The sequence below is a fragment of the Myotis myotis genome, unplaced genomic scaffold, assembly GCF_014108235.1.
Source record: "Myotis myotis isolate mMyoMyo1 unplaced genomic scaffold, mMyoMyo1.p scaffold_m19_p_19, whole genome shotgun sequence".
Lineage (NCBI taxonomy): Eukaryota > Metazoa > Chordata > Mammalia > Chiroptera > Vespertilionidae > Myotis > Myotis myotis.
The window spans coordinates 38,719,198-38,861,456 of NW_023416323.1; the positions used below are offsets into that span (position 1 = coordinate 38,719,198).

General features: G+C 50.6%; 2 protein-coding genes and 1 long non-coding RNA gene across 5 annotated transcripts; 2 read left to right on the forward strand and 1 right to left on the reverse strand.

The window, feature by feature from the left end:
- Positions 1 to 45,566: 45,566 nt before the first annotated feature.
- Positions 45,567 to 66,870, reverse strand: IRX5 (iroquois homeobox 5). 2 transcript variants are annotated; one of them, XM_036345044.1, is made up of 4 exons: positions 66,139 to 66,870; positions 64,682 to 65,087; positions 63,722 to 64,489; positions 45,567 to 45,681 (listed from the first exon to the last, which is right to left on the reverse strand). In XM_036345044.1, exons 1-4 carry the CDS (start codon positions 66,385 to 66,387, stop codon positions 45,617 to 45,619), a joined length of 1,488 nt encoding a protein of 495 aa, XP_036200937.1. In that variant the 5' UTR covers positions 66,388 to 66,870; the 3' UTR covers positions 45,567 to 45,616. The 2 variants fall into 2 exon arrangements, with proteins under 2 accessions (XP_036200937.1, XP_036200938.1); XM_036345045.1 differs by lacking the exon at positions 45,567 to 45,681 and having other exon boundaries at positions 63,105 to 64,489; positions 66,139 to 66,868.
- Positions 66,386 to 98,382, forward strand: LOC118674786. The gene is made up of 6 exons (XM_036346856.1): positions 66,386 to 66,586; positions 68,670 to 68,762; positions 72,237 to 72,359; positions 73,802 to 73,867; positions 96,320 to 96,479; positions 96,856 to 98,382. Exons 1-6 carry the CDS (start codon positions 66,386 to 66,388, stop codon positions 97,062 to 97,064), a joined length of 852 nt encoding a protein of 283 aa, XP_036202749.1. The 3' UTR covers positions 97,065 to 98,382.
- Positions 98,383 to 99,404: 1,022 nt separating this feature from the next.
- On the forward strand, positions 99,405 to 121,310 carry LOC118673966. 2 transcript variants are annotated; one of them, XR_004973542.1, is made up of 8 exons: positions 99,405 to 99,620; positions 108,282 to 108,399; positions 109,089 to 109,330; positions 113,171 to 113,255; positions 113,855 to 113,914; positions 118,080 to 118,260; positions 119,224 to 119,270; positions 119,385 to 121,310. It is a non-coding gene; the product is annotated as an uncharacterized LOC118673966 (long non-coding RNA). The 2 variants fall into 2 exon arrangements; XR_004973543.1 differs by lacking the exon at positions 108,282 to 108,399.
- The last annotated feature ends 20,949 nt before the right edge of the window (positions 121,311 to 142,259 follow it).

Consider the following 142,259-nt stretch of genomic DNA (forward strand, 5'->3'; position numbering starts at 1 on the left):
GGGAGAGGGAGACAGAGATAGAAACATCAATGATGAGGGAGAATCATCGATTGGCTGCATCCTGCACCGCCCCCCCACCCCCCACTGCAACCCAGGCATGTGCCCTTGACCGGAATCGAACCCAGGACCCTTCAGGACTCTTCAGTCCCCGGCTGACGCTCTATCCACTGAGCCAAACTGGTCAGGGCAACAATTTTATTTTTTATTAACCACCCCCTGTCCAATGTCAAGATATACTTCAACTTAACAAAGGCATGCGGAGGAATTTTATTCAGAGGCTCTCACACACACACACAAGTTTAAAATTAAAAAAAAATAATAATAATTTGACAGCACCGAGAAATGCAGCCATGATCTCTGGGTGAGTTTCAGTTGGGGAATATACCTTGGCGTGTCTTTTGATGTGAAATATTTCCTGTAATACTGTTTATGTTATAGTTTTTTTTAAGTACTTTGGACTATCTAAACATTTAGAAATGTAATTAAGCATGGGAAATGCTAAGGGCTATCTAGAATATAGCTGTGTGTGAACGTACATGTGTGAGTGTGTTGTAGGTGTGTACACATGTGTGTGCTGTGTGAGCACGTGTGGCGCGACCAGCTCTTGCTGTGTGTAGGTGGAAGGGGAGAGAGACGACAACCCGTTTCCCAGCATCTGCTCTCTGCCTGGGGCCCCCGTCTGTTTATCCAGAGGGCGGCGTACCCCCCACCCCCAGCCCGTCAGCCACGCCCATGGCCCCTCCCTCCTGGTGACTGTGGCCCCCGTGTCTGCGTGCAGAAAGGTCAGCGATGGGGTTTTAGACACACTCGTGATTACCTCCTGGGTGACCGCCGAGACCAGCCGGTTTGGGGCCGACACCTCTCTAAACATAGCACAGGAGAGGCCTGCCATCCCGTTCGTCACCAAAGCCACTTACGTACCCACCCAGACAGGCCCGCACGCCGACGGGAGCCACATATAGCCACCTTCAAAGGTCCCGGGGGTGCCGTGCCCGGGCGAGGGAGGGCGTGACCCTGTGGCCTGAGGCCTGAGGCCAGAGAGGAATCTCTGGGGCATGACCTTTAGAGGCCGCAGGGTCTGGGTTCGAACGCTCGTCGCTCCTCGGAGCCTCTTTTGTTCCCATTGGGAAAAGGGGGTGTTATCGTCCGGACTGTTCCCAGGAAGCAGGGCCTGCTCTGGGGCTGAGACCTGGAGGTGAGCCCTCCCCACCCTTGGCCTCTCTTGGGCCTCATAGACGGTCTTGGCTGAGGAGGGGCAGGGGGGACATGTGCACAACGGTGGGTGTGCGTAGATGTGGTTCCGACGAAACTCCCTACGTGCTGTGTGTCTTTAGGCGAGTCACTCCCCCTCTCTGAGCCTAATTGCGGTGAGCTGCCTCCTGTCCTCCCAGACCTGCTGTGAGGCGTGCCTGAGCCACTGGTCCCTAATGTCCAAATAGCACAGGTGCATCGTGAGTCCGGTTGGTCCTCATTGTGGTCTAATGGCCGCAGAGCCTGCCCAGCCCAGGGCCCCAGAAGGGCCTGGAGCCTACGGCTCGGGGACACGGAGAAGGCCCGGCTCCCTTCCTCTGGGCACGTGCTTCCCGTTTCCACCAGAGGCCCAGGAGCCCCCGTGCTGCCCGCAGGCTCCTGTCAGTGCACATTAATCCACTCCAAGGTGGCAAGGGACTGAATGCTGCTCCGACGCTGCCTTCTCCAAGGGAAGCCAGCAGGGCAGCTGGGCCCAGCAGTGCGGCCTGGCATGGGTGGCACCTCGGGGGCCCCCAGGGGAGATGTCGAGGAGCAGAAGCCCCTCCTCAGAGGTCCATGAGTCAGAGGTCAGAGGTCAGTGTCCCCCATCAGGCCCCAGTGAGCATGATCCCCCTGTCTGTCCAGCACCACCAGCTGCAGAGAGGATGGGACCCAGGGGGTTGGACACAGGAGGACTCTCCGCCCCATCCTCCTTGGGCAGAGCTCCTGGGGCCGAGGGGCAGTGCAGGGTGAGCACAGGCCCTTCAGCCCTGCGCGTAGTCTCCTAGGACATTGTGCCCGGCGATGGGGGGGGGGGGGCGGGAAGAAGGGGTTTGGGGGGGCAGCCCTAAGCTGTGGCAGGCACTGGCTTTGGAGTCAGAGGCCCACATTTGCATTTTCCCTCAGCCCCAAATCAGCGTGCAACTTTGGTCAAATGTTGCCCTCCCCGAGCCTCAGTTTCCACATCTGTGAAATGGGATGGTACTCCCTACAGCACAGGGTGGTGGGGAGGCTGACATTAGCTCTCCCCGGAAGGCTCCTTGCACAGAGCCAGGGGCAGGACCCAGCGCTCAGGCAGAAGGTGATGGGGACGAGTGGGAAGAGGGCGCGTGAGTCTGGAGATGGTGTGGGAGGCCGGCCCTCCTCTGCCAGCAGGAGCTGTGGGGGCCGCTCCTCCCCTGCCCACACGGCTCTTTGCCATCAGCGACATCTGGCTCTGGCCCTGGATGTGTATTAGGAGTGATTACGTGTCCCTTTAAATTCCGGGAGCTGTCGCTAACAGGTGCCGAGGTCCCTCTGCCCCGCGGATCTCAGCTCCCTGCAGGCCCTGCCCCTCTCTCCAAGAGGCCAGGGAAGGAGCACCTGCTTGGTGCTCCATTCCCAGGGAAAGCCGGCTTCCTGGGATGGGGCCTGTGTGGCGTGCTGGCTGGAAATGCGTCCCCCGCAGCAGCCCCCACCTAGACCCCAGGCCCTCCCTTCCCAGAGATGGGGAGAGAGGCAAGTCCTTTCAAATCGGTTGGAATCAGGGCAGTGGTTCTCAACCTTCTGGCCCTTTAAATACAGCTCCTCATGCTGTGACCCAACCATAAAACTATTTTCGTTGCTACTTCATCACTGTCATGTTGCTACTGTGATGAATCGTCATGTAAATATCTGATATGCAGGATGGTCTTAGGCGACCCCTGCGAAAGGGTCGTTCGACCGCCAAAGGGGTCGCCACCCACAGGTTGAGAACTGCTGAGTTAGGGTGAGGGAGGAAAGAGATGATGCGCCGGCCTGGGCTAAGGGCTCAGCGGGGCTCCCATCACACGTGGGTCGCATTCTGGTTGGGTCTCAGGGGCACATCTCCTAACCTCTCTGTCAACCACCCCAACACACACACACACACACACACACACACACATATACACACACACACACGCACACACGCACACATACACATGCACGCACGAGCTGGGAGGATGAAATGTGCTAGAAAATGTTGGACCCCAAATGCAAAGGATGATGGTATTGCAACCACCCAGAACAATTCTGAAGCTAAAGACAAGAAGCCCCCCTTCTCGACACCCCTCTCCAGACTCCATGGCTTGCTGGGGGGGCTCCTCACAGCTGAGTGTGTACCCGCCAGCCCAGCCATCCACCTCTGTCCATGAACTCCTCTCCAGGAGCTACCCCCTGACCTCCACAGGACCAGGGATGGAGCTCACCTGTGCGGGTGTGGGCTCAAACGAGAGACAGGCGCAGGAGCTGAAGGGCCATTCGGGCAAGAATTCAGGAGCTCAGAGACCCAGGGCAGCATCTAGAGATGGGGCCTGGGCTCCAGGCGGGCACGTCTCCCTGACCCCACCCTTCCTCCCTTGGCTTCTTCTGGTTTAGGTAGAACTCGCCCTGTGACTCCACAGGGGTATTTATTGCGCACCTACTAGGCGCTCGCAGTATGAAAAATCATGTTAAAAACACACACGAACCATTTAGGAAGCAGCTACGTGTTAAAAGCATATGGCACCGAGAGCAAGTCGCTCCAAGTTCATTGGAAACCTCAGCCCAGGCCCAAATCCCAGACTCGGCCTCATGTCGCCTCGGCCATGGCTTTTCCCTCCCAGCCGAGTCCCAGGAGCTCGCACGCGGGGCTCCGTGACTCTTCCTCGACTGACAATTCCCACAACCTCAGTGATGTGGGTTCCAAGCCTAGAGAAGCAGCACCAATTAGGACGGGGACGGAGGGGGCGTCGCAGCCGCGTGTCCCGTCAGGAAACAGAAATGACAGGCCACATCCTGGCAGGGAAATGAGAGAGGAACACTAGGACGCAGGCAGGAGGCTTGAAAAACAAAAAACAAACACACAAGCGAGCTCCTTGGGACACGGGGTGCCAGGACACAGCCCTCTGCGCCGGGTGGGCCTCCCACACCTTCTCCGCGTCGCTAAGTCCTCCTCGAGAAACAGGAGACGATGCCTGGAGTCCTCTAGGCCAGTGGTTCTCAGCCTTCTGGCCCTTTCAATACAGCTCCTCATGTGGTGACCCAACCATAAAATTATTTCCGCTGCTACTTCATCACTGTCATGTTGCTACTGTGATGAATCGTCATGTAAATATCTGATCTGCAGGATGCTCTCAGGTGACCCCTGTGAAAGGGTCGTTCGACCGCCAAAGGGGTCGCGACCCACAGGTTGAGAACCGCTGCTCTGGGCACACAGGGGCGCGGAGGATCTATGTTAGAAAACTTTCCCATGGCCATGGAAAACAATGCCAAATATGAAAATGTTGTCTATGGGAAGGGGAACCTTCAGTGATTGGAAATTTAAACCTGCGGACAAGCTCTGTTGTCCCATGATTCGAGGTCCCTGAGATGGGACAGGTTGACAGCTGACGGTCTATGTTTTTGGGGTTTTTAAAATTTTTTTTTATTTTTGCGTATTGATTGTAGAGAGAGCAGGGGAGAGAAAGAGGGCAGAGGCAGGGCCAGGAGAAGCGGAATTGTTCTTCTGAAAAGCTCTGCGTGGAATGCAGCCTCGCAATAAACCATAATCAAAACCGGACTCTGCGAGGCAGGGGCAGGCCCCCTCCCGTGAGCCCTTCATGCGAACTTCCCCTGGGCGGGAGCTGGGGCAGGGCTGGGCCCGAGTGCGGTGGGGGATGCTGCCGCTGGGCACCAGCCCTGGGTGGCTTTCCCTGGGCCTCCGTGTCCCTGCTTCTGCCACGAACAGGGTCAAGGTGATGGTCAGCGCCTACAGCCTCTCTAACCCCTCAAAACCGGCTCTGCTTCCAAGCCACTGACCCAAGCACACTTGGCAGGCTCAGACCTAAGGGTCACAGAGTGGAAATAGTAGAGATCTCAGAACAGGGGGGTGGCAGAGCTCGGCGTCCGTGGCTCGGGGCCACCGTGGTCCCCAAAAGCGCTGTGCATGGCCCTGCAGGTGGTGCTCTGCCCAGAGCATCCCTCACAAAGCTGCCGGGAGAAGGCACGGAGCCTCTACTCCCTTCTCCCCGCCGGGTGCCTGGTAAGAGGCCGCCTTTGCCCTGACAAAGGTTCGCTTCTGCTAATTGGCACGGAGACACTGTGTGCTCCAGCCAGGGGTGCTGTGTCTCCCCGCCCCCACCCCGCCATGGCACACTCCCTCCCCAAATGACTCCACCCATCATTTCTCGTCAATACCCAAACCATTGAGCCTGGTGTAGTGCACACTCTCAGAAGTGGTCCATCATGTGGCCTGAGGCAAGAGAGAGCGTGAGCAACAGCAGTGACTGCAGCCACAGGGCGCCCATCGTGTGGGGGCGCATTCGGGGGTGTGCGGAGCCAAGAAACCAGGCCAGTGACGGAGGAACCACCTCTGGACCTGGGCTTGGACCAGGAGCCGCTCCACCGCCAGCTCCCACGGAGCTGAAGACAAGAGGCGACGGTGCCCATCCGGCATTTTCTCTTCCTGAGCCTCAGTTTTCTCATCTGTAAATGGGGACGATGCTCTCAAGAAGGTGGACATGACAGCACAAGGTGGGCCACAGAGCATCGCCCCAGTAACTGACATGCACGACAGGGTGTGCGGGGGCGCAGCTCCCTGGGGCCCCCCTGGCCGGCTCAGTCTGCCCTGTCCCCTGGCCTTGCACACACAGGCCACCCTCTGCTTTGCCTCCAGGACCTTTCCGCTCCATGGAAGCCCTGCAGTGCGGTCCCCCTGGGAAGCTCGCGAGGATTTGAAGATATAGGGATGGCCCAGTTGATGTGGCTCAGTTGGTTGAGCATCGACCTATGAACCAGGAGGTCACGGTTCAATTCCCGGTCAGGGCACACGGCCGGGTTGCGGGGCTCAGTCCCCAGTGTGGGGCGTGGAGGAGGCAGCCAGTCAGTGATTCTCTCTCCTCATTGATGTTTCTATCTCTCTCTCCCTCTCCCTTCCTCTCTGAAAGCAATAAAAATATATTTTTAAAACAAGATACAGGGGTGAGGTGGGGTGAGGCACACCCCTCAAGTAACCCAAGGAATCCCTGATCTTGAGGTCACAGCTGTGGCCCAGATGTGGTGGGGGGTTTGAAAAGGCTGAGGCTTGTCCTTGCTGCTCTGTCCCATCGGGGGGACAGAGACCAGGCCTCAGAACCCGGAAGAGAAGGCAGGCTGGCCACAGGGAGGCAGGGCACCCCAGCCCAGGCCCCTGCCCCTGCCCCTGACACGCTCTAGCCATGCTCAGGCCCTGGGGAGGCAGGCATCACCAGAGCAGGCTCCTTCTTGATGTCTCAGTTCTGTGGACAAGTCCATGGCCTCGGGCTCAACGCGTGGCCATCGAGCCCTACAATGATCCCTGTGTCTGTGGTGCCAGGGCTGACGAGGGGTGACTGTGCCCATTCCGGCCCAGCTCTGAGGCCCAGGAGGGCCTCGGCTCTCAGACTCAAGGCCAAGGCCAGGCGAGCGCTGTCTGAGTTTTAATCAGCTGCCATCTGAAGCGTTCGGATCACGCGGATCATGCAAGGTGACGGCTGACCCAGCCACTTTCTGTAATTGGGATCAAGTGCCCTCGTGGTGACTGGAGAGGCGGCTCTGGGGCTCAGAAGGCCTGCCAAGGCCTGGCCTCTCGACTCCCCAGGGGCAGAGGGGGCCTAGGCCACCTCCACGTGCGAGTGGAACCCCGGCCCCCTCCCCTACCTACAGCCCAGGGTGGCCTCCTCGCCTTAGCTGCCAGGCCCGCGGGCTGGAGAGGAGGGTGTGGGGCTGAGCTGGGAGCCCACTCCTGACCCCACCCCCACACAAGGCAGTCCTCCCTCTTCCTCAGGCCTCTCCTCCCACCTCTGGCACTCTTGGCACAGATACCAGCTTGAGTCAGACGGATCTGGGGTTCCAGCCGTACCTACTGGGTGGCAGCCAGTCCCAAGCCTCCCTGGGCCTCAGCGTTTATACCTGAGCAATGGGCATCCTTAGATCACTCAGCCAGTGTGACCGAGAGGATGAAGAGAGATGATGGGTAGCCATTGTCTGTCAGCCCCTCCTGCATGGAATGGGGAGCATAAAGTGAACCCACCCAACTCCCTAGTTTAGTAATGGGTGTTCATGTTCTCTGTTAGCACTGAAGGTCTATGCGAGTATTTCTTATTACGTCAATAATGAAAATTGACATTATTAACGAGAGTCAATGTCTGGTGAGGGTGCAACTCTGTGCATAAAGCCCTAATAAACACCTTTCCTTGCATTGTCTACTTGAATCCTCACATCGACTCAATCCAGTGGGTGTGATTGTAATTGGGAAACTGAGGCACAGACAGGTTGAGGAACCTGTCCGAGATCACGCAGGATGGAGCAGCCTAGACTGCAAGCTGGATCTGACTGGGTTCAGAGCTTGCACCCCTGACGCCCGAGCCCCCTGCCCTCCTTAGCGGTGCACTGCTTATTACGGAGGCCCCAGGACCCAGCCTCAGGCCAGGGCCACCTGCTGTAGGCAAAGCTATGCTCTGCCCCTGAGCATCTGTTCAGCCCAGGTGCCATCCACTGCCCCACCCCCGATGCCCATCTCAGAGCCTGTGCCCCCAGGTGCTCCAGAGAGCCGGTCCTGGGAAGGCCACAGGGATCCTGGTTTCCACCAGCACCCCCTCTTCTGGCTCCTGCACCCCCCCACCCCACCTCCTTCCATCCCAGGGGTCCCAGCAAAGGCTTGCCTCTGCCAGCCTGCCTGTGGGCTGAGAGCCAGCCACACCCACCTGCCTCTCACCATCACACCTGGTGGTGCTGGGTCCAGTGGCGTTGGGCAAGGTTTGGGGGAGTGTGTCTTGTTCCCATGAGGACCTCACCTCCTCTGCCTGGCATCCCCTGTGCCTGAAAGGATGGGAAGACGTTTAGCATTTTACAGATGCTGAAAACTTAGTGGAGGAAAAAAAAAACCAGTCAGGTGGGTGAGGAAGCCCAGGGCAGTGTTGGGAATCGGTGAAGCCGGGAGAGGGATGTAATATGGATGAGGCTGGGACCTAACGGCGCAGAATGCTAAACGCCTCGCGCGCTCCACAGCGGCATCTCCACCTCATCTTGTGCGGAAGCCTGGGGACTGCGAAAGGGGCCCCGGCCCATTCAGGGGCGACCTTTAGGAAGGTCCCTCAGGCTGCCGTGGCGAGGACCCATGCACCTGTTGTGCAAGCGTTTACTGAGCACCTCCTATGCTGGAGACGCTGGTCCAGGCTCTGGGCACTGCACGGGGAAGGGGACTGACTGTGTCCTCACCCTGGTGGAGCTTCTATTTTAAGGGGAAATCACTCCTTACACGGGGGCGGCTGGGAGGGCCGGAGCTCTTCCCTCCCACCCCCCTTCCTCCTCCTCAGCTCCGGCACAGTCGCCCTCCGCCTGGGCCTGCAGGTTGCAGACGCTGCCCCCGAGAGGTGGGCTTCTACCTCGCAGCTCGGAGCTGCTCTGAGCCACACTGACCCCAGCCCCCGTCTCTCGGGAACTCAGCCCCTTGCCTGTTCCCCAGACTCCTCTGCTGATTCGCTGGGTCCTTGCTAGTCTGTGCCCGGTGCCTGCTTGCCAGTATCTTTTTTTAAATTGTAGTACAATACATGTAACAATAACATTTACCATTTTAACCATTGTTAAGGGTACCGTTCAGTAGTGGTAAGTACTAGTGTATTCACACTGCTGTACACCCAGTCTCCAGAAGTTGCTCAAACCCTCTAAACAACAACGCTACATTCCCCTCCCCCCAAACCCCCCGACCACCACCCTCCTTTCTGTTCCTATGAGTCTGATGACTCCAGGGACCTCCTAGCAGCGGAATCATACAGGATTTGTGTTTGTGTGACGGGCCAAGGCTCATCTGTGTTGCAGCGTGTGCCAGATCCCCTTCCTTCTTAAGAATGAACCCTATACCAGTCCATGTGTGGAAATACCGCATCCTACTTACCCGTTCGCCCATCCCTAGCGACTTGGGCGGCTTCCGCCGTTTGGCTGTGGTGAATGATGCCGCGTGGACGTGGGTGCAGACCTCTCTCTTCGCGTGTCTGCTTTCAGTTCCCTTGGACATGTACCCAGAGTGGATCCAACGGCAATTGTATTTCTAATTTTTCGACGAATACCTGCCAGCATCTAAAGCTGAACCAATCGGTATAAAAACACAGGCCGTTTCCCGTCTCCAAAGAGCACCCGCCACAGGTTGACGATCTGCCTCTCCCCGCGGGCTGCACCCGCAATCTCAGGAGGCTTTGCTTTCCAGGCCATAGCCCCCCGGAGGAGCGGCTGGCCCTCACCAGGAAGGACCATGTACAAGCAACGGCGAAAGTCTCTGCCTTCTCACCCGGGACAAGAACCATCCTTCCTTGCTCCAGGCAGCCTGGGCTGGTGATGTCGGTATGGGAAGACGGGAAGTTTCAGGTGCCATTCGAACCGACGGACCTGAGTAAGAGTCAAATGGCTTTAACAACCAGCCCGCAAATAGCACATGACTGACCTTGTCAAGGTCTTTGTAGCCTAGTGTTCCTCCACAACTGACATCTGGGAGCCGGATCGTTATTTTTGCTGGGAGTGGGGGCAGGAGGGCTGTCTCTCTGCATTGTATGATGTTGAGTGACATCCCTGGCCCCCACCCATTCGGTTCCAGTAGCACCTTTCTTCCAATGTGACCCTCAGAAATGTCTCCAGATGTTGCAAATGTCCCCCGGGGGTGGGGGTGCGGGATCACCCCTGGCGGAGGCCCCCTGGTGTGTCCAGAGCACCCTTTGGCACGGGCTGCAGCCGGCGCTGCTGTTATATGGACTGTGATGGTGGGGTGATAGTAAAGCCATATACATTTGAGCTAAAGCCAGCATAGGATCCCAAGGTCAAGAATATTTGTAGAGCTCTAGCCAGTGTTGCTCAATGGATAGAGCGTCGGCCTGTGGACCAAAGGGTCCCAGGTTCGATTCCGGTCAAGGGCACGTACCTTGGTTGCAGGCTCCTCCCTGGCCAGGCCCTGGGCAGGGAGCATGCAGAAGGCAACCAGTCGATGTGTTTCTCTCACATCGATGTTTCTCTCTGTCTTTCACTCTCTCTAAAAAATCAATGGAAAAATATCCTCAGGTGAGGATTAAAAAAAGAAGAAAAATGTAGAAAGAAGCACAGACAAGGCCCACATGGGTGCAGCCGGGACTCTGTGGGAGTTCCCTCTGGGGCTGCATTTGAGAAGGGCCCTGAGAGTCCAGCCTCGAGACTGCAGGGGGCAGATTTGGCCTTCGGAACACAGCCAGCTCTCCAGGGACCGTGCATGCAAATCGCCGCTGCCGCGCGCTAATTATAAAGGATCATGAATTATTCTTCGCTGCTCGGGAAAGCAGGTCTTCATCACGGCCTCCGTGGCTCCCGGTGTGAACTGAGATGAACAAGCCTAGATTCGGGGGGCCTCTGAAAGGAGGTTCATCCCCGCCCACACCATCAGGTCAGTGACACCCCTGGAAGGGGCTGTCCCCGAGGCGGGTGCAGGTGGCCCTGGGACTCTCCCACGGACCATTTCCCAGGTACCGACCCAGTGCTCGGCACAGGCGCTCCATGGAGAGGGGCTGGCTTCTCAGGGGAGCCTCTGCGCCCCCACTTCAGCCAGTGTCCCAGCTTTAAGAAATCTCTGCCGCTGTTCCAACCAGTTACCCAAGGCTGAGCTCCACCAGGCCCCAGGTTCATGGCTAGCCCTGGCTTGGTCTGTGCCGTGCAGACCATGGGGGGGGGGGTCCCCTTTTTTGCTGAGCCCTGTGCCACCAAATGGCCAGAGCCGGATGCTCGGGGCTGGGCCACCCCTACTGACGGTGACATTACCACAGGTGTTGTAGCCAACACTGCTGGGGCACTGAGTGGTCCCAGCCAGGGACAGCATAGAGTCCTGCTTCACATGCGCATCAGAAGCCACCTGGTCCCCGTCAGATTGAGGCTGGTCCCCGTCAGATTGAGCCTGGTCCCTGTCAGATTGAGCCACCCTCTATAAAGTCCTAGGACAGGCAGGGACTCCCCCACGGGACACGGAGCAGCAGAGAAGGGGCATCGGAGTTGGGAGGCTGGGCTGAACACCAAGGTGGGGCAAGAGGTTAAACTTCCATCAAGCCCGGGGCCTAAGGGCATGGCCTCTGCCCGCAGGGTCCAGGTTCAAAGCCTGGCCTGGCCACTGTGTCCCTGGGGCAGGTCCCTCCCCCTCCACCCCTGGGAGTCTTCACCTCTAAGTGGGGCCGATGACAGACCTGTTCCCGTAGGGTTTTGTGAGGGGTCAGCTGACCTATGGAAAGCCCTAGAATGCTCCCCGGCATTCACGACACAGCTCGTAAGTTGTTCTCCCCGCCACATCGCCTCTAGAAGGCACTTGGACTTCCCTGGGCCTCAGTTTCCCACGGTGGGAGGTAGACACAGCAATGCCTTCTGCAGAGGGAGATCAGATAAGAAAACACGTGACAAGTCCAGGGCCTGGCACGTGGCAGGCGTGCGGTAATCGGCAGGACTTATTTTATTTTTTTTAAATGTATTTTATTGATTTTTTTACAGAGAGGAAGGGAGAGGGATAGAGAGTTAGAAACATCGATCAGCTGCCTCCTGCACACCCCCTCCTGGGGATGTGCCCACAACCAAGGTACATGCCCTTGACCGGAATCGAACCTGGGACCCTTCAGTCCACAGGCCGACGCTCTATCCACTGACCCACACTGGTAAGGGCGGCAGGAGTTATGTTTATGCGACTGACAAAGCCAGGCCCCCGGCTTCTGATTCCTGTCCGTGGTCATTGCGTGGTCTCCTCTCACTTTTCTGTGTTGGAGGGAGACCCTTTCCATCCAAGGGTCTGTGCAGGGGGACGTCCGTCCGTCAGATCAGTACGTTGCGTGAGCCCAGAGGTTGTGGCCCTGTTCCCCCCTCTCCTTGGCTCTTCCCAGCAGGTGGCAGTTTTGGTGGAAAGCAGTTATGGCCGCTGAGCAGATAATGAGTGAACGGCTCCGTTTTCCTCTTTGCACAGCTGGTTTCTCGTCCCTGAACGCAGTGGATTATCGGGGGCAGCCTGCCCGTTGCTGGGGCAGAGATGGTGCCTTCTGACCCACACCACGCCCTCTGGGACTTGGCTCGGTCCCTAACTTGCTGTGTGACCCTGGGCCAATCCTTAATCTCTCTGGGTTTCATTTTCCTTCGAGAAAAGGGGACTAATAATAATGAGATTCCCCGACACTGTGTCAGGACTTGGAGGAGCCAAAGCAAACAAGGACATGTTGTTATTCAGGGACCTGGGTTCTTGCCCGAGCTGTGTGACCCCGACAAGCCACCCCACCTGCCCAGGACGCATACGGCACGTCTGTAAAGCAGGCAGGACACACGCGGACCCGTTGTTTGTGTCCCTCGCTATTTATACCCTGCCTGCTTCCAAAAAGGACTGGAGACAGCTTGTAATCAGATGCTGTGAAAATAGACCTGGAAAATCAAAGGCCAGGAGGCAGGAGGAGGAAGAGGCAAGTAGACCGGCCACATCGACCGACATAGTCTCTGTGGTTCATCGGACCCTTTTTGCCTGGGGTCCCAGGAAGCTCGGGGCTAAATTTATGATTCCAGAACTAGACAGCCCAGACAATGACCTGTTTAAAAGAAAATCCACTCTTACAGGTTGTTCAAGGGACGCAACCGTGTTTGGTTTGGTTTTTATTCCTGGAATTAAACTCTGAAAATAACCAACACAGATACCAAACCTCAGGAAGTGGTCTATAAATGTCAGCCTTTACGTTGATTCCCTCGATAACTAGTTATTGTGCAAGATGCCAGGTGTTGAGAATGCTGGGGATATGGGATGAAGAAAGCTGACAAAGTAGCTGCCCTCACAAAGTATATTTTGGTGAATGAAAACACACGCTCTGCAATAAACAACACCAAGTAAACGCACAAGAAGAGAGGAGAAAATGTGTAGCTCTGAAAATGGTAGGGTAGGGGAGTGGAGAGGGTGATACTACCTTGGAAAGTCAAAAAAAAAGGCATCTTTGTGGAAGGAACATTGGAGCCGAGAGCCGAGTGGCAAGAAAACGGAAGCCTTGACAATATCTGAGGAGAGACAAGATTGCAAGCAGAGCAAACAGCACGTGCAAATGTCCTGGGATCAGGGGGGAGAACTTGCGCTTGGGCGGAAATGAGGGAGGCGTGGCCAAGCATAAGACGAGGAGGAGAGGGGGACGAGAGAGGAGCTGAGAAGTGAGATCGTGGAAGTTGGGAGTTCTCACTCTGGGCTATGCATGAGGACCACCCCGGGGAGCTCTTCAAGCCAAGCCATCCCTAGAGATTCTGATGTCATTGGCCTAAGGCGGGGTCCAGGCCACAGCATGTTTCGAAAGCTCCCCAAGTGATTCTACAGAGCACCAAGGTGCGACCAGGGATGAAGGGCCTCGTGGACCAATGTAAGAAGTCTACCCAATTGTGACAGAATCCACAGGAGGATTCTTAAAGTCTTCTTTGCTGCAGGGTGGAGTATGGGTCTAATATAGGGTAAGAGTGGGAGGAGAGGCAGGGCACACTTAGGAAGCCAAAGTATTTCAGGGCCCTGGGAAAATATTTTTTTGGGGGGGTGGGGCTTCATTTATATAAATAAGGTGAATCATGCCAAATTAATGAGTCGGCACCATTCAGATAGCCAGCGTTCACCAGATCCCATGAGTGATCTGCCTGTCACATCGCCCTCCTGGAACTAAGGCCAGGCCACGGGTCCCTGTGAGATGTGAGTGCTGGAGCTCCTTGAGGCATCTGGTCTACCCGATGTGTGTGATGGGCAAGGATAGAGGATTAGATCTAGTGTTTAAGCAAGTCCCCGTCTCTGCTTGGGGTACCCAGTGGCACTGCTGGCCCCAGCTGGTTCCAGGCACTAGAAGGGGACTTAGACTTACAAACTGACAAGAAAATGACCCCAAAGCATAGGACTCACTGAGGCCCAGGGCCCAGGATGGCATTAGGATAGGAGAGATGATGGCAGATGGGGCAAAGGTGGTGGCAGAGCATGGAGAAAAGTGGATTCATCCAGGGAGCTGGAATACATGAAGGGGCAGAGCTGTTCTTAGGAGCAGAATTAGTGACAACAGTCGTCATCAGGATACTTGGATTTCTTGTCTGGGGAGCACTTGGTAGAATCACACTTCTTTGCCTGCCTGAACTTGAGCGTGGCCATGCGAGTGGCTTTGGCCAATGCAATGGGAGAGAAATGACATGTCACTTGGAACAGAAGTTGTGAGAGGACTCAGTGTGCAATGCTTTCCTTTCTCCCTCTGTGAGACGGGGGCTCCATGAATGGGTCCCCAGGGTGGCTACGCTGAACAGACATCCCCCACCCCTCCGTGGACGTGGCCCAGGAGTGAAAAATCAGCTTTGCTGTTGGAAGCCTCTGAGGTTGGGGGCTGGGTAGGTATTTGTTACTGCAGCATAGCCAAGCTCGTCCTGACTGATGCTGGGACTTTACAGTGACTGAAGCTGGCGTTTCAGCCACAGTTTCCTCTTGTCCTTGACTCCTTGGGGAGCCTTCTCAGCCTTATCTGGGCAAAGATAAGGCCCCCGGCCCCACGGGGGAGCTGTGCTCTGGGCTTCAGGGGTCCCAGGAGTGGAAGCAGGCCAGGAAGAGACACGCACCTGGCCCCCTGCAGGCTGGTCGGCCCAGGCTCCCCAGCCCCACCCTGGCTGTGGGTTCATTAGATGAAAGTGCTATCACCTGTCAGACAAACTGCTAGAACTGTGATAAATTAATGATCAAATGGTACAGTCGGCGCCGCTACTGTACTGCCTTGGCTAGTTACAAGCGCTTAAAAAATGCAGCCGGCGTTAAAAAAAAAAAAATCCGGCGTTAAAGGAAAATGTCACTGCGCTTTTCAAAAAGGATCTGTTTTAAAATGACCACAGACGGCTCCGTTTCAGGGTCTTTATTTGATTCCCGTTCTTTGTATTTTGTTTTATTGTTCACAAGGAAAAAGGGGGGCGGGGGTGAGGAGTGGGGAGAGGGAAGAAGGAAGGCTGGAGTTTCTGGTGATTTCCACCAGCCTCTAGCCCTGCGGAGCCTCTGACAGGGGATTCGCTCTTCTTCAAAAACACGGGGAGATTCTCCCAGGGCCTGCTGGAATGAGCATCTGAGCAGTAATTACTGTACAAATATAATGGCTACAGTTATTTTGTACTAAGATCTTCGCTTTCTTCTTTCATTGACTCATCCTGATGGTTCTAGAAGGTGGATGGCAATATCCCTGTTTTTCAGTCAAGAGAACGGACACTCAGAAACTTCCTGGGGTTAATATTGAGTCCTAACTGCGTATACGTTACACGCACCGTCTCGCACAACCACCACCAGAGCCCTGAACAGATTCCAATGTGACCTCTGCTTTAGAGGAGAGAAAAGGGAAGATCAGAGAGGTCGAGTGACTGGCCCAGAGTCACACAGCCCATCAACAGTAAAAGGAGGGATTTCACAGTTGCTTCTAACTCCTGGGACCCCAGAATCTCATCCCTGAGGGCCACTGGGGGTCAATTTCCCAATAGGAAGAGGGAAAAGACTGCTCTTGGTTTAAAAGTCCGGGCCCAAAGCTGGACTCCCCCCATCATGGCGGGTACTCGTTATATAAACGTATAGGCCTCCTCTGTGAGTGAGTCGGCCCCGCCTCACCCTTCCACCTACGGTTTTATGAGCTTAATTTATTCCTTTTAATATAAAATCTCATTACCTGAACATGCTCCCAGCACTTCCACTTTATCTTTGATATAAGAACAGAGAGAAACCTAAATCAAACCTTTAAATAAAGTCTATAATCATGCTGTACTTCCACTTGCTTTTCAAATTTCCAAACAAAATTAAGTCGGAATACCTTGAGGAGAGTCGTGTGGGGAGTGGGAAGGGGCGTGGGGGCGGGGGGAGACCCGCACGTGGCTTCCCTGGGCAGCCACAGGGGACCTGATTACTCAGGAAGCGGAACGTGGTCTGCCTGATGCCGGCTCCCACCATCCGCCACCCGTGGGCTCCCCGGGCCCAGGTTTGGGGAGGAAATCAGATGAAGTCCACCCCAAACCGGTGCGCGCCTGGGATTGATCTCAAAAAGCCATTTGCCTCACCTTGATGTATTTTTCAAGGCATTTCCTAGCCAGCGTTAATTTTCATAAAGGGGAAATCGACGATCAGTTTAAAGAAACACAGTCGGGGGGTATATTCCCCAGGAGCCTAGGGTGGGCAGGTCGAGGCAGGGCGCTGGGGGAGGGGGAGTCTGGGCAGCCAAAGGTGGCAGGGGTTCCTGGGCGAAGTCTTCCCTCCCAGTCTCTGGAGGCAGGATTGTCTGGGCAAGGAGGGGGCTAGATGCCCAGCCGAGGGGGGTTAATTCTGAAAAGCCGAAAGTGACTGAGAGATGGCAGGGGAGTGGCCGTGAGTCCCACCCAGTGCCCGTGGCTGCTTGGACAGGCCCATGGGACGGCTGGCTCCTTGGGAGCAGGGATGTGTCTTAGGAACATCACCGGGTCCGACGTGCTCACTTTATTGGGTGGAGGGGCAGGGCTGCCGAAAGTTGGCCGCTGGTCTGAGGTCGCACAAGTCCCATCCGTGTTGGTCACAGCAAAATGTCACGGAGGGGGATGCGGTGTGGACTGGGTACCAGGACACAGAGGTTTGAGTTTCAGCTCTGCCGCTTGCCTCTCAGGGACCCCTGGGCAAGGCAAGGCAGTGCCCTGGGCCTCCCTCGCTTTCCCCATCTGTGAAATGGGGATGAACGTGTAAAATGAAAATGACCCATGGGAAAGTGCCCGGCCCTTCAAATCTGAGCACAAAGAGTTGCTCTCTTTAGAACATGCCTGAACCTGGGACCTGGCCGAAGTCTCCCTTCTCCCAGGAAGCCTTCCTTAATTGTTGCTAGTGGATCTAAAAACACGCATGGCTTGGCTTTCTCTAGACCAGCGAGCGGTTCTCAACCTGTGGGTCGCGACCACTTTGGGGATTGAATGACCCTTTCACAGGGGTCGCCTAAGACCGTCAGAAAACACATATAGAATTACGTATTGTTTTTGTGATGAATCACTATGCTTTCATTATGTTCAATTTGTAACGATGAAATTGGGGGTCACCACCACATGAGGAACTGTACCAAAGGGTGGCGGCATCAGGAAGGTTGAGAACCACGGCAGACCGTAGGTAAGCTGCAGCATGATGGGAGCAAGCAGGCTGTGGCGTCAGCTGGCCTGGGCCCAGACCCGGGCTCTGCAGGTGCCGCGTGTGACCTTGGGAACGACCTTGCTCCCTGGAGAGTGGGCCTCTCCCGAAGGAGATGAAGGTGCCGGGAGCGGCTTTGCCATCTGTACCATTTTCCCCCCGATTTGTCCTAATGAGGACAGAATATCTTAGACACGCAAAGGGGAGGGAAGAGAAGTGAGCAGGCCCAGCTCCTGAGGCAGAGGTGAAGCTCCCTGGGTCCGTCCCCGCCTGTGCGGAGGTTTGGTTTCTCCTGGCAGGAGCTCGGCCCCCACCCCTTGTTCCCTGTGGATTTGAAGGAGCCGGGTCCCCTACCCCCACGCACCTGTCATTTTCCTGAAGATGAGCACTTGCCTTAGGGGTCCCCAGCTTTCTGCCCAGGGAAGATCTCGTCAGATGCACGGAGGCCTCGGAGAAGGTTCTCCCTGCGGAGTGACAGTCCCACTGCCTCCCTCCCCAGCCGGCGGGAGAGGTGGCGGAGGCCGAGCTGGGCGCAGGCGGCCTTTGCTCCGGCCCCGTCTGGGTGGAAGAGGAGAAAAGAGGGTGGTGGGTGGTGGACATACGCCCAGGGAACCCAGTAAAAGGCTGACCTTTGGGGGCAGGCATCTGACAAAACACGGTCCTGGAGTAGCAGGGCCGGGGGTGATAGTCCAAATGTTTAATGAGTGCTCCCCACAGGCTGTCAGGAGCCCGTTCCGGGGGGGGTACACTGAGTCAGGCTTTCCCCTTTAATTGCTCAAATTGTGGGAATCAGGGATCCTAAACAGGCCCATGGAGCTGCGTGTGAAGGTTCTCAGGGCCTTGAGATAACAGCCATTTGCCAGCTGGTTGAGTAGATTCCAATATTTTTAAAATATATTTCTATTGATTTTAGAGAGAGAAAGGAGAGGGAGAAAGGAGAGGGAGGAAGGAGAGGGAGGAGAGGGAGAAAGGAGAGGGAGAAAGGAGAGGGAGAAAGGTGAGAGCAGGACATTGATGGGCTGCCTTCTGCACCCTCTACCAGGGATCCAGCCCACCACCTTTCAGTGCACAGGATGGTACCCAACCAACTGAGCCACCCCGGCCGGGGCCACATTTCAATATTTTAACACACAATGGGACCTGGGCTGGAACGGCAGGAAGAGACATTGCAAAGAGCCGACCCTGGCCTTGGAGAAAGGACTTGAATGCAGGACACATGCTCCGGTCAAGAAATGTCTAGCCCAGTGATGGCGAACCTACGACACGCGTGTCAGAGGTGACACGCGAACTCATTTTTTGGGTTGATTTTTCTTTGTTCAATGGCATTTAAATAGATAAAATAAATATCAGAAATATAAGTCTTTGTTTTACTATGGTTGCAAAGATCAAAAAATGTCTCTATGTGACACAGCACCAGAGTTAAGTTAGGGTTTTTCAAAATGCTGACAGGCCGAGCTCAGAAGGTTCGCCATCACTGGCCTAGCCCGTCCTGAGTTTGAGGGTCCGGCTTTCCTCCAAGAGCAGGCCCCGCGGGGCTACCACTCTGTCACCTGTGTGTCTGCTCCCCGGGCTGCTGCCTCGCCCCGACTCTGAGTTCTCGAAGGGGCACAAGAGTCGGCGACTTCTCGCCTGCCGCGGACCCAGAACCTGTGCCAGGGAGTGCTGGCCGGTTCCCTCTCCCCAGGTCCCTCAGGCTGCACTCTGCCTGCTCTATGGGCAGCTGGGAGGGGCCCTCTCTGAGGAAACTGGGTGGGAATGTGGGGACCACATGGCCTTCCCCACATGGAATTCTCCCCCTTTGGGTCTGGGGGCCACGGGACCTTGAGGGGCGGGGGGAACAGAGCTTTGCCAGATCTGCCCCGTCCAGTGCCTTCCACCCCAGCTCCTTCCAGGCTGCCTCTGAGTCGTCTAGGAACCCGGAGCCGGTGTCCAGATGTGACGGAAGCCTATTTTTACCCGCTATTGATCTCTCTTGCCCAGAAACCATCATTACCCTGGTGTAAAATGGCAGCTCCCAATGGCAGGAGCCTCTTGGCCTCTCTGGCCGATGGGTGCCAAGCAAATTGCTCCAAGCCACCAGGCGGGAAAACCAAAATAACTTTACGAGACAGCCGTCCGGGCCCGGCCCTCCTGGGGCTCTCGGGGGGGTGGGGGGTGGGGTGAAAGCGAACTTTGAGCCTTTCTAACATTATCCACAGCTTTTCTTGCCGTTTTTGAAGCAAAGATGAAGCTAGTCTCTAATTGATCTGCGTCTGCCGTTCTTGGCTCTGCCCGGCAGCTGGACAGAGAGGCAGGGCCTTTGCCAGGGTTAAGCCCGGAGGATGCTCTTTCCCAAGGGACCCTTGGTGGCCCAGGGCTCTGGGCTCACAAGGGAATCACAGGGACCTTGTAGACCAAAGGGCTGCAGGGATGAAGGAAGAGGGTGATGTCTTGCTCTCTTCCACGAAAAAGCCAAACTCCCTCTCCCTGTCTAATGCCCCCAAAGCCACCTGCTCTTCCGAGTGGGCAAAGGAACAAACTTGCCTCTTATGCACCCAGAGCGACCCTGTGGTGTGGGCGTCAGCAGGGGAGGTGCACAAACACCCTCACCCGTCACGCAGGCAGCCCAGGCTTGGTCGCTGGACGGCTGGAGGGGATGGGGAGTAACCCTTAGTCCTGGTGTTTGCCGATTCCCCTGGTGGAAATGTGACCACCGTGGCTGACTTCAAGGCATCGACGGGACGAAGGCAGAGTTGGGGAAAAGATGCACAGGATCAGCTCACAAGCTTACACACCTGCGCCAGCTCAGGCTCCAGCTCTACCACGGCTGCTCTGTGGCCTCAGACAAGTCACTGAACCTCTCTGTGCCTCAGGTTCCTCAAGTGTGAGGTGGGGATGGTAATAGTGCCAACTTCTTAAGATTAAAGTTAAGATTTAAATGGTAAATTCCTGGGAAGCTCTTAGAGCTATGCCCGGCACATAGCAAGCACTCGGTCAATGTTGAGCATAATTATTGCCGTGGGGTGATTATTATTACGAAGTCCATTCCTGAGTTGGCAGAGTTATACTCCTGTGTACACACATAGGCATGCACAAGAGACAGGGACAAGATAGTGAATCACTAACTTGGGAAAGGCCAGGCAAGGAGAGGTATGCATCAGGTGGAGCAGTCCTGGTGGGCTTCCTGGAAGAGGCAGGCTCTGGAGCTGGAGAAGGTGAGAAGAACAAAAGAAGTAAGCAGAAGGCCAGGACCAGAACACAGAGTGAGGGGCATGTGAGGGATCAGAGATGGGCGGTGGGAATCACAGGGATGAGAGGTCAGCGTAGGATGCAGGCCTGAACCCACCAGACGAGTGGGCTCACTGTGCATGGGGGCTGAGTCCCAACAGCCGGGCCAGGAGTGGAAGTTTAGGGCATCCAGTCCCCTCGGGGTTCCTCTGGCAGGCGATGGCCTAGGGCAGTGGTTCTTAACCTTCTGGCCCTTTAAATACAGTTCCTCATGTGACTCAACCATAAAATTATTTTCGTTGCTACTTCATAACTGTAATGTTGCTACTGTTATGAATCATAATGTAAATATATACAGGATGGTCTTAGGCGACCCCAGTGAAAGGGTCGTTCGACCGCCAAAGGGGTCACGATCCACAGGTTGAGAGCCGCTGGCCTAGAGGCTTGGCCTGAGCAGCAGGCTGTAGCCCCGATGCCCAGAGCTCTCAGGGGTGCCTCCCTGCATGCCCGCCGCCCCGGCACAGCCCGCTGCCCTGCCTGCGTAATTGCGGGTGATAATTACTGAGTGTGCACAAAGGCCTGGCTTGTTTTCTGGGGCGGGTGGGGGCCCGGGGGCTTTGTTTGGGCCGGGGATTGTCGTGGGGCCTCTGTTTAGCCAGTGCTGTCTCCTCTTTGTTAACATTCCTCACTAACTGTGGCTCCTCCGGGGCTGGAGCGGAGGGAGGGGAGGCGGCCCCCGTGCCCTCTGGCTTCCGCGGCCCGCTCCCAGCTCCTCCAGCCCCTGGGAAACCTGGGCCCTGCTTCCGCCTCGCCAGACCCACCGGGGACAGGGACAGGGACAGGGACACGGGGCCGGCGGTGGATAGGCCCAGAAATAACCCGGCCCACCTGGCAGGTGCCAGACCCACCTCTCAGGCAATTGCCCTAAACACGGGGCTGTCCCGTTAGCCACTGCGGGCCGAAAACAGTCATTAGGTGTCACTTTCTATGGCGGCCCTCTCTCTCTTTTGGGGGGCAGAGGGGATAATTACACACCTGGGCCCTTCCCCACCTTGCACGGCCCCCAGGACAAATGCTACCCAGGCCCTCTCGGCTCTCGGCGCCCCTTCCCACCCGGCACTTACACGGCCGGCAAATGAATGTTTTCGCCTGTCGTGGGCTCACATAAATAGCCGCAAATTCCTATAATTAACTACAGTAAGCCGGGCTGGGATTAAAACAAAGACGGGCTTGTTTATGGGATGTTCTGAAACAAGCAATTTTCAACATTACAGTGTTAACTGCTGTCTCTCTCTTTGTTAAGCAAGGCACGGGGTGAGGGGGGCGGCCAGGCGTGAATGGTGAGGGGCCCAGCTGGGAGCTGGGAAACGGGTGGGGAGCATCGCTTCTGAGGTTCCAGCCAAACACCCTTTGTCCACGGGTCATGGGGTCCCTGAGACCCGCAAGACCCACGCAACCTCCAGTGGACACTGAAGCCAGGCAGAGCCAAGGAGACACCCTCTGCTCGTCCCAGATGTTGGGGTCTGAGGGGTCCCCCCAGGGCTTCTTCGCTCACCCCTGGCAGAAGTTGTCTCTTTCCACCCGGCCAGCAAAATTCCCGAAATTCCCACCCTTCGGTGTTAGCATGGGCTAGGGCCTTGGAGGCCATTGAGCCCAGGCCTTCCTTCTGCAGAGAGGGACGCTGAGCCCCAGGTAGGCTAAGGCCGCTAGCTGCTCAAGGCTGCTGCGTGAGCCGATGGCCAAGCAGGACTCGAACCCGAGGGCCAGCAAACGCGGGTGCAGGGGCAATCCTGCCGGCCTCCTGCAATTTCCTGATGGCCTGAGAGCCAGGAATCATGTTTACGTTTTTAAATGGTTGGAAAAAATGCAAAGAAGATGACATGGCTTGTGAGCATTCAGCGACATGGAAGCATCCATCACAAAAGAAGCCAGACTCGCACCCGTGTCCTGGTCGCCTTGGCTGCCTTCAGGTTCCGAAGACAGAGCTGGGTGGCTGCCAAGACCTCGGGCCACGGAGCCGAAATGTTTACTGCCTGGCCCTCCACCTGGCCCTCCAGGAGACGTTTGCCGATCTCTGCCCCGGGGCCGGATATGCTGTTCTGTTTTTGTTTTATTGATTTTTTGAGAGAGAGAGGAAAGGAGAGGAAGCACGATAGAAACATTGATGAGAGAGGAAGTCATCGATTGGCTGCCTCCTGCACGGCCCCCACTGGGGATCAAGCCCGCAACCCAGGCATATGCCCTGACCAGGAATCCAACTGGAGACCTCTTGGTTCCTAGGTTGATGCTCAGCCGCTGAGCCACACCAGCCGGGCACTGCTCTGTTCTTTAAAAAACACTTACAGCAGAGTTTTTTCAGACTTGTTTTCTGTTCTGTGAGATGCTTTCTTCATACGAAACCTTGGGTGGACCCTCCATGTGTGAATCCCATCACAGGGCCTGTTCTGCTGTGTTTGCTGTGTGGGGGTGGGTGGCAGAGAACGCTCAGGGGACTTTATGGACCACCCCTCACCCCCCCTGAGTAGGTGGAAGAGTGTCTGGAACCCCTAGGTGGAAACAGTGTTTCCTACCGAGGCCTCCGGGTCACACCGAGCTGCGGGGTGTCCTCGTGACCTGGGGTACAGCCCTCAGAGGGGGAGCCAGGCCACTGGGAGACCCCGAGAGAGGACATGGCCAGGAGACCTTCCTGGTGGGCTGGCTTTGCCACACGTGTGTTGGGCAAATGAATCTCACACTCAACAAATATCTTTGAGCTCCTCCCTCCCCTGTGCCAGGCGCTGTGCCAGGCTCGGGGGGTACGGAGGTGAACGGGTAAGACACGGTCACTTGCCCCCACGGAGCTGACATGCTCGCAGGAGAGGCAGAGCCCGAAGACGTCATATAATTAATGTCAAGTAGCCACTCGATATAAGGAAGAAAGAGAGAGAAGGGGTTGGAGGGACACAAGGGGGTAATACAGGTAAAGGAGAAGAGGAGGGTGCTGAGGAGTCACAGGGGAGCAGGATGGAGAACAATCCAGAATTGGGAGCGGGCCAGGGCAGGCTGGTCCACATACGTCACTAGACAGAAGCCTCGGGGAACTCTGGAGAGCGGCCAATTGGACACTGAAAATAACCCTGCAAACGTAGCGATGTGTGCTGGGGGCAGGCGATCCCCCTGCAGACACCATCTTAACACCTTGTGCCATCCTAGCCAGAGCCCTGGAGAAGGACCCAGAGCACAATGTGCACCCCATTGGTGAGGTCAGGCCTCCCGAGGCACGAAGAAGGCGGTGAGGGAGACCCTGGGACCCAGGTCCCTGGCTCCAGGAGGCCCTCCAGGGCGATGACTGCAGTTCACACCCGTCCCCAGCCTCACGGTCCGCGGCCTGTGCTCCTGCAGGGAATTCTCCCGCGTCCAACCCCTTACACTCTGATTTGTTAATCTTGATGATTCGCCATCACGGTGCGTGGCAGGGTGACCGAGCTCCTAAAAAGTCAAGAAGGTGTTTAACAGCCCCCCTTACACACACCCCTTCTCCCCCCTCACCCCGTGGTGACGAGGGCTCCGGCCAGGGCTGCCTGCTGGGCCAACAGGCAGATGGCTGCACACACACGCATCCGGGCCCGAGTCAGGACCAGGGAGAGGCGCAGAGGGCGGGAAGGAGGCCACGCTCCGTGGAAGCAGAGAAAGGCCGGAGGCGCCACGCGGAGTGGCCTCTGTGGGCCTCTGCTGTCACCTCTGAAAAATGGGTGGAGCGGTGATCATATAGCCTCTTAGGTGGTCAAGGTTAGTGGATGAGCCCAGCCGGTGTGGCCCAGTGGTTGAGCGCCGACCTATGAACCAGGAGTCATAGTTCAATTCCCTCACATGCCCGGGTTGTGGGCTCGATGCCCAGTAGGGGGCGTGCAGGAGGCAGCTGATCCATGATTCTCTCTCATCATTGATGTTTCTAAAGGGTGTCCCAAAATTCACGCAAGAAATAATTTTGATAGAAAACACAGGTTTATAATTAAAAATTGTAATTTTTTTTATTGATTCATAAAGCATACAGTCTAGGGTTATGTATGGAATAGCACATCGGTAAATGGCCTCCATGGCTTTGCTGGCATGTACGCAAAGCCGTGGTCTTCATTGTCCCTGCTCCTGGGCCATCATTGGTACTTGGTAATGCTGATCAAATTGGAGTGATTGAAATCAAAGGGCAACAGATATTAGAATCTGATTCAATGAGCCAAGTAAAATTAGGCTTTTATTTTTGTTGTTGTTGTTGTTAATGCTCACGCAAAATTCAAATCTTGCGTGAATTTTGGGACACTCTTTATCTCTCTCTCTCCCTCTCCCTTCCTCTCTGACATCAATAAAAATATATGTACTCTAAAAAGAAGAAGAGTGGATGAGGGGACCTGCAGGAAGCTCCGTAAGGGGTGTGCAGGCCGTGGCCATGGCCTTAGTGACAGAGGCAGGGCAGCGCGAGTCCAGTCTGGCTCAGGGACGGTCATGGCCTCGCTGAGCATCAGGGGGCTCATTAGCCAACAGGCCGGACGTGCAGACATCAAGACAGGGCCGCTGGAGCCCGGCTGCCCGCCTCAAATCCCAGCTCCGTCCGAAGGGGCCACGCCATGTGGGCCAAGCCGCCTCCTTTCTCAGGGTCTCGGCCTCATCACCTGTAACATGGAGATCATTAGGGCACTTACCTTCGTAGGATTTCTGCCAGAACCGCCTGTGTCCATTTCATGAGCAAAGCAGTCAGCAAGGGCTCAGCTCCTGGTTATTAGCAGGGAGCATCTCGGCTGCGGCTTCTGAGATCGGGACATGGCTGGGCACACAGGAGGGCTGTTCTCACTGCTGTCAGAGGCTGATTAGGGGAACCGGGGATGGGGATGAAGGCCTTGCCTCTTGCTTCTCCCTCTGCTGGCTTTTCCCCACCAGCAGAAGTCGAAAACTGGCCATAGCTGCTATACCTCATGGTTTTTCTTTTCTTTTTTTTTTTTAAATCCTCACCTGAGGATATTTTTCCATTGATTTTTAGAGAGTGGAAGGGATAGGGAGAGACAGAGAGAGAGAAATATCGATGTGAGAGAGACACATTGATTGGTTGCCTTCCCTACACCCTGACCAGGGCCGGGGATTGAAGCTGCAACCAATGTACATGCCCTGGACCGGAACCGAACCCAGGACCCTTCCGTTGGAGGGCCGACACTCTATCCACTGAGCCGAACCGGCGAGGGCTGTCAGACGGTAGTTTTCTTTTCCATCCAGTTATTTACTAAAGTTGGACTTATCGAGCGCCAGGTATGAGTTTAGGTGCAGAGGACACGGCCAGGACAGACAGACGAGGACCCTGCCTGGGGCGCCGACTCCTAGAAATACACCTGCCAGCAGATGCATGATGCTATGCCGGGCAGTGAGTGGCGGGGGCTATGACCAGAACGGAGGCAGCTAAGAGGCTGGTGAGGAGGCAGGATGGTCAGTGAAGGTTCTTCTGAGCGGGTGCCGTGGAGCCCGCTGTCCCCTCTGGCCCTCAGTCTCCCCATGTGTGACATGTGTAACAGGGAGACGTAGACCAGAAGTTCTCTCGGATCACGTTGCCCACCTTGCTGCCGCCTCCCGGGGGTCAGGCCGCCTCCAGACCCTGAGGCGTCGGTCCTCGCGAGCCCAGGGCCAGCGAGCGGCAGGCACCTGGCTCCTGGGACCACGGCTGCAATCAGCCGCGAGGAGAACTATTTTTTTATTCCGACCAAAGGTGCAATTAACAGCCTCCGCTCGGGCCTCGCCCAGCCCCGGGGCCTTGCTCAGGCCTGACTGACCACTGACCGGCAGGAGGGAGGGAGGGGGCCCTCCCAGTACCCCTCAGTCAGCTGCCAGGGCTATTTCGGTGACTGTTATTTGGGCAAGGAGTGGGCTAGTGGCTTGTGGGCAGGAGGAAAGGAGGGAAGATGCTAAAAATACTGAGGCCAGACGGAGGTGACTGGCCTCTACCCTCGCCTGGGCCTGGCCTCCCTGCCTGGGGGAGGGGAGCCTCGTCCTGGCCTCCTGGGGACAGGCTGCTGGGGCTCAAGCCCACCCAGGAGCTCTTCTGTTTTGGCTCATGTTAGTCATGGCCGCCATTCGCTGGGAAGTTCTAGTGGGGTTCAGTGACCTGCGAAGGTCACACCATTGGTAGGTGAAGGACAGATGTTGGGGATATTTTTTAAACATATTTTTATTGATTTCAGAAAGGAAGGGGGGGGGGAGAGAGAGAGAGAGAGAGAGAGAGAGAGAGAGAGAGAGAGAGAGAGAAAGAGAAAGAGAGAGAAACATCAATGATGAGAGAGAATCATGGATTGGCTGCCTCCTGCATGCCCCATACTGGGGATCGAGCCCACAACCTGGTCATTCGCCATGACCAGGAATCGAACCTGTGACCTCCTGGTTCCTAGGTTGATGCTCAACCATGGAGCCACACCAGCCGGGCCAGATGTTGGGGATGTTGAGAAGCAGCTGTAACTGAAGCAAAGACCATCGCAGCCAGTGTGGCCTCCTCTCAGGATATGGTCTGGGAGAAATCTGTGTGCTGACGTCCCCTCCCCACACCCCACCAGCCCTTCCCCACCTCTGCCCCTCCTCCACACATCGAAATCCCGTCAGTCAGGGCCGCCGCCTCAGGATGGCCGAAGTGAGGACCCCGGTCACCGTTGGTCTCCCTAGGCCCTCTGTTTTCTCATCTGCTACGTGGGTGGGCTCAGGGACCCAGAGCAGGAGGGCTTCTGGGCCTTCCATCACACCTTGATCTTGGGTGATCGCAGGCAGAGATCAGACTGTTGGCTCTGGCCAGCTTGTGGACAGCTCTCTGGGGGCTCCCTGTGGGTTCTAGCAGATAGATGCTCCAACTGGTAGAATGGGGTCTGTGGTTCATTCAGCTTGAAGGTCAAAGTGTACTGCATGCAGGAGCCCACCTCCATGCAGGGAGGGGAGGGACGCTAAGAGGCCCTTAGTGTTGGGATCTAGTCATCCATTCATTCACTCACTCCTTCCTTCGATCAGTCATTCCTTAAACACCCTCTGAATGTGCACCATCCACATCTAGGCATTCTCCTGGGCACAAGCAATCCAGTGGGGGACTTGCCCCCCCCCCCCCACGTGTTCATGGAGCTTATGTTGTAGGCAGAACAGACAAGCATGCAGGGATGAATGAAGCCATGCGGTTGGAGACGTCAGGTGCCATGAACATGAATAAAGCAGGGTTAAAGAAATAGGGTGCCCAGCCGGCGTGGCTCAGTGGTTGAGCATTGACCTATGAACCAGAAGGTCACGGTTTGATTCCTGGTCAGGGCACATATCCAGGTTACAGACTCGACCCCCAGTGTGGGGCTTGCAGCGGGCAGCCAATCAATGATTCTCTCTCATCATTAATGTTTCTCTCTTTTCCTCACCCTTCCTCTCTGAAATCAATAAAAAATATATAAAAAAAGAAATAGGGAATGTGTTATGTAGGTATACATGTGTGTGTGCACATGTATTATATGTGTGTGTATGTATATATCTCTGTGCTGCATATATGTCTATATGTGCATGCATGTGTGTGTACATGTGTGTGAGTTGTGCAGGGGGCTGGGAGAAGTGACCCAGGAAGGTCGTATGTGAACCAGCATGCTAAGGATGTGAGAGTACGAGCCATTCAAATTCCTTGGAAGAGCATCCTGGGAGAAGGTGTGAGGCACCGCGTGCTGAGGGCACAGGGAGTTTGGAGGAGAGGGAAGGAGAGACCTCCGGACCCTTCCTCCATCCTTCTGCCCCCGCAGGTCCTGGGGGCCGAGGCAGCCCCTGCCCTCGCTGTCACCCATCCCGGCACCCTGTGCCCAGGGCGGTGCTCTCTCCCCTCGGGGCCCCTGGGGAGCCTTCACCCTACAATTACCCTCCTCTGCCCAGGGCTATTTCCTGAAGACTTGTAAATAGAACCTCTGTCAGCTCCACACACATTATGGTTTGTCTAAAACGGTGTCAAAGGAGCCAATTTCCCTGAACGGGGACTATTGACAGAGAGGTAAAGTTTACAGAGGAGTCCCGCGGGACGGGGCCTGCAGGAGTGGAAAACAAGGGCTGGGGTGACGCAAGCGGGGGGCAAGGCCGGCTCGACAGAAGGGCAGACCTGGCGGGTTTCATTGGGACGTGGACATAAATAAGGTGGTTGGGCCCCAACCCAAGCAGCATGATCAGGGAGGGGCCCAGGTCAGGCTCGGGGAGGGGCAGGGCCCAGGGCCAGCCCTGGCTTCGATGCTCTCTCCCTCTCTCTGGACCTGCTTACCCTTTGGGAGCAGACACCAGTGACCTTGACTTGCCAGCTGTGATGAGCGGCGGCCATCTTGCAGAAGTAAAGGAAGTGTATTAACGGAGGGAGGAAAGAGGGGTGAGGAAACGATGAGATGGCCCCAAGGCGTCTCCACCCTCCATGGAAGTCCTTCACGACTTCCCAGGCCCGTGTGACATTTGTCGATGGAGAAAGTGTCCTGGTTGGATAGAAGGTATTCTGTCATGCAACCTCTGCCTACTTCCACTGGGGTCCCCCTACGAGGCTGAGGTTATCGTCTCCATCCTACAGATGAGGACACGGACGCCCAGAGAGATGCCACGCTTCTATGCTCCAGGTCACACACTGGATAAGCGGCAGAGGCAGGAGTTGACCAGGCCTGCTTGACCCCAGAGCCCATGAGTCTTCACACTCGGGATGCCTCCCAGTCCTGTCCTTGCTTTGCCTTAGCAAGTCCTGGGCAGAGCCCTCTGAGCAGGAACCTCTGTGACCTTGACCTTCCAGTGGCCCCAGAGGAGCATCCCATGCCAGCTCCTCAGCTCCAGCCCTCTCCAGGGCCCAGGCCTGAACCCTACAAGGCAGATGCTGCCCGCCTTGGCCCAGGTCCCTGCCTCCCTTATGCTTCTATGAATAAAGGTTCAGAGAGCATTTTAGGAACCAAAACTACCTAGTAATCTTCCCTGCCTTTTTTTTTTTTTTTTTTTTTTTTTCCCTAACAAAGCAGAAAGCTAGAACAGATGTTCGAGGAAGATTCTGGTTAGAAAAGTGCACTCAGCTGGGTTCTATCAAGAGGAACCAGGAAAAAGAGACCTGGGATTGCTTCTGGACCCATTTTTACCTCGAAGTCATTTGACTTCTCCCAGTCTCAGTCACATCACTTACCAAGTGGAATAGGCGTTACTCTCCGCCCTACTAATGCCCCATTTGCCTCCAGGAATAGTTGGATGGAAAGAGTGGTTAAGAACACAGGTTTTTGGATCACACAGACCTGGGCTTGCATTCTCAGCTCCACCATGTCTAGCTGTGTGGTCTTCGGTGTCTGAGCGCCAGCCCCCTCTCTGGGTCTCGATTCCCCCAGCTGCAAAATGGAACTCACCATCCTTGCCCCGCCTCTCCCAGGATGGGTGTGAGGCTCCCGAGGAGAGCATCCTGGGTCATGGGGCTTACCTTCGCCCTCAGGGGGCTTTTAGTGGCTAAAGGAGCTAAGATCTCGGAAACATCAGACGTGGACATCTCTGTGTGTGGTCATGGCCCATAGGACCTTTCTTTCTCGTTCGTGGACATGCCTCTCTCCATGCATGTTCTGGAGACTGATCCTGGTGTGACGGTTAATTTTATGGGTCAGTTCGGCTAGACGCTGGCCAACAGTTGTTTCATCAAATACTAGTCTGGTTGTCGCTGTAAAGAGATTTTTTAGATGGGACCAGCGTTTACACTCAGTTGACTGAAGGAAAGCAGATCGCCCTTCATAACGTGGATGGGCCTCATCTAATCAGGTGGAGACCTGGAGAACAAAGGTGGAATTTCCTGAGAGAAGGGATTCTGCCTCCTGAATGCAACATGGAAGTTCTGACCGTGGTTTCAGCCTTTGGACTCAAGATTTCAGCCTTTGGACTCAAGACTGCAACATCAGCTCTTACCGGAATCTCTAGCCTACCAGCTTACCCTACGAATTTGGGATTTGCCAGCTCCCATAATTATGTGAGCAAATTCCTTAAAGTTCTCTGTGGATAGATAGATAGATAGATAGATAGATCTTCATGAAATGAGGCATATAGAAGGATGATAGATGATAGAGATAGAGAGAGATAGAGATAAAGATAGAGATGATAGAGATAGAGATGAGATGATAGAGATAGAGGTAGAGATGATAGAGGTAGAGGTAAAGGTAGAGATAGAGATAGAACTAAAGATAGAGATGAGATAGAGATAGAGACAGAGACAGAGACAGAGATAGAGATAGAGATAGAGTAGACCAATGTGCATAGTGTTAGCATTCACAATGATATATATGTATACTAATATACCTGACTTCAGCCCAGATGTCTTGGCAAGGAGTCCCAAGTTGGGAATGTGCAGGAACCTCCAGGAAGCACTTATTTCTCAAATGTGCGTCTAGACTTGAGCTTTAAATCCCCAGTGAATGCTGATTTATTTGGAAAAAAAAATATTGGTTATGCAACCTCTGCCTACTTCCACTCACGTCCCCCTAACATCATCCCGTGGGGGGCGACTATGAATCTTGCAAGATACCCTGGTGCTTGCCCGAGCCACCTGCCTTCCAGCCGCACGATCTGCCTCCAGACGAGGTGCTTGCGGCTCCAGTGAAGGTGGACGGAGCCCAAAGGGGAGGGAGCGGAGTCCCTCCCCGGAGAACTGCATGGCCACCCACAGACATGGGGACACATCGTGCTTGTGACCAGGTTGACAGCCTCAGACTGCTTCTTGGAGGGGAAGCTCAACAGCTCCCAACACATCTATCATCTTGTCACCCTCCCAGGCTGCTGGCAGGCATTTGAGAACTGTGGCTTTTTCGATTTAAATATTCAGAATGCTTCCCTGTTCGCGTGGGGGAACTCTGAAGTGGAAATGCAGTTGGCATCAGGACAATCTCTGACTTAGGTAGCTCTGACCACCTGCACTCCAGCCACGGAGACGTGCCATGTTTTCACTCAGCCTTGCTTGCTGCTTGCAGGCCTCTGTCTCCTCGGCTGTGTGAGACCTGGGGGGAAGCCTGGGATTTGGGATGATTAGACTGAGATTGGAGTCCTACATCCGAATTTTTCTAGCTGTCTGACTTTGAACAAGGCCCTCAAACTCTCTGTGCCAGAGTTCTTTGTTCTGTAAAAAAGGAGATCATCGCCATTGTAATTCCCACCTTAGCTAGGTCTATCAGCCAGGACAGGCTGGGTCATGCTGCGTAACAAACAACTCCAAACTGTCAGTGGTTGGAAACAACAGATATTCACAGGCTCATTCATATCACATGTCCATCAGACATTGGCACAGAGCCCTGCTCCATGCCATCTTCATTCACAGAGGCTGACAGAGGCACCCTCTGCAATATCAGTGGCTGTCACGATAGGGGGAAGGGAAAGTGGCGAATTGTGAATTAGCTCTGAAGTGCTTCCCCCCAGAAGTGACACATTCGTTGGTCTGGGCCAGTCACAAAACCACACCCAACTTTAAAGGGAGAAGGAAGTACATTTCCTCTGTGTATCTGGGAGGCAGAGGAGGGGGGACTGAAAACTGTGTCGAGCAGGACTAGTAGCTACCGTACTGACAAGGAGCCTGTGACAAAATCCCTTAGGTGGTAGCAGACCCTGGAGACTGTAGAGTTTCCACACTTGTAACTCTTTCTCAGACTACTTTGGCCACTGGGATGACCACCTTATAAGTGAGAACTGCCACACATCCCAATGCCATGTCTACATTTGTGTTCATAACCACATTGGTGTCAAGAAGTCCAGCTGTGATCATTGAGGCACAAGGAGAAAAGGACAGAGATACACTCAATAGGAAAAGGTGCCTTCGTGCCAAATGAGAACCAACTGACAAATGTATTGCGGACTGTTTCCAGGACTCAACAGAGTATTGATGAAGCAGTCAGCGCCATATTCTTATCCCAAGTAATGATTTGGTTTTGGTGAAACAATATTACTTTTCATCTGAAATATTTGTATTTTTAAATTTGAATCTTACCATTTTAAAATTTGAATCTTACTATTTGTTAGCTAAGTTTATATTGAATTCATCTATGTGTTTGCATTATACAACTGTATTAGGGCTATAAGCTAGTTTTTATACTTATACTAGAGGCCCAAGGCACAAAATTCATGCAAGGGGCTCAGCCCTCACAGCCCCGGCTGCCTTGTGGCCCTGTGGCCCTGCCCACTGGTCATTCCAGAAGGTTGTTGTGGAAGGTCGTTCTGCTGTCCAGTCTAATTAACATATTAGCTCTGTATTATATAGGATTTTGCGAGGGACACTTGCTGACCTTCTTGTCACCCAGCCTTAGAACCCTCTTCCTATGACAGTGGAATCCCCGTGTTATGAATCAGGGTCTATTTCCGAATGGAGAAGCAGAAAATGCCAGCAATTTGCTTTGCTAGCCTCCCTTGCAGCTAGAGGAAAATCACATGACCTGGGTCCACCACTCAGGTGCACTCTCACTAGACTGATCAGAAGTTCACGATGGAAAAAAGGAGAGAGAACACGTGGATCCCTTTCAGGGAGGTTGTTGGCTGTGGCGGCTGCCACACCTGGGTAGCACATGGGTGGCGTCTCAGAGACAACTCCGGCCTCCGTGCCAGCAGTGGCCCCACTTCAGGCTCCGCAGGACTGGCTCTGTCATTCGATGTGATGTTGCGGGGCCTCCATCCTTGTTCCCTCGTCTTCGGAGAGAGTCTGCTAGCCATTCCATGGCCTTTCATGTTTTCTGCTAATATAGCCATGTTTTCTGTTGTTGGCAACACGCGTATAAATATGGAAGTGACATTAACATGAATGTACCGAACCTCAGCTCCACAGGAAGCACCCCCTTCCAAGAGAATTGGGCATATCCTCTGAATGTGATAAGCGTGAATCTAGTGGGACTCTTATTTTAAAATGGGGAGGCTGAGATGCGAATGGGGAGGGGCCCGCCAGGGTCCCACAGCGGGTGAAGAATGGACTCCAGACCAGGCCCCAGAGGTCTTGCCTTTAGTCTCCAAGTGCCTTCCCACCGAGCAGCCCAGCTGGGCAGCGTGGCCTTCTCTGGGCCTTGGCAGGTGGGGAGGACTTGAGCATGAACGGGGAACTGGTCATGGACTATAGGGGCGCCCGCGGACTGAGCCTTAGGATTGCTGGCCATTGGCCCAAGAGCAGGCAGAGGGTGGGGGTGAGCCCTTGCCCCTGGAGCCACCAGACAATGGCCCTGCAGTCCACCGCCGTCCTGTAAACAAGCCGCTGTGCCTGGGAGAACATGATAATAGCAGGCCCCGCGTCCTGCCCTCTCTCGGAGTCGGGACGGTCTGCAATTACCATCTTAGCCAGTGCAGATAGGGCGCTCACAGGGCATGCATTTCGTGAAGCTGGGTACAATCTCTGCAAGCTTCCTCCCCTCCTCTCTCTTCCAGCCTGTGGGTTCCAGCTCTCTCCCCCAGCCCACCCTTCAGATCTGCCCTGCAAGGCCCCTGGTGAGGCCTGCTTAGGGGCACATACCCGCTGAGTCTTCCTCACTCATAAGTCACATCCAGGGCTGCCAACTTACTTAGGCTGGGGCTTGTGGGGGAGGGGCGCTGGGGGGCGGGGAAATGGTGCAGAAAGGTCCCTTCCAATGGTCCCGGCAGGACCATCACTGTGCATGGACTCGATCCATCAGAGAGCCAGTCCTCTTGGGTAGATCCTGGCTCTCAGGAAGTGCCTGCTGGACAATGTTGACCTCTGGGGACTTCATCAGATGTCTACAAAAGGAGCAGCCCGGCCGGCGTGGCTCAGTGGTTGAGCGACGACCTATGAACCAGGAGGTCACGGCTCGATTCCCGGTCAGGGCACAGGCCCGGGTTGCAGGCTCCATCCCCAGTGTGGGGCGTGCAGGAGGCAGTTGATGGATGACCCTCTCTCTTCATTGACGTTTCTATCTCCCTCCCTTCCCCTTCCTCTCTGAAATCAATAAAAATCTGTTTTAAAAAAATAATAAAAAACACAAAAGGTGCATATGGAAAAGTGTATCTGTGCAGGCGTGAGCTGGGTGCCCGGGGGGGAGTGGTCTGAACAGGTCTGCCCTGCATCTTGAAAAGCTGTCTGGGCACCCACCACTCACCGTGACCCTCAGGCCTCGACGCTGGCACCGGGGAGTTGCCCCAGAAGGTGGTTGGGGAGTGGAAAGAGCAGGACCCAAGGAGAGTCCTGGAAAGTTCTAGAGAAACCCACGGAGAGCGCCGGGATGGGACGCAGCATGAGCCACTCCCTCCCTGTGTGCTGGGCTTCCTCCTCTGCAAATGGAGGTGATGATCCCCCTAACTAGGACAAGCACGGTGATCCTGCTGTGTCTCGGAGCTTGCAATCCCCCTTCTGCACAACGGAAGCCTTAGGCTCAACATCCGGGAATGAGCTTGAGGAGGGGGCTGAATATGCATAAAAGGGGTGAAGGGACTGTCTCTGGCTCACCCCCACTCCTTGGGGGAGCGTGCACCCGCTCCGTGCTGAGCCCAGGAAAATCGTTGACATCGGAGCTGTCTGCGTCAGGCTTATGAATCTCAATCCCTAAATTATGGGTGACAGAGGCTTCTTAAAGAGGAAATGAATTGTTGCAACACAATCCATCCATGTTGTATCGATATGATTAGCTAGTTACCCGTGGAGTGCAGTAATTTGCTTTGATTTTTAAGTATCCGTTCGCAGCCAAGTCCTAATGAGGCGGCTCTAAATTGATTAGATTCTCCCAGATACAGCACGGTTCACGGATTGTTTCAGAAACCTGTCAAGATCTCCGGGCTGGCATTTCATTGGATTTAACGATTGCTGGAGAAGGTGTGCATCCCAGGCAGATACAATCACATTTGTCAGCATGATCCTTTTAAGCGCAATTCAATTAAAGTGTTATTCTCTAATTTTATTAGAGCCGGAGCCCAGAGCTAATGCAAGCGCCCGGTACTGCGTCAGGAGGGAAGTGTGCACAATTTAATTTCCCTAATTGGAGTTTAGTGATCTCACATGCTTTTCCTATCTTAATTCTGGGATAATCTCCGGTTTTTGCACCTGCCACCGTTCTCCTTAATGGAAATAAGGAATCGGGTGCAACCGTTACGCCCGGCGTGGAATCCCGGGGTCACATGCGCCCCGTTGAAGGGGATTTGCACATCTGGATCCTTCGCTCTGACCTGCTCGGCCCACTGGGATGAGGAGCATCTCTAGCCCAGATAGGGTCCCCTTTGCCGACCATCAGGCGGTGTTGGAACGAATGTGGTAGATAGAATGTGGGCTAGTTGTGGATCTCAGCTCCATTATCCATCCATCCATCCATCCATCCATCCATTATCCATCCATCCATCCATCCATTATCCATCCATCCATCCATCCATCATCCATCCATCCATTATCCATCCATCCATCCATCCATTATCCATCCATCCATCCATTATCCATCCATCCATCATCCATCCATCCATCCATCCATCCATCCATCCATCCATCCATCCATCATCCATCCATCCATTATCCATTATCCATCCATCCATTATCCATCCATCCATCCATCCATTATCCATCCATCCATCCATCCATCCATCCATCCATCCATTATCCAACCATCCATCCATCCATTATCCATCCATCCATCTCACCATCCATCCATCCTATTATCCATCCATCCATCCATCATTCATTATCCACCCATCCAACCATCCATCCATCCATTATCCATCCATTATCCATCCATCCATTATCCACCATCCATCCATTATCCATCCATCCATACCATCCATTATCCATCCATCCATCCATCCATCCATCATCATTATCCATCCATCCACCATCCATCCATCCATTATCCAATCCATCCATCCATCCATCCATCCATTCATCCATCCACCCATCCATCCATCCATTATCCATCCATTATCCATCCATCCATCCATCCATCCTCCATTATCCATCCATCCATCCATCCATCCATTATCCATCCATTCTATTATCCATCCATCCATTATCCATCCATCCATCCATCCATTATCCATCCATCCATCCATTATCCATCCATCCATCCATCCATTAATCCATCCATCCATTATCCAACCATCCATCCATCCATTATCATCCATCCATCCATTATCCATCCATCCATCCATCCATCCATTATCCATCCATCCATTATCCATCCATCCATTATCCAACCATCCATCCATCCATTATCCATCCATCCATCCATCCATTATCCATCCATCCATTATCCAACCATCCATCCATCCATTATCCATCCATCCATCCATCATCCATCCATCCATTATCCAACCATCCATCCATCCATTATCCATCCATCCATCCATTATCCAACCATCCATCCATCCATTATCCATCCATCCATCCATCCATTATCCATCCATCCATTATCCAACCATCCATCCATCCATTATCCATCCATCCATCCATCCATCCATCCATTATCCATCCATTATCCATCCATCCATCCATCCATCCATTATCCAACCATCATCCATCCATTATCCATCCATCCATTATCCATCTTCCATCCATCCATCCATTATCCATCCATCCATTATCCAACCATCCATCCATCCATTCATTATCCACCCATCCACCCATCCATCCATCCATTATCCATCCATCCATCCATCCATTCATTATCCACCCTCCACCCATCCATCCATCCATTATCCATCCATTATCCATCCATCCATCCATCCATCCATCCATCCATATCCATCCATCCATCCATCCATCCATTATCCATCCATCCATCCATCCATCCATCCATTCATTATCCACCCATCCACCCATCCATCCATCCATTATCCAATCCATATCCTATCCATCATCCATCCATCCAGTCCATCCATATCCATCATATCCATCCATCCATCCATCCATTAATCCATCCATCCATCCATCCATCCATCCCATCCATCATCCATCCATTATCCATCCATATCCATCCATCCATCCATCCATCCATTCATTATCCACCCATCCACCCATCCATCCATCCATTATCCATCCATTACCATCCATTATCCATCCATCCATCCATCCATCCATCCATCCACTCAATCAACACTGAGTGGGTGCCCTCGCTGGTTTGGCTCAGTGGATAGAGTGTCGGCCGGCCTGGGAACTGAAGGATCCTGGGTTCGATTCCAGTCAAGGGCACATGCCCGGGTTGTGGGCTGGATCCCCAGTAGGGTGCATGCAGGAGGCAGCCGATCCATGATTCTCTCTCATCATGGATGTTTCTCTCTCTCTCTCTCCTTCTCCCTTCCTCTCTGAAGTCAATAAAAAATATATTTTAAAACAATACTGAGTGGGTGACAACTATGTGCTGGGCACTGTGTTAGGTGTCTAGGGTACAGACATGAGCAAGTCAGACGTGGCCCCCGACGCCATGGAGCTTACAGACTGCTGGGGAGGGGATCCTACACCATGCCATTGCAGAATTGCTGCGGTCATAAAAGACGTGAAGGGGAAGACTCAGCGAAAGGGACCTCCTGTTCCGGTTGTAGGCCCTCGGAGGACTTCAGGCAGGACTCTAAGGCAGCGGTTCTCAACCTTCTGGCCCTTTACATACAGCTCCTCATGTTGTGACCCAACCATAACATTATTTTCGTTGCTACTTCATCACTGTAATGTTGCTACTGTGATGAATCGTCATGTAAATATCTGATATGCAGGATGGTCTTAGGCGACCCCTGTGAAAGGGTCGTTCGACCACCAAAGGGGTCGCGACCCACAGGTTGAGAACCGCTGCTCTAAGGCATTTCCAGGGGCTGAAGGCCCTGGACGAGGGCCAAGGGACGCCCTCATGCAGGACTCGCCGGCTGGCTCAGCCCCCTGCCCCAGGGGCACTGAACACTGTGCAGACAGAGCATCTAGGAGTTGGGAGGAGGTATCTGGGAAACGCTGGCCCCCCTGACTCTGAGCAGCACCCAAAGAATGGCTGAAGGCTTCCTGGTAGAGACCAGATCAGGGGTCGGGGGGCACCCTCGGCCTGAACAGCCAGGACCTGAGAAGGAGCCGGTCCTGTTCCAGGCTCCCCAGGGGCTGAGTTCTCGCTGCTGGAAGCCCACAGGGTGCGCCCAGTGAAAGACACGGCTCCTTGCTCTGCACAGGTGATCCCACTGTCAGAGATGATTAGAGGTCAAGTTTGTCTGTGAGCCTGGCTGGAGGCCAAGGCAGGGGGAGCGGGAAGATGAGAGGGGGCCGATTAAAACCGAAAGAGAAGCAGACAGAGAGGAGAGGAGGGGGCGGGGAGCCAGTGGGATTGGGAAGGGAAAAGGGAGAGACATATTGAAGCAATTGGAAAAAAGCGGAAAAGGGGAGCGAATCATTTGGAGCAAGCGCTTTCTAATCTCTTCTCTGCGCCCCCCGTCCTCTTCACCCCATCCCTGCTTCCCTCTCGCCCCCGCCCCCAGAGTCTGTGATTCAGCTATCCTATCGATAACAAAGCCAATGAGACTGGGGTCTCGGAAAGTGATTGAGGGAAATAAATAATCATCTTCGTGAACACCGGCCACATCAAATGATTCTCTCCAACCGTTTCTTCCCGAGGTGGGGTGGGGCGGTGGGGGAGGGGGGCAGGTCACAGGCCTGCTGGTGGAATTACCTCTCCCCCCCCCCCCCCCCCGGCTCTCTCGAGGGTGGTGAAGATTCATTTCATCCCATCATCCTGTCTGACTGTCCTGGCCAGGTAAGTGCTCACGACAGTGAAAAATGACAGGTGGCTCCGGAAAGGGCACCGAGAAATAAAAGCAGGCCTCCAGCCTCCATCCCCTCGGGAGAGCCCAGATGCCAGCACCCAGGGTGTCGGGGGGGGGGGGGGGGGGCGGGGCTCCCCTGAGACGCCAACAAAGCCTGCAGCCCTGTGTCCCTAGATTTAGGGCAGGAGCCTCTGCTACCCTCCTGGGCCCCAGGGAAAGAGAGGTTCGCCCCTAATTCCGCCCGCCCCTGACGCGTCGGGGAGGCTCGATCAATCCTCGATCAGTCGGGGTGCTGCTAGAACCTCATTGATTCGGGCAGAATGACGAGGTCGTCCCCCCAAAGAGCAACTTTTGATAACAGGCGTTTCTGGGTGACTCTAAACCCTAAATGCAGAGCGTCTGGTTAGGATGCCTGGCCCAAGGGGAGCAGCCCCGTGAGAGCCCGCAGGTCACAACTGGTGAGTTTGCTTGTTGTTTTACTATTTTATACGAACAGTGCTGATGGCAGCATCTCTGGGGTGTGGTCTCCTACTTGGTGTGACTCCTCCTTTCCTTCCTTCTCCCTCCCTCCTTCTCTCCTTCTCCCCTTCCTCCCTTCCTTCCTTCCTTCCTTCCTCCCTCCCTCTTTCCCTCCCTTCCTCCCTCCCTCCCTTCCTTCCTTTCTTCCCTCTCATTCCCTATTTCCCTTATTTCAACAAATATTTACTGAGCGCCCACTCTGTGCCAAACCCTAAGCTCCGGGGCTATATGAGTGCACAAGACACAGGAGGTCCCTGCCCTCAAGTAATTCACATTCTATTCAAAAATCACAGACAAACAAACCAGCAGCAGCAATCCTATCAGTCGTGCTGAGTGCTACGGGAAAGCATGTACACGGGTCACGGGATGAGGCAGGGTGGGTGGGGTGGGCAGGGGCACCAGGGCCTGCGAGCAAGCGGAAGAGCGGGGGAGGGGAGGTCAGGCCAGGAGGATGCTCAGATCACGCAGGACCCACCTTGACTCTGGATGCGAGGGGAGGCGTCTGGCTACGGGGTGAGAAGGTGGACAGTGAGAGGTGGGCCAGGTGTAAGCAGTGCCAATGGTAAAACTGGGGGTGGGGGGGTGGGGGGGTCCTGGATGTCTATTGCTGGTGAGCTGGTTGGATTTGCTGGGGGGGGGGGGGGGCGGGGGGAGAAAGAGTGGAATCATTCCTGGATGCTGACAGGCGGACACCCCAGTTACAGCGAGCACCTCCACTGCGGGAGGGCAAGCGGCAGCAGGCACTTGACCTTCCCCCCCAGAGCTCGCTGGTGGCCAGAGAAGGAGAAGGCACTCCTCATAGAACGGTTCCTCTTCTCACCCCTGCCGGATGCCTCTCTGCAAAGTGTCATTACCCCCTTTTTGCTCAGGGAAAAAAAAAACATATATAGGCCTCAATTTCCATTGATCCATCCTGAATCAATGCTTTTAAAAAATCTCACGCACATTTGGCTTAAGAGCCAACGCATGCATTTTATGGTTTGACATGGTGTCATCGATCGGAAGCGTGCGTGTGCGTGTGTGTGTGTGTGTGTGTGTGTGTGTGCGTGCACGCGCGCCCCACCTGCCCGAGCCCCCTGCCCACCCCGGCGGCCGGCCTGGTTGCGGTGCGTCCTTAATGGACTTGCCCCCGCTTGCACCTCCGATGCCTCCCCCGGCCCTCAGCACGGGCCCTTTCGCAGGTTTTTTGAAAGGATCGATACGGTGCTGAGGCCTCCCGCTGCTGCCTGTCACTCACACTCTGCCATACCATAAATTATGGATCTGCCTCCCCCTCTCTCTGGCGCTGTCTGATTTCTCTTGCAGTCAGTGGCTCTGCGGTGGTTGACTCTTCCCAGCCTCAGAGGCAGGGGGGCAGTTGAACTTCAGTGAGGACACGGGTCGGGGCAGCAGGCCGAGGAGGAAGGGCTTCCATGGTGGGGAGGGTGGCAATAGCTGCTGGTGGAAAGCAATAAATGGTCCTAGCTGGTCTGGCTCAGTGGATAGAGCATCGGCCTGTGGACTGAAGGGTCCAGGGCTTGATTCCGTCAAGGGCACATGCCCGGGTTGGGGCTCGATCCCCAGTAGGGGACATGTAGGAGGCAGCCGATCAATGGTCCTCTTTCATCATTGATGTTTCTCTCTCTCTCCCTCTCCCTTCCTCTCTGAAATCAATACAAATATATTATAAAAAGCAATAAGTGGTTCCTACAAGTTAAAAATAGGAAGAGGGGTGTGAGGAGGAGGGGATGAAGAAGAGGAGGGGGGAGAAAAGGAGGGCCAGAGAGGGGATGATGATGATCCCAGGGCCCAGGCAGGCAAAGTCCATCAGGAAACATCAGAGGTGGAGGAATCTGTAAGTGCCTGCCCCACCTGCAGGGGGCAGCAGTGACCCATCTCCAGAGGATAGCTTTTGTCCCGGAACGTGGGGCCAGATTTGCTAGGTCTTCTGACTTATTTTAGAGAAGCTGGAAATCCCTCCATTTTTATTTATTTATTTTTTTTGCAATAGTTTCTGTTGTTTAAAAATATAGTGCAGGTCAATCAAAAGGGCCAAGCGTTTGCAACCGGTTTGAGCTTTACAGGTAGCAATCCCTTCCTTCCCAGCGAAGCTTCCTGGTGGCCATTGAGCCTGATCTTGAGGACTTGGTATGACTGACACCTGAGATGGGAGGACAGGATTGATAGGGACCATAGAGAGAATCCAGTTCATCTATTCCATTTCACAGATTGGGAGACTAAGGCCTCCGGGACTCATTTCCTTTCCGTTGCTAGTTCATAGAGGACATAAAAAGGGGGGAGTGTGGAAGCGTAGACCGGCGACAAATTGTGGAGGACCCTGAAAGCCAGGCTGAGGAATTTGGATTTTAAGAAGCGTGTGTGCCTAAGGGCTAACACTTCTGAGTACACAGTGTGTGCCAGGCTCATTGCACCCTCCCACTTAACCTTCACAACGCCATCACTATCATCCCCATTTTACAGATGAGAAAACTGGGTCTGAGACACGTTTCAGAAACGAGCCAAATTCACACAGCTGGTCAATGGCAGGGCAGGTACCCAGACCTCGGCCTTTCTGACCCCCAAACTGACGGCCATATCATGCTGCAAGCGGAATCTGAAGCAGTGGGTTTTCGAGAGATGTTCCATATTTTTAAATCCTCTCACTCGCTTACTCCTGTTTTGCTTTATTGACTTGAAGATTAGGTTTCCACATTTCCTCAGAAGTCTCTCCCCGCCCCTTTTTAAACACAGCTGTCTTTGAGGGTGGAGAGGAGGAGTATTTTAAACAGGAGTTGTTTAACTAATTGCCAATTATCTCTGAATAGGGTATGGTTTCCAACAGCTGTAAGGGATTTTGGTCCCCATCCATTGCCTACTGTTGCTGGTACTGGGAAGTGTGTTGAGATATTCTTGGCCTCTTGCTTCAAAGAGAGAACCCTGTGCCTCACCCCTCCTCCGTTCTCGAAGACCATCTCAGCCCTGCTTTTGTACAGACTGGCTGGCTTAGGAGGGCGCTGACTGCTTCTGACTGTAAGAAGGTGGGTAAAGACTCTCTCTCTCTCTCTCTCTCTCTCTCTCTCTCTCTCTCTCTCTCTCTCTCTCTCTCTCTCTCTGTGGCTTGGTATGTGTGGAGGCAGAATTCTGCCCCAGGACTTGGTACCCATGCTCTCATTTCCCAGGGCGTTTTAACACCCGCCTTGTGTACGGAGGGTTCTCGTTGGAATATGAGACCAGGCTTTGCCTCCTTCACCCCCAATCTAGCAGAAAGCTCAAACATGAGCTGGCAGAGGACCCCGCTGTAGATGGGTGATGTTAATTGTCCCTTCTGGCGCTGTCTGCTGGATTCCTGGGAACAGGCCGAGGGGCAAACCTTTGTAAATGGTAATCTCCTTATGCTTAAGATATCATACTGTCTTTGATGTTCTCAAACATGCTGACTCCTATCTTGGTTGAGGGTGTGTGGCCCAGACAGGCCAAATGCTTGTTTTGTCTTTTGTCTTCCTCCAGGAGGGCTCATATGATGATATGTTCATCTCCAGCTGAAATATGAACAAGTCCTTCTTCAAAGCTAGGTTGAGGCGGGCGGGGGGTGGGGGTTGCGGCGGGGGGAGAGACAAGATGCAGTGACACTCAGGGCCACTCAACCCCCATCCCCAGAAACCAAACTTAATATGAGTCCTTTTCTCACCCAAGTCCTGTTGGATTCAGGTAGATGACCTGTCCATTACAAAGTCCTCCCACTGAAATAGAAGCGGGGGGGGGGGTTATTTTTAAAAATCCATTCATATTTTTATGATCAAGGTAATGCTAGTTGCTGTAACAAATACAACCAAACATGTATAGTGGCTCAAATGCAATGGAAATTTAGTTTTCCCTGATGTCAGGTCCCAATGAATGCTCCTGATTGGAGGTAGATTTCCTCAAAATGATGACTCAGAAACCCAGATTTATTGCCTTGTGTTCCTTTTATCTCTGATGATGGTTGCCAAGCTTGCTGTGTCAGAGGTGGAAGAAGAGAAAGTAGGGAAAGCACACTCATTTCTTAATTGCTGATGCCTGGAGATAACAGCTATTCCTTCCTACCAGATTCCATTGGCAAGGACTAGTCACATGACTTCACCTGGAGCAGTGGTTCTCAACCCTCCTAATGCCGCGACCCTTTAATACAGTTCCTCAAGTTGTGGTGACCCCCAACCATAAAATATTTTCGTTGCTACTTCATTAAACTGTAATTCTGCTACTGTGATGAATCGTCATGTAAATATCTGATATGCAGGATGTATTTTCATTGTTACAAATTGAACATAATTAAAGCATAGGGATTAATCACAGAAACAATATGTAATTATATATGTGTTTTCCAATGGTCTTAGGCGACCCCTGTGAAAGGGTCGTTCGACCCCAAAAGGGGTCGCAACCCACAGGTTGGCGACGCACAGGTTGAGAACCGCTGACTTAGAGGGAAGCTGGGAAATGTAGTCCTGGCAGTGACTGCCCATGGAAAACCTACCTCGCATCCCTCAGAGGTGGAAGCAGGAATCTGGGGTGGGCAGTGAGCCTGTCTGTCACATACCTGCGCTGTGAGGACACAGCTGGGATACAAGAGGAAGAGAAAGCAGTCGAGTTGGATCCGTGGGTATGGATTTGAGTTTCAGAGTCTGGCCATGTCTTGTTGGGTGAGTCACTGCCCCTTTCTGAGCCTCCGTTTCCTGGTCTGTAGAATGGAGATCGTTCCCAGTGCAAAGAGATAAGAAGGTTGACCCTGTTATATGCTATCAAGCATTCTGCCTGCGGTTGCTCACGAAGTTTGGATGTTACAGTCGTATTTTAGGGGAAATGTGATGTCGGCGACGATGTCTGTGGATGTTAAACTTTCCTGAAAAAATGTGTTGAAAGAACTAGCAACGCGGGGCCTGCATTCCTGTGTGGTGACTATCGGCTAGAGCTGAATGTAGGCAAGGTGTCCCTGTGAATTCCCCACAGTCCCCACCACTCCCATCAGGCCTGCTGTGTGCGTGTTGGCGTGGGCTGCCTGGCCCTGGTCGGCAGGAAATTCTGAGTCACCTGAGCTGCACCACTGTCCTACATGTTAGTGATGATGATCGCATTCAAGCTTCAGGAATGTTTTGCTTCTACTTTTCTGCTTTCCGAAGAACTCAGTCATTGCCAAGCCTCCACCCCAGCTGCAGGATCTTGAGCTCTGGCCTAATTAACCGATCTGCTCTAGAAATTGCTTATTAACAATGAAGGCCAATGTAACTTTTTTTAATCATCGATTTTTTTTTTTTCAATCTTGGCAGAGCACTATGTTATGAATACCGTAGCGCAACCTTCAGGATATTGTTAATTGTCATAAGCTAATGAGGGGGGATTACTGGAGAAGGTTTTCTTCCAGAACTCAAAGCCCTGTGAGTCCAGGAATATGATTAGGAAGTTGGCCTGCTCATGCCAGTGCTGGGAAGGATGCCTGACTGACGGCTGCGATTGATTGGCACCAGTGGTGATGCCAGGGGCATGGTTTTGTAGGGGGAGGGTGGTTATCTCTGCCAATGTCCACTTGGATATCATTGGGAAGGCAGGAGATGAGCATTCGTGGATGCCTTTTAACATCTCTGGACAGAAGATAAGAAATAGAGTGATATTTGACTGCTGGGCAAAGCAGGGCAGCACTGGGAGAGGGAAAGAGGGAGAAAGAAGGATACGAAGAAGGAGGAGGAGGAGGAGGAGGAGGAAGAGGAGGAGGAGGAGGAGGAAAAGGAAAAGTGGGAGGAGCAGAAGAAGAATTCTGAGTATGTTTTTCAGGATAGGCTAAGGTATGGTGTTGTAACAAAGGACCCAACATCTCAATGGCTTAAAACAACAAGGGTTTATTTCTTGCTCACGGTACATATCCATCGAGGGTCAGCAGGGCTCTCTGCTCCACGTTGTCCTCAGTCTGGGACCCAGGCTGATGGAACCTCCGCCATCTGGAACATCATTATGGGAGGGAAAGAGAAAGAGTGGTGAACCACGCACTGGCTTTTAAAGAGCCCACCCGGAATTGACCCATCTCACTTCTACTCGAATTTCATTGGCCAAGGAAGTCAGGTGCCATGCTTACTCACAATCCTACCACAGGCCCAGGAGGAGGACCACTGGAAAGTTTGTGAACAGCCTGCATATCTGCCTCTCAGAAGATCCCAGGATTCTGGGTCTGGCAAGGATCTGTACTAATTGGGGCTCTTTGGGTTACAAAAATAGAAGGTAAAACTCAAACTACTTAAACCAAAGGGAATTTATTGCCTCACAAACACAAAAAATCCCGTGGTAGCTCTGTCTGTCTTCAGGCAAAGCTTAATCCAAGGGCTCAAAGTCTTGAAGATCTGGTCTCTTTCCACCCCTCAGCTCTGTTCCCTTCCATGTGGGCTCTGCTCTCAGGTTTCATCGTCCCAGGGTTCAAGTTCAATGGGAAAGGAAGGCCTCTACCTCTCCTCAACTTTAATAACATCTCAGATCTCAGTCTTTCTGCACCAAACGGGGTCATGTGCACATTCCTGAACCAATCACTGTATCCAGGGGCAGAGACTGTTGGTCAGGCCTAAATAATATGTCCTGCCTGGGAATCAGAATTGAATTAACTTCATCCAACCCATATGGATCCAGGAGCAAGGAGAGATGGTTCCTGAGAAAAATTAAGGAGACTGGCCCGGAATAAGTGTCCAAAAATAATGCACAAATGAAATCACACGTCTACTACGGGAGGCAGAGGTGCTCCAACCCGGTGGTTTTCCACGTGTTGTTTTGTAAACATACTTCAGGGGCTGCCTGCAAAGCCTATGAGAGGGTCCCTGCACTCGCCCATCTCCCTTCCAATGTGGGCAATTGTGCTTTCCTTGTTGTATATACTAGGATTCCATGTGCAATTTTTTGGAACCAAAGGAAAAAAAAAAAGTTGAGATCCTCTACTCTTAAAAAGTAGGGGGTGGGGAAGTGAAACATCACTGTTCTTTGATCCCATGTCCTCATTTTACAAACGTTGAGGCTGATATTCAGAAAGAAGTAGACATCTATCTCTTCATGTCTCATTGGCTAGAATTGATCACATGATCACCTAGCAGCAAGGAAGGCTGAGAAAGTGAGCATCTATCTGGCCAAGGGGAATGGAAGTATCTCAGCTGGCCTGGACATAAATGGTTCATCCCCTAGTTCTGGGTACTTGCCATCCCAAACCAAGTTGGGGTTCCTTTATGAAAAAAGAAGGAAGGCAATGGCCCTCCAAGAGCTGTTAGCCCTGGTGGTAGGAATCAGATCTCATGGAAAGTTCCTGAAGACTAGGACTGGGCCTTATGCCTTTGTTTATCCCCCTTCTGGCCTATAAAAATGTGCCTGCCATGACCTCCTTCAACCCTCACAACAATCCTTACGACACACCGAATCATACATTGACTTTTGAAATGTCCACTTTTGAAATGGACTCTTGTCACCATGATGGTGTCCCATTTTACAGATAGAGAAACTGAACATCAGAGGCGAATTAAATTCCCAAGGTCACACGACTGGCAAATTGTGCTTGTCCCCTACTTTATGCCTCTAGCACAGCGAGGGGCAGAGCACCGAGGGAGGAGGGAGCTTTTACCGCGCACAGACCCTTTACTACGGCGGCGCTGACTGTAGAAAGGGGAAGAGAGAGAGTGACGACCTGGGCCTGCCAGGCAGAGGGAATAGCATGTGTGACAGCCAGAGACAAAATAGTGCATAGAAATGGCACAGGGTCACAGGTGTAGAGCACAGAGCTTGAAGAAGTGTCGTGCTTTGGAGTTTGGGCCTTGCATGAGGGCAGCAGCGAGCCATGAAGTATTGCAGGGAGGGGAATGCAGTCGGTCTTCAGGGGGAACATCGGCTCAGTGCAGGGAGCAGGACTCATGCTGGGTCGTCGCCGAGGAGGTGAGAAATGACAGTGGGTCTCAGAGATGGCGGGAGGAATGAAGGGTAGTGGGGATTGAGGAGGTTGAACCCACCAAATCTCATCCAGATTTGGTCACTGGGGGGTGACACTTTGGAGAAGGTGGGAAGGGCTGAGACTGAGTCTCAGGTTTCTAGATGGTGGTGTCATTGGCTGAGGCGGGGCGGGGGAGGGAGGGCTTGAAGGGACAGGAACCCAGACAGCGTGGTCCCCCAGCCTGCTCTTCATCCCAAGGTGCTCCAAATCCCTGGATCGGCATTCCATAGGGAAGAGTCAGGACTCGGGACTGGGCCAGGGCTGCCGAGGAAGCCCAGATGGAAGTAAGGAAACTGCCCACTTTGGGTGTGGGTGCCTGGAGGGCCCAAGTATTCACGCGGCCGGCTCCACCCCCACAAAGAGCACGGAGGTGACTCTTCCTCCTGGTTCCTCGCCCACCCGCCTCAGAGCCGCACAGGCCTTCGTCCTCCCTCCCACCCGAGGTGCGACCCCTGGGCCCTCAGGTTCCCCTGAGCACTGGCTACCCGGGTTCTCGAGGTGGATTCTGATAGAACCCGGCGTGTACGTTCTTACGTCCTTATCCTGTGTCCTCAGAGCATCCATCCCCTGGATGCTCTCGCCCCCATGACTCTGAAGCTAGGACTCTGGGCCTGGTACGCTCTGGTTTACACTCTTTGTAGAGTCGACAAAGATACGTGATTTAAACGCTTGGTCAACTCATCTAGAACTTGGTGTGGGGGAGTGAAATGCTCAATTGGTTTCGATAAAGGAGAGGAGAAAGCAAGGCCTGCCCTCCCCGGCTTGAAGACACACTGCAAAACCCTCATAAGACAAATGGTATGGCACAGGCTCAAGCCAAGTGGACCACGAGAGCTCAGAACCAGATCTATGTGCATATGGAACCACCCAATGCCAAGAAACATCTTGGTTCCAGTCCTTAAGCGGGGCCACTCAAAATGTCACCAGTGACCATACTGGCTCTGTCAGGACACTAGAATGAATGAGCAGTCCCTACAACACTCCACAGACATGCTCCCGGGACTCGGATACCATCATCGTTACTTTACTGTGGCGAAACGGAGGCTCTGGGAGGTTAAGCCATTCACCCAAGGTGACGAAGCTGGTACGGGGCAGAGGTGCGATGCCAACCCAGCTCCACTGACCCCAGAGCCTGGCACTCTGCTGTTCCTTCCTCAGCAGCAGCCCCCACGGAGAGAAAGCAGGGTGAGCACGAGCCATTGAGAAAGCCCTAGAAGCCTCTAGAAGCACTCGAGTCGATCTCAGAACTGTGAAGGGATTTAGACAATGTGATTGGGATGGGCTGCTCTGAGGCTGAAGAACCAGCCTGGAAAAGGGCTTGGGGAGTGACTGTTTAGCCAGTGCGACCCCAGCAAAATGCCCATGAAGGGCTTTGGGAGACAGGGTCACATCGGAGAGTGGGGTCAGGCAGATGAAGAGCTTCCAATGACACATGGAGGAATTGGGGCTTTAATCGCGTTGAAGTTCAGCTCTGATTTTGTGATTCTCCGGCTCTACAACCTCCCCTAGCTCCACCGGGCTCTGTCTCCTGGCTGATGAGCTAAGAGAATGAGGATGGGAAGGTGCAGGGAGAGCCTGCAGATGGGGAGGCCTGTGAGGGGGCTGATGTCACAGCCTCAGAGGGAGGCGACTAGGGCCTGGAGGGGAGGGGAGGAAGAGCGTGCACTCCGGGGCAGGGTTTTATGAGATGCACCCACCACACCCCACCTGCATCTGACTCCTCTCACTGCTTCCCTGCAGCATCAGATAACATTTCAAGCTCAGAACATGGCCAGTACCTTCATCTACTCGCTGTAGAATTGAGCCATGAATAGCCAGAAAAACAGCAAACGCCTAAAGCAGCAAAGAGCAGCCAGGAACTCCCCCCCGGCTCCATCGAGGCCCAGAAAATGAGAGTCAGACATTCCCAGGTTCATATCCCACTCTGACACCTACTTACACAAGTAAACGGTTCAGTGCCTTCGTTTCCTCATCTGTAAAATGAGGATAATAGGAGCACCTCCTCCATAGGTTGGATGGAGGTCTCCCGAGATCATGTATGTAAACCTTTAGTACAATAACTGGCATCTCCTAAGAGCTCAGTAAGGTAGCTATTATTATGGACAACAAAACAATTATTTAGTTAATATGTTAACCCTTAAACGGATGCTATTAGCAACTCTTAGCAAAGGTGTGGGAATTCTCATACATCATTTATTTTACCCCCAAGGTGGAGACATGAGCCTTATGACTCAGAAATATCGGATGAAACAAATTTCATCCCATGCAATTTGAGAAGTTATGAGTTGTCGTTCCTCCTGCTATGGAGATTGCTAATTATAAATTGATAGAGAGGTAGATGGACAGATAGCAGATCATGAAAGCTAAACATAGTTTCCCTGTTTGAAGTACTGATGGCTATTTGGAAGGAAGGAAGGAAGGAAGGAAGGAAGGAAGGAAGGAAGGAAGGAAGGGAGGGAGGAAGGGAGGGAGGAAGGGAGGAAGGGAGGAAGGGAGGAAGGGAGGAAGGAAGAAGGAAGGAAGGAAGGAAGGAAGGAAGGAAGGAAGGAAGGAAGGAAGGAAGGAAGGGAGGAAGGGAGGAGGAAGGGAGGAAGGAAGGAAGGAAGGAAGGAAGGAAGGAAGGAAGGGAGGAAGGAAGGGAGGAAGGGAGGGAGGGAGGAAGGGAGGGAGGAAGGGAGGAAGGAAGGAAGGAAGGAAGGAAGGAAGGAAGGAAGGAAGGGAGGGAGGAAGGAAGGGAGGAAGGGAGGGAGGAAGGGAGGAAGGAAGGAAGGAAGGAAGGAAGGAAGGAAGGAAGGAAGGAAGGGAGGGAGGGAGGAAGGGAGGGAGGGAGGGAGGAAGGGAGGAAGGAAAGAAGGAAGGGAGGGAGGAAGGGAGGAAGGAAGGAAGGAAGGAAGACCTGTTCTCCCTCCAAAAGCCCCTGTTTGTGTGACAGAAGTCCATGGTATCGCCTCTAGGAGTTTTCATTACTCAGCAGATTTGGGAATGAGTGATTGATGTAATTAAAGTTATTGGTAAAGAAAGACTCAGTTACCAAGGAACAGATGAGTCAGCAGAAAGTTTAAGTAATGAAATAATGTTCCAAGGAATGGTTCTTAATATAAGCTTTATTTATTTTATTTTTTTTAAAAAAAACTCTAGGCATCTTAACCATTGCTGGTCAGCAAAAAGATATAGTTAAGGACTGGGGGGAAACACGCTACACGATGCTGGAAATTCTCAGAGGGTGTCCTTCGAGACAAGATGAAACCCTATTTACTGAGGAATAATGGTAAGAGCTTACACTGATGGAGAGGGAACCAGTGCTTTGGTGGGCTTGGCTTCCATGATCTCCTTTCACCCTCACCCTCTGGGGTAGAGACTGTTGTTTTCCTGTTTTATAGACAAGGACACTGACTTTCAGAGAGGCTGAGCTCACCTTCTCCATCTCCTCAGGTCCCAGGTCCTCTGTGTACATTTCTCCGTCATTGAATGTCTTACTAATACACTCAAGATAACGGAGTACAGTCAGGATTTGACCTTCCCTTTGTCTGCCCCCAGAGCTGTTTCAAAATGCATATTGCTTTTTTTTTTTTAATACATTTGTGGGGGTTTTTAAAATATATTTTTATTGATTTCAGAGAGAGAGGAAGAGGGAGAGAGAGACAGAAACATCCATGATGAGAGAGAATCATGGATCAGCTGTCTCCTGCAAGTCCCCCCTTGGGAATCGAGCCCATAACCCGGGCATGGACCCTTGTCCGGAATCGAACCTGGGACCTTTCAGTTCGCAGGCCGACGCTCTATCCACTGGGCCAAACCGGCGAGGGCTCAACTTGCATATTCTTACGGGAAGATACAAAGGACATTGCCTGGGGGTCCATGCGTTTGTTCTCATTCCCACCAACATGTACTGAAGATGCAGGGCACTCCAGGCCTTGGGCTCTGTGTTGGTCTGTGAAGACGACTGGGGCAGCGAGACAGGCAGGAGGGTCAGCTGCCGTCTGTCCACAGGTGACACAGGCTCCGAGGGGAGGGGAGGAGGTGGAAGAACTCTCCGGAGGATCTATGGACGTGAGGGGTGGCTGCGTGGGAGGCAGGGGATGGAGAGGTCTGCGTGTTTCCAAGCCCTTCCACTGGCAGCGAAGGAAGGCCGCTGCATGAAGGAAGGCGGCTGCATGAAGGAAGGTGACAGAAGCAGATCTGGGGTGGAGGCGAGAGGAGGAATTGAGAGGGACTTGACTTCGGTTTGGGGCATTTTGAGTGAGACTTGCTGGCGGTCCTGCCCGCTGGCGACTGACTTCAGCTAGCGGGCTGTGTGGCCTGGAGCAGGGCTGAGAGCTGGCGCCGGATGCCCAGCCCAGTCAGGTGTGCTGTAGGGCCACCAACGGGCACGGCACGCCTTCGGGGGCAGATGGGGGAGGTGCGACCCATCAGCAAGCTCTGCTGAAGGCCCTCGTCCAGGGAGAAAAGAGAAGGGCAAGGGATGGGTGGGATTAGGGGCTGACTTTGGGTGACATTACAGCCAGGAACCCAACAGCCTCCCGCTTACTAGCACTAAAGGAAGTTAGCCTGGCCCAGCTGGTGTGGCTCAGCGATTGAGCACGGACCCATGAACCAAGAAGTCATTGGCTCGATTCTCAGTCTGGGCACATGCCCAGGTTGCCAGCTCGATCCCTAGTAGGGGGCATGCAGCCCATTCAGCGATGTTTCTATCTCTCTATCCCTCTCTCCTTTCCTCTCTCTAAAGTCAATGAAAGAAAGAAAGAAAGAAAGAAAGAAAGAAAGAAAGAAAGAAAGAAAGAAAGAAAGAAAGAAAGAAAGAAAGAGAAAGAAAAAGAAAAACAGCCCGGCTGGCATGGCTCAGTGGTTGAGCATCCATCTATGAACCAGGAGGTGAGGTCAGGGTTTGATTCCCGTCAAGGGCACGTGCCTGGGTTGCAGGCTCGATCCCCAGTGTGGGGCGTGCAGGAGGCAGCCGCTCAATGATTCTCTCTCATCATTGATGTTTCTCTCTCTCCCTCTCCATTCCTCTCTGAAATCAATAAGTAGTATATATTTAAAATCAGTAAAAGAAACATTTTTTTTTAAAAAAGAAAGTTACCTGTGTCCCTGTGGGTGGCTTCAGGAAGGAGGGGAGTGGGATGGGAACCTCCCAGTTGTGAGCCTCTGAAGAGAGGATGTTGGGGAACGGCTGGGGCAGGAGGTAGCATCCGCCCCTCAAGCCCACCAACCCTTCTCCACACTTTGCTCAGAGCTGGGGACCCCAGCCCCCTCCCCTTCCCCCGCAGAGGAAAGGACAGGGGCCCGAGTCCTTTGTGGGGTCAAAGAGCAGCTTAGGTTGTGAACCTTGGCCTCTTACCCCCAAGGGTGACCCACAGACATGAAAAGGGGGCTTGGACCTCGTAGAGCCAGACCAGGGGGACGGAAGGAACAACAGCACCGCAGCTTTGTGAGGTGCTCCTGTCCCCCCCCCCCCCCCAAGCATGCCCTGTGACGGGGATTAGCGTGCAAAGGCTTATGAAGAAGGGGACAGCGCAGGGAGCAGGCTGGGGCAGGGAGGCACCATTCCCCCCCCCCCCCCCGCCCCCGGCTCTGTCACCCACCAGCTGTGTGATCTGCAGCAGGTCGCTCTACCTTCCGGCGCCTCAGTTTCCATATGTGGGAAATGAGCAGTTACTGTTTGCCGAAAGGTGGTCAGCACAGCTCTGGCGGGACATGCGATGACGTCAGGTGGGGAGTGAAGAGACGCCATGTGGCCCCTTGAGCTGTGAGTGCGGCCCGCGCAGCAGGAGGCATGGGGCTGGGAGACCTCCCGGAACAGGCAGAGGTGCTGAGAGATGCCCATCGCTCTGCTCTCAAAGCCCAGGGGGCCAAGGACTTCATTCACTTCATTTGTTGTTGTTGTTTTTAATAATTGTCTTCTGTCCGTGCAAAGCGATACTGGTTTCTCCGTTACAGTAGCAGCATACATATTTTCTTTTTTCAAAATAAGTAAGTGGTGACCAAATTTGAAGGAAATGACTGCAAATGGTAGTTTCAACAGTCGGAGGCTAAGATAAGGGTCTGGAGGGTGGGGTTCAGATGAGTCCATTTCGAGGGGCCCTGACCAAAGGGAGGGCCCTGTCCTTGCGGTCTCTGGTTCCTGGGAGGCTTCCCAGACATCCCTGCATCTGCTAGGACCTGTCAGCCATTTCCCAGATTAAAAGGGAAAATTAAAAAAAAAAAAAAAAAGAGTAAGAAAGAAAAAAAAAACTGGACAGAAAAACAATTCCACCAACCAAAATACACCAGGCTGACGATCTTTCTACCACACTCTTCATGGAGCGAAGAGGTGGTGTTTATTCCAAATGAGCCCTTTTCTCTAAGTTGCCACTAATCCACTCTCCTCTGTCATCCAGGAAAAGCAGTCCCCGACAGCCAGGGAACATCTGCACGGAGGAGTCTTTGGAAAAAAAAAAAAAAAAAAAAGAGCCGCCGGGTTTGGATTTAGATGCTGGCTACAAATAGAGGGCACACAAAACTAACAAACAAACAAAAAAAAACCTTGCGGTTTGGATCTAAAAAAACAAAGCCTCAGAAATGACAACTGGGTGGTTAGTCTGATGTCAGACCGCATTAGCTGGGAAGGTGTCTGGGGCTCGGGAGCTGGGAGGGTATGCGGAAGCGAGAGCTAACAGATGTCTCACTCTGCTTGAAAGATGTCAGGATGCTGTTCCGAAGGGCCTGTGGGTTCCCTGGGGGACAAAGCCACTGAGACTTTTACAGAAAACGTGCCTGAGCTGACGACCATAGAGACAACACAAGCAGTCAAGGAGGGGATTGAGGAGGAAAAAAACAGTCAAACCGAGACACAGAAAAAAGAAAGAAAGGAAGGAAAGAAATTCAAATAAATGCATGAAAGCCCCATCATGCAGGAACCCGCCTCCAACTCAACTCTCTGTTTGCTAGGAGTTGCTCTGCAAAGTGATCGACCAAGGAACATGCAATGTTGCTTGCAATTATGTGAGATCATTGTGGCAGGCCGGGAATCAACCTCCAACAGGAGAAATGAGCAAATCTTTTCGGGGAGCAATTATTTAGGGAAGGACACCCCCCCCCCTCCAGGGCGACAGCCCCTGCTCTTCCTTGCCATTGACTGTCTGGGAGACGGGGCACCTGCCTGGTGTCGCCCTCATCTGCACTTGGCACACGGAGGCCTGCGGAGGCGGCCCTGCCCCAGCGGCCCACAGGAGGGCTAAGATGTTTCTCAGCCCGGCCTAAAAATATCTCCCTTGACAGCCTGTCAAGGTGTCTGAGGTGCCACCATTATAAATTCATTCTTCTCTGTTAAGGCGTTTTGTTCCCAGGAGTTCTGTTAAAATAGAGATATCCCGGAGAACTTAGATTGGGCGAGGCAGAGGGAGAGAGCCGGGGGGTCAGGAGACCTGGGTTTGCAATGGGGCTCGGCCTCTCAGCTCCAGGTGTGGGCTTGGGCAGGTCACTGGCACTTCCCCAAGCTCAGTTTCTCCACGGAGAACAAAAGGAACAAGAAAGACGCGTATAAAGGAGAGGTGGCCGTGGTCAGAGAGCTCTGAGGCCTCCGGTTTCCGGAGGGAGGATGTGTTTGCTGTAGGGTTTGCACTGTCTGACATCTCAGCGAGCACCAGTCACCCTTACGCCGCTGGGTGCTCAGGCCCACAGCCTCGGAGGCCTCCAGGATGCCCTTCCTCTCGTCCCGCACACCCAACCCATCAGCAAAGCCTGCTGACTCTACCTTCCAAACACAGCTCAACTCTGACCGCTCCTGCCCACCTCTCTGGCTACCTCCCTGGTCCAAGGCAGCATCACCTGCCCCTGGATTCTCTCCATCAGCCTCCGAACTGGTCCCTGCTTCTGCTCTTACCCTCCAAAAGTCTTAGCGCCTCACACTTGACTTTAAACCATATATTCGATCCTGACACTCCTCTTAAAACTCTCCATCTCTTCTTCTCTCTCATCATAAAACCCAAAGATCTCCCCAGGCCGGTGTGGTTCCATGGTTGAGTATCAACCTATGAACCAGGAGGTCATGGTTCAATTTCTGGTTGGGGCACATGCCAGGGTTGCAGGCTCAATCCTCACTGGGAGCAGGGGGGGCGGCGTATGGGAGGCAGCCAATGGACGATTCTCTCTCATCATTGATGCCTCTCTCTCTCTCTCTCTCTCTCTCTCTCTCTCTCTCTCTCTCTGAAATCAATAAAAACATATTAAAAAGTAAAGATCTCACCAGGACCAAACAGGACCTATAACGTTGCCTGGGCCGTATCCCCTCCCACAAACGTCTCCTTGCTGCGGTCTGAACCCGCTCCCACCTCAGGACCTTTGCCCATGCTATTCCTTCACCCTTCCCAGACAGCCCTCACAGAATGAGCACACTCCCTTCCTTCATCTTCCTCCCAGCACTCATCACCTGGACCTCAGGACAAGCCATTATCACACTCATTTGTTGGCCTTCCATCTCTCCTCTAAAATGTCAGCTTCAGGGCAGGCTGGGCGGGGCAGGGACTTTGTTTTGTTTATCTCTGCATCCTAGGCACCTAGAACCCTGCGCCTGGGATATCACAGATGCTCGATCAGTGTCGTTGGAGTCAGGGAAAGGGGCAGTTTCGGTGGAACTGCGCTAAATGGAGGCCAGCCTCAGCATTCCACTGGAGAGGCCAGTGCCACAGGGTTTCCTGCGCTCTGTGTCCTCGGAGCAGCACGTGCAACGGAGTCACAGGTAGAGCGATTGTTGGGAGATCTGGGCAGGCCTGTGAGGGGAGAAGGGAGAGGAGAGGGGAGAAGGGGGAGGTGTGAGGGAGGCAGGTAGGTAAATAATCCCAGCTAAATGTATCCGTTCATAAGGCTGCAGTACTTGACCGGGGGAAGTAGCTAAAAGGCCCTTGTGGACAGATTTCAAAAGACAGGAGCCTGCAGACAAAGGGTGGGTTAGAAGTAGGAGGAGCTCTGAATTGTCCTGGAGAAGAACCTGAAATTCAACCCTATCCCAAGTCAGGTCCAGCCGGCTCCCCAAAGTTCAGCCCTGATCAGGTCACATTCCTGTCTCACTGCCTTTCCAGGCTCCCCAGTGTACCCCCCAGACCAAGCCCCGGGGAGGGGTGCGTGGCCAGAGGAGGTGGGGGAGCGGAGGGAAGTGCTGAGGAACAGCCATTCTGGCAGGGTCCTCCCCAAGTCAGGACCCAGAGGCTCTGTCCCCCGCCCCTGGCCCCCAGGCTTTGGCTAGGGTCTCCATGAAGTGACGTTTTAGGACAGCACAGCCCTAATCACTGTATTAGACAACGATAGGCCACCCACTAGAATCCTCACAAAACCAGGGCCCCCTTTTACAGAGGAAGCCACTGAGGTTCAGAGGGGTTATTTGATCTAAGACACACAGCGTTTTAAGTTGCAGAGGGAGGACTGAGCCACCAAGGCCCAAACCAGTAAGCCACAACCCATGTCTCCATCTCCACATTGTCTGGGCTGCCCTGGTCACACTCAGAGTCCTGTTTCCTATGAGACTGAGGCCCCCAAAGAGGCCACCGACCTCCTCTCAGCCCCCCCTAACCCCCACTCACCCACTCTGGGCCTGCAACCTCAGGAGCCCTGGTCTCCCCCAGGCTGAGCAGCCAGCCTGCAGGGGGCGATGGTGGCCCAGCTAGAACCTGGAGCCCCAATCCGAATCCGGGCAGCCAGCAGAAAGCAGCTAAAGTCCAGGAAAGCGCCCAGGGCCTTGGTCGGTTCTAGGGGAAACCCCGTGGGCGCTCGGCCCCCGGAGGCCAAACCCCAGTTGTGCGGAGCGCCGCCTCCAGGCCACCGGTGCGAACCCCCCGGGCTCGCCAGCCCTTGTTTGATGAGCGGCGGCCATAAATTCATTAATCATCATTTTATGCCTCATCAAGCCCCCTCCAAGCCCCTCCATGGGAGTTACACAAATTAGCTCCTGAAAAGACAGTAATTTCAGTTTAGCGAGGTAAGTGCTTTCTGATGGGCTTGGCGCACGGCGCTCTCCTGACAAGCCAATCCATCAGCGCCTGGGCGACGGGGCGCGGCCCGGCCGCCCTGCCCAGCCCGGCTGCACCGGCCCCGCCTGGCCCCGCCCCGCCCGCCTTGGGGGCTACTGGGCGAGGGTCTCCGCCGAGGGTGCCCCCTGGGCCCGGCTCCTCTGCACCCATCCTCGGGCTGTTCCGTCGGGCCTCTGGCCCTCGCCCACACCACCTTCCGCCCCAGCTCTTCTGAGCAGAAGAGAAACTTTTCGGGAAAACCGAGGCCGCAAATCGCAAATCCGGGGATGAACTTGAAGGTGGCGGGGCCGGACGCGCAGGCGCTGAAGTTCCCAACTCCATCCCCCTCGGGGAGGAACACGTCAGGCAGCCCTTTCTCCTCCCAACGCCTGGAAGTTGGGGTTCCCGGACACCTGGAAACCACACGGAAGGGCTGTGTGTGCTGCGCGCGTCCAGGATCGGGGGAAGGGCCCCATGCATGGTCTCCAGCCGTTTCCCAAAGCAATCTCAGGTCCCAAAGGAGGGCCATCTGGGAACAGGGAAGGGTCCTTCTGTCTGCAGGGCGGTTCCCCAGGCACCCGAGGGATAGAAAAAAATGCCACCTGGGGTGGAAGGCGCCGCCTGGGGCCTTCCAGGAGTGGGCCCGGCCGGGGTGGCTCCTGCATGGGGAGTTGGGTGAGAAAGGAGGGGAACCGGCCCGAGAATGTGGTTAGGGGTGAGGTGCTTGCAAGCGCCGTTGCACTTTTCCCCGTCCTGGTGCCCAGCAGGCCCCGCGGGGATCTCCCGGGCGGGCAGGGCACGGGCCAAGCAGGTCGAGGAGGGCCCGCAGCTGCAGCCGAGCGGACGGCCAGGAGCTGCAGCGCCGCGCCTTCGTTGGCCTCCCCTCCACGCGGCGCCGCACGCCTGCCTCCGAAAACAAGTTAGCAAACGGGGAGCCGTTTATCTCTTTTATCTGGGGGCCTGATCCAATTAAATAAGCGCGCATTTACATGTGCATCCATCAGGCGGGAGCGCGGGGAGCCGGGGGTTTGCTGGGAGCAAAAAGCAGATCGCACCGGGGACAGTGTTGTCTGCGCCCGCCGGGCTCCTGGGGCGCTGAAAGCGAGCGCGGCCTGGCCCGCGACCTTGGGGATCTAGGACTGGGGCCTGCGGTCGCCAGGAGGCCGCAGACCCCAATAGCCCCTAGGGACAGGCCAGAGCCAGGGGTGCAGCCAGAGCTGGAGCACGGCCTCAGAGGCCAGCCCCTGATAGTCCACAACCTGGGCCACGCCTTGTGCCCGGGACCCAAGTCGCATTTCGCGCTCAAACGAAAAGGAGACCCGCTCCCGCCCGGTCACAGAGGGAGACCCGCGGGGTGGGGCTGGGGACAGTCCCGCGGCCTTAGCTAGTCTGGGGCGGTGCCGGCGGCCAGGTGCTAGTCAGGCCCGATTTTGGTGTGACTCCTGTTTGGTGGCCGGTGGCCGAGTGGCGAGTGATGCGAAGAGCCGAGCAGAAGGCGCGTCCGCGTTTCCCCCCAATATCCCTGCAGGGAGCGGGGGTGGGGGGGGTGGGGGGGTGGGGGGGACAGTTGATTCTACCCGTTAGCGCTTTGGGAGGGGCGCTGGGGGACGCCCACGGAAGCACCTCCCGCCTTGCCACGTCGACCTCATTCAAGGTTCTTCCGAAATAGGAGGGGCTGACGCATTGGAGGGCAAGTTTGTTTTGTTTTTCCTTTTCCTACCTACAGAGGTCCAACCCACAGTCCAAAAGTCAGAACCGGCCTGAGGGGCAAGGTTGCACGGTCGACCTCAGATTTGCCGAACCGCAAATTAGACAAAACTGTGCGGGGTCCAGAGCCCGGGCCAGCAGAACCTCCAGTGCAGGCACCTGAAGGGGCGTGGGAGCCCCGGGACCCCGACCGGCCAGGATGCGCACAGCCCCAGCCCCCACCCTCCGGCTATGTCAGCTTCGGGCCTATTTCTTAGCTTCCCGATGGTTTTCCAGACTGTGCCTGAGTCACGGTGGGAATCTGTAGCATGAAAATGGTTCTAGTCGCAGGTCCTGCTCTCCAAATCCCCAATGTTAAGTGGGTCCTGGTTCCCGGGCAAAAGCGAATGAGGTGGTGGAGCGGTTAACGTTTGGCCCGCTTGGGGTTCAGAGCTAAGGCACAGCTGTGGGTGCGGGGGGCAGAGCCTGGCCTCGCCTAATTCCTCCTCCGCTAACCGCGCGGCGCCCGGGAACCGGTAGGCGGCGCCCTTTCTCAGCTGCATCCGCGCCCGGCTCTCTCCCGGGAGCGCAATCACACTCGTTTCACTTCGGGCGCTTTGCTGAGCGCGCTTCTAGGCTTCTGCCGAGCTGGCGGCTAGTTGCGGGGGGCGGGGGGCGGTGGAGGGGGGCGGAGGGGGAAAGGTGCGCTGAAGGCCACCGCCCGTTTGGAAACCGCGCGCGCGACGACCCCCTGCCCGCTCCCGCCTCCCGCGCCCCAAGACTCGCGCACTTCATGGGGAATGAGCGGCTCCGCGCGCTCTGCAAACTGGGAGGCCTCGATGCAGGCCCCGCACCCAGACCAGGGAACAGTTCGGGCCCTGGCACCGCGAGGCGAGGCGGCCCCCCTCCACAGCCTCTCCTCAGTGCCCTCTTAGGCGTCGTCGGGGGTGGGCTGGGCTGCTCGCTCCTCATCGCCAAGTCCCAGGAACGGATTCCTCCCGGCACCGAGGGATAAAGGAAGGAACTCACCCCGTCCCCCGTGGGGCGCTGCCTCTGGGGGCGCGGACTGCATAGACCCAACTCAGTGATCCCATGGTTTCTATCACCAGGGATCCAGGGCCTCCTGGTTCCTAAGTGCAGCGGAGCGCAGGTGGCAAATGCCCTCCCAGCCCCAGCACGGAGGTGTCCTAGCCGCGGCCTCGCTCTACTTCCGCGCCCCAGCCCAGGCCTGCGAGCTAACCCCATCCCAGGCTGGCACTCGCCGGAAGTCCTCCCTCTCCTCCCAGGCGCATTGCATCGCCTCCGGCTCGGCCCAAGACGCGGCCCAGTGGAGGCTTGAGGACCCTGCAGACATGCAGCTACTTCTGGGATTCAATGCCCGAGGCATTTTCTAAATGCCCAAACCTCCATCTGGCCGGCAGGCCGCCCCCCCCCCCCCCCCCAAGCTGGAAGGACTCCAGACACCCAAGAAACCACTGGCCACCGAAAACCCAGCTCCGCAAAGGAGAAACCCCTAATTTTATTGAAGACGAAGTACGCAAAGAAAACCGTAGACCCTGCAGGGGCCAAGGGCGGGAGGGATGCGGGGAGCAGGCGGCGACTCCGGCACCAGCCTTCTAGCCCCTGGTGGTTTGGCTCCTCAGCCTGGGGGCTCCCCGAGCGGCACCCCGTTGAGGAGAAACGTGGAGGGGCTCCCCAGTGTGCGGTTCCCGTTCCCAGGGAGCCCTGCAACCAGACTTGGGGAGGCCCGCGCCCGCCATTTCCATATTCCTGGGGACACAGGGAGGCCTGCAATTTTCTCTTGAAAAACCATTGGGCAGGGTGTCGGGCCAGGGCTCCCCAAACCCTGCAGAGCTGAGGTCGCCCTGAAACTCTCTCTCTTCAGAGGAGAGGACCGGCCTATTCTTCTGACTTTTTCAGAAGACAAGGTGACTCCTGGGGCTGCATAATCAACAGGGCGAAAAAGCTGATTGTGAGCCGGGCTGCAGGGGGCGGGGGGGAGGGGGCTGGGGCGCGAGGGGGGTAGGGCCCGTCATCTCTGGAATTCAATTGTTTAAAAAAATCATTTATAATTAAAGGGACAAAATAAAAATACGATCGCCTCATGCATATTTAATCACTCGCACTTCCAGCTTTGAAACCATTTTCCCTGCGTGAATTTTCTCGCTAATTTAAAATCTGAAGTCGACCGCTGTTCCAGGGAAGCGGGGGGAGGGAGGGGAACACATCTGGACAAAGCTTTCAAACTCGTTTAAATTAGGAAAAGCTAACAGCGCTCCGTGGCTGCTTAAAAAACAACAGCAATAACAATATCAACAAAAACAAAAACAAAAAAACCCAGCAAAAATCAAAACTCCGATGAAAGTTTGGGGTGTGTTTAAAAAAGCAAGTAGGGATAAAGTAAGCTTGAGTCGCAATGCAAATCAGTGCACCTTGATTTAGCCTAATGAAGCCGGTGTTATGTGCAAACACATTCTCTCTACACTCAGGCAAGAGTTTAATAGAGCAAATTAATTCCCCTCGCTGGAGTTGTTTGTTTTTTTTCCCCCCAGTAAGCCCTCCCCTTTCCCCGACCGCCGAAAATTTCCCACGAAGTTAAAACTCGCCCGCGGTTCCGCACGTCCGCGCGCAAAATGGAGACGCGAGCACCGACCGCGCGGGAGGGCCTGGGGCGCAGGGCCGCGTCTCCTTTTCACTTGGGATGGAGACGCATCCCGACCTTTCACACGTCGAGGTGAAATATGCGGGATTCAGACGAGACTGTAACAACCTCAAAACTGCTTCTGTAGCTACTGGAACTCTTGAGTCGGAGATAGAAACGTGCTAAAGCGATGACAAGCCCGGTGGCGTGCACAGAGGCATCGCTATCGGGGCGCATTTCCTCCAACTTTTGAAGGCCCCTGGAACAAAACGGGGCCCGCTGCAGGGGTGAGGGCGGGGGCGGCGAGGGCTCTCCAGATCCGCTCGGGGTCCTCACTCTTCCCTCAAGCCCCTGTGGCGCCCCCTCCCCCCACTTCCGCCCACTCTCCAATCTCCCACCCTGCAAAGTGCAGGCTTGAAATTCAGGACAAGTGTGACACCTACCTGTGAAAGGGGGGAACCGTGCCCTCGCCGGCCCCGCGGCCCCAGCCCCGAGACTGCGCGGGGACTCTACTGGGTCACCTACCCTCCGCGCCATCAAACAGAGGACATTTACTAATTTGATCAAACCCCAGGAAGGGATCAATGCCCAATTTGGAAGGGGTAACGCAGACAAGTGATTTGGGACGGCCTTCTCCCTGGCACCCCCTAACGCTTTCCGCCCGCAGTAGCCCGCAGCACCTTTGAAATAGTAATAACGGCTAAATCCGGCATAAAATCGAACTCATTAGCAAAGTTCACCAGCTGATTGCTTTGCATAAAACACGACACTGATTGGAAGTAATCAGGTTAAGCGATGGAGCTCTGGCTGGTGCGTGTCTCTAGCTGACTTTGCCGTCCTCTCTCCCTTCTGGGCATACACTTGGGTCTCTCTCCTCCTCCCTCCAGGGTCCAATCTCCCCCAGGCAGACCCGCATCAGTGATCCAAACCTGCCTTGGGCAGGGCCACGCTCCCCAGGGCTTGCAGCCTGCGATGAAACCCTGGCACCCCGAGGTTCTATGGAAACTTGCCCTCCTCACTTGGGAAAAAAAGTTGCAGTTTGCACCTTGTGTCCAAGGCGGTGGACAGTGTATTGAGGCTTCTAAAAAGTCATTGAGGCTCTGATTATGTTAAAATCTCTTTTAATTAAATACTTTGCATTTTACAAAGGCGGCTGCAGTTTCTTTTTACTTTTTAAATCTAAGAGTATAACCTGATTCCTTTCTGTAATAATACTTTAGCTCATACCCAGAAAAAAAATCAATAGGTGTAAAAAAAATTAAATTAAACTTGTATTTTAAACTATGAAACAGTTTTTTTGGGGGGTGGAACACAAATGTATATACTTATATTACAAAAAACCATTAGATGCCTGTATAGGTGTCTTAATTTCATAATTTACTTCAAAGATATTGAATTATCAATTTAAATACAAAATGCTACATTAAATATACAGAATAAGATTTAATACAAATCCTTATTTTAACTTTCCGGTGGGTTAAGACATTTGTGTGTGTGTGTGTGTGTGTGTGTGTGTGCGCGCATGTGTGGAGATGTTTACATTTTTATGTCATCCATCTCCATCAACTATAAACTTTTTAATAGGAGGGGTAGTTTTTTCTCTCTTGTTGATGGAAAAATAACTGCCAAGGCCATGTGTTTGTTTTTTGTTTTTTTAAATAAATTAGGAAAGTCCGGGAACGACGCAGCCCGCGTTAAATGTCGTTAAATGTCGGACATACCTTTCTTCAATTCATAGGGAGAGTCTTTGCACAGGTCTAGCTGGGACTGGCTCCGCAATATTTTCGGATCTTTAGCCAAAGCGTCCACGCGATTCAACACCGTCTGGTTTAATCCATTGAAATGCGAGCCCGGACCGGTCGTGGGGCCTGGCCCGGGCCCAGGGTGACCGTGAAGGTGTCCGAAGGAGCCATAGTTCGTGTAGCCCGGATAGAAGGGCGCCGTGTAGTAAAGAGGCCGGGACAGGACCGTCCCGCCCGGGAAGGGACACTGCGCCGAGGGCGAGCGTGACGGTGCAGGGGCCGGCGAGGCGCGGCTGCCTCCGAGAGCCTGCGCGGCGATGGGCCCGGCGCAAGGTGGGCATGGAGAGCTCTCGCTCCCGCCTCCCCCGTCCTTGACCTTGTCCGAGGATGTGGCAATCTCGGCCAGAGACCACAGTTTGGGCTTGGCGAGCACCGCCTGGGGCGGCGGCGGCGGCGGGGAGTGGATGACCGAGGGCCCGCTGGGGCCGGGCGGCAGTTCCCCGGTGGCTGGATGTGGGCCTGGCGCCGGGGCGCCCGAAGGGTAGTGAGGACCCTGGTCCTCGGCCAGCCGCGCCCCCGGGGAGGGCCCGCCGGTGCGCGTGGGCCCGGGCAGCAGGTCGAGGCGGCCCTCGGAGGGCGGCTCCTTAAAATCCGAGTCGCTGAGGCTGCCCTCGGTCTCCTTGCCGGCGGGGGTGGGCGGCCCCTGCAGCCTCTCGCAGCCCGCAGCCGCTTTGGGCTCCGCTCCTCCTGCGGGCGAAACCCAGGCCGTGAGCCGCCTAGAGGCCTCCGGGCAGGGGGATGGGGGGCACGTCCCAGCCCGCAAAGCCAAGTCTCCCACCCAACCTCCTGGCCCTGGGCGCCCCTTCTCCGCACGTCCCCCCTCCCGCCCTTTCCAGGCTCTTACTCTCACTCCGCACACCCCTTCCCGCGCGCACCAACCTGCTTCGGGGCCCGCGGGGTCGCCCTTGTCCTCGGGCTTCTGCGGCTCGTCCTCGTCGTTCTTCTCCAGGTCGATGTTCTCCTCCTCCTCCTCGTCCTCGCTCCGGTTCCTCGGGGTCCAGGTCATCTTGTTCTCCTTCTTGAGGCGCCGGCGCGCGTTGGCGAACCAGGTGGACACCTGGGTGAGGGTCATCTTGGTGATGATGGCCAGCATGATCTTCTCGCCCTTGGTGGGGTAGGGGTTCTTGCGGTGCTCGTTGAGCCAGGCCTTGAGCGTGGCGGTGGCGTCCCGCGTGGCGTTCTTGCGGTACGCGGGGTCCCCGTAAGGGTAGGAGCCCAGGGGCGCCGCGTAGGGATGGTACCCCAAGGAGCCCGCCATGCCCGGCGTGTGGTCGTAGGGAGAACCCTGCAGGCAACAGGCAGAAAGAAGAAGGTGAGAGTGGGCCACGGTCCCCACTGCCACCGGGGCGACAGGAGTACACTGTCCCCGCGCCCCGGGGTCTGCGGGGCGGCCAGGCCCAAACTCCGGCTTCCGCTGGTGGGCGCAGAGCTAAGGGCAACCCCTCCCCCTCCTCGGAACGCAGCGGGAGCGCCGACTCCCGAGTCCGGTTCTTAGTGGGCGTTGGAAGCCATCCTGGCCTCGGCCCGAACCCTGTGGGCCCCCGGGTGCCGGGTCACGTTGGTCCCGGGTGTGCGGATCCGACCACCGCGGTCGGGCCCTCCACCCCGAGAGGTCCGGGCAGCGGCGGCGACTCCTCGCTTCCAGCCCGGGTGGCTGCGCTCTAGGCGCCAGGCGGGAGAGAGCAAGGGGAGGGAAGGCATTTTCCCCACCCGAGAAAGACGAAGGAAAAGCCGCGGCTGGCCCGGCACTCCGCCCCTCCGAAAACGTTCCCCAAACCGGAGCCGCGGCGCTTTTCCAGAAAGTGCACCCGGCCGAGAAATCCCGGATGCACCGCAGCTCGGCCGACTTCTCAGAAATCTAATACCTCCCAATCGGATTGCGGAGATAGGATTACGGATTTGCAACATTTCGGAGGACTAATTAAAGGCGAAGCCAAACACATTTACATCAACTTGGCACGCTTCTGCTCAGATTCCGGGTTTATTTCTTTGGAACTAGTTTCCCAAAATTGCAAAGCTTAAAAAAAAATTAAAAAAAAATACAAATCGCAGGGCGGCCTGGAGCTCACGTTTGAACCAGATGCTGCTCTTTAATTGCAGCGACCTCTCCTCCCCAGACCCTTTCCGCCAGCTCAGCGGTCCGAGCCAGACACGGCTCCCCTCTCCCCGCAACTCCGGAGCCGGAGGCCCGGGGAAGCCGGAGGAGACAATCGCCCAAGTTGGCTGGGGCCGCGAGGCTGGGCGGGGGCGGCCCGCGGGGGGCGCTGAGGCCCTCGTCCCCGCAGCCCCCGCCCGCCCCCGGCCGCCCTCGCCCGCCGCGGCCCCTGCTCACTCACCACGTACGAAGAGAAGGCGGCCGCGGCGGCCGCGGCGGGGTCGGCGCCGTACTGGAGGTGCGAGTTGTAGCCCGGCGAGGGCGCCGTGAAGGCGGTGGAGCCGGCGTAGGGTGAGAACGCGGAGCCCGACGACGAGCGGCCGAGCTCATCCGTGCGGGGCCCCGAGATGACGCTGGTGCTGTACGCGGGGCACGAGTAGAGCGCCAGCGAGGCGGACGGCTGGTACAAGTAGCCCTGCGGGTAGGACATGGCCACGCACGGGCATGGGGCGCGCCGCGCCGCGGCCGCCAACGAGCCGGCGGCGCCCTGCGAGGGCGAGCGGGCAGGCACCTGGCCTCCGGCTGCCCCGGGCCGTCGCTCCCCGGGCCCCGGCTCCCGAGCTCCGGCTCGAAGCACCTCCCCGGTGGCTTCCCGCGCGCCTCCGACTGCGACCGCCGAGCCCGCTCCGGTGCGCGCCTCTCTCGGCCCGGCTGGGTTTCTCCCCCTCCCTTGCTGCTTTCTCTTTTTCCCCCTCTCTCTTTGCACTGGGGGGCTCTGCTTTTGGCTTCGCAAAGGTCCTGCCAAGATGCTAAGTTGGAAATTGAGGATTCTGACGCCTTGTGCGCGCCCGAAGCTCCTCCTTCCCGGGGTGTAGTCGGTGGTTGGACTGGCAGGAGCCTCTGGGCGGCCGCAGCCAACCCGGCCGCCAGGCGCGCCTCGCCCTCTCCCTCTTCCTCCCCGGCTCCCTCTCTCGCTCGTTGGCGCTCCCCTCGCCCCTCCCTCGCGCCCGCCTCTCCACCGCTGCCCTCCTCTCCACCCTCCTCTTTTTCTGCCCCCTCCCTTCCCCCGCCTCCCCCCTCCTCTCTCTTAGACTCTCGAGCGCCAGCCCCAGGATGACAATCACATCCCAGGCGCGCCGATCTCTTCCAACTTTCCTCTTCGACTAAGTCCGGGTGGAGCGGCGAATCCGAAGCTCCGCGGGCCCTGGTGGCGGGCCTGGCCGCCCCGAAGTACCTTAAAGAGACCTCGGCGGAGGAGGGCGCGGCGGCGAAGGCTCGGCTCTCTCCCCGCCACTGTAAATCCCGGAGTTAGCGGATTTCTCGGTTCGCCGCCCCGCCGCCCCTAGCTTCTCCCACCAGGCAGGGGACCCGAGAACGAGCTGAAGTTTCGGAATGGAGGTCCCTGGGAGAAGTGCCACGAGTGCCCTGGTCCGGGGCGTAGGGAGTCCGGGACCCTGTCCCTCTCCGCTAGCAGCAGCAGGTGGGCAAGAGACGGGCCTTGGGCATCTGCACGCATTAGAGCCGCTCTTACTTCCATCAACTCCCTGCCAGATTTCGAGGGAGAAAAAAGACACTGGGGACCTGGGACGGAGTGGGGTAGCCTTTCTCTAGAGGGGAGGCAGCGAGCAAGAGCTGCCAGACAGAGAAGCAGCCCCACCGGAGCAGGTCTCAGGACCCCACTCCTCCTCCCCATCTGTTCCGAGCCTCGCTGCTTCGTTTTGGGCGCTTTCCACCCGCAGCTCGCCCTGCCGAGGCCGGCGGTGCGGTGGAGGGTGAGGGTCCCCTTCCCCTTTGAACGCGCTCGCACCCCCGCCCAGGCTCCACTGTAAACACTCCACAGAGCAGTGCCCAACCCCACGACTGTTTGTTCAGCGAGGCGCTGGCAAGGCAAACACACACAACTGAGTCACAGGCAGAGCCCTTGCCCACCGCGGCCACGCAGTCAGAGTGCAAAAGAGACTCTGCGGGTCTCTCCACCCGGCGCCGCCACGAGCCGCAGGCGCACTGGACGTCAGGGACAGACAGGGGCGCTGGTGAACCAGGACCGGGGCCGGCACACGGGTGGGCACTCCGCTGGCGCTCACTATAGCGGGGAATGTGTGCGCTTTTATTAATGGGGTCACACGCCAGCCGCGGCACGACTGGACACAAAGTGTCCCGCGATGACTTTGACGGGCGAGATACACTTCTAGCCTGAGCTCCGCCGGCCCCTGGCACCCGAGCTCGGGTGCGCGACAACGCGCACGCGCGCCGACTCCTCCCCCTCCGTCGGCTTCCCGGGCTCCGCCCCTCCAGCGGCTGTTCTCGGGGACCCTTGCGCTCCCCGCGGCCCCGTCTCTCCCTGCCGTCACCTCTAATTGGACGCCGGCCTGCACCGACTCCGTCCCCCCAGCTCCTGGGCCCGCCTCCCTGCGAGTCAGGGCGCCGAGGGGCGGGGCGTCGGCGCGCTATTGTCATGGAGACGGGAAGCCAGTGGCAGTGGTGGCGGCCCCGCCGCACGGAGGTGGCTGCGAGCCAGCCGAGACGGAGCGAGGCCGCGCGGCCGGACCGCCGGGCGAGGAGGGAGCGCGGACCCGGCCAGCGGCGGCCTCCCCGGCAGCCACGGCACGGGGTCCTCCTGGGCGCGGCGGGGCCCGGGTGGTGGCCCGGAGCGCCTCGCAGCGTCCCCGCCCCGCTCCCTTCGCTCCCGCCTCTCGCGGCCCCTCCGCCGCTCAGCGCCCGCCCCCGGCTCCGCCCGCCGCCAGCTCGGCCCCTCGCGGTAACGGTCGGTAGCGGCCCCGGCGGCCCGCGCGCGCCGCCCGCCGGGGGCTCACAGCGGCCACGAGGGAGCGTCCGCGGCCCGCGCTCCCGCGCCGAGACGCCGAGGTGAGCCCTGCGCCCCGATCCCACCGGCCCCCCACCCGGTCGCTCCCGGCTTTCCCGCCCCTCGAGCCGCGTCCGCGTCCCCTCGTGAACCGGAGAGACCCGTGGGCAGGGCCTGCGTGAGTTTGGGGCGGGCCTCCCCGGGTGCCACGGACCCCGGGCGCGCGCGTGTTCCCTCCATCCACGCGCGGCAGCTTCACCCTCTCGGCTCTCGTCCAGGATGCTGATTTCCGAAAGGGGGCCCTGGAGGTGTGTGTGTGCCACCGAGCACCTGAGCCCGTCCCACCGACACCCTCATTGCATCATCCTGCCACTCGGGCCGCTGGGCCGTCCCCCCACCCCCGCCGCGTCACCCCCTCTTCCTCTACCGTCTTCTTTCTGGTGTCAGGGACCGGAGGGAAAGACTCCGGAAAGACGCGGGAGCGTTTAGAATGTCTGGTTCTGCTGGCTGTGCTTGTCACCTCTGCTCTACGTCAAGTTTCAGACTCATTTCTTAAGGACGTCTCTATTTCCCGCTGTATTTGCACATTGACGGCTGGGCGCGCGGCCGGCCGCGGAGAGAGACTTGTGTTCACACGCGAAAGGGAAGGGCAGGTCCTTCATTAGCGGGCGGGCGGGACTCCGGTAGCCGCGGGCCGGTTTTCTCCGTTTCCCGGTGAAAGCTTTCAGGTTTTGACCGGTAGAAGCGAGGTTTTAAACTTTGTATCTTGGCGATGGTGACCTCCCCCTCCTCCCCCCCCCCCTCTCCCCCGTTTCCCCACGTTATTCATCAGTTTTTCCGTCTGGGAGCCTATTGCTTGTTAGCAGTCTTGTCCATGGGCTGTTGTTACTGAAGCTTTCCGCCCCCGAGCAGAGGTTGGGAGCTACCGCCCTCTTATTTCGGGTTACCAAGACGACCGATTCTGATGCTCTTTTTGGGGGGTGGGGGGAGGGAAGGGGGGCTGACTAGTGCATTTTCTCTTTCTGAACATTGTCACTTAGACGAGGGGATCGGTCTGTCCTGGTTGTTCTTCCTGCCAGACTTCCCATGTGCTCATGTGAAAGCTTTGCGAGGATTTACCGGTGGGTCGTGCCTGCACCGGTCCCAGTTATGCCCAACTCATCCCATGTAAACGCTTTGGCATAAGATTCCCCAGTGGCCCCGGGAAGACAAGTTTTGGCTGTAGAGAGCCGTCACGGTGTAAATCAAGTGCCAAAGAGGTTATACCTGTTTATTGAGTGTCATCAGTGTTTACAGGGAAAACTTGAAAGACTCGGAAAAGTAGGTCTGCTGTCTTCTGAAGGTCTCATCATTCTTGTGGGGGAGAGACAGGGCACCCGCAGTAGGAAAGGCAGCAGATTGCTCCTGTCATATCACTTGGCTGTTTTGGAGTGTACTTAAAGGATTATGATTGATAAGGCTGTCCTGCCGGAGAGTGTTGACACAGGTGTGCGTCGTTATCTTAATTAAGATCCTGAGAAAATGTTGTCTATAAAATGGTGACATAAGAAGGGCGGCATTTTTTTTTTTTTTTTTTTTTGGTGGTGGTACAGTTTTGCTTTGGGAGAATTTAATTGCACTTGAAACCTGTCTTTGAGCTTCCAGATTTTGTGAGCACTTTGGCAAGGGAAGTTTGAGAGAGAAATGGTCGTTTAATGTTAAGTGTTCTGGCATGTACTCATACGACTTGTGGCTTTTTGGCAATGCCTTTGTTGGCGTTCTTTGTGCTCTATCTTGGTTGAATAATGGTTACTAATTTAGAAAGAAAGGCAGAGAGCAGCCTATTAAGCAAATGTTTATTAGTGTTGGGAATAAATCTGTAGAGGAAGGCATGCTTGATGTGCAGTAGCAGAAATAAAAAGGTAAAAATGGGAGGCATTTATGCCACTTCATTATTTGGAAAGCATTCTCCTAGAATGTTTTATTGACCTAAAACAATTACTGTTTTCATATCATCAGGTACTTTAGCTACATTGCTTATGGAATTCCTTGTTTTTATTTCCAGAAATAGAAAAAAACACCCTGTTTTATTTTTTCCAAAACATGGTTCTGTAAATTTGAGTTGATGAGCAAGTGAAGATAGTGCATTTAGGCTCTTAGTAGTTTAAGGATCCGAATCGTAACCTGGGTGACCAGTAAATTAATATTACCGTCCTTGACATCAAATCTCTAAATGCAAAAACAACAGCAAGACGGATGCTGTTGATCATATAACCCTTGGCTTACCCAGCACCTAATACCCTTCAACATAAGTATTGCATTAAGGTTTCCCCCTCTCTTTGTAGATCATGATTTCCAGGAAGCTGGCTGTCCATCACTGTGTATGTAAGATGTGTGAGTGTTTTTCTTTAATATTCAAACTCACTGTAGGAAGAGGAAATGAAAGGGGAGGAGGCCATCGGCATATATGATCGGAGAAGCCAGGTGTACAGTCACAGCTCATTCCTGACTCCAGGGATAATTAGCTGGCTAGAATTACATGGTAAACTAAAATCAAAGGCTTATTTAGATTTGTTAGCTGAAATTCCAATAAGAGCATTAATTTTTGAGGATAACTGCTTTACTGACCCTCCAACTCCCCTACTTTCTTTTTCTGGCAGCTAAGATCAGCATCTCCAGGCTCTTTTCCATGTCTTATTTTAAAATTTGATATGCTGTGTTAAAAGAAATGAAATAGGAATATGAACTAATTACCTGTCATTCATTTTAATTAATAACACAAGTAATCACTAATGTATGTTTACATCATGGGAATCTTAAGAAAAATTTAAATCTTCTTTGGATGATAACATTCAAGTAAATGAAATTGTTTAATCCTGAGTGAATTATGGGTTATGAAAACAGTATTGTATTTTGGAGTAATGTTTTAACTCTGCGATAATATCTCAATATCTTTGTATATTTTCCTTCAGTTTCTACATTGTGTTGACTTTTGCATTTTTAACATCTTTTTTTGTGTGATTATTAGCTGTCTCGTAGAAAAGAATCATTCTTAATAGAATAGCAAGTGAGGCACCTCTAAGAAGATGTAACATCTTGGAATTATTCAATAATGATTCTGGTTTGCTTTTATCACTATTCTGATGTGTGATTTTCCTGACTTATTTTCTACATAAATCTGCAGTATTTTTATTGCCAGGGTAAACCTAACCACCAATTTAGCCTGGCAAATTAACTTAGAGGCTTCAAAATTGAAAACGAGTGTATTCTAATGTAGTTTGCATTTAAGCCTTTATTAGTAAGGATGCACTTAACGTTTGTTCAAGAGGAGGGAATATAATTTTCTGCTGCAGTTGTCATTTACCTAATTTGCTTTTCTAGCTTTTCTCAGGCGAATGCCATTCCACGCCGTGATAGGGCCTTTACTTGTTTATTTGCCATAATAGAGAGTGATACCTTGGAGAATATTAGATTAGATATTCACATTTAATATCCCCAAAGTACTTAACTAGTCTTCTGTGTTTCCTTAAACAGAGCCATTTCCATTTTCTGTGCAGGTGATAAGGATGATGCTTCCAAAATACATTTGGATGTTTGCAGCTAAGCTGACTTCGAAGCCATGGGGTTCCTCCAGATGTTGGCTGGACTTTGTCCTTGCATCTCCCCAGGCTCATCCTCAAGTGAGTGTCTGTCTGCACAGTGTGCTTGTGTGTGGAGCAAGCCCCAGATAGCATCAGTGTTGGTTTTACCAAAGTATTTATGTTGCTAATAGAGACGGAGTACAGAATGTCACTTGAGGCCTTTGGTTATATAATTTTATTAATGCATTCAACCAAGGTTCAGCAAGTAGAACATTTTTTGCTTCATGGAAATCCGCTGAATAATTTATTTTTAATGATGTAGTTGAGTAGTGAAATTTATAAACTCAGTGCTTTTCATAAAAATTAAGGCTAATGCTATATTTTTTAATAATAGAGTGATTATCGAAAGGCAATAATCTGATTCTACCAAATTGCAGTTTTTGATTATTTTCATTACCCAGTTCTTTTCAGAATAAATTTAGTGGGAGTATCAGCTCCAGTGATGAGTATCAAACTCTTTAAATGACAAAGAGTACACAGTTATGTGTAAAATGTCATTTTTTTTTTCCATCAAAATAGGGGCTGCTGAATGCAAGTAGGTGAGAAAAGCAGTGAGAAAAAAAAAGTATTTTGCCAAATATTTGTGTTGTCTAGTGAGGAGAGCAAGGAACTCGAATTAGTGATAAGGAACATTTGTTAAGTAAAAAGAGATGGTTGTGTGACCCCAAAAAGCTAATTTTACAGAAGGCTTCTGTAGTTAGCAGAGCCTGCAGTAGAACAAACGCTTCTCTGTGAAGACTTTCAAAGGCATGAAAGTGATTTTTCGCGTAATACAAAGTAACACATAATTGTACTTAAATAACACCGGTGAACCCACATCGCTGGTGCAGCCTAATGGGCTTTCACATCTGCCCAAGACCTGAGGCATTACAGCAAGTTAGAGACACACAACACACACAGAGAAAATGGGAAGCAGTGAGCATTCTGATTTCTCTTTGTTTGCCTTTCAGCTTATTTTTTTCTGTATTTTTTTTTTTAAACTCCGGGTAGAGTTGTTGTTGAATTTAAAAGATAAGAGGATTGGTTGTTTTTTTTTTCTTTCTCTCCTAAAGATAAATATAGGAAAAACCTAAACATGAATGCGAATTGGCTGAGTTTTGTATCTGTTTGTCAGCCCAAATATATTGTTTCATACGTCATGCATATTAAGGGTATTCAAACATATTAAAACGAAGACTCTTTTTATATAAAATAGGTACGTGTGTGTGTGTGGGGGGGGGGGGGATCGGGGAAGGAGGTTCCCCCAATCTTTTGAGAATATTAACAAAACATGTCCCTTCAACAGTAATAGGTTACGGCTGATTAATTGGGAAGGTTGCACTAAATGTTCTCTAGTGGAAATAGCTGGGGTGTGCTCTTGGAGAAACGTATCAGTCGCTAATAAAATCAGCTGAAGAACTGGTAATTAAATTGTCATTCCTTCAAAGAAGGAAGTCGCAGAAGGGAAGACGGAGCTAACTATTGCTGTGTTTCTTTTTAAGAATCTGCAGTTCATAACAGAGCGGCCATACCGACTACTGGAAGGAGGGGATTCTGAAGATAGGGAGGTAAGAGTATCTTATTTTAAAAGAATACTTTCCCCCATCACCCCGAGCCTTTATGACACAGGAGAACATTATCTAGCCCACAGCCATTTCTTTCCATTTGAGATATGAAAATGATCTGATTTTCCTGCGCTCAGTTTCCGAGCTGCTTCTCCCAGGGCCATGGGTTGTGTTGGGAGAGCGGAGACATCTCGTCGGGGCACACTCAGCAGCCTTAAAATAGCGTCTTTCTGAGAATTCGGTCTGCGATGGTGGCTGCACAGCGCTGGTCGATATCATTTCAGTTTGTCGTCGACGTGGATGCATTTAGCAGGTTGCTTAGCCGGCCTCATGTCCCTCCCAGGCCTCCAGGCCTCCTCTGGGGCAGGGCCAGCCAGGACCTGCCGCTGAGCGGGGGACTGGGTGTTGGGCAGCGGGTTCCAGAGCTCTGCCAGGGCGGTGGCTGGGCCCAGCCTCTGGGCTCTGGAGCACTGTAGGCCAGGAGCTCAGGCTCATGGGTTCTCCTCCCAGTTCACAGCTTTCAGTCCCTTTCCCTCGTTTGCATAATCCGAGGCCAGGGTAATGCTTTCCTTCTCTCATTAGGTTGGCTGGCTGCTGGCTCTGCAGCTGTCCTAGGGACTCACAGGGAAGGGGGACTCTGTCTTCTTCTGGATGATGTGTGTGATCATGTATTCGCGTGCTGTTTCATTTTCAAAAAACTAACGTCGGTGTTAAGGAATGAAGCTGAGGTGTTTTGTTTTGTTTTGATCTAAAGTTTTACATAGATCTCCTTTTCCCCCCATTGGACCCCCCACCCCCGAAGCTAAGATTCTTGACGAGCGAATATGATGGTCAGTTTGTGTCCATCAGAAGGGCTGCTGTCTTCTCACGCTGCGCTCCCACACCGAGTGTGCAGGTTAAATTCCAAACATAAAGCCCGCTTCTCAAGGACTAGTTCCTGCATCTAAACATGGTTAGACAGGCTTCAATTGTGTACGGTGTTTATGGCCTTTTTTTCATTTTTAAGAAAAATTATATACTTTTCTGGTCATCAGAAACATCTGCTCCCTGAGCTGGGTCTATGCAGGGATATTAGTAGAACTGTAAAGGGCTTCGTGATGTCTAATTATATAATGAGGACATTGGTAAGCAATGCGGTGACTAAAATTAATTTATTCCATTAAAGGAGCTAATATACATTTAAAAACAAAAACCTTCAGGAAAAGCGTGTTTAATCTTGAACTCAAAGGATGTTTTTGGTTAACACAGCAGGAAGGGGGACGTATACCAACCTCAGGTTCTTTTATTCACGCCTAGGTAGTAAGCAGCCGAGGGAGCCATTCAGATGGAGCCTGGAAAAATGGGGATATCCAAGTGATTACCTACATTTGCAAAACAATTCAGTATTATAACCTTGACCAACTTTGACACTTCATGTACTCGCGTTACTCCTCCAGGTTGTAAAATACCAGTCTGTGGAATAGCTTGTATATGGAATGCCGGGGTCTTTTTGAATGAATTAATAGGTCTTGCTGGTCATCTTAAAATATTCTACAGTATTACAGAGTTAAAATGTAATATTTATTAATAGACGGAAAATATAAAATTTAATATCTGGGCAACGGAGACCTTTAAACCTACTTTAAAAGTCTAATCTTGACATCTATGACACTATTTTTTTTGTCTTTGTTATGTAGATAGAATTATGGCTATTCTACATTCCAGATGTTTTATTTATTAATTCCAAATTTTATTCTCTATAATGGACTTTTAAAATAAAAGGTGTGTGTGCTTTAGAGAGTGAAATTTGGGCTAATTTATTAAGCATCAGTACATAGAAACCAGCTTTGATTAATTTAGAACTCTGAAAGGGGGCTGGTAAAAACGGTTTTCAACAAAAATATCCTAATGCAGCAACCATTTAAATTAAATGTTTGTTAACATAACAGTGATGGCATTTTCTCCTCCTCCTCCTTGTGGTTTTGTCCAACTGGATGTTACAGTGGCAGTCGCACTGACTGTTAAGTGTTTAAATGATGACACCATTATGTGAAGTGATTTTGAAATGAGAGATTCCAGCCAAGAATTACATCTGCTCCCATCTCCCTCACATCATACTCGCTGGCAGTGCAGATTATGATTGATTTGTTTGTGACAGATTGCAGGAAACAGTCATTGATTTTTCAATATTTTACCTTAAAATTATTTACAGTTGTAACCATGGGGAGGTATTTCCATGGGCTGTCAGCCCCTGAAAGACTAGGATAATATTCCCTGCTCTCTGACAAGACAAATTACCTGTAATGAGTGCAGTAGCTGAAGGGTATACTTTTATTTTAAAATATGTCAATAACCCCAGTGACTAAACGAATATTGATTTAGCATAATGAAGCCTGAGTAATGTGAAAATGAGCTTTTTCAAGGAGCAGGGGAGAGACTTGCTCTCTGGCTGGATGGAAGAATCTTTCCATTCTTTGCATCCAGCTCGTGGAGATAAGGGGCTTTATATGCAAAGCACCAGGAATGGTAGGGCTGCTTGCGAAAAGCAGGGCCCCCATATTGTGTGTGCCCTGGCTTTCATCGCGTCTTTTTCAGATCTCATTTGGAGTCTTACTCTTCGTCACAGGATGGCTCCTGATTTGCTTGATCTGATCTCTGACCCACGTAATATTTTTACAATTTCGACATATTTTGCATTAGAACCCCCGGTAATGAATATTAAAATAGAACTATATGTACAATCATGTGTAGGTGACATAATCATTATCTTCAGACATTTCTAATGGGTTATTGTAGTATTTAATGTGCCGTATTTTATGGTAGAATAATTCCCAGTCCCTGGACATCAGATTGCTTTCAGTGGGAATGAAGATTAATTTACTTAAGTCCTGCTATTGTGGGCACCAGTGCGTGTTTTCATTTTTGTCAGCCTTCTCCCCCTTTCTCAAAGGTAATTCTCACCTTTTTTTATGGATTAAGATCTCAATAATAAGGCCCTTCAAGCAGGAATGATTGCAGAGAAGTACTTAGCTTTATTTTATGGTCCATCAAGGAGCCTGGAGGTTTTATGCCTGAATAGGCATCGCCATGTCTAACTTGGTAAGAAGGAAATACGGCAAACGATGCTGGGAATACACAGCAGAAAAGTAACTATTTGAACAAGATGTCAAACTGATATTTCATGGGAACCTAGCGTAGTTTACCATCACCAATAATAACGGCTTATTAAAAGCAATAGGTAAAGTCCCTTTAGAAATTAAAAAGGAGTTATGCTCCCAAGAACACGCGGATTTCTCTGTGAGCGCGAGTTCGCCTGTGCCATCGGCGTTGGAACCGTTGCAATGAAATGAAAAGTATAAACATATCTTTTAATGAAAAGAGGGATCGGCTCTAGAACAAAAATTTATCATTTAATTACCCCCCCCCCCCCCCGCAAGTATTTGCCCAAGGGTGGGACACAGATGATCTTTGTGACTCGTCTTAGTTGTGTCCTGCAGTAAGCGAGATGCTTTATAAAACCAGTTCCATGGTTTTAGGTGCTGTAAGACTTCATTTCTCCAGCACCCCGCCCCCCAAATTCTTTCCCTGTTTCTACATAAGAACCTTTGAAAATAGAAATCTGAGGGATGCACCACCATCATTTATAAAACCGGTAGTCCAAATTCTTCAACCATTAATTTGGTTTGTAGTTTTCTAAGTTGGTATAGTATCCACAGAACTTATCTATGGATGAGGCACATGTACAGCTTATGCCTTCTAGGGAAAAAGGGTATAGATTTTTAAAGTATTTTAAATAAAGCATAGTTCCTTCAGATGAATCTATGCCAAGGAAAACATCTATATTGTTGTTTAGTTTATTTTGGAGTAAAATAATAAATATGTCATAATACGCCTTGACCCCATCATTTAGTTTCAACCTGTGTGTTCATGTCATGGTACATGTGTGGAACGATTTTGCATTTCCTCTCTCCCCTTAAAGACAAATAGCCTGCCTTTGTTGTTACCCTTTAAGGTAAAACTATATAAAGTGTTTTCAAACCATGCAAGTCATTGCCTCGGGTTGGTTAAAACATGTTTTTTGAAAAGGAGGAAATACCCCGTCTGTAAAATATTTCTTGTAGTTGTACCTCTTAAGATAAACAGTTTACTTTGCTATGGTACATACCAATCTACTTCATTAATTTTTTCCCAGGATTCATTTTACCATGTTTGGTCAGACCTTTCATGATAAATTAATATAGAAGAAATTAGCATATAATTTTATTTTCCATGTGGCCTCAGCTAGTTGCAGAATAATGCTACCACTATGGGAGGGGGGGGGCAATTTGATAGTTTATATAGACTCTAAAGTCTTTGCAAATGCTCAGTACCTCCTGGCTAATCTGTTGTCGAATGTGTTTTAAAGTAAGCAGTTAGAAGAAAAACTCACTCCTGGTTCTAAGTTATTAAAATGCCTCCTAAGGTAGCATTTTTAATTAGTGTGCATAATTGATGACTGATTTATCTTCTCCTGAGCATAAAGCAGCAGGGCAGAGTCAAGTGCAGTTGGTGACGTGTAAGGTCTTAGGGATTGGCGGTGACAGCGGTCATGACAACTAACTGGCTTATTCTCTCTCTGAGATCCGGCGATCGGTCTGAAACTTCCTGTGCTCTGTGCAACGTAGATGCAAAGGACGTGGAAGAATCAAGTGCTCGAGTGGTTTAACTACACATTGGATGTTGCTATTTATAGACGCCAGTATTTTTCCAATTACAATTCTCAGTTCATTCAGAAGACTAGGCGCTTCTTGGTCATCAATTTTAAATGCCTACTATTAGAATATTACCAAACATTTTCTGTTTTAATCAAAATATAGAAAAAAAAATCAGTTTTATATGTTGACTTTTTTTTGTAAAATGTCCCCGGGAAGACTCCCTTCTCTACCACGGAGATTCTCCCGGAATCCAGCATCATTAGAGTAGGTTACGGCCACTGTGTAATGTGACCGTGTTATATTTGGGGGAGGAAAAAGACTTGACAAGTATATATGTATTTTAATTGTTTATATTCAGTGCCTCTGGAATAGAACACTTTCTCTTCAACCAATCTATTAGCTCAAAACTCACATACAAGAAACAGTCGCCTTAGCTGGCAGAGCATGTGGGACGTGTTTAAATATTTGATTTCTGTACAGAAGGTTGCCATCCAGTTTCCACAGACTCCTTACGTTGGAGGAGACTGTATACTGGGGAGGTGCCCTGCCAGGGGGAGTTCCTGCTTGTGGCCTCTGCGGTGGCTGTGGAGGGCGGGAAAGGGGGACCCCCTGTGGCCGGCAGGCCTGGGAGCACAATGAAGGGGAAGGGGTGTGGCTGGCCAAGGCCGCCCTCAGCCAGGGACCTGGGGAGGTTCGCAGAGGCTGAGGCCACTTGTGCAAACTGCCGTGCGTTGCACTCTTGTGAGCAACCCAGTTTGTACTTCATCCACTTCTCTAGCTGTTACTAGGAATCAAAGTGCCATGTGATGGATCCTGAAGCTCAGGTCGCAATATGGCAGCCAGTTTACTAGGCTAGAGTGTTTATATTTTATTTTTATTTTGAATTAAACTCTGTAGTTGGAGATAATTATAGATTTCACATGCAGTTGTAGTAAAGACGGAGAGATCCCTTGTCCCCTTTCCCCAGTTTCCCCCAATAGTGACATCTTACGATAGATAGTGCAATATCGCAGCCTGGACATCCACACCGGGTAGAACACCTCCATCGCCTCAAGCATTCCTCATATCCCCCTGGCATCTGTACTCACTCCTTTCCACCCCCCTGCCTCGCCCTAGCAGCAGCTAGTCCGCGCTCCAGTTCTGTAATTTTGTCTTTCCAAGAATGTCACATAAGCCCTAACCGGTGTGGCTCAGTAGATAGAGCGTCGGCCTGCAGACCGAAGGGTCCCAGGTTCGATTCTGGTCAAGGGCATGTACCTTGGTTGCGGACACATCCCCAGTAGGGGGTGTGCAGGAGGCAGCAGATTGATGTTTCTCTCTCATCCATGTTTCTAACTCTCTATCCCTCTCCCTTCCTCTCTGTAAAAAGTCAATAAAATATATATTAAAAAAAAGAATGTCACATAAATGGCATCATATAGTGTGTAATCTTTTGGGATTGACTTTTCTCACTCTGCACAATTTTTCTCGAGACTCCACTTGCAGATATCAATCATTTGTGCAGTATCCCATGGTATGACCGGCCCATGGCTGGTGTAACCACTCACCAGTTGGGACAGGGTTGTTTCCAGTTTTTGACTATTATAAATAAAACTGCTGTAAACATTTGTGTATAGGTTTTTTTGTGTGAACATACGTTTTCATCTTTTCTGGGATAAATGCCCAGGAGTGCGATTGTGGTTCCTATAATTGCACAGAGCATTTCTTTTTGAGACTAGAATTGAAGTTTTGTGTGTGGCAGGGAGGACGGAGGGCAGCCACATTTTTGCAGTGTTTTTGCTGTAACTGGATTTGTTTAGGATTTTGAAGCATGCAGACTATCATAAATAGCTTGTAGCCAGAAATAAAAAAAAATACAATTTTTCACAACATAGATGTTTTTTCTGATTTTTATAAAAATACTTCTTTAAAAATTGCTTTTTCTTGGAGGTAAATAATTCCTACGTAAGGGAGATAACAGTAGACATAGACTATAGAAAAGATGTTGCAAAGATGACAAGATACGTGGAGAAATTCAGGGGAAATTTCCCAAGTGTTAATAAAGACTTGACATTCAAGGATACGTTGCGATAGTTTCTGAATTGATGGACTCTAGCTTTTGTTGCCGTCATCTTTCCTGCCGTTTTTATTTGTAGAATTAATTAATTATCTTTAATTCACAAAGGTTGTGTTCAGTGCTGTTGCATTTAATGCTCATTTAATTCAACTCTATGCACTTAGTAGGCAAAAGAAATAAATTATTTTCTTCCTCGTACAAAGCCCCTAAAAATACAACTACTTTACAGGAGGTTTAATGGAAGAAACAGCTCTGTTCCAAATCCTGGTGGAAATTATCCTGTTACCTTATACCTGCGGAGACATAGTGAGCTGGGCACAAAATCACGTGCGCTCTGTGCTCGGGGAGACCGCTGACAGGATATTTAAGGGTCATTTTACCCTGATTTCTCGCCATAGAGATTGTCTTTAGAACTCTCATGGAGGAGGCAGCTCCATTCTTTAAAAAGAAACCTCGGCTGCGGTTAGCCGGTTACAATGATCCTTCTAATACCAGTCAATATTATCAACCTTTAACTTGTGTGAGTGAGGCACTGGGCTCAGGGGACCCCCGGCTTTCAGTGCTTCCGACTGTTATTTCATCTTTAGCCCGTTACGGTAACGACCACAGTGACATAGTGACATAAAATCCTAAAAAAATCCTTGCCCGTAAGAACGATCCGGTAGAGGATAGAATAGACACATGGACTCTTTCTATACCAGCAGTCATTTACCCCGACAGCTATCGAAGCACCCCATTATCCGGCACTTCCAGGCGCGGGGAACCTGACGGTAAAGGAGCCGTCCCCTCACTGTCCTCTTGCAGGGTCCTCGGAGGTCTTAGCTTGGACAGTGGGTAGGGGAGAGGAAAAAGAAACGGAGATAGAGACCCACACGGGTGTGCTAGAAAGGGAGAACCTTCGGAATTCAGGGGGGAGAGTGGGGGAGCTGCAGGCCGGCCTTTTGAAGAGCGCATATGCGATAGGGAGGATGGGGAGGACTGCAGGTGGGAAGAGGGGCCTGAGCCGGAGGGAGGGGCGTGCTTGTTGGAAGTGGGGTGCATCTGGTCTGGCTAGGCCTTCCTGAGGCATCGAAGGGATAGGTCACGGCCCGGGTATATTTAACAGCTTCCAATGTGTTAGAGAACTCACCAGAAATGAGGCTGATGGTTTTGGCATGCTTTTTTTGGGGGGGGGGGGGGAGTAATATTTGAATTTTAGGTATGTGGGTTTGAGTGAAAAAACAAATGGGTGCTCTTTCTACTAAAAGTGGGGCTTGGACGTATCCTTTAGGTTATGAGGCTCGATCTGTTTGTGTGAAACAAAATATGATTTTCCTCTTTTTATATTTAATGACAAATATATTTTATACTTTTCTAGTATCTTAAATGCATAATCTGTAAGACTATAGCACTTTATAAAATTTTAGTTTATTTTGGGCTTAAAATAACATTAGCACTTAAAGTCCTTTTGAAGAACTCCAAAGTTAAAACTGCAAGTTGACATAGAGATAAAAAGTTGCACAGAGCATACATTTGTGAGCTCAGAGCTAGTCCTGATGGCCTTACTAAAAACTGTTTTGAGCATCCTAAGAAAGTACAAGTATTTCTGTGCATTTTCTTTAACTGTTCAAGGTAGTAAGAGAGTTAAGAGCCTTTTCTAAATACGCATCTAATTTTAGGCGGCTAAAATAGGAAGCTATAATATGACGGAGGCCCCTTTCGCTTGGGAACCTGGAAAAAGAAAGAGACAGGACCCATTATAGTTTCTTTCAATGTATATGAATCATAGAGCGACCACGCTGGTAATAAAAACAGTATAATCAAGATAACTCAGGATTTTCTGTGTCATAATATTGATTCCCGCATCTCCAACTCTATGGCATTGCCAATGTGGAGGGAGGCCCAGTGAACTGTGTTTTGTGAAAGAGCTACATTAGGTCGGCAACTTAGACTTTCTGAGTAAATATAATGACCTAGCGTTGTGGAATCAGCTTGTAGTCCTGTTTATCTAGCAGTTAAAAAAAAAAAGAAAGAAAGAAAGAAAAAAGAAAACAGTGCAATTTTAGACAGTTTTAAAAAAATTTTGCAAATATTGCAAATCATAGGTTGGTTACCAGTAGACTTCCTGACTCTGCCCTGATTGCTGTCCGCTCTGTATATTCTTTTAAGATGCCAGGCACTTTATAATTTTGTCTATAATTGTTTATATATATTTTCTCCACAAAATGCCCTTAGAACAACTTACTCCTAAATTTTCTTAACCCACTTGTCATCTTTAAACTCTGTGGATGAATACACTACAGTGTCTGTGGCAAGACACATTAGTCGTCTATTTTTTTTTCTTCCAGGAGCCTTCCTATTCAAAATACCTTTTAGACTCAATGCATAAAAACAGCAGGCCGCGTCCGCCTGCCTGCGGGCTTGTGAAGCTGGGGAAGACTTGTTTTTCCACACGAAGAGGCTGAGTCCCCGGCAGATGAAATGACTTGCTAGTGAGTGATAATGAGGATCTTTTGACTCCAAAGCACCTGCTGCCAACTTGAAGGTGCGTGTCCCCAATTCTGGAAATTCCGTTTGCAGATACTTGTAGCACAGCCCTATTCTTAGGCATATTCTACTCTAATATTTTACGTATGGCAGAAAGAAAGGCCTGCTGTCATCTCTCCATGTCATATAAACATGCTGGCACTGAACGGAGGTGCAAGTAGCAAATTAAAGTGTGTTAATCTCAGAACTGAATTGTAACCCATAGACTGTTCGTTCCATTTGCTCGTTACCATTTGTGCACACCTGCTGATCACCCCTCCTTTATCTGCTCTGCGCCTCGTTCTTTTTTTTTGCCCTCCACAGCATCTCGTCTTGGTACATGGCACCACTCTTGCCCTAGTTACCAAATTGGGTCAGTGTTACTCTCAGAGCTTCTCACACGCCACGTGAGTTCTACCTTCTAGAACCTCCCAAACCACACACGTTGGCCTGTTCGCAAGAGATACTTGGATACACAAGGTGGAGGAAACAAAGTCTTTGTACCTGAAAGGCCGCAGTCCACAGTGCAGCAAGAAGTGTGATCCAGGGACTGTGACAGGCCACAGACTTTTAAAAAAATAGTCTTTATTTTTAAAGCAGTTTTGGGTTCATTGTGAAACAGCAGAAAGTGCAGAGGTTTTCCATATACCTCCTGCCCCACACATGCTAACTTCCTCACTACCAACATCCCCAGCCAGAGTGGCGCATTTGTGACAGTTGATGAGCCTACACTGACACATCGTTGTCACTCAAAATCCGAAGGCTCCGTCCGGTTTCACTCTTGGTGGTGTACATCCCAGGAGTTTGGACAAATGCGTAATGACACGTATCCACCATTATAGTATCTTAAAGAATAGTTCTGCTCTAAAAGTCCTTTGTTTTCCGCCTGTTCATCCCCCTGCCCACAAGCTGTTGGCAACCAGTGGCACTTTTATCTTTCTCCATAGTTCTGCCGTTTCTGGAATGCCATGTAATTGGAGTCACACCGTGTGTACCTTGTTCAGATTGGAGTCTTCCACTTAGTAATATGCACTCAGAGTTCCTCCTTGTCTTGTCATGGCTCGATAGTCTGTTTCTGGATGTGCCACAGTTTATCCATTCACCTAATGATGGGCATCTTGGTTGCTTCCAAGTCTTAAAATCTATAATAATAAAAGCGTAATATGATCATTAGACCAGATAGCCGAATGACCTTCCACACGTCCTTCCGGATGTCCTTCCAGATGAAGCCACGGCTGCGAGGGCTGAGCCCCTTGCACAAATTTTGTGCATCGGGCCTCCAGTTATCAATAAAGCTGCTATAAACAGGTTTTTGTATGGGTAAAAGTTTTCAACTCATTTGGGTAATAAACCAAGAAGCATGATAGATTGCCAGATCATATAGACTTTGTTGTTCAGATATTCAATACACATAATTACTTATTTCTTTGTTTCTTTTTTTTTTAAATTAAATCTTTATTGTTCAGATTATTACATTTGTTCCTCTTTTTTTTCCCCCATAACTCCCCTCCTCCCAGTTCCCGCCCCACCTTCCCCCCTCACTCCCCACCCACTGTCCTCATCCATAGGTGCACGATTTTTGTCCAGTCTCTTCCCGCATCTCCCACACCCCTTTCCCCCCCAAGAATAGTCAGTCCATTCCCTTACTATGTCCCTGATTCTATTATGATCACCAGATTATTTATTCACTTGATTCTTAGATTCACTTGTTGATAGATGCATGTTTGTTGTTCATAATTTGTATCTTTACCTTTTTCTTCTTCTTCCTCTTCTTAAAGGATACCTTTCAGCATTTCATATAATACTGGTTTGGTGGTGATGAACTCCTTTAGCTTTTCCTTATCTGTGAAGCTCTTTATCTGACCTTCCGTTCTGAATGATAGCTTTGCTGGATAAAGTAATCTTGGTTGTAGGTTCTTGGTATTCATCACTTTGAATATTTCTTGCCACTCCCTTCTGGCCTGCAAAGTTTCTGTTGAGAAATCAGCTGACAGTCGTATGGGTATTCCCTTGTAGGTAACTGGGTTTCTTTCTCTTGCTGCTCTTAAGAGTCTCTCTTTGTCTTTTGCTCTTGGCATTTTAATTATGAGAGAGGAAGGGAAAGAGATAGAAAGTTAGAAACATCGACGAGAGAGAAACATCGATCAGCTGCCTCCTGCACATCTCCCACTGGGGATGTGCCCGCAACCCAGGTACATGCCCTTGACCGGAATTGAACCCGGGACCCTTCAGTCCGCAGACCGACGCCCTATCCACTGAGCCAAACCGGTTTCGGCTTCTTTGTTTCTTTTTATCAGTCGAGAGAGGTGTTAGAATCTCCCACTGTGAGTGGGTTTATCACATAAGCCTTTATTTATTTCTTTACCTATGCTCATGCTTTCTTTATGTAGAGATGAGTTTCTGAACTATATCATTTTTCTTCTCTCTAAAGAACTTTTAACATTTCTTGTAAGACAGGTCTATCAACAAATTCTCTCAATTTTTGTTTTTCTAAGAAAGTCTTTATTTTTCCTTCATTTTTGAAGGATAAAATTTTAGGGTACAGAATTCTAGATTGGTAAGTTTTTCTCTTTCAACTCAAGTATTTCACTCCATTCTGCTTGCATGATTCTAAGAAGTCAGATGTAATTTTTATCTTGATTCCTCTGGTTTCTTTCAGAATTTAAAAAAATCTTTATCTCTGCTGTTCTGCAATTTAAATATGATAAGCCTACATTAGTTTTTGTGCTTTTTTTTTTTTTTTTTTTTTTTGGGCATTTACCCTTCTTGTTGTTTTCAATTACCTGGATCTGTGGTTTTGTATCTGACATTAATTTGAGGAAATTCTCTGTCATTATTGCTTCAAATATTCTGTTGCTTTCTTCTACTTCTGGTATTCTCATTATGCATATGTACAATTTTTGTATTTATCCCACAGTTCTTAGATATTCTGTTCTGTGTTTTTTTCCCCAGTCTTTTTTTTTATCCTTTCAGCATCAGAGGTTTCTACTGAGATATCTTCAAGCTCAGAGATTCTTTCCACAACCAGTGTCTAGTTTACTAATAAGCCCATCAAAGGCATCCTTAATTTCTGTCACAGTGTTCTTGATCTCCAGCATCTTTATTTTTTCTTAGAATTTCTATCTCTCTGCTAACATTGCCCATCTGTTCTTGCATGCTGTCTACTTTATCCGTTAGACTTCTCATCATGTAATCATAGTTGTTTTAAATTCCTGGTCTGAGAATTCCAGCATCCCTGTCGTATCTGAATGTGGTTCTGAATCTTGCCCTGTCTCTTCAGACTCTGTTTTTCGCCTCTTAGTATGTCTTCAAGCTTTTTCTTGGTATCCAGACGTGATGTCCCGTGTGAAAGGAACTGTTGTAAGCATGCCTTCAGTTATGTGGTGACAGGGCACGGTGGGTGGTAGGCATTGTTAGCCTTATGATTGGGTCTCAGACTTCTGGTGAGCCTGGGCCTCTTGCCTGAACTTCAGAAGCGCTCTCTGGCACCCCCACACCCCCCTTCGGTGGGGCAGGGTGGCTGACGGGGGGGCTGGAGTTGCCTGTGCCCCTCCTCTGTGTGGAAGGCTGGAGCCAGCTAGGAGTGGCCCTTTCTCTTCCCCCAGGCCACTGGGGTTCGATACAACCCCCGCAGGCCAGGCGAGGTGCTGTTAAAATAGTTTCTCCCCAGAGTGTATCCTGCTGAGAAGGACAGAATGCGCTGGGCCTTTTTAAAGGATTCCTTTTCCTCTCCACCTGCCTGGAGCTCAGGGCGGGGGGGGGGGGGGGGGGGGGGGGATTTTTCTCTGCTCTTCACTGTGAGAAGCTGGCTGAACTCCTGGGGCGGGGAAACTCACAGAAGTGTGGGGACCCCCTAGGACTGCATCCCCTGGAGCCGTGGTCGGCAAACTGCGGCTCGGCAGCCACATGTGGCTCTTTGGCCCCTTGAGTGTGGCTCTTCCTAAGCCTTAGGAGTACCCTAATTAAGTTAACAACAATGGACCTACCTATAGAGTTTAAGTTTAAAAAATGTGGCTCTCAAAAGAAATTTCAATCGCTGTGCTGTTGATATTTGGCTCTGTGGACTAATGAGTTTGCCGACCACTGGGCTGGAGTATTTTACTCTCAGAGCTGTCCACATGGAGCCTCCAGCAATTCCTCAGTTACAGTGTATGCTCTCCCACCGGGCACTGGTCCCCGTGCAGCTAGCTTGGGAGTCTCGGTCCGCACCTGTCTGTCTCTCCAACTGGGGAGACAGCGGTTTGCCCTGTGGCCTCCTCGCACCGATCTAAACCGGTTTGCTGGTTTTCCAGTTTGCTCCCCAGTCACTGGCTGTTAGGGTGGGGCGGTGGGGCCTGACTTCCCAGCTCCTTACCTGTCAGACCAGAAACTGGAAGCCCACAAACCGGTTTGTTTGTTTTAAGTCAGCCCCTGACAAGATAAATGCCCCAAATAAGAGAAAGCATTTGGAAACTGAAAGAGCAATTTTATTTTTTCCGTGACGTCCAGGTACCTGAGTTTGTACTTTACAAAACGATTGGCCCCCGGAAATTGGAATTTGGAAACAAAGCAAAACAACAAACTCTTGGTCCTTCACCGCCGATGGACCGAGAAGCGTGGGACTCGGAGGCAGTCAAGAAATGAGCATTTGGGGGAGGAACAGTACCATTTTTTTTTCTTTATTTTATTTTATTTTTTTCTTGGCTAAAGTTTTACATATGCCTCCTGTTTCCCCAATTGACCACCCCGGGCAAGCCCCCACCACCCCAGTGTCTATGTCCACTGGTTATGCTAATATGCATGCATACAAGTCCTTTGGTTGCTCTCTAACCCCTCCTCCCCTACCATTTGTCTCTAGATCGATCTATTCTTGTTCATCAAATTATGTTGCTCATTATATCCCACATATGAGTGAGATCATGTGATATTTATCTTTCTTCAACTGGCTTTTTTCCGCTTAGCATAATGCTGTCCAGTTCCATCCATGCTGTTGCCAATGGTAAAAGTTTCTTCTTTTTTACAGCGGCATAGTATTGTAATTTTCTTTATGAGACCGGCAGGTGAGTTCCCCCAAGAGAGAAGGTCAAACTGCCTGGAGTGCATGGGGAAGGATGACTTGGGGTGTTCAGAGCGGACGTGGTGGGCAGGCAGAGCAGCAGGTGGGATTGCAGAGACCTCTCCGCCCCATCTCCCTGGCCCCTGCTGTCAGAACCATCTTCCTAAAATAGAGATCTGATCAAATCACAGCCTGTTTAAACCCTTTAGCGACACCCTTCTGCCTGACACTTCCCAGCTTCTCGGCGCCATTCCCGGGGCCACTCACCATCGGCGCCATTCCCGGGGCCACTCACCACCTGATCGGAGGACCCCTCCAGCTCCATTCCTACTGCCCCAGCCCCCGTGGGCCCTTCTCTCTCGGCAGCTGGTTTAACAGAGACCCCAGCACACGCTGCCGCCTCCACACCCACCTGCGTCTCCTGCCTCCCCTGTTTGGAAGGCCTTCCCTCCTCTCAGCCTCTCCTGGCAAAACCCCCCACTTCCTTTAGCAGCGCCTTCCTTGTGGCTTTCCTGCACTTGATATCAAAGGCACAGGTGGCAGGCCCAGACGCTCAGCCAGTGTTGCATGAACGTGGAGCCAGAGAGGGAACCTACACTCGGTCACAACAACCCTGACAACCTACGGCCCTGCGTCTTCACTGGGCATCTCACACCTGGAAGGAGAGGGTGTGTTTCCGGCCTGGAGGTAGAGTCGGTACCAAGTGACACTGAAACCCACATCTGGGCATCTCAGGATTGGGGGAGAGGCTAGGGGTCAGGGGAAGTGGCTCTCCAGGTTAGAGGCAGATTCCTGGGGTCCCCATCCTGCTCAGAGAGAGTCCCTCAAAAGCAGGGCTTGGCGAATTTCTTCTTTAAAGGGCCATGAAGTGAGTATTTTCGGCTTTGTGGGCCAGACAATGTCACCGTGACTCAGAAGCCGCCATAGACAAGTGGGTGTGGCCGTGTCCCAGTGACATTCTTATAAAAGTGTTATGAAAACATTTACGAACACAGGCCGCAGGCTGGATTTAGCCCACGGGCTGTCATTTGCCAAACGCTGCTCACAGGAGAGAGAATGTCTCCCTTCTGCCCCTTCTCTAAATAGCCTTTCAGAGGCCTGGCTAAGTTTACCTTTAGAGTTTCTAAATCCCTGGGTTTTTCCCTCTAAAATAGCATAAACAGTGAGCGATCACAGCCTGGGGGATGGGGAACAGCAAAGTTACTAATATCTTTGAGTTAATAGAATGGTAGAAAGTATAGCGATGCATACGTTAGGCCAATAGTTATTAAAGCCACACTTGCCTCTAAAATGCCCAAACCGAGTAGCCATGTAAACGAAAACCTAAAACAGCAGGGTTACTAAAACCCTGACCCAGTCGGCACAGGGAAGGCGAAGCAGGCTTGCTAATGCGTAAAGACTTCGTCAGCTCCCTCTGCCCAAGGGCTCCCGGAGCTCACCCGGCCACCGTGTTTCTCCAAAGCCACAAATCGGGGCATCTTTTGTCAGCCTCACCTAGCAGTGAGGCTGGGGCCGGGGGAAGTGTGAGGCGGGACTCTGACCGTGTCCTTGTCACCTCCTAGTGCTGTGCTGAGTGTCTTCAGATCAGCACCGTCTCTGACTCTGGGGGCGACCAGAACTGGACCCGAGCCACCCAGCAGCTTGCCCCAGACGCAGACAAAGTTGACGTGTGCTTTGTAGCCGTCAGCGGAGTGCTGCCCTTTAAATCTCAAACTCTCCTCTTTCCCCTTCCTTATGTCTTACATGTCTAGCCAGCACCCCCACACCCCACACACCCCCGGAAAAGTTGGTGTTCTTCCTGGTATCTCGCATCCTCCATTTCTATAACCTCCAAACCGCTTAGAAGTTATATTCTGACTCAGCAGCAGTTGGTTGAACGCCTACTGTATGTTTATGATAGGAGATCAATACGAATGGGGAAGAATATGACTGGATCATCACCCAGATGCATGAGCTAGGTTTGCTTTCCTGTAATTATTTAGATTTTATCAAAAGGGTTTAAGTTACCAGTTTTAAACTGCTTTACTCACCATTTACCTTTGGGCACTTCGCTTTTTATTGTGAAGGTGCATTTTGAGTAAATGTATCATAGTGTTGAAGAGGACTAGTTTTAGTTTATTCTAGTGTCATGCTCTTTTATACTTGAGTTATTGACTATGGGTTTGGCCACTGACCTAATTTACTTGTCATTTTATGACACGTATTTTCAGTGGAGACGCTTAGGCTGAGCTATATTTATGTACACCACAGTACATTAACCATAAAACTATCTAACTACAGTAAAGCCACAATAATCTGGAACCCTCAGGGAGGGAGTGGGTTATTCAGGATAGCCAAGTTTCAAGAATAACACTGACTATTTGTGAGGGAAACCTATTTAAACTGTATCATAGCTCTCCCTTCTATCTTGAAAATAGTAGGCCATCTCGTTGAACTTTGATAGCAACGCACAGTCACCAGTAAGAACTGACTTTGTAACTCAGCTCTCGTGACGGACGTAGGTGTTTTGTTTTAGTTACTCATTTTCATTGGCATTTCTTAAAACAGTTCTGTTTCTTCAATTGCTGTCATTTATATTCTCACTGGCTCCAGCTGTAGTCCTCCCCTTGCCCTTCAAATCGCTGCTTTTATGCTTCTGTGGACTTGGAGATCAGGGTGGGGCAAAAGTAGGCCTCCAATTGTTCACATGGAAAATAATATAATAATCTCTCTACATAAGAGCCTAAGTGACCGTTACGACTGGTCATCAGGTCGACCGGTTGTTATGATGTGCCCTGACCACCAGGAGGCAGATGCTCAATGCAGGAGCTGCCCCCTGGTGGCCAGTGCGCTCCCACAGCGGGAGCACCGCTCAGCCAGAGCCAGGCTCATGCCTGGCGAGTGCAGCTGTGGCAGTGGGAGCCTCTCCCGCTGCTACCATGATAGCACTACTGAGCCGCAGCGGAGGCAGGCTCAGTGGGTGGGGGTGAGCGGGAGCAACTCGGGCTCCTCCTTGGCCACCTACCACTTTGTGCATGTCAGGCTGCTGGCTCGGCCCAGCTGAGGGGTCCTGGATTGCAAGAGGGCACAGGCCAGGCGGGGGGACCCCACTGGTGCACAAATCCGTGCACCGGGCCTCTAGTTAATAAATAAGAATGCAAGAATAAACTCAGTGTTTCGCATACTCACAACGGTAAACCTATTGTTTTGGAATAAATTATGATTCATTTCTGAATACAAACAATATCTGTACCACATGTATCCAAAGCATAGATTTCCTTTACTTTTATTTTTAGATTTTAGAATATAACTGTCCTTTGGGCTGGAAAAAAATAGTCTTTGGCAAAAATAATTTGCAAACTGGATTTAATATTTCTTATACCTACTTTATGGCTTTTTGTATTAATATTTTTATTGATAAAGTTATATAGGGTGTCCCAAAATTCACGCAAGATTTGCAAATCTTGCGTGAATTTTGGGACACCCTATATTAAGCCAATGATTTTGAAAGTCTATTAAGATATTACATTCCATATAGAGCAAGATTTAAATCTTAAATAAACTTATAGATGAATATTTTGATTTGTGTGTGTGTATTTGCTTCTTGAGAAGTCAACCCAACCCCAAATTCTAAAATGTTCTCATTATTCAGTTTGATTTTTAAATGTCAGAAGTTTAGGCTGATTTACTTATATTAACAGACTAGCACTGTCAAGTTAATTCTCTAATTAGAAGTCATTTCTCAAAAGATGTTACTAAAACCTTAGAAATACTAAAGATTTAAGTCCTGAACATTGGTATGGAGATCCATTTTCCCTATTATTTCTGCCCTCTCTCCCAGAGTGATTAGTTTCACTTCCTGTGTCTTATTCCATGAGCCATACTGCTTTTGCCGAGATTCCTAAGGCAGTGAAACCTGTTTAGGGGATCATCTTGGTTAGGAAGACAGCTGCCCAGAAGGCATTCCGTTTCTGAGCGTGGCTTTCAGATTATGGCCAATGGAGGCTCGTTGCTGTAGAACACCTGTCAGAGACGCTTTTATTTTTCTACAAGGAGATGGTCTCTTTCATCAGATTTCATTGCACTTCAGGAAAAGATTCATTTTAAAATGTGGGTAAAGTGGCATCTGCTCTTAGGATTCATCCTCACCCTCCTTTTCAAGGGGGAAGCCCGTTTAGAGCTTATTTATGACATGGTTCTGTGGTCCAGAGAGAACCTGCAGCGAAGTGCTTCCAAAGGAAGGACTTTCCCAGATGTTTGGTTTGTCACTTTCTGTTGGGAAATAAATCTAAAGATTTAATTGTGAACTTTTTACGTGAATATAATCAACGGTAGGAATTCTTGCGGCAGACTTAAAAGTGTTTAAGCTAACATTGCGCACGCACGTAATGAATGAAACCTGCGAAACTTTCCTGTTGAAATCTGTGGCATTTATCTGTGAACAATGGAGGGGATTATTGATGCTGACTGGTGTTTAGAGAAACGGCTTTCAACTCGGCGTTCATTAGAAGCACCGTAAAGTACGCACAACGCAGGTACTTTCTCACATCTGCAAACTACACCGAGGAGAACTGTTAGAGGACAAACTTCATTTCGCAGACGGTAACTTCACGGTGTAACAGCGCGCCGACCGGAATATCAGTTAATTTTCAAAACATTTTATTCCACACCAATTAGCTCGGGTCCTGGAGGGCAAAATGACAAGAGGTTACTCGTTCGCTATGTATTTAGTTAATTGAAAATCGCTCAGATTGCTTTTACAGTTGTTATTAAAAAGTAGAATCAGTGTTGCCAGTGCTCAACCATAATTGGAACCCCGGGGAATTAAATATTTAGCATTAGTAATGTAACAGCACTTAGGACACAAATTTCTATTTTCGTAATGAAAGCTATACACTGTGAGTGCAGGCGGCTGAAACGACAGCTGTGACAAGTGAAACGGCCTGGGATATTTCAATAAGACACCTCATTGGACAGCGAGTCTCACCACATTACTCGTTTGTAAGAGATCTGCAAGTTTAATTCCCAGCAGAAACCCGTTACCCAAGTATTTAGATTTCTAATTGCATGCAGGATGAACAGTTGGGCAAATGTCTTGCCTTAAGTGGCTGAAATGTATAGTGCTTTCCAAATAATCCTCTCTAAGTTCATGCCTTTGTCAATTTAAAAATAGCGGGACTGTCAGGGAAGAAAGTTCTTGTTTGTTTTAAGTTTAATTACAGCTTAGGCATAAATGCGTTCAGTGTTACAGTGAGGAGTGTTGGCTATGGGGCCCTAATGAGCTGCAGGGGTAGACGGCTGGAGACCCTAAGGGATTCCCTCCGTAAATTAACTGGATAAAAGTACTTGGTTAGGATATACTGGTAGTTGATGGCTGAGCTGTTCTTAAAACCCAGTTATAGAGCTGTCTCTCACTCCTGTTTTCATTCTAAACAGCCCTGCCGAGGCTCTAACAGCCGCCTGTTACAACTGTTCAGCTTGTCAAAATGTATTATATTACTCCACTAATAAACAGTAAGAAAGGGTATTTGACTTCATTTCTCGTGTTCAGAGGGGATCAGGTTGATCAACACAACTGGCTTAGGTTGGCCTTATTTTAATTTGTTTATGTCATCTAAGTAATATTGCAGGGCCATGATTTGAATTTTTAAAACGTTCTTTCTCTTGGGGATGTAAAACTTACGAAAGAGTATGAACAATGGGAACAGTTAATGGAGGCTATGTATTGTCATCTTTGTCCTGGGAAGATGGATGACTTTGACATTCTTAGCCCGCACTCAAAGTATTTGGAAAACCATAGCTAAACAGACATTCTTCAAAGCATAACTTAGACTAATTCCTTTACCAATCGTTCTCTCTTCCCTTGGAAGAAAACACTTGCAGAACAAATTGACTTCATAATTCTCTTTTGCTCACCATTGTTTCTGTGTCAGTTTTGTGGGAATTTATTCTAACTGATCAAGATTTCCTTTCTGTTTTGTCATTTTTAGAACAATACACGCTTAAATGAATAGAGAAAAGAAAACTGTAGATGTTTATTTGATAAACTCTCCCTTTTATCCTGCTTCTCCATCCCACTTTCCTTTGCTAACAGTTTGATGAGACCAAACATTCGTAACATTTTTGTGCGTATTATACAGCTACATATGTGCATACATTAATTCATATAGCATATTGAAAGATCATGCTTTGGATCATTCCCTAGAAGCGTGTGACTTGCTTTCCCCCCTACCTAATTTATCATAGACATCTTCCTATATTGGTGCCCAGATCTTTCTCATTCTTTTTTTAAAAAAATATATTTTATTGATTTTTTACAGAGAGGAAGGGAGACGGATAGAAAGTTAGAAACATCGATGAGAGAGAAACATCGATCAGCTGCCTCCTGCACACTCCCCACTGGGGATGTGCCCCCAACCAAGGTACATGCCCTTGACTGGAATCGAACCTGGGACCCTAGAGTCCGCAGGCCGATGCTCTATCCACTGAGCCAAACCGGTTAGGGCCTCCCTCATTCTTTTTAATAGCTAACTGTCATTCCAAATTTTGGAGATAAAAATTAATTTATCTGTTGCCTACTGATGTCATTTAAAGTCATCTCTAATTTTTTGCTGTGGTGAATAAATGTTACGATGAACTTCTGAGTGTGCCTATGTGTGTGTGTTTTCAGCATGTATGTGTGCATTTTTGTGCACATGTCATAATCATATATGGAACTAACATGTATAGAGTGACTCCTTTGTGCCAGGCAATATCCAAAGCAGAGCACTCTACATATATGTGTGGTGTGAAGAAAAGGTCAACCCTTTTATTTTCCAGTAGTGCCCACAGATTCATTTTGCAGATTGTCCATTTTTTGTCTCCATGGTTTGAAACATAATCTTTGTCACATGCGATACCCCCCCCATACATGCCATGTCTTTAGAATATTCCATTTGTCTAATCCTGCAGTGTCACACTTGTTTGCCTTATAGCATAAATGCAAGTTTAAATCTTTAAAATTAAAAAGAACCTACAAAATACTCTTAATCTCAAATTATAAAATGTGACAAATTTATATTAACAAACAGCAATAGTTTAGAAACATAGAAAGTTGCAGTAAGCAAGGATGACCACGTCCTAATTCCTGTGAATAATCTCCATTCCACGGAGAAGGAAATTCGGGGTGCAGGTGGAATTAACGTCACCAGTCAGTTGATCTTAAAATAGAGAGATGAACCCGGATGACCCAGGTAGGCCCAGTGCAATCACAGATGTATAAGAGGGGGCAGGAGAGCCAGAGCGAGGCCACACGAGAGCCCGCTGAGCCTTGTTCTTGCTGGCCTTGCAGCCAGGGAACGGAGGCCTGCGCCGAGGATGGCGGCCACCACTGGTCACCGGACAAGGCGAGAGACAGATTCTCCCCCGCGGCCCGGGAGGGTCAGAGCTCTGCGGACACCTGACTTTTGCCCAGTGAGACCCAAGTTGGACTTCTGACCGAGAGAATGGAAGGCAATCACTTTTTGTTGTTGAAATTGTCCCGTTTGTGGCAATTGATTACAGCAGCAATGGAACACGAATGCAAAGGCGAAAGGTAAAAATTTCCCAGTTTCTGCTGCCCTCTCTAGACCCCTAGCCCAGGTCCAGCCCCGGCAGGTTATAACTCTGCACAGCGGTGGGGTGTTCCCTCGGTCGGGGGAGGGTCATCTGCAGAATTGTGACTGCGGAGATTTTTATAGTATGTTTTGCTATCTGTTAAGTCCTCTTTCTTTCTCTTCTAAAGAAATTTTAAGTTTTCATGCATTTGCTTTTTCAGGTGAACATTTATTGACTCAGTTGCGTTTATTTATTGGTGTTTGTTTGTTTGTTTTATACATAGCTAATGAATGGAGCCACCTTGGGCAATCTATTGAGCTTTCCTTCGTAGTCACTGTTAACTTTTGTAAACATTCCCTGTATGCTTAAAAAGAAAATGTATTTCCTCCTTCGGAAAATTACCTTAAGTTTGGTTATTCAGCCAAGCTTGCTAATTGTGTTTTCCAATACTCACTACCTTATTTTCATATACTTCACCTTTCGTTTCTGAGAACAGAACTGTGGTTTCCGGAAGTCCTCTCAGATTTGCAGTAATTTGTAGATTGTGATGCTTTGTTTTTTTCGTGGGGTAAAGGTTTTGTTTCTCTGTCTCTTCCTGGTGGGTTGTGCCTTCACTTGGTCTCTTCCTCCAGGCCTCAGCCTACCTCGCCCCTCCTGAGAGGCCCTCCTGGTTCTCCAGTTCCTCTGTCCTTCTCACCTCGCCTGCTCTCTCGGCTGCCGGCTCCGTCCCCCACCACTCTTCACCCCAAGCCTGGCACCTGCTGGATAGATACCTGCGGCATGAACCAGGCGAACCAAAGCAGGGCTCAGGGGTCCTAGACCGGAGGGAGTGGGGCGCTTTCCAGGGCACATGCTGCCCGGAGGAAGCCGCTGTCAGAGCACCTGTGTCGCCTTGAAATGGGCCGGATTCCTCCTCTTTATGGAGGACGGAGGTTGGGATCCGTGCACAGAGACCGATCCCGGCTGCTCCTTGGTCCCCCCACATCTGTGCTCCAGCTGTGCTGACGTCAGCCCTGTCCCTTGGGGAGCCCAGCGTGCAGATCAGCGCGCTGGGGTTGAAAGTTGATAATGTTAATCACGGGAGCTCCCTTTGGGGGAACATCCGCGAGGTGCCAGGCACCACGCTTCCTGTGTTAACTTGCACCATCTCACTTCATTCCCAGAAAGACGGGGAGTGTCCCTGTGATGCCCATTTTTACGCGCGAGGAGACGGAGGCTCGGAGAAGACGGGTCCATGGGATTCGGGGTGAGAGAACAAGGACCTGCACCCGGTCTGCCCGACGCCGGAGCTTCTGCGGTGAAGTCATGCTCTTCGGGTTCCGGTGGTGCCTCCTCCCTCTCCACCCAGCCTCGCAGAATCACTGGCTGCAGCCCTGACCTCTCAGAGGAAGACACGATCACAGAGGCCACCTGTCCGGCCCGAGGAGAGAGCGGGAGCCTGGCACGGGCCGACCCCTCGCGTGGAGCCGCCGGACTCGCATCTGCAGCTCACAGGCAGAGAGGACAGGAGAGCTGGCCCGGGGCCGCTTTGGCAAGTGCCCACGGCCCTTCGTCCGAGGATGAAGGAAGCCATCCTCTGGAGTCACTTAAATAAGCACAGCGCCTGGCCCCAGAAAGACACCGCGGGGCCTCCTCGGACATCTATTTCCTCTGACTGACAGTGAGTGTGAAACACCTAACATTTTAGCGGCCAGCTTCCCCCATCCCCTGGCCAGCCGGCTTCGCGTGCAACGCAGCTCTCTGGCAGCCCGAGACTGCAGACTCAGACAGTGTGGAATAAACATCAGGACGCGGTCCCAGGATTTACTGCCCCATACACATTTTGGACTAACATCACAGGACATTTCTCCCCACCCGCCCCCCAAGTTCATCCACCCTGTTCCTGGGGTTTGAAAAGATTTGAGGGCGAGGGAAGTGCCATTGAAGCAAGTAGTAGATTTCACATCCTGGCGCTGTTTGTGTAGCTGCCACATGTGGCCCAGTGTTAAGTAGCTGAGCATTACTGCTCGCAGCCGCCCAAGTCAGCCCTCACCTTCTGGGGAGGTGACTTCAAACAGCCTCTCAAGGGCGCAGAGAGGAGGAGAGGAGAGGGGGTTACCACTCAGGCTGCAGGAATGCACTCTCCCGTCTGTGCTTTCTGCTTGTTGGAGCCATTCCGGAGCCGGAAGTGCAGAGGAATTTGAAGGGTGCCTTCAGATAAGGCGCTGGAAACCCCGATATTTGCATGAGAGCTGGCATTCTAGCAGCGACGTCTTTTAAAGCATAACTAAAGGTAATTTTCAGTTGGGAAGGTTCCCAGATCAGGAGTGCAAGGTATGCTGAATCAGGGAAGAGAAGCTTTGCTGTGAAGAAAAGCTCACCTCTGCATTTCTCAGGACAAAAGCAGCCACTTGGAGCGTCTCCCGCAGCACACCGGTTCTGCTGGGGCAGGCGGAGCCCGCCCGAGGAGGCTGCTCACAACGCATGTGCAACTAGCCAGTGACAAACCCTCCCCGTGCAGAGCTGGGAAGCCTGGATGAGGCTGGAAGAAATAGAAGCTGGCTGGACACGCCGACCTGGGGAGCCCTCACGGTGGCTAGCCTGTTGAATTTTTTCTTTTTTTTCCGTTGCCTGGTAGACTTTCTCAGAGCTTGAAGAGTTCTTGAAGGTCTTCCAGATAGCTTTCTGTATTGAAAATAAAGCAATATACTCATTATTTTGTTCTACTGCATATGTTGAATGAAAACTTAAAGTAATATAATAATTGATTTTTTAAAATTTGCACACTTTTGGCAGAATTTTTAGCACAGTGCAATACGTTACTACCACATGAGCCAACCCTACTCCGACCGATTTAATAGACGTAGTATCATCTGTTAGATTAAATGAACAGTAATAGACTGATTTTTGTTTTAAAATGTAATCAGCCAACAAGTATTCATTGCTGGGCCCAGTGCGTAAGGAACGTTGCTAGGCACTGCGGGGCCCACGTGTGTGGGAGGAAATGACTAACCGAGACCATTGTTGTGCTATCTCTGCACAGGGATACACACTGAGTCCTGATTATTGGGGGGTCGGGGGCCGGGGGGGGGCCCTCTCAGGGCACCTGAGCGTGGAGTGTGCAGAGCCGGGCTAAGTCGGTCTCTCTGTCACTCTGCTTTCTGTCTCGCTCCCCTTCCTAACCCAGGGGGTGGACTGTGGTTGGAGCTGAGCTGCTGGTTTCTCTGCATGAAGCTAATTGGCCCATTTGGGGCTTTGACCCAGATTCCTAACTTCTTAGCACCTTTCTTTAGACAACTGGGCTGGCGCTTTGGATGAGAATGCTAATTGTCAATCATGAGGAAAGGCTTTCTCCAGTCCCCCCTCCCTCCACCCCAGGGGGTTGGGGGGGGGGGCGTTCACTGGCTGCTGCGTCCGCACCACACCCACTCACCAGCCTGTGAGTGCTGGTCCTTGGGGTTGACTCAGAGCTGGGCGCGATGGGCCAGCCTGTCCCCTGTCACATTGCAGAGAACAGCTCCTGGGTAACGAGTCCCTCCCTCCCCCTGGCCCCCGACCCAGCCTCCTCCACGATACTGTGCATTTTTCCTGGCTTACACAGCACCTAGAGATTGCAAAGCCACTGATGCGCCTATGTAGCCACAAACCTATTTGGTAGCAGCCGAAAGGTGACCATCACCATGATGTGACTTTAGAACCCCAGCCCCACACACAGTCATACTCGATAAAGTACCGAGGGCTGGGGCTTCAGCACACACACTTGGGGCGGGGGACACGAGCCGGCTCATAACTGTCGAGGCTTCACAGTTTTGGAATTGAAGATGCCGTCCTCATCTCCATGTCAGAGACCGACAGGTTCCCAGAAGCCGCGTCGTTTGCTGATGACCTTCACGCAGCGAGCCTCGCACACCCTTCACATGCTCTGTGTCTCCTGCCCGGCTGTGCGTGTCACAGGTATGTCGTTTATGGAGTGAATTTTATTTATTTATTTTTTAAAAATATATTTTATTGACTTTTTTACAGAGAGGAAGGGAGAGGGATAGAGAGCTAGAAACATCGATGAGAGAGAGAAATCGATCAGCTGTCTCCTGCACACCCCCTACCGGGGATGTGCCCGCAACCCAGGTACATGCCCTTGACCGGAATTGAACCTGAGACCCTTCAGTCCGCAGGCCGATGCTCTATCCACTGAGCCAAATCCGCCAGGGCAATGGAGTGAATTTTAAAAGGCGCATTGAAATGCTAGATTCCTTTCACAGGAGGTGTATGTATCGACATGGTTAATGGAGCTTCTGCTACTTATCCGCTGTGTGACCTCAAGCAGGTGACTCCACCTCTCTGGCCCTTGGTTTTCTGATCTACAAAATGGGGACGTTAATAGTACCTGCCTGAGAGGGCTGTTGTGAGGAAGATGTGAGATCATCGCTGTCTTTCATGCTTGACCAGGAGCAAGGTGCCTGCGTTATACAACCAACACTAAATGGAATAAAGTCTTTAGAATAAATCTATACACAGCAGGTCTTCAACATGTGTTCATAGCTACCTTTGTAGTGTTCTGAGAAGGATGCATTTTCATAATGTGACCAAGGGGTTGTTATCATTCCGCTTTAACACGCGAAATTGTTCTTCCGTGCCGGTGGTTTGGGTCTGTGGGTTATCACAGTTAAGTATTATCGTTTTCAGGGTGCTCTGTCATTTTACGTCGGCCACGTGTCAGAGGCTGGTGTCATATGTCAGAAGTGGTTTCATTCCCTGGCTGTGCCTTACAAATGTGACAGCACCGAGAATCAGAGCAACACTACCCGCTCTCAACACGTTAGGTTTCCTTGGAGCTGGGTGACAGGCTGAGCTGTTGTAGCAGCTGGACAATTTGCTGGGGAGGCCCCTTCACGTCTAAGGAAGACTCGATATTAACAACCACAAAACCTAAAGGAAGGCGCGTCCTGCGGAGGAGTTTTGCTGATTTGGGGTGGGGCGGGGTGGGGTGGGGGCGGGGTGAAGGCCACCTCTGGGGTCTAGGCCTTCCCAGTGCTTCTCTCACCCCTCCTGTGGGGTACTCTACTCTGTGCTGTAGCAGCGGAACACTTGCTATCACAGTCAAACGGTGATTGTTAAAAATACAGTGACTGAACGTTTAAACATGTATTCTTTGCCCCGTGCCTACCCCTCCACAATGTGCTGGGTGAGTCTGGGAATATTGGGGTAAAAGGAAAGCGATTCCGGAAGGCGTGGTGAGCTCCGGGACACACTGGACTTCTTCAGGAGGAGAGAATCAGAAATTTGAGTGAAGACATTAAAGTTCTCCAAGGTAGCTGTAAATAGTGTATGATAGGGTTTTCAACTGCTTTGTAGGACACGGATCACCAGACTCGTAAGCTTTCACAGCTATGAAACTTAAACTGTGAAGGAAAACTCTGTCCTCTAAATGACAGAGCTTCTCAGAACCTTGGTGTGCGGATGAGTCACCCAGGGACCTTGTTAGAATGCAAATTCCCATTCGGTTGGGGGCTGGGGCAGCAGGACTGGGATCTGCATTCCTAACCAGCTGCCTTCCCTCAGACCCCAGGGGAGCTGGGATCTAAAACACACCATTCCTGGGCATTCCCCTGTGTTCCCTTCTTTCCTGCTCTGGGCACATGATCTGATAGTACTTCTGTGTGCACATGCACATGCTATATATATATATATGCCTTTCTAGTCCTGCTTCCTAAACCATTAATTGAGAGAGAGGCCATTGTTACAGAAAGCACAACGAACTTCATGAAAAACCATTGGGTACAAAGGCAAAGCATTGACAAATTGGTACTTTCTTGCTTGGTCACGCCTGATTTAAGAAAATGAACCCAAAATGGGTTTTCAGAATTGGAAATTGACTTCAAGCCCATTTAAATCGTTCCCTTCAACATATTAGCAGTGGAGTGCATAAACCAATATTTATTTTCCAATCAAAGGTTTGCAGCAGATGAATGAAAGAGATGAAGGAAGAATGCTTTGAAATGTTTCTAGTGCCAGACATGGAAATAGGATATTTTATTTCTCTAAGTGGCAGGCACAGGCCTCACCTACTAGTGAAAGCCATCCTGCCCCGGGAGGAGGAAATGGCCTGAAAAACGGACCATTGTATAAAAGCCCAAGGCCAGCGCCTCGCCGCCAGCGATCACAATACGTATTCTTCGGCGGGAAAAAGTCGAAGAGCCAGCTACGTTCGGGGAGAATCTATTCACAGAATAATTGTGTAGGGAAGGCCCCTTAAGAAGAGCTCCCCAAATTCCATTATCTGGACTGTCACTCGCCACTTGGGGTTGTCTTGGCGCTGTGTGTTCTCATGAATTACCCGGCTGTTTGTTTTCCCTTTATCAGTCATCACCCTGTCAGCTGGGCCATTCATAACAACTTTTGGCAGCTCATCAGGGGAGTTCAGAGCTTGAATAAGGACCCTATCAACTCTCACACCTCATTGTGTGAAGCTGTTTACCCGCCTTGCCTTTTTCTGTAAATATTACAAGCCGTTCCCTGAAAGGAGAGAAGTGCGAAAGCAAAATGGCCCAACGGCCTAGCAGTTGGCCGACATGGCGGATCTGGGCTGGCCCGAGGGCTGGCAAGTCCTGGGGTTTCGTTTATTTGCCTGAAGGGTACCTCGCCGCTGGTCCTCGCGTCCCGGGGACGCTGGTTAATTAGGCGGTGTTTAATCTGCCTTAACATTTGTGTCAGTTGGGCGAGAGGGAGACTTTGTAATGAGGGAGCACAGATTGGCTCCCTGTCACCGTCCGCTCTGCCTCTAATTGAACGCACACGTTCGCAGCGCCTTGTCACACCGGACGCCAGTCCCCCCCACTGTCTTTCATGCTTCACTGGGACCAGGGTGCCCGTATTAAACAACCGCCGGCCAATGGACTCGGCCCCCTGGACTTAGCGGGTGCAGTGTCTGCCGGGTTCACCCATCAGAACGAATTTCCTATTTGAAATGAATGTCAACAATTCTGCATAGAAGCTAACACCACCGACCTGCAAGCGGGGGTGATTTTTCCGTGGTCTTTATATGTTTACGGAAGTTAGCTATGCCCGGATTTCAAAGTGTCAAATAGTCCCTAATTGTGTGAGAAAAACAGTGGTCTCCCCAGAGGCAGTCACTTTGAGCTCTCTCGGCCGATGCCTTAGAAAATCATTTCACAGTGAGAAGTAGGTTATTTGCCTGTTGTTGAGGGTTTCATGAATTGGAATCATATTGTGACTTGCTCTTTTCACTTATTAAGGTGTTTTTAAAAATTACTCTTTTTTAAAAAGCAAGATATAACTTACCTGCAATGAAAGGCACAGATTTTACTTTACTTTTTTAAATGTATTTTTATTGATTTCAGAAAGTAAGGGAGAGGGAGAGAGAGAAACATCAATGATGACTGAGAATCATTGATCCCCTGCCTCCTGCACACCCCACACTGGGGATGGAGCCCAAAACCAGGCATGTGCCCTGACCGGGAGTCAAACCGGTGGCCTCTTGGTTCCTGGCTTGACACTCAACTGCTGAACTGCTCCAGCTGGGCAAAGGCAGATTTTAAATGTATAGCTCAGTGGGATTTAACAGATGAATACACCCAAGTCACTGTCCACCAGTCAAACCATGGAGCATTTTCATCACCCCAGAAAGTGCCCTCACCCACCTTTGCAGTCAGTCCGGCCCCCTCCAGGAGGCGATCCCTTATTTCTCATTATTCCTCTCATCATAGTCTGTGGTTCTAGATTAGATTTCCTGCTCTATATGGCATCATGCAGTAGGTCCTCTATTGTCTACTATGGCTCAGGATGATGTCTTTGAGAGTCATGCAGAAATTGACTCCTATTAACTACCAAACAGCATTCCTTTGTATGAGTCTACCACAGTTGGTTCATCAATAAAGTTAGTGGTGGTCATTCCAGTTGTTCCCAGTTTCAGGCTATTGGGTTGTCTTTTTATTAATGGCTAGAGGCCTGGTGCACAAATTCGTACACAGGTGGGGTCTGGCTGGCCTTCCCCATCAGGGCTGATTGGGGGCGGGGCCGGCCAGGGGGAGGGGCTGTGGATGGTTGGCCGGCTGGCCCTGCCCCCTGATCCCAGTTGAGGGGACAATTTGTATATTAGCCTTTTATTATATAGAATTGGTAGAAGTTCTTGTCTGTTCTAGATAACAAGTTCCTTGTCAGAAATAGGCTTTGAAAATATTTCTCCCCATCTGTGGCTTGTCTTCTCATTTTTTAAATGGTGTCGATTGATAAGCAGAAAATGTTAACTTTAATTATGTCCAATATATGTGTTTTTATGATTAGTGCTTTTTGTGTCCTATCAAGGAAATCCTTGCCAACCTCCAGATCATGCAGATCATCTCCTGTTTTCTTTCAAAACACATTGAAGCATTAATAGTTTCCAATTGTACACTAAGGTCCTTCTATCTCAATCTAATTTCTGTGTACGGTGTGAGGTAGAGGTTGAGGTATTGTTGTTTTATAAATATGGATATCCAAGTGTTCTATCATCATTTGTGGCAAAAACTTTTCTTTCCATGTAGTGTGTTTGTGTGTGTGTGTGTGTGTGTGTGTGTGTGTATGCCTTTGTTCAGAATCAATTGACCATACCTATGTGGATCTATTTCAGTACTTTTATTCTATTTCGTTGATTTGTTTGTCTATTTTATAAGTGTCTTACTTATTGTGGTTTTATAGTAAGTCTTCAGAACAGGTAGTATAAGTCTCTAAAAGTTTCAGGCTATTTTGACAATTTATGCATTTTCATGTACATTTTATAATCAGTTTGTTAATTTCTAATAAAAGTCTCCTGAAATTTTGATTGGGATTACAGTGAATCTATATATTAAGTGGGGGAGACTTGATACTTTAGCAATATTAGTTTTTCCAATCCATAAGCATGTTATATGTTATAAGTTTTTATTTGGTATCTTTCTGCAATATATAATAGCTTTTAGAATTTAAGTTTTATAAATCCTTTTTAAAATTTATTTTTGAGTAGTTTATATTTTTCCCAAGATTATAAGTGAATGGCTTTTTAATTTTATTTTCTTATCATTTGCTGGTAAAAATAGAAATGTGGTTAAAATTTGTACATTGGCCTTGATTCCTCTGACTTTGCTAAATTCACTTTCCAGTTCCTGTAGTTATCTGGTGGTGGTGGTGGGAGGAGATACGTTTTTTAAGATGTTTTATGTATACAATCGTGTCATCTTTGCTCTTTTATTGTTAACTTGCGCACTTTTTTATTTCTCACAGTGTTACTAGCAAGGACCCCCAGTACGCTGTTGACAGAGGTGGGGAGAGGGGCACTTTCTCCTGGACTCAGACGCATTCGGTCTTTCTCCATTCACATGCCATTACCTGTTGGTGTTTGTACATGCCCATCACCAGGCTGATGAAATTCTTTTCCTTAGCTTATTTTCAGAAATTTTTTCACGAATGCGTGTGAAATATTGTCAAACGTGTTTTTGCATCATTTGAGATGCTGTTGTTTTCTCTCTGATTCTGTTAATGTGATGACTTATAAGTATTGATTTTATAATGTGAGACCCATCTTGCAATCCTGGCATAAATTCCATTTATAAATGACATTTATCCTTTTCATATAACACCGAACTAGTGTTTCCGCATCACACTGAGGCCTTTATATATACTCACGCAGGGTACTGGTCAATGGTTTTCTTTCCTTAAAATGTCTTCGTCAGGTTTTGGTATCAGGGTTACGCTGATTCTAGTTTTTCCTTAAAGCGTGGACCGAGTTTCTGAGTAAAGCCATCTGCACCTGGGGTTTTCTTTGTTGTGAGTGTTTTAATTATGAATTCAACTTTGAAAAGACATTGAGCTATTTGAATTTTTCCATTTCTTCCTGTATAATTTTGATCAGATATACTTTTCACGGTATTTGTCCATTTGCTCTAAGCTGTTGAATTTATAGGTAAAAAATCATTAAAATCATTCATGTTTTTGTCTTCTTGGGAAATTGAATCCCTTTTCATTAGGTCATAGCCCTTTATCACGGGTATAAAATTGTCTGGTCAACTTTAATTTTAATGAAGCTACTTCAGCTTTCTTTTAAATAGTGTCTGTATGGTATATCCTTTTTCATCCTTTTATTTTTAACCAATCTATGTTTTCATGTTTAAAGTGGTATTTCTGTAGGTTTGGCTATAGTTGGGTCTTGCTTTTTATCTAATCTAACAATCTATGTTCGATTTAGTGTGGTTTATATTTAATGTGATTATTGATATGGTTGAATTAATATCTATCATCTGAACAGCTGTTTTCCATTTGTTCCATTTGTGCTTTATTTTCCCCCCTTTTTGATGAATTGAAAATATTTAATGACTTAATGTTATTTCCACTATTGAATTATCATGTATACCTGTTTTGAAAAAAGTGTAGTATATCCTATTTAATCAAAGTCTACTTTTAAATAATACTCTGTTCCGTGTCTAGAGTGAGGGCAGTAATATATCCGCTATTTCTCCCTCCCACTCTTGTTCTATTGTTGCTGATATTTATTCTTACATATGCTATAAATATACAATGCTGCTATTTTGCCTTAGATAGGTATCTTTCAAACCAATTAAAAATAATAAAAAATGAATTTTAAACACTGTTTACTTTTCGTTATTCCTGCCTAGTGCCCTTAATTTCCTTGTGTAGATTCAGATTTCTGTCTGCTGTTATATTCCTTCTGCCTGAAGATATCTGTTTTAACGTTACTTACAGTGTGGGTCTACTGGCAATGAATCACTCAGATTTAGTTTTTTTTGTTTTTTGGGGTCTTTATTACTACTTCCTTTTGAAAGATATTTTTGCTGGGTATGGAATTCTGACTTGACAGATTTTTGTTATTACTCAGCAACAGAGATATCACTTGATTATCTTCTGTCTTCCATAGTTTCTCCTGAGAAGTCTATTGTAATTCGTATTGTTAATTATTATTCCTCTACATGGAATGTGTTTTCTTTCCACTACCTTCATCATTTTCTCTTTGTCTCTGGTTTTCAGCAGTGTGAACATTATGTGCCTGTGGTGTGAGGGTCCTTTTGGGAGGGAACATTGATTCTGCTTGATGTTGTTCTAGGCCAGCGATGGCGAACCTTTTGAGCTCGGCGTGTCAGCATTTTGAAAAACCCTAACTTAACTCTGGTGCCGTGTCACATATAGAAATTTTTTGATATTTGCAACCATAGTAATACAAAGACTTATATTTTTGGTATTTATTTTATATATTTAAATGCCATTTAACAAAGAAAAATCAACCAAAAAAAATGAGTTCGCATGTCACCTCTGACATGCATGTCATAGGTTCACCATCACTGTTCTAGTGTCCTGAACTGTTGTTTTGTATCTATCATTTTATTTTTGAAAATCCTATGTGTTATTTCTTCCTATCTTTTCTTTCTGGATGCCAGTTACACATAGGTTAGATCTTTTGGTTCTGTCCCATATCTCTTAGATGCCCAGTCGTGTTTTTCCTTCCACACTTCATCCTTCCCTTCTACTCAGTAACCGATGCCAGAACTGCTATAAACCCAGGTATACAGGTGATGGTCTGACAAGTCATTTTGTTATTGTTGTCTCCTTTAAATTCTCCAAATCCTGTGGGTGTATCCCTTTAAACGATCGTTTCCTGCCATTTTAGTGACCTTGAAAGGGACTGGAAAGAGATGCATGTGTGCAATCTGCCACCTTTACCTGGAAATCAAGTTTGAATTTCATTATTTAAATTAATCTTAAGTGGTTAAAAAAGACTAACTTAAGTGAAGATAAGGGCTAAATTTTCTATTATTTTAGAAATTAATTAGTGTATTATATCTTACTTTCTCATTTTAATGGACGTTTGTATTCTCAAAACCAGAAAAAAATCACAATAATAATAGCTACATTTATTACACACTTACCAGGTGCCAGTGTTGTAAATGCTGCTCTGTATTACCTAATTTAATTCTCACAGCAACTTTATAGCGTAAACATGCTCCTTATCTTTGTTTTTACAATGAGCATAAACTGTGGACCAGAAAGATGAAGTCATTTGTCCAGTGATGCAGAAAGAGAAAGCGACAGACTTGGCTTCTTAACTACTGTTCTCTATCTAACTGCCTTCAACCAATGGGAAGATAATGGATTCTAGATCATTTCTTTGCTATCCTTCATGTATTACTGTTACCTCTCTGAGAATCTTAATGTATTAATCAGCAGATACATATTTAATGCCTGTTATGTGCCCCAAACTATTTTTTTTTACAAATACAGTAAACGAATAATTATATGGCAGAGCAGTTTCTCTCTCTTCGAAAGAGAAGGCCCTCCTCCCCCAAATCTGAAAATAAGTTTTATGGACTAGAATGGTATCACCATTCGGACACAGGGAAGCTTGATTCAGTCTGGGTGCTCAGAAACTGTGGAAACACATACAAAATAATGATGTTATTCAAGAGTTTGGGTAGCTTCCGGATTACCCCTGCTGCTTTTCACTTCTTCTATACCTCTTTCTTTCTTTCTTTCTTTCTTTCTTTCTTTCTTTCTTTCTTTCTTTCTTTCTTTCTTTTGTTTTTTTTGCATTCTAATTCTTAGCTATTGTACTGCTTGTACGTATTCCTTCCACAGAGCAAAATAAGAGGATTATTTATACCAGAAGCTCAAAAGATCTGTTCAGAGATTTCAGGAGTTGAGGCCATTTGGGTCCATAAAGAATCTCGACCCAGCGGGGAAACCTGTGACAGAGGTGGGTGCATGCTCCCTCTGTTTCTCTCCCTTGCGTTAGGAATTTGTGAGTGACATTGTGTGGGTATCAGAGTGTGTGGGAAGAGGGGGGATGGGAGGGGGCTCCCCACTTTTAGAGAATTGCCCTTTACCAAGGATTTATGCCAACGGGGGAACAGAGGCCCACCCTGTCCGCTGAGGATGAGACAATGGGATATGACTCAGTAATGAGTTCTCGTTTGTCAGGTGTCAGCTTGCTGATATGGTCTAAGGATAAGGTGTTCAGTAATTCTTATAAAAATTGGAAATAACTCTACCATTTACACTGTAGTTTCTCTTATAGTTTCATAGCTGTTTTAATTCCGTCCAGTTGTACGAGGAGCCTGAAATACGTAGTATCATTTCTGTTTTATAGATGAGTAAGTGCCTTCTAAGAAGTGAGACGGCCATGTCCAAGGTCACGCAGCGACAGTATTTGACTTCAGACTTGAACCCAAGTCCTCGCTCTGGACTTACCTTTTTCCCCCCCATGAAACTAAGCAGCCTGTCTGTTGCACAGAATCCATTTATGTTGACTATTAAGTGTGTTTGCCCACATGCTGGACTCTTAAGCATTTGTATTTATAAGATAAGTTACTGATCAGTCGCAACAGCTAAAAGAGGCAGCCTGTTTTTTTAAATTAAGCCTTTTGTCTCCTTTTGGTCCAACAGGAAGCGAAGTTGGTCACACGGATGCACCAAGTCCCTCATGATGTCAGTGAGGCCGCATCCACGCTCTGGGTGGAAAGATGCTGAGTCTTCCAGACGCTGGTTGTCCAGAGGAGGCCGGGGTTCTCCTGGGGAAGCTCGAGGTCGTGCTGTTTCAACCAGCCCCTCCACGAGGGTCCAACGGGGCTCAGCAGGAGGAATGGGGGCCCACAGCGGTGGGACTGGAAGGGCGGCCTCGCCAGGAGGTGAGGCTTGACTCCCCTTTCATCTCATTTACACTCCAGGTTGCCACCTGGGGTCAGTGCTGCTGATTCTGACGCTTGCACTCATGGTCTTTGTTTTGAATGGAGAGAAGCGGGGAAATACTGATACCCCGGTAGCTGCAGAGGAAATCTGCCCAACGTGGATCTCTTCCTCCATCGTGAATGGCATCCATCTCTACAGTCCTCCAAAGGCATCCCTGTGGCCGGCTTCCTGTCTGGGTGGGATGGCGTCACCCTTTAGGAGTTTCCAGGTGACACTATGTTTCAGGAAGAATTCTCTCCAGAAACCATTTTTAAAATTATTATCAAATTCCTTAATGAAGAATCAGAAGCCAAACCGGCTAGGCTAAGCGCGCAGCCAGCCAGCTGGCACGGGCTGATCCGGTCCCTCCCGGATCTAAACCGTCCGAGAGGATCGATGAGAGAGCTCAGCGTCTACCCCAAGCCATCCAGGGCGAGGGCACAGCCACGCCAGGGTCTCCCGCATATCCCAGTAGCCTGAGCCTGTCCGGTGCTTTTCGAAGTACATGAGCCTGTGATCCTTGCCCACAGCCATGCCCTCTGGTGAGAGCGAGATGGTACCAGTGACCCTGCCCCTGGGCCACACCCTCTCAATAGCCTCCTTTTGTTCCAACAGCAATAGTTTGAAACAAGGGCTTGAATAGATCATGCACCTTGTCCAGGGTCACCAGCTACTAAACGGCAAGGTAGGACTTGAGCCTACTTGTTGGGCCCCAACCATCTCTTCATTGTCGCTACTGAGATCATGGTGACATTACACCTCTTCGCCTTCCGGGGAGTCTTGTTTAAAAAAGAAACCGGAGGAAGATTCCATGACTATATCTATCTAGCATTTGTGTACAATATTTACATTTACAAAATGCGTTCCAGTGTAATAGAACAGACAGGTTTTTATTTGGGTATATAATTGTCCTCTCTTTCATATTTGTGTATGCCTGTGATTTATATTGTAGTATGTTTTCCACGTGGTCTTCTGAGATCATGCACAATGGTAACAGATTTAAAATAAGATTAATAAAGATTACTCCGTATCACTCCCAGGGAAAACCGACCGGGGCCACCCAGTCTCCGCGTTTCATAAACATGATGCAGAAGAGCCTAGACCAGTGATGGCGAACCTTTTGAGCTCGGCGTGTCAGCATTTTGAAAAACCCTAACTTAACTCTGGTGCCGTGTCACGTATAGAAATTTTTTGATATTTGCAACCATAGTAAAACAAAGACTTATATTTTTGGTATTTATTTTATATATTTAAATGCCATTTAACAGAAAAATCAACCAAAAAAATGAGTTCGCGTGTCACCTCTGACACGCGTGTCATAGGCTCGCCATCACTGGCCTAGATGGTCCCCAGAACACGGTCTGTAAGGCCCGCTGCTCGTCCCTGGCGCAGTAAAACCGCATCCAGCTCCGGCTCCTCCTGCACATCGCGTGTCCACCTGCTGCCCTTCAGGCGGTCAGCTCGTCAGCACCCGGACGAGGAACTGCCGTGAGCATGAGCCTCACCCCTCGCTTTCCTCTTTGTTCCACAAGCCACACCCTTCACGGAACTTTCTCGTGGACGGTTTCCTTTGCCTAGAAATCTCTCCCCCGAGGGTCACACAGCTGCCGCCCTCCCTGCCTTCAGGCCTGAGATCCGGGGCGCCTTCTCCAGGAGGCCTGTCTGACCGCAGACCCCAACGCCCGGCAGTGGCGTGTCCGGGCGCTCTCCCCTCTTCCTCTTCAGCGGGCAGCGCTCTGTGTCAGGAAACCTGCCGTCCCGGGGTTTGGTGAGAATACGTTTTTAAAAAACGATTGGTAAGCTTATATTTTGTCATTGTCTGCCTTAAAGTTAATGAAGAAGGAATCTCGTCGGTGTAAGGTAAGCTGAAGGCGTGCAGCACACTCCCTGTCTTGTAAGGAATCGGATCCTCACTGTGGAGGGCATGCAAACCCTGGGCGGGGGCAGCGCCTCTATCGGGTCACCTTAGCAGCGGTTCCCAACCTCCCTAATGCCGCGGCCCTTTAATACAGTTCCTCCTGTTGTGGGGACCCCCAACCATCACATTATTTTCGTGGCTACTTCATAACTGTCATGTTGCTACTGGTATGAATCGTCATGTAAATATCTGATATGCAGGATGTATTTTCATGGTGACAAATTGAACATAATGACAGCATAGTGATTCATCACAAAAACAATATGTAATGATATATGTGTTTTCCGATGGTCTCAGGCGACCCCTGTGAAAGGGTCATTCGACCCCCAAAGGGGTCGCGACCCACAGGTTGAGAACCGCTGCCTTACAGGTTCTGAATAACTTGTGTGTATGATCAGCAGCTTATACAGTCTCGTGTCGCCTAATGACAGGGATGCGGTCTGAGAATGTCCCCGCGTGACTCAATTGCGCACACTCCCTAGGGACCCCCAGTGGACAGAGGCCGTGCAGAGACATAGCGTATTCAGCCATGGAGCGTTGGGGGCTATTTTTATTGCCGCAGAGCCTATCCTAGCCTGACTACTTCAAGGACTTTCCCCATGAACGTGCTCCTGCTAACTCCTTAGAACTTCAATTTACCTCCAGCCTGCTGGAGTGGAGAGAAGCAAATTCTTTGCCACACGAAGTGCCGGGCATTACCTGTCTGAGCTCCTCTAAGTCGGTAGACTCGGCGGGAGGGAGAAGAAAAGAGAACTAATGGCTGTTGACTTCCCGGGCCCCGGGCCGGATGCTGTGAAAGCTGCCAGCTTTAGGCGGGTTTGGTTTTTACAGCACAGATGAAGCGAGCTCAGGCGCGGGCGGGTGGCGTGTCTGAGAACCACCTGGCCAGTAGGTGTCAGAGCCGGCACCAGGGCACACGTCCCTCTGGCTTGGAGAGCCTGTCCTTTCCCTGCAGTGTAAACAGACAGGTGATGAGCTTTTAATCCCGCAGAGCCTGCTGCTATTTCACTCCTAACCGTGTTCCCTTTCACACTAACGTCCGTCGGATCACTTTACGATTCAGAGCTACTCTTCATAGAATTATATTGTTCATTTCACCCAGATTTGTTTTTCCTGAGCTTTGACACCCAAGGCGCTACAAATCTGCGTGTTTGTTTAAACTGCAACCGAGCACGCTTGTGTTTGTTTTAAGTCAGAATATCGTCGCCAAGATATCTGGAAATGCCTCCTCTGTAGCTACAGCCTTTTTTTTTAAGTGAGGTTTGCCCTTTATGGCAAGGACCTTGCAGGGATGTAGATGCCGTGGAGAGGAGGCAGGTTTCCATGCGAAGAGGGGAGCACAAGGGCCACATTCAAGTCACAGGCCTGTGGTCCACGGTGCCTTTTCAGCTGCCATCTCTGTGGCCACAGAACCGTACAACCCATCTCCTTCAGGGAAGCCCCAGTGCCAGCCGCTGGGCCTCACCAAAACACGAGGAGATGGCCCTGCAGACCCACAGCTCACCCGTCCGTCCGTCTGTCTGTCCGTGCTGGTGGGCTGGTCCCGGGGCTGGTCGAGTGCAGCCATGCCCTCCATGCAGAGGTGGGCGGAGGGCATGCCCCCGCCTGCATCCTCTGGCTCCTGGTTGGGACTCCCCCATGAGAACCAGGGTCGTCCTCAAGTGTAACAGTATTAATTATCAAGTCACTTTAAAACATGTGTGATGTATGTGCGCATTTATTCCACAGGAATGGGATAAAGATTAAATACTTAATGAATCCATTTTTCATATCAAGGGTATATTTGCCCTGCGCCTAACTCCATCTCTCTCCCTTCTGTTTCTCATGAGAAATATCGCTATCTTTATTATGTAATCAGTAATATATCATTCCTTCTAAGCAGGATCTAATTTTAGCCGCATGATGAATGGCCCAGGGATGTGTTCTGCTGCCCTCCAAGGAGAGGAATATACATCAGACCTGCTCAGGTGTGTGTCATTTCTCTATACCTGGGAGCTTTCAGCTCCCCGAGTGGCAGCCTGGATTTTCCTGGCCGAAAGCCCCAGGTTCTGCCTGTTTTTGTCCTGCGTAGACGGCGTTCGGAAACGGCCCTGTGTGGCCAGTAACCAGGTGTGTGAGCTCCCGGCGGTGAGCTGTGCGCTCTCCTGAGCCTGGGTTTATCGAAGCGGCTAGAGAACGACCAACTGGGCTTTTTTTTCGCCTTCATTGATGTGCAGGATCTGCTTTTGTAGGACTACACTCAAGTCCCCATCACCGTCTACCATCACTCCCCCCCCCCCCCCGCCCCAGTTTTGTCTTTCAGCAGTGATGTTTCTTGAAGATGCAGGAATCATCCCGCGTTGACTAGGAACATGAGGACTTGGCGACTTTGTTTTTCTTGAGCTTCCAAGAAGAAAATGTCATTTTCTGTTATGTGGCCTCTGAGTTGCACAGCTGCTTCTGCACATCTGCTTCTGCACATCTGCAGTGCCTGACATCTCGAGAACATGTTAATCTTAAACACTAGTTTGCACTCATCTTTAATTGATCTGTAGGAGAATCAGAATGGTGCCTTGTCTAATTTCAGATGTGAAAATGGAGGCTCAGAGAGATGAAACCACCTGCTCAAGTTCTGGGACATGGCCCGGTAAGGAATGAAACCTAAAACCCCACACCATCCCCCTGCCTTTGCTTAACTTCAAATGGCACCTGTATATGATGGAAGACACTGTTAGGAGTGTTTGGTTTTGCAACAATTATGTGTGTGTGTGTGTGTGTGTGTGTGTGTGTGTGTGTGTGTGTATAATTGATAACACCCTCTATTGTCCACTTTCCCTTCCTGTCTAACTTCTTCACTTTACATATACATATCTATATATATAAAAGCCTAATATGCTAAGTGTCTCCTCGGGAATTCAACCGATTGGTAGTTCGATCACTCGCTATGACGTGTGCTGACCACCAGGGGGTGGTGTGGAATAAAGGGAGGCCCCAGCCAGCAGCCACTAAGGACTCTACCTGTGCACGAATTTCATGCACTGGGCCTCTAGCTCTGAAATTCTTCGTGCAACTATTTTTGTGTGTGTGTGCAACTGTTATGTTTGTTGATTTTAACATGTACTTTTTTCTTGCATTAGTATCTCTGAAACTGTGATACATCTTGTAATCAAAGGGGTATCATAATCTAATTAGCAGGTTTTCTTTTTTTAGTGGTTACAGCAGATTGATTCTTAAAATGTGCCGAATCCTCTCCCCGCTCTGTCTGCATGCCCTGTGCAGTGTTACTTTGCAACTCCTCCCATCCAGTGGTCAAGTCCATGTCTCCTTGCCTTGACAATGGCCTCGTCTTTATTTATTGCTGTCGAGGACACTCTGGGTGCCCGACCCGTTCCCTTTTGCCCTGACAGTCATCCTGCCTGACTTCCGAGTGCACCTGCATTTCTCTGCCTGGGGCCGTCTCGGCTGCCAGAGCCCGTTCTGCCTGCTGTGATGCCTTAAAAATACGTTCGCAGATACTGACTCTCCTCCCTCCTCTCCCCTTGAATAGAAGCCAGACTTCATGACTTGACTTGCTTCTGTCACCGGGACGTGGTGGTATGACAGTGGGACTCTCATGACTCGGCCATGAAAGGCACCGTGGCCCTGCTGCCTCTCAGATCACTCACTTGGGCGGGGGGGGGGGGAGCGGGGGGAGCGAGCATATGCCTCAGAGGACAGACACTCCAGTGGTCAAATGGAGAGAGAGGTCTGCATGGGAAGCAACTGAGGCTTCCAGCCAAAGCCTGCACCGACTGGCCAGCCCTGTGAGTGAGCCATCCTGAAGCAGATCTTTCAGCTTCAGTCTTTACGTAACAAAAGCCCTGCCAATTCCTAACTGTAACCTTATGAGGAACCCTAAGCCAGAACCAAGTAGCAAAGCTATTCCAAAATTCCTGACCCTTACAGGCAATATGAGATACTAAATATTGTAATAAGCCATGAAGTTTGGGATAATTTATTGCACGTCAGTGTATAAATAAACCCATCCACGTGGCAGGCTGGAAATGCTGGCAGGTTCCCTCTGCAGGCATCCCTGAACCCATGACACGCAGTAGCTTGTATAAATACCACAGCTTCCCCCCCTCTCCCCCACCTCCCTCCCGGGAGTGCTGAACTCCTAGGGTTTCCCCAGGGGGTGAAGTTCCAGGCCCTCAGAATAGCACCTGGGTTGATAACGCCCTTTACCTCCCCCTCCCTTCCCTGCCTCACTTCCTCACTTCCCTGTTGGTGTTTCCTCCCATATGAGTTGCTCCCAAATCCCTGTCTCAGAATCTCCTTTTTAAGGGGGACAGGGATGAAAACAAGGTCAGTTCCATGCAATCATTGGCCAAGTTCTGTTCATTACTCATCAAATTTTCTTTCCCTGGCTTCAGCTTGGTAGCACCAACCCAAGCTGATGAAAAACAATACAAAACAACACACTCCCACTTTGCACTTACATAAATATGTATGAAAACATATCCTCCTCCCCAGTTTTTGACACAGTTTCAAACTCGAAACCGATATATATATATTCTCTAGTGCCAGCAATAAAGAGGATACTCGAACTCACAGTGGTAACGGGGGGTGGGATGAAAATGCTCACATGGATTCAGGCGGAGGGAGAGGCTGTAGCGGCTGAAGTTCTGTGAGGACAGTTCTGTGGGGCTGAGCCCCACAAGTGCCAGGGGCAAGAACCCGGCTGCCGCGTAAAGCCGGGGCCCTGCAGTCCTTCTCCACCGTCCCCTGAATCCGGGACCACAGACACCAGCCACTGGCCTAGGGAAATGCAAGAGAGCTGCTTGTTTTCCTGGCCCAGGATAGTAACAGAAATCACAGATAAATAAATAAATACATGAGGAGTCTGTGCCCAAAATGGTACAAGACCTGAATTTCTATTACGTGTGTGCTATGGGGACCCACAACTAAGAAATGAACCTAAACTCTTGCCCAGAATCGGCCAAGCTCAAAATACTCCCACGGGGACGCCATAGAGCTGCGGTCGCCAACCTTTGGGACCTCGCGGTTGCCAACTGCTGCGCTAGAGCACGTGAAGCTTCTGTGGACGGCCCTTTCCCTCTCATCTTCAGAAAGAAGAGTTAGCATAAAGACAAGAGAACAGGAAAGAAAAAAAAAAAACACAGAGGGCACCAGTAGACAAAACAAATGGGAGAATTTTCATCTCAAGAACTGGAAATAATAGCGCAATCTAAAAAAGACTTTAAGCGTTCTAAAACATTTCAAGACATAGAGACAGTAACAGTAATCACAAAGCAACTCACACAATTATCTGAAAACAGAGTTGGGAAAAATTCTAAGAATAAAAAGTAGAGTAAAAGAAACGAAAACCAAATGGATAAGTTAGGCTATAAAGTAGATACTGCTGATGAGACAATACGTGGGCTGGAAGACAGATCTGAGGAAATCACCTAGAAAAGAACACCAGAGATAAAGAGAGAGACTCTATGAAATTGATCAAATGATAAGGTCCTACCTATGTTTACTAAGAGTTCCAAATGGGGAAGAAATAGAGTCCGAGGCAGAGAGATAACAGTCAAGAATTCTTATTATGTAGCACATGAGTCTTCAAGTTGAAGCACACCAGGTTCCATGTTGCATAATGAAAAGCAAACCCGGTTTTCATCAGGGTAGCTCAACTCCAGAGTCTCCACCCTAAAAACCCTCCGAGAGGAAAAACAAAACAAAATTACCTACAAATGGACGACAATTAGACCGGCAAGCGCACTTCCCCAAAGCGGCAGTCGCCGGCGGAATATGGCGTGTTACGTTACAGGTGTCGTCATAAATGCCCGGGAGTGATGCATTTAAATTTCTGAGATAAAACCTATTGCTCCGAGTGAAAATAAAGTCGATTTCAGATCATCAAAAGGCTGTTTCGGCCAGTAGCACATGAAGACTCGCCTCATGTGCAAAGGGAAATAAGTGTGCTGTGTGAAGCACCCGGTACAGGACATGGCACAGAGGAAAGCGCTCGGTAATGTATAACGGGGGTTATTATCGGCTAAAATGTATAAACCCGGGGCCATGCATGAGATAACCCAGCTCTCTCCCGTCCACATTGCCAGCCCGTGACAGAATGGCATTTTTCTACCTTCTAGAAAATGTGTGACCGCCATGGTATCTGTATTCACCCATAAAATGCAAACCTGCCCATGCTGGTTTGGCTCAGTGGATAGGGTGTTGGCCTGGGGACTGAAGGGTCCCAGGTTCAATCCCAGTCAAGGGCACATGCCTGGGTTGCGAGCTTGATCCCCAGTAGGGGGCGTGCGGGAGGCAGCCAGTCAGTGGTTCTCTCATCATTGATGTTTCTATCTCTCTCCCTCTCCCTTCCTCTCTGAAATCAATAAAACATATATTAGAAAAAAATGCAAGCCTAACGACCTATGTCTTTTCCTACGGAATGCGTAAGACCTGCTGAGCGGTTCTCCGCTTCCCAGTCCCCGACACGGGGACTGCAGCGGCAGAGGTTGAGATGGAGCCACTGTCAGCCTGGCTTTCTGAATGACCAGGCTGAGCAGAGCTCCCCTGCCCCCCAAGTGGACACATAGACTGGGCGAGAAGCACACTTCTGCTGTGTTAAGACCCCTGAGATTTCACAGTTGTTTGTTCCTGCAGCAAAACCTACCCCATCCTGACTAATAGTGTGCATCGAAAGTCGAAATATTTTTTCCTTGTAGGAAAAAAAAAAGGGCTAAAGCCAGGCCTTAGAACTCGCTGGGTCTTACTTACAAACACTTCGGTTCCACTTGCTTATGTGTTTTTCCATCTCACAGAACGGTAGAAGCAAAATACTTGAAGAGATGCCGGCGGAGGTAGGCACTGCTCCCAGCGAGAAGGAAAAGGTGGGCTCTGACCCCAGCGGACTGACTGTAGAAAGAAAAGTTGGGAAAACCATGAAAAAGCAGACAAGGAACTAAAAAGGCGTGATGATCGCCGGCCGGCCGTCTATGGCAGGTAGGGTTCGTGGCGCTCACTGAGGATCCTGTGAGCACATCTCAGCATCTGAGCCAGGCCCTTGCCGGGTATCCTAGTTTCATTGCACTTTCATCTTGCATATTCGTTTTATTTGATTAGACCAGTGGTTCTCAACCTGTGGGTCGTGACCCCTTTGGCGGTCAAACGACCCTTTCACAGGGTCGCCTAAGACCATCCTGCATCTCAGATATGTACATGACGATTCATAACAGTAGCAACATGACAGTGATGAAGTAGCAACGACAATAATGTTATGGTTGGGTCACAACATGAGGAACTGTATTTAAAGGGCCAGAAGGTTGAGAACCACTGGGTTAGACATTTAGGTTTTGACGACACACTTTTTAACGCTCACTCTCTCCCAGGCATCGTGCTGGCTGAATATTATAAATCTGAGGCAAGTCCCTCGCCCCTCCCAGCATCGCTCCGAGGCAGCCGGTTTTACCCCATCCCTGTGGGTGGGAACACAGCATCCCTCAGAGACGTGGACCCCCCACCCCCCCAGGGCTTCGGGGTGTACAGCAGCGGCGGCAGCTGCGAACCCGCCTGCGTGGTTCCCAGACTCGCGTGCATTAGCAGAAGGCCATGGGGTGACCCTCACGGAAGGCTCCATTCTGTTCCAGAGAAGTCTGCTGAGGAAGGCTGGGCAACACGTGTGACATTTTGGAAAACTTTCTATCAAAAAAAAAAAGATTCAATTTTCACAAGTGCTGGAGCTTCAAAGGGTCTCAGTGTGGGTTATCGGGAGGAGCACATGTGGGAAGCAGCTCTCTCCCGTCCCTCCATCAATGAGACAGTCTTGAATTTCAATGATCTTATAAATGCAACACGAGTGATAAATTATAACTCTATTAAAGCTGTTTCATTTAGAAGATGGAATCTATTCTTTGACCATGTCACTTTTTTTTTTTTTTTTTTTTTTTTACTGCATCTTTCCAACAGAAATATTTGCTGGCCATCCCCGAGTCCCTTCCTGGGTTCTTTACAAGGTGAGGAGGAAGGACCAGGGGTGGGTGGGGGAGGGCCGGCGGGAAGGTGAAGCCGGCCGCGCTGTCCAAATGGTTGCCAGAGAGGCCGGGCTGCCATTTATTTCATCTCCCTAGTTGTTTCCTTATGGGACGGACAGCTGCTGACTCCGGGGTCTTCGCCGGGAATGGAAGAGCGGGGACCAGGAAGGTGGGAGCTCAGAGGCGGTGGCGGAGGCCTTTGACGGCATCACGCTCCTCTCGGGGGCTCCGCCCGCCCGCCCTGGACACCCACGGTCCCCCGCACCCCCCACGCAAGGTTTCCCTGGAAACGTGATGTTTGCTTTACTTTGGGATGACCATCCTGCAGGCAGATGAACACATCTGTCCTAGAACTGGAGCCCTGAGACTGCAAAGTGGCGCTGGCCATCGCACTTCCCAGGAGGGGCCCCGAGGACACAGGCTCCCTGTCCCCGGGCTGGGCTCTCAGCCCCCACCAGGGTGGGTTCAGATGTGCCAGGAGGGGGCGGGGCGGGGGGCAACGCTTACTATCAGGCTGCTTCTGACAATGCCTAATGTAATCCATACACTACACATACATTCTAGTTACACAATTTATGAGGTATAACAAGGGGAGAGAAGTGAAGCGGGCTTATAATTGTGACTGATGTGAAACAGACATGTAGAATGAATGGCCTTACAACATTTTCTTTGAAGTTGGTTAAAAGCAGTAAAGTGATATTCGCCGTAAGTGAAACCTGCTGTGGCAGATCCCCACTGGCGTGGGGGACGTTTTTCCTGTGGACTCTATTTCTTGAATTTTAATCCGCCACTCGGAGGTTTTGAAAACGTTTCTTTCGCTGCGCGGTGGGAGAGAGAGAGAGAGAGAGAGAGAGAGAGAGAGAGAGAGAGAGAGAGAGAGAGACTGCACACCGTGGAACACCTACTGCGTGCCCATCCCGTGTCAAGCGCGTGGCCCCAGGGAGCCCCAGTGGGTGCCGCGCCTAGCGCCCACGGGAATGTTATCATTTGAATGTCTTGGAAAGCCAGAAGAAAACAATGAATATACTGATACGATACCATATTAATGAATTTCCATGATAAAATTAAAATAATGATAATGAACATAACAAGGAATCCGATCTGGACTGTGTTTGCCCTCTGCTATTTTTTTTATGGGAGAAGGGCCCACAAGGCAGAGGACTGAGGGCCCCCAGACCTCACAGTGTGGTCCTGGCTGATAGACACCACCTCACTGGTTTTCCCGAGCGACTGTGAAAGGCAGGAAGGCACGGGGAGGGTGACGCTCCAGAGACTTGAGGAATTTCCGAAGGTCCTACAACTAGGACGAGGGGGAGCCAGGTCTGAAGGCGATTGTCTGGCTCCTCCCACGGGAGAAGAGCTTCATGTTCGGGCAGTTCTATGTGGGATCACCTGCCTGAGGCCTGCAGAACGCCATCTGTGCATTCGTTACCAAAGAAATGAATGGAAAGTCCATTCTGAGGTGGCCATGTGTTTATCCCAAGAATATAGGAAGATGCCTAGAAATGTACGCCACTCAGATGTCCCCAGGTCTGCCTGCTTCAAGGTCAGGATTGTCTTTAACATTCACGGAACCCAGGTCTGGTCCTTGGAGCCATCGTCTTCCCCTTCTTCCTCCTGGGGTCTCTGTGTTCCCCTAACCAGCCCTGGTTCACACTGACAGTCTCCACTAATAACCTCTCACCCGGTTATGAAAGTCACTTTTTGGGCAGGTTGTCACAGCTTTCTCCTCCTGGGGATGCAGCCCCCCCCCCTTCCCCAAAGCACAGCTAAGACTCAGCTGGGACTCCCACCAGATTTTCCTGAAGTCTTGGGGGGTATCAGTAGCATAACACAAAGGGCAACCTATGGCTGATACCTGGGCTGACCAAGTGTCTCAGTCAGCCAAGACTAAGGGGCCCCGGCTGGGAATTGAGCTTTTTTTCTCATCAACAGTGTTACTTGAGGACCTGCTGTATAATAAATACCATTGAACTGTATCCTTAAAAAGCACAAATTTTCTCATGTGAATTATATCTCAATAAAGACTAATCTATAATGACAGAGTGAGCAATGGTTGCCTCAGAGTCGGGGTGTGGAGGGGCATGGGCAGAAAAAGAAGAAGGAATTTTCTGGCATGATAGAAATGTTTCCAATTTGTGAGGGGTGTGAGCTGTATGGCTGTATGGATTTTTCAAAACTCATCTGACTATAACAGATGAGATCTGTGCACTTCACAGGTAAGTTTGGTCTCAACAACAACAAAAAATAAAAGGCAAAAAAAAAATCTTAGCAAAATTGGAATTGAATACTTTAGGTATGATAATTTTTATTATATACAAGGTGTCTCCCAAAAATGCATACACACTTTAACTGCTGAGATAGCTCAATTTTGAAAATGAAATGTATTTGAATAAACACTGCCTTTAAAATTATTCAAAGTATGTGTATACATTTTTGGGACACCCTATATATAATCTAAAACCAATAGTCAACCCCTTGCTCACTCCTGATCCCACTAGAATCATGTCACTGCAGTTGGAACTAAAACCAACATGCCCTGTTATGGGTGATACGTGTTCACAAGGTTCTGCAGGTGCTTGCCTGTGTAATTAGTGAAAGTAAGAAATGAGGAGTCTTCCTTAGGAAAGAGGTGGCAAAAACACCGTTATTTATGTTATTGAAGTTGTCTACCTGGACAACTGAAGAAACACTGAGAATTGTTAGAACAAAGAGGGCTCACCATCCTAATTGCGAAACCAATAGCTTTCCCATCTATAATAATAAAAGCGTAATATGTTAATTAGACCATACCACCAAATGACCTTCTGGTTAAAGCCGGGGCTGCAAGGGCTGAGCCCTTCACGAATTTTGTGCATCAGGCCGCTAGTGTAAGAATAAACAAACATTATTTAGAAAATATAATGGTTAAAACAATTCCATTTAAAAAATTAACAAACACACAAAATGCCTAAGACCAATATAAAGAAAGTTATTGCCGGCCAGCATTGCTCAGTGGTTGAATGTTGACCTCAGAACCAGGGGGTCATGGTTCGATTCCTGGTCAGGGCACATGCCCAGACTGCAGGCTCGATCCCCAGTGTGGGGTGTGCAGGGGGCAGCCGATCCATGATTCTCTCTTCACTGATGTTTTTATTCCCTCTCCCTCTCCCTTCCTTGCTGAAATCAATAAGAATATTTTTTTTAACAGAAAGTTATTAAACTCTCCTGAGGAGCACAGAAAGAACTTCAGTAATTCAAGGGAGCATGTCATCTTTTCCGGATGCACTCAATATTATAAAGGTGTTTAATGGAACTTGAAACAAAAAGATTAAAATGAGCATGGGAGTGTAAATGTGCAGGCATGGTCAGAGGAAGAAGGAGAAGGGGGGGTGAGCTGTCTTCTCCCAGGTGTAAGAATTCATTCATTAAAGTTGGTACAGAACTGATGTAGGAAGAGGGAGGCCTCCGTGGAGCCAAACAAAGATCAAGCATCGCTATGGATTGGGACAAAGTAAAGGTCACATTGAAATAATTAAAGGAAGATTGGATTGTGCACCAAATAATGTTGGCAGTTGCCTGAAATGAGTTCCTGAGGAAGCCACGTTGGTTGCCCGCAGCCCAGTCCCTTCTGTCCTGCCCAGTAACAGCCCCTGCCCCAGAGAGGAACGGCTTGTCCACGGCACCAGCAGCCAGGCTTCCAGAAGGATTTCAGCTCAGCCCGGTCACCTGGAGCATTTGAATAACCCCTGCATCAGGAGGGCTCTTTCTCTCTCGTTCCTGTTTCCCTTTTGTTCAGAGATTCCAGTGGATTCTCCCCACTGAAGCTCCTGGTGAGGCCTGGATCCCATGCTCCCGCTGTGGGGGGGAAAGGGCGAGGTCTGAGTCATGCAAAATACCTGGAAGGCATTGTTTATCACACAGTGATTCTGTGACCAGAAGCAGGAGGAGGACAGCGAAAGTGCAACACCAGCAGACGTTCACTAACCTGTGTCAAGAGTCCTCACAAATGGGTAAGAACGAGTCTTCTCAAAAGAATGTGAAGAGCCATGAAGAGCCATCCTCAAGGATAATTTACTTTTCCTGGGTCCTAGTCTTTTCTATTTCCGCCCCGAATGCTTTCCAAGGTTGTTGTTGGCTAATTTGACAAATTGTGCTGTAATAATTTATCACAAGACACTAATATATTATAAAGAGCTTGCTCTTTTCTTAAGTAACACATAGAATATAGAGACCTTCCGATGACAAGGTTTTCATTCAAAGCAGTGTCTCTCCTTGTGAGAATATGAGGTCTGATGAGAGGGATTCAGTCCCTCGGGCAAAATGAACGCTCAGATATTTCGCTGGAGTTCAGACGTCTGTCTTCTTTCATCTTTGAAAAGTAAGGAAGGGCCTTGTTCTTATGGTTTTTCTTAAATAACCTATAATTTTGCAGCGATTTGATGGGCATGTTTTTTAAGTATATTTAGGGACCTGACCTTTACTGATTTTTTTGTTTTGTTTTAAATTTGGTTTGTCTCATTGAAAGAAAAATTAGATTGTTACTTTTATGTTTTACATACATTTTTATAATTATGCATTTTTTCACCTAGTAGATTTCATGTCATTGCTTTTAAAATATATATCCTGTATGTGTTAGAGCTGTGTGAGAGGATTCATAGAAGATAAAAGTTTAATGTTTGAGTAAATGGTGCATTCCTATGAACTCAGAATCCTAAAACCCACAATTCTTTGGCTTTTATAAATATTGTGTATTATTTTTATGAGAGATGGGGGTTGAGGAGAGAGTGGGAAGGAAGGATGGAGGGAGAGAGATTGAGAACACCCATAGCAGGGAGTTAACTCAAGAGACCCCCCCCCCAGGTTGTATTCCATTGACCATATCTCTCTAATAAAAGCCCAGCGACCATTACGGCAGACAGACCAGAAGGACAGGTTGACCAGTTGCTATGAAGCCCACTGACCACCAGGGGCCAGACGCTCAATTCAGGAGGAGGGCAAGGGGGGTGCAGTGAAGCCTGGAGGCACATGCTATGGCCAAGGGATACCAGGAACCGCAAGCCCAGAGCTTGCTTTCCAATAAAAAAAAATAAATTGGAAAGAAAAGCAGCCCGAGCTGCCACCCTGGGAAGAACAGCTCCAGGAGGGAAAGGCCTCCCCTGGCCCCGCCTGGCTCGGCTGGCGCACTGCGGGCTCGCAGGGACTCACTGGTGATGTGCAGGAAGCGCAGCCCCTCCGACTCCCAAGCCGGCTGCACCATAGCTGCTGCCCGTCCAGCTCCATGGCTGACAGCGCTATCTACCGGGCTGCCTCAGCTCCGACGTCCAGCTTCTGGCTTCCTGCCCACCCCTTCCTTTAGTGCTACCTGCACTTGGGGGCGTGGCTTCGGCCTCCCTGGCCAATAGCGCCGCAGCGCAGCCAGAGAGTGGCAGGACACAGCCACCAGGGCTGGCTGGGCATTGATTTGGCCGCTGACTGACGTCCATGTCCAGTTACACTGTTTACATTTGTAGGGAAGCGGGGCAGCCCGCTCCTGCCGCCCGCCTCACCTTCTAGGCTAAGAAAGGCCGCTGATCTCCGTGTTTCTCCTCCCCTCCGGAATCAAAACCCCTTGGGGATGAATGATCCCAGCGATGGCCCCAACACACGCCCGGTGTCCCCGTCACAGACATCCCCAGTCATTGCAGCCCGTTCCTCAGCCAGCAGTGCCCTTCTCCACCCACTGCCACACCTCGCCTGTCACCCACTGAGGACCACCTGACATTATCCTATCTGAAATGTGAGCAAGATCTCAAATGCCCCCATCAATAGCTCCCTTGCCCTATCTTTCTTCCTCTAAAACCCTTGCGTTTAAAAAATACATACTTGATTGATTTTTGAGAGGGAAATAGAGATAGAAATACCAATAATGACAGAGAATCATTGATCAGCTGCCTCCTGCACATTCCTAAGTGGGGATCAAAACCTCCCCCAGCCCCCCTGTCCCTCCCCCTGCCAGCAGGCACCCGGTGGTGGTGTGGCACCGAGGGGAGGAGGAGGGGGGAGGCGTGGAACCGTGGGGTGGTGGGGCACTGAGGGCAGTGTCGGCGTCTGGCATCTGTTCCGAACCCTGCCTGGCAACCGTCACCTCCTCTCCTAACCCCGCCGGGGCCTTCGGGCTGTGATTGGCCTGGCCCTGATCGGCCCTGATTGCCCAGGGACCCCGCCCATGCACAAATTTCGTGCACTGGGCCTCTAATAAAGGCATAAGCTCTACCATTTACAAACTGTGTGCTGGGAGGCATTACTCTTCGTCTCTGTGCCTCAGATTCATCTTTATGAGTGGAAATGACAAGAGTACCTACCTTCCAGGGTGCTTTTATTTTTTTTTCCCAGGGTAGTTTTGAGGGTGCAATAAATTAAAGTGTTTTAAACAGTGTCTGGACCAAAGTAAGGGCATAGTCATTTGGCTACAACCATAAATCTTTTAAAAATACGTTTTTATTGATTTCAGAGAGAAAGAGAGAAGGGGAGAGGGATAGAAACATCATTGATGAGAGAAAATCACTGATCAGCTGCCTCCTGCACGCTCCCTACTGGGGATCGAGCCTGCATGTGCCCTGGCCAGGAATCAAACTATGACCTTCTGGCTCAAAAGTCGGCGCTCAACCATTGAGCAACACCAGCCAGGTGGACCCAGAAATTATTAAATGCATATGAGGCATCCAAGAGGAGTAGTTGTGAGAATTAAAATAGAGAATTAAAATAAAGGCACATGCCTGGCATTTGGCAATGGGTGGATGCTCAACCACTGAGCCACACTGGCCTGGCACTACAACCATAATTTTGTGTCGTTTCTGGCCGTAGCCCAGCCTGCCCACCGCTGTGGAGCTGGGGCCATCCAGGGCTTTGTGAGGTTCAGGACCTCTGCATGATAGAAGGCAGCCGACTAGAACTGGATAAGCTCGCTTCCTTGAGCTCAAACTCTTTAGAACTAGGCGTTTCATCTGTGGTTAAATAAATGGCCACCGCCGTTTATCGGGAACATGAAGAGTTCTCAGAGCTCCCTGCGACTTCTCTGGAGCTTTTATGCTACGGTGATTCATCTGCTGATACTTCTGTTTCCTCTCCTAATCTGTGCATCCAAGGAGGGCTATGATTTATTTACTACTAATTCCCCCGGATCCACTCCGGGCCCATCACAGAGGGCTCAGTGAATATTTGCTGAATGAATACATGAATGAATCAGCAAATGAAGAGACGAGGGAGCAGGCGCACGACTCTCCAACCGTCTTATTTAAATACTACGCTTCTGTCTGGAGCGAGCGGCCTGCAAGTCAGAACTGGAAGGCCCACGGGCTAACTACCTGGATGGCAGCAAGACATGCTTCATCTCCTTGCAATCTATTAAAAGCTCATCCTTCAAAAGTTCTTTCAAGCTTCTTAAGAAGAGGAAATTCCATCATCATCTGTGCTCCAGCCAATGAATCTCAAGTCTTGTCCTTTGAGAAAACATGAAATACTATCCCAACGTAGATAAAAATCTTTGGGCTACTTATGTCGGTCATGCATGCACACATGCGTTTAAAGATGAAACAGGCTTGGAAGGTGGTGACCAAAAGGGAATGCGGTTTAATTCGGGGGAATTAAAAGGATGAGGCAGGAGCAATAAATATAAATTTGCCGAACACGTTTCTAGGCCTGGAAGAAGGAAATCTACCTGATATGTATTTGATACTTGGACAGGACATAATATCCGAAAATAGTTTGAAGATTTGCTTTGTTTTGATGCAGTAGGTGAGGGTTTTTTAATTTTTTAATTTTTATTTTTTTCCTGAATGGGGCAGTCATAGGGGCAAGCTCTGCTGCTGCCAGCCAAGTCCTGCCATTAATCTAGCACACTTCCCACACTCTATTTTTTTTATTGTTTTAAGAAAATATCGAGGTCCAGTTCTGCTCGAGTGCCCCTTCGTCCTGTTACTCTTTAGTAAATCTCTGCTTGTTCCAGGCAGAGTGCGGTGCACCGGGGGGTCCAGTTTGGCTCCTGGTGTGGCTCATGCTGGTGATGGTGGTGGTGTGGTCGCCACTCACCCTTGGCTCAGTTCCCCCCTGCAGCTCTGAGCTGGGCCAGGGGTTCTCCTCTGGACCCAGGACTGGAGCTCCCCGCTGAGGTCCAGTGGAGCGCACCCCTCCAAGAAAGGGGTCTCCCCAGGGGTCCCGTCATTCAACCCCGAGCTCCAGGAAAGCAGGCAGCCAGGTGAGCTTCCAGCTGTGGCTCATTGAGAACCTTCCCGGGCTCTGCAGGCTGGGGAGGCCGCTGGGAGCAACAGGGATTCCTGGCACCTGGGCCCCGGAGGCGCTTCCGGCCGGGTGGGCGGCCCCCAGGGCACTTCCTGCTGCCAGGCAGCTCTCTGCAGGGCGACCCGGTGGGTTCGGTGGGTGCATGGGGTGATGCCCTCCCTGCTGCCCGCCGGCTCCCTGCCTTGGGAGACAAGGCTCCGGCCACGTCGCTGGACAGAGCGGTGACCCTGCAGGTAGGCCAGAGCCCCCTGGGAGCCCCCCAAACCCCACCCGAGAGCTCCCCCAGCCCGGGCCTCTCCCGGTGCGTCCTCTCTGCGCCGTGGAAGCTGTGCGCAGGGCGGGGCTCCGGCGGGAGGAGCAGCTCCCTGTGCCCCTGGACTTGACTTTGCTCATGGAGGGTGAGCAGGCGGCGCCGGCCTGGGCTGTGGCCGTGCTGGGCCCCGGCGGCCAGACCCTTGGCGAGGCCGGCCCTGCCTGGGGGTCTCGGGCTCCCGTCCGACCAACCTCAGGCGCTCGGACCTCACAACCTCAGCAGAAATGGCCTCACAGCCGCCTCGGAGGGGGTGCCAGGCCCAGGCCTGGCAGGCATGCTTTTCCTGGGGTTGCAGGAGCCAGAGGGGCGCGCTCTCCAGCCTGCCCGCCCCCCACCCCCACCCCCCAACTCCGCCAGGCCTGCCCCGAGCTCTCCTATCCAGCAGGCCGCTCCTTCTCTTCTTTGGGGTGAGCGAGGGAAGGGAAGAGGGACCAGCAGTGCAGAGGAGTGGAAGGTGGCTCCCAGGAGCCCGAGGGCTTGGGAATCGCTGTCCACCGTCACTGTGGTTTAGCCTCGCCCTTCCTGTCTCAGAGTCCAAAACACCGCTTGGTGGTGAACTTCGTTCAGGAATTGTTGGGGTCCCCAAGTGAAAGCGCCTTCGTCCTCGCCAAGGGGCCACTGCCGTCCCTTTTCAGTGGCTTCTGAGTCCGGAGAGCCCTCTGACCTGTCCTAGGAATCCCCCGTCCCATCCTGTGCCTCATGCTATTCCTTCCGGAGGCCCTGTCCCCTCCTCCTGCCTCAGGACTGGAAGCCGGTGGCCCTTTCTTTCCAGAACGGCCTTGGTTGTGTTGTCACGCACACCCCGTGGCGGTCACCCGTGGAGAGACACTTTTCTTTCTCTCCCAAACACATGCCCTGCACCCAGCACACACGTCTCAGAAGCTCCGGCGTCCCCCGAAGGCTGGGACCGCCGGGGTTTATTCCTGGAGCACTCACTGTGGCCACCGCCTGTGTTCCCAGGGCCCGCGGAGGGGTGCTGCTCCCTGTGTACCCTCAGGGTCTACTGCGCAGGTCGGGTGTAAGAACTGAAATGCTGACGTGGCTGCTGATGGTGCGGTTGTGTTCTAGAAAGCATGTGAGTCCTTGAGCAGGTGGATTCGTTCATTCACCCATTCACTTCTTCACTCACTGACACATCTCTAAGGCCCGTGTGCTTGGCTCTGTGCTGACCCCCCCCCCCCCCCCCTGTTGCAAATAGGAGGAATTCTCCATTCCTATCGATGTGAACTCCGGCTGGGGGAGGGGTGGGCAATATGGCCAGGTGAGCAGGTGATAGGGGCACACGGATTTGGGGGAGCATGCTGCCCTTGGGTGAGAGGCATTGAACCTTGGTCTTGAAGGAAGGGGGAGGGGAGGACCCGCCTGTGTCGATGGTGGGCCGTTTTGTCAGGGCCTGGTCTCCGCTGGTGGGAGGGAGAGCGGGAGGTGCAGCAGGAACTGTGGGCGGCAGGCAGGGCCCGGCTGGGGAAGGCTTTGTGAGACAGCGGAGGCATCTGAACTTCACTCTGAGAGCAACAGGAAAACCGCGGAGGTTTTGAGCAGAGGCATAAAGCCACCCGTTTTGTTTGTTTGTTTTTGTTTTTTTTTAAATCAGGGAGATGATTCCGCATCGAAGGGATGGGATTCATTCTTAGAAAATTTAATCCTTAAAGGGCAACAGGCACCTGGCTGCCCAGAAGCCCGGCTTTCAGCCCAGTGTTTGGAGGGTCTCGAGTGATGATGTAATAGAGCTTTTAGCCAAAAAAGATGAAATTGTAGCAGCCAATAGGTCTAAAATGGAAAGAGCATGATTTGCCTTATGATAATGCAATCCCCCCCCCCCCAGTAAATCTTTAATTCGACCTATGAATCTTTAATGCCAAGCACTCCGCCTAATACTTTGAAATGGAAACTTGAGAGGCGGGCATTGCAAAACCAGCCCTCCGGTGGGTCCGGTGGGTCCGGGGCAGACAAAATGAGCAGCATGAACTATGGACACCTCCGGGTGCAGCAGCCGCGCTGGTCACCTGGTCAGAACAAGAGGGACATGAGTCAAAGGCCTTAAAAATAAATAACTCTGGCGGCCGGGAGGAAGGGACAGGGACGGGAGGGGCCAACCTGGTGGAAACCCCCTCTCCAGGCCTCAGTTTCTCTCTAGGTCAGTGGTTCTCAACTTTCCGAATGCCGAGACCCTTTCATACAGTTCCTCATGTTGTGGGGACCCCCAATTTCATTGTTACAAATTGAACATAATGAAAGCATAGTGATCAATCACAAAAACAATATGTAATTATATATATCTTTTCCGATGGTCTTAGGCGACCCCTGTGAAAGGGTCGTTCGACCCCCAAAGGGGTCGCGACCCACAGGCTGAGAACCGCTGCTCTAGGTGAAGTGAGCAGATAGACTCCAGAAGATCTCTAGGGCCAGGCGTGCAGGGCTGTTTTAGGAATGCCATGACTCTTAAGCACCTCATGGCCCTTCCTCCACTAAAAAGAATTAAAATGATATTTTATTGCTGCTCTGGCAGCACAGAAATGCAATCGAGTCTCAGTCATGTTCGCGTTTATACCAACAGTTACAGCACGAATCTTGCTTAAATTCACGCGCCGTGGGCCCCAAGCCTTGTGCCCACTGCACCTCGTGGGGAAGTCCGCCCCGCATGGGGGGGTGAGCAGCCAGGAGGCGCACAATATCACAGGGGTTAAGAGTGTGAGCTTAGCTTGAAAGGAACCTCGAATCAAACTTGCTCTCAGCCACTTGCTCGCTGTTTGGCCTCAGGCGAGGGATTTAACCTTTCTGAGCCCGCTTTCCCCAGTGTCGGAGGAGGATCATAAATCATGGCGAGTCTGCGGGATCTCGGTGAGGGTGAGGTGAGACAGGGCCTCCACGTTCAGGCCTTACCCAGCTCAGCACCTGCTCTCTTCCCGTTCTCGGGTTGGCACCATGGTCTTCTGTGAGGGGTTGCCCGGCCGAGCCCAGGGCAGCCACCTGTCTGCCTCCCCCCCTCCCCCCCAGCAAGGTGAGCGGGGCTCTGGCTCCTGCAGACGTGGAGCCTCCCTCCCCCACGGCAGCCCCATGGCCTTGGACTCCTCTTGCAAAGAGCTCCAGGGACTGTCAGGCTGGCCATCCCCTGCCCTGGGCACCAGCTGATGAGCCTTTTTCACGCCACCGTTTGGGGGGCGGGGCGACGACAGCAGCAGTTGCACCCTCACCTCCCATGGTGCCGAAGGCTGCAATAATTACCACATTTGGTTTCATTTTCAAGCCTTTTTTTCCCGCCACTATATACAGATTATTCTAATTGAAACAACAGTATAAGATTTGAATACCTGGACCTGTCGTCTCACACAATTACTAGAGAGTGAAAATGTTCCATGAAAATTGTGCGTGCATGTGTGTGTGGGCACGTGTGTGTGTATGTGTGCGTGTGTGTGTGTGTGTGCGCATGTTGGGTCTTGTGCTCACCTAAAGTTTCCATAACCGCCCTTATTTAAGATGCTGTGGGTATGGGAAGAGCACCCTGTTGATGGTGGAGGGTTGTTGTTGCTTTTCCAAAAAGCAATCACACAGGCCAGCGGCACCCCCTCGCTCACCCGCTGCCCTCCGGGCATTCATTTTAATGTCTAAATAGCAAGTGCGCTTCCAGAGGCTGCACAGAGCCCTGAGCAAGCAGGAGACCACTGGCTCGGGAAGAGGACTGCTCAGCGGAGCCTTTCGCAGAGAGAATCCTGAATATCTGCGCCATTATTTAGCGTCAGAATCAGTTATGGTTGTCTGACTGATGGACAATTTCCCCCCCCTGACCTGCTCTCTTTGCAAGTGACCTGTGCTGTCTAGACGGTTGCATATTATTTATGCATTCATTTCTGAGTGTGGGTGTCTTTCACTAAAGTTGTGCAGATTTCAGGCAGCCCCAGTAACTATTGGAAACGGACTTCATGAAAAGCCATAGCGTCGCAGCAGGCGGAGGCCTGCCTTCAGAGGGGTGTGTCACTATTAGAATAAAATACAAAATGTGTTTTATGTTGAAAGAACCATCATATGTGCTCTGGGGGAAAAAATGAAACCAACCTTTTCAACTTCTGCCCCAAATATATGTGTGCGTGCGTGCGAGCAACACACACACACACACACACACACACACCCTCACCCTCCTATCTTCAGAGCACCAGCAGCGGGCCATGGAGAGAATTAAAGACAGCTAATTTCAAAGGTTCTTAATCAATTCAAGTTGATCCCATGTGTTGATTAGGGAGTCCGAATGCATTATTTGCATTCTGTTTCAAATTCAGAATCTTCTCGCGGAGGTTGGACGCGGGAGAAACCTTTTTCCGAGCGATCCCCTTGGGCAAGAAGGGAGTTAATTTGAAAACTCTGGCGCGTCTGACGGGTTGTGAAAGTCCCACATGAAACATTTATAACAGTTCCTTGCAGGGTGGCGGAAGTGTGTGTGTGTGTGTGTGTACACGCACACGTGTGGCCGTCAGGGGTCATGAACCCATGGCTGAAGGTTCATGTGTGTTCATGTGTGTAAGGTTTATGTGTGGAATGACCTGGGCAGTGAGCAGAATGCCTCATTTCCATCCGGACACTAAGTGTGTGTAGACCTTCCAGCCAGAGGCATGGGAACAGGGCAGCGTTGAGCGATTGAAGGGGGCGTGGGGAGAGCGCCCCCTTCCTCTGGTGCGTCTGAAGTTGGGGGCTGGTCCTGGGTGGTCTCAGGCTGACCCGTCCCCTGGGTCTGGTGCCCAGTTTGGGACACGGACTTGTCCTGGCTTCATGGTGGGAGACTGAAGTGTGAAGTGGGTCCCTTCAAGCTGGTGACCTGGTGAGCTCTGTGAAACATGCCCAGGCCCGAGCCATACGAGGTGGACCAGATGGCCAGCTCCCTCGGCCGGCTCGCTCCATGCAGCCCGGGTGAGGGCGCGCGTCTGCACGTCCCTCCCCTCGGACTTCCGCTAGGACAGTCCCACCCTGCCTAGCAGTGTGCTGACGGGTGCGCCTACATATCAGGAAGATACTGCCTCTTTGGGGCCAGATAAGACACTGAGCTAAAGGGTGTCCCAAAATTCACGCAAGATTTGAATTTTGTGTGAGCATTAACAACAACAACAACAAAAAATAAAAGCCTAATTTTACTTGGTTTATTGAATCAGATTCTAATATCTGTTGCCCTTTGATTTCAATCCCTTCAATTTGATAAGCATTACCAAGTACCAATGATGGCCCAGGAGCAGGGGCAATGAAGACCACGGCTTTGCGTATGTGGCAGCAAAGCCGTGGAGGCCATTTACCCGATGTGCTATTCCATACATAACCCTAGACTGTAGACTTTATGAATCAATAAAAAATTTACAATTTTTCATTATAAACCTGTGTTTTCCATCAAAATTACTTCCTGCGTGAATTTTGGGACACCCTTTATTTGCTTTTCACTTGTGTCAACTGGAGATGGTGAGGGAGGGGGAACATCTCCTAGGAATTATACGAAGGGAAACACTCCCACTGGCTAAAACTGCTTCCGTATTTAGGAACCTCACCCCCAACCCCAAATCCGAACCCGCTTACACCGCTTCCTGCGTCCGTCGGAAGCCACCACTGACATCTTCACGTTGACCCTGGTCACCAAACGGCCAACGTGTTTTGTGCATCAGCCACCACCGTCACTTCTTCAGCAGACTCGCTTCTCCTGGGGCTAAAGCGAGGTGGGATGGTGCACAGGCCCCACGCTTTGCGGAGCGGGGAACGTCTTACGTGTCTAAATAGCAGTTCTAAGACACACCACCTCCTTGGCTAACAATGCGAGCGGCCCCTCGCGAAGGCTGCTTCTTGGCTGAGCGTCGGTTTATTTTCCGTCCCACGCCCCCGGTCTACGATTAATCCGCGCATTCTGCTCGTGGCTCGGAGTTCACTGCACGTGTTTACTGAGGTGTACAGCTCTCAAATAGCTTGGGTGCCTTTTCCACCCGCCGTTAGGAAGTATATTTAAAAGAAATTGCCTTTTATAGATTTAAATTACAAAAGTCCCGATATCATGCAGAAGGCAGTTTAACTCATGCAAGCATACAAATAGGTAAATCTTCGGCAAGAAGATACCCAGGCTAATATGAATGTAAATAGGATTAGCCGCCTGCATTAGCGGCGGCTGTGAAATTTCAAGGACTTTCCGTCAGGTGATTCTTTAAAATACACCTAGATTCCATGCGCGCATTTGTAGGTATTTGCAAATATATTTTACTTTGTCTTGGGCTTGAATTTCAAACAGGAATCGACAGCGGCGCTGACATCTGCTTGTTGGCAGCCAACGCAGAAGTGGAATCCAACCTTCTTGATGGCTAAATATTTATTGATATTAAATTTTATATCTTTAGGGAAATAGGACAAGGTTTGACCAAGAAAATATAGATTCATATTGCAAAGAAATGAGAAAAAAAGGATTTCCCGTGGTTTTATTTTTCTCATAAGAAAAGCCTTGTGCCTTGGCCGGTATGGCTCAGTGGGTGGAGGGTTGCCCCATGCACTGGAAGGTGGTGGCTTTGATCCCCAGTCAGGGTGTGTGTGGGAGGTGACGAGTCGATGTGTCTCTCTCACATTGGTGTTTCTTTTTCTCTCTCTCTCCTGTCCTCCCTCTCTTAAAAACAAAACAAAAGAGTACTTCTTAATCTTTCTTTCAAAAAGAAAGAAAAACTTTGCTTATTCCCAAACACTGGTCCAGATGTAAGTGAGCATTTTAGAGCAGGGATTGGCGAACAATGGTCCGTGGGCCGGATCCAGCCCACACTGCCTGCTTCTGTTCATCCTCCAAGATAAGAATGGTTTTTACAGTTTTGTTTTATTTTTTTCTAATTCGTTATTGTTGAAAGTATTACATGTGTCCCCCATTGTTGGTTTGCACATTTTTAAATGGCCGTTAAAAAAAAATCAAAAGGAAAATAACATTTTATGACACATACAAATGATACAAAATCCAAATTTTAGTGTCCATAAATAACGTTTTATTGGAAGACAGCCGCACTCATTTGTTTAACTCCTGGCTGCTTTCTCACTTCAAGAGCAGATTTGCGCTGTTGCGACCTTACAGCCTCTGAAGTCTAAAATATTTACCATCTGCCTCTCCCAGAGGAGTGTGCCAGCCCCAGGTGGAGAGCAAAAGTGTCTTCTGATTGTTGAGAATCAGAATCGGGTTGGAAATCTGTTCTAACAAGAAACTCATGTATCCATTTGAGCTGATTATTTTCTTAGCTAGGAGCGTCAGAAAGGGATTACAGTGGGGCCTTGACTTACAAGTGTCCCGACTAACGAGTTTTTCGAGATAGGAGCCGTCTCTCAGCCGATTTTTTGTTTTGAGTTGCGAGCTAAAATTCGGGTTACGAGCCAGCTTCAGATATCCCAGCGCTAGTTGGCGTAGCGAGCGTCACAGTGAACGCCACAACATCAGCCCAGCATCATGTGTCTCACTCGTTCACTTTTTGATTTGACATACGAGTAATTTGAGTTACGAGCTCCGTCATGGAATGAATTAAACTCGTAAGTCAAGGCCCCACTGTATAGGTAACAGGCATCTTGCTTTGTTTGTTTTTTAAATTTAAATTAAGTTGTAACCTCACAGAGCAGCTAGGGAACTGCAGGTATGACCCTTTGGGCGGAGGTGGGGTAGAGTGAGGGGGTAGGGCCCCCTCTTGGGTCCCCCTTCCTGGGATCACATCTCCATCAGCCACGTAGGATGTTTGCTTAACTTCTCTGCACCAGTTTCCTTGGTAACAAAATAGGGGCTTTCCTCATAGGGTCGTTGCCAGAATTAAACGAGATGACCATTCCCGTGACTCAACGGGGTACATTATTTCACAGCCCTTGCGTTAGATGGGCCTTTTTGCTTCTGTCCTTGTGAGGGGTCTGGAATACAGGGTCACCTTCTTCCTGAGCAAGCTGGGCGCATGAGCATCTAGAGCCCCAGCACAGATCAGAGGGTGTGTCCACCACTCCGCATTGGTGGAGCCCAGCAGTAAATGATGGGGAGCCAAACCGTCGCTCCTGTCCACATGGAGTTTATAGTCTGGAGAAACAAATGGCGTTTAGCAAGTCATCACAAACTGTCCTATATCATAAAAGGATAATATGCAAATTGACCCTAGTGGCAGAGCGACCAGAACCACTGCTTGATCAGTCACTATGAGGCGCACTGACCACCTCTCGGTCCCTCCCCCAGCCAGCAGGCTCTGATTGCCTGATGGCGAACTGAGAACCGGGGGTGGGTGGCAGGGGACATGGGCAGCGCCAGGCCAAGGCCCCCACCCTGCTGTTTGCCCCCCACACAGAGGGTGACCTGCGGCAGGGCCAGGGCTGGCGAGTGGGAGGGAACAGCCAACCTCTCGGGCCCTCCCCCGCAGCCTGCAGGCTCCGATCACCCAATCACCCGATTACCCGATGGCGAACCGGGAACTGGGGGTGGGTGGTGATGGGGGGTGGGACCAGCTGCCGGCAGCCGGGGAAGATGGCCCTGATCACAGGCCAGGCCTAGGGATAGTACCTGCACACGGATTTTGTGCACCAGGCCTCTAGTTACAATATAGTTGCCCTTCACAAAAGATTGTGCCCTGGCATATGGCATAGGAAGATTTATTTAGCAAAGCTTTAAATTTTTTATTTATTGATTTCAGAGCAGAAGGGAGAGAAGAAAGGGGTAGAAACATCACTAATGAGAATCATTGATCAGCTGCCTCCTGCACGACCCCTGTTGGGGATCCAGCCCACAACACAGGCATGTGCCCTGACCAGGAATTGAACCATGACCTCCTGGTTCATAGGTTGACACTCAACCACTGAGCCACGCAAGCTGGGCTATTTAGCAACACTTTAGTGAGAAAGAGCTGATGGGAAATGAAAAGTTTAATAATATAGGAATCAGAACACCCCCTCCTGGGGTTTAATGGTGTGTGAAGTGCTCTCCACAAGCAGCATGCATGATCCCACTCCGGCCACCAGCACTTGGGGGGTTTCTCTTCTCAGTGGAGAGCTTGTAAGAGCCAGAGAGACCCATCAGGTCCAGAGCTTACCTTGGTCTACACAGGCTGCGAGCACAAAGCCAAGTTCATTTGGAGGAAGTGGGAAAGAGCCCGACTTTTGAGTATGTATCAATCAAGTGATCAGACAGCCCTGTTGGTCAATTGGCTAATGCTGCAGTGTGGTTATTACTATTCCTCACAGATGAATAAATAATCTATACTTTTATAAGCATCATTAATAATGTCCATGCTTGATAAGCATTGGGTGGGTGCACTTGGTGAGAACCCACACTGTACAAAACAGGGATCCACGTGCTGAGGAGGTAGGTGGTGGCCATGACCTCGCATCTCCCGTCAAGGAAGAGCTTGCCATCCAGTTGCCAGGAAGCTAGTTCCCTGGCAGCCTCCAGCTGCTGGTCCTCAGATCCCACCGCCGCTTTCAGCCCCCACCAGCTCTTCCCCGGGTCCCCACGTCTTGGTCACTTTGCCCAACGCGGAGCTCCATGCATGTGCGCCCTTTGTTCTGAAGCTCCCTATGGAGTTCATGAAGACTTTCTCAGATGAACGCCATGTTTTGTGTCTCTTCCTTCTGAGTCCTGCTTTCTCCCCACATTTCCTCTTATCAAGGTCCAATCTGCAGGGTGGCCTCAAGGCTCTCCCTAACCAACCCCACCTCTGAGATGGAAGTTTGCTCAGATGGAAAGACAAACAAAACAAAACGAAAAAAGAGCAATGGTTGAGTTTGCAGACGCAGGTCACGAGGGTTTCGGTTCCAACGAATGGAGTTGTCCCGCTAGCCAACCCGGTAGAAGCAAGAAGGCCCAGCCTTAAGGTAGAGTGTGAGCCTTTGCTTCACAGACCCCTGGTAATGTTGGAAACTGTAGAACTGTTTTGGGGGAAACATTGTGAAGATTAGAGGTGTCAGATGCATGTTTTATCAGTTCTGGAAGAATCATAGTATCCCCTGTAGAAGTGAAATCTCGATCGGTCAAGTTTCTAGGTGTGGAAATTTGTGCAGGAACTACCTAGACTGCCCCTGCCCTTGAACGTGTTTTTCTGGAGGCTTTGAAATATATTTGATTGACAAGACTTTCGCGTGCGTACAGACTTCCTGTTTAGAGATTTTGTTTCCTTGCTCTGTCCAACCCCTGTGTAGCATACTCTTTATTAGAGATTTGTGGAGTTTCCGAGTCTCCCCTCAAACCCCCATCATTCTAAATTTCAGGCTGACCTCGCTGTGCATTGCATTTTCATAGTTTTAGTTAAACAGAACATTTAAAAGACACCATTGTGACCAGTATCGGATGCCTTTTTTTTTTTTTTTTTTTTGCAAAAGCAAAAACAAATACGAGCATCCTATAAATAACAATATTTTCTGATGTTAATGTCGCATTAATCCAAGAAATGAATATGTATTGATGGTATTCTTTTGGGTTTTGAAAATCCTTACAACCACATAATTAAATGAGTGCCTTTAGAAATACTGATAAAAGCCCATTGCCATTCAAATATCCACACAAGACAATGGCCGTAAGCTGTGGGCTTGGGAGATTAGTTTGGCCACGAGCCAGTGTTTATCACAATATTTCCATCTCCGCTGATAAAATTTAATCATTCTTATTTAAATAGAAATCAGAATTAATGCAGGTTTTAAGGAGAAGGAATAATGAACGAACCGCACTATCTTTATTTCAGAGCTCCTGGCATATATTGTCTATTCAGAATGGAAATGCCAGCGGTGGTTGTGTTGTGTTCCTACCTTGGACTTTCATTCCCGAGTCCTCAAAAAAATAATGAGCTATTGCTGCTCGCATATTTATTTCTCCCACTTGGCTTTACGTGAAGTGGTTCCCCCCCTCCTCGCTGGTGGGGTCAGCAGGGCTGGGAGTGTGACGGGCCGTGACTTGACCTGGAGTCCGCACAGCATGTGCTCTGAGCTCTTTCTCCCCGAGCGGCGATGGGTTAGGACCCATCCATTCACGTCCTCCTGCCTGGGTCCCTGGAAGTGGGCACGCGGCTGGTGTGGCCTGGGTGTGGCCAGCTTTGGATCAGAACCACGTGCTGCTCGGGGCCAAATCCAGAGTCAAGTCTCTCCCTGGGACCATCGGATTCCCCAGCTTCCGACAAGCAGTACCAGCCGGAGGAAACCTTGTTGGCCATTGAGTTCAACCCCCTCGTTCTGTGGGTGAGGGCGTGGAGGCTCAGAGAGAGGCAGTGCCTCGCTCCGTGTCACTCATCCAGTTGGAGGTGAGTGCACGATGCAGACCCGGTCCCCAGACCCAGCCTGGCATTCTTTCTTTGACTCGGTCGGGTCCCTTTAACCCACGCCCAGGGCTGGAGTGGACACAACTCAGGGCCATTTTGTTTGTCTCTGTCTATACATTTTTGGTTAGTGTCTCAAATGGTTTATACCAAACCAACCCCCATTCCAATTTAAATACTTCTCCCCCCACAAAATTAACAAACCAACAGAAGAAACCATATTCCAACTGCCCCCCCACCCCCGAATTTCCTCCTTTAAATAACATTTTAACAATTTTAATGGTCTTACGTTTATATATAAAAAGGGGGAGAACCCAAATGTGTCCATAATTTCACTGTCTAGATAATATTACTAACATTTAAAAAGTTCTAATAAAAGTTGTTGATTATTTGCTATAATCACATGGGCAACAGGTCTAGGCACTTTACGGAACTATCTCATTTAGTCCATTTCAAGATCCCTATGAGGAAGGTACAGTATTTATCCCCATTTTGCAGTTGAGGAAGCTGAAGGGCCAGAGGGCCAAGCAACTTTCCCAGGGTCCCCCAGCTAGCGAGGGGCAGAGCTGCGATGCTAACACAGCAGCCTGGCTTTCGGGCCTGTATGGACTCAGAAATGTGGATTCTTAATTTCGCCAATACCGCGGTCTTACCTGAATTTTAACTTTTATTTCGTCTTCAGACTCTCTTCTGCATCTGCTTGTTGCCAGGGCCATATCATCTCCCCCAAGTAGGAATTAGCCCCCCCCCCGCCCCCCTCCCCCCTGTTAAAGTGAGTTGTTGTAAACCCTCGGATTTGCTAGGAAAGGCATTTGGGAATCAGTTTCACTCTGTTGCTTTTGACTTTGTTATGAATTTCAGTTCGGGTTAAGGGTGTATCAGACTTCAAAACATCTGGTTAGGTCATTTAAGAACCTTCTCGAGACTTCACAAGCCTGTAAGACTTCCTTTCACATCCGTACATTTCCTCTGTCACCACGCTCTTACAAATGCTTGGAGAAACAATGAAACAATGCCTTATTCATTGGAGAAAATGTGCAGAAGACCTCCTTCATCTGGTATCAGTGGGAATACGATGTTTCACATGAGCAAAATTTCGAGACAACTAAACCTTCAAGGTTTACGAGCTGAATTTTTTTTCCTAATAGTTCTTGATAGTTACATATCCCTTTCTTTCTTTTGTTCTGTTTGTTTTACCCATTTCTGGGTAACCCCGAGCTATGATTATAATCACTAATAGCATCCTATCCTATACTGTGTGCATAATGAGAGTCTCCAGGCCCTGGGACTGCTAAATGAATGCCACTTTGTAATAATAACGTCCCCTAAATTACTGAACACCCTTAGATCTTAAGATGTTAGCAGGCGATACAGCTTGATGATAACGCAAGAGTGTGATGCTGTGTCTGCCCTTGGAAATAGGAGAACAAGTTAAGGTTGATGAACTGTCATGGGAAGTCTGGCCCTTGTCCTCTGTAAGAGGCGCGACTCTACCCAGTTGGTATTCCCTATAGAGACCAGAGGTGTCAGTTGGCCTAGACCAGTGGTTCTCAACCTTCTGGCCCTTTAAATACAGTTCCTTATGTTGTGACCCAACCATAAAGTTATTTTTGTTGCTACTTTATCACTGTCATGTTGCTACTGTTATGAATCGTCATGTAAATATCTGATATGCAGGATGGTCTTAGGGACCCCTGTGAAAGGGTTGTTCGACCGCCTGGCCTAGACCATCGCCACCGTCTCTGCTGTAACCACCGGCAACCACCCTGACCAGGTGATGCTGACCTGGATCCGCTGGGGCTCTGTGGGAGCCAGGACACCACCATCTCCCTCCTCAGAGACAGTCAAACGTTCTCTACCTTTTCACCCTTAGTATCAGGGCTGCAAAGATATCATCACGACAGCAGTGATGCTCCTGGCTGCTCACCTCGCCCTGGCTCTGAGCTGGGCACTATTCCGGGAAACGCACTCACCTTCGCGACAATCCAGTGAAGAATGATCACCCTCCCATCGTCCCGCGAGGCACCGAGGCACAGCGAGGTTACGTCATTCGCCCGAGGACACACAGCCATGGAGTAAGGAGCAGGGCTGGGATTCCAACCCCAGCCTCCAGGCTCCCCCGAGGGCATGCTCTCAGGTCCTAGGCTCCGGGCCCCCTCTGAAGCCTGCAGGTCAGTGACTGAGGGACGCAGGCATGCACGCACGCGTTCATTCATTCTGCAGGCCTCAGAGCAGCTGTGATGAGCGAGGCCCCCTGTGTCAGGATCCAAAGCAGCAACAGCCGCTCCTTCCCCTGTGCGGTGTGTTGAAGTCTTTCCTTGATGGTCCAGTGACCCTCGTCACAGATGTGGCCGCCTGAAGGCCGGAGGGCGTGCATGCCTGTGCCACGGTGCCAAGACGAGAAACAGCGGGTGAGAACCTACCCCTGGCTGTTCTGACCACAGCGCGGTGTTATTTTTACGCAGACACACAGACCTGCAAAAGGAACAAAACAAGACAGCACGGCTTTGTGCTTTTTCATAGAACATGTTAAATACCGCGGTCGAGCTAGATGACGATTAGGTAGTGGACGGAATGCCATCATCCTCACGGAAGGGCCTGCCTAAGCTTTCCCGCAGCGGGGGTGGGCTGTGTTGTTTAAAAAAAGAGTAAATATAAAACGCCTCACGAAGGGCATGCCCAAGCCGGCCACGATTTCCATTCCGAACAAAGTAAGGCAGGAACCTCATCATATTTTTTTAAAATATATTTTTATTGATGTCAGAGAGGAAGGGAGAGGGAGAGGGAGAGAGATAGAAACATCAGTGATGAGAGAGAATCATCGATCAGCTGCCTCCTGCATGCCCCACCCTGGGGATCGAGCCCGCAACCGGGCTTATACCCTGACCGGGAATCGAACCGTGGCCTCCTGGTTCACAGGTTCAACCACTGAGCCACGCCGGCCGGGCCTGAACTTCGTCATATTGATCTGGAAAGCCCTGTTTGCCAGCTTATGAAAATAATTTTGGGCCCGTATTTCTCCCCCTTACGGATTGACTTGCCCATGACAGAGGCCCCCGTTTGGAATGAATTCTCATGAAAATGCTCGCGTAGTGACATCGATGAGGTTACCCCTTGGAGAAGGCAGCCCTGAGGGGGCCATCGTGACGCGGT

Excerpts from the sequence above, each read along its gene's own strand:
- IRX5 (XM_036345044.1), bottom strand. The coding sequence starts at position 66,387 with ATGTCCTACCCGCAGGGCTACTTGTACCAGCCGTCCGCCTCGCTGGCG. Across the intron at positions 65,088-66,138 it reads CCGCCTTCTCTTCGTACGTG|GGTTCTCCCTACGACCACAC; the intron begins GTGAGTGAGCAG and ends TGTTGCCTGCAG. Across the intron at positions 45,682-63,721 it reads TCCCTATGAATTGAAGAAAG|ATGGCGGAGGTTCCATCAGC; the intron begins GTATGTCCGACA and ends ATGATGTTCCAG.
- LOC118674786 (XM_036346856.1), top strand. The coding sequence starts at position 66,386 with ATGGCCACGCACGGGCATGGGGCGCGCCGCGCCGCGGCCGCCAACGAG. Across the intron at positions 66,587-68,669 it reads CGACCGCCGAGCCCGCTCCG|CGGCCCCGGCGGCCCGCGCG; the intron begins GTGCGCGCCTCT and ends AACGGTCGGTAG. Across the intron at positions 96,480-96,855 it reads CCTGCGGCATGAACCAGGCG|CGGGGAGTGTCCCTGTGATG; the intron begins AACCAAAGCAGG and ends TTCCCAGAAAGA.